This window comes from Nuphar pumila, chromosome 6 (assembly GCF_984573655.1).
Source record: "Nuphar pumila chromosome 6, dmNupPumi1.hap1.1, whole genome shotgun sequence".
In the NCBI taxonomy this organism is placed as follows: domain Eukaryota; kingdom Viridiplantae; phylum Streptophyta; class Magnoliopsida; order Nymphaeales; family Nymphaeaceae; genus Nuphar; species Nuphar pumila.
Genome location: NC_143254.1, coordinates 5,089,699 through 5,233,877, shown reverse-complemented (window position 1 = coordinate 5,233,877; position 144,179 = coordinate 5,089,699). Strand labels below are relative to the sequence as shown.

The 144,179-nt window shown below is 36.8% G+C and overlaps 5 protein-coding genes and 1 pseudogene across 12 annotated transcripts in view; 4 read left to right on the top strand and 2 right to left on the bottom strand.

The window, feature by feature from the left end:
• The window catches only part of LOC149833728 (pectate lyase-like), a 6,238-nt gene extending 3,308 nt beyond the window's left edge, over positions 1–2,930 (top strand). Inside the window, exons 4-5 of the mRNA XM_090009206.1 lie at positions 1,662–1,800; positions 2,709–2,930. Of these exons, the coding sequence (XP_089865332.1) occupies positions 1,662–1,800; positions 2,709–2,930 (361 nt within the window). The remainder of the gene's footprint in view (positions 1–1,661; positions 1,801–2,708) is intronic.
• Positions 2,931–22,856: 19,926 nt separating this feature from the next.
• Positions 22,857–27,844, top strand: LOC149833727 (zinc finger BED domain-containing protein RICESLEEPER 2-like). Its single transcript, XM_090009833.1, has 4 exons — positions 22,857–22,951; positions 24,927–24,999; positions 25,105–27,044; positions 27,143–27,844. The coding sequence occupies exons 1-4, from the start codon at positions 22,939–22,941 to the stop codon at positions 27,169–27,171; spliced, it is 2,055 nt and encodes a 684-aa protein (XP_089865959.1). The 5' UTR covers positions 22,857–22,938; the 3' UTR covers positions 27,172–27,844.
• Positions 27,845–65,520: 37,676 nt separating this feature from the next.
• On the top strand, positions 65,521–69,014 carry LOC149833726 (zinc finger BED domain-containing protein RICESLEEPER 1-like). Of its 3 annotated transcripts, none has more exons than XM_090009831.1 (4): positions 65,521–65,623; positions 66,713–68,697; positions 68,785–68,858; positions 68,942–69,012. In XM_090009831.1, the coding sequence occupies exons 2-3, from the start codon at positions 66,738–66,740 to the stop codon at positions 68,841–68,843; spliced, it is 2,019 nt and encodes a 672-aa protein (XP_089865957.1). In that variant the 5' UTR covers positions 65,521–65,623; positions 66,713–66,737; the 3' UTR covers positions 68,844–68,858; positions 68,942–69,012. The 3 variants fall into 3 exon arrangements, with proteins under 3 accessions (XP_089865957.1, XP_089865956.1, XP_089865955.1); XM_090009830.1 differs by lacking the exon at positions 65,521–65,623 and adding an exon at positions 66,353–66,622 and having other exon boundaries at positions 68,785–68,853; positions 68,942–69,014; XM_090009829.1 differs by lacking the exon at positions 65,521–65,623 and adding an exon at positions 66,353–66,622.
• A 5,713-nt stretch (positions 69,015–74,727) lies between these two features.
• On the bottom strand, positions 74,728–92,879 carry LOC149833725 (FACT complex subunit SSRP1-like). 2 transcript variants are annotated; one of them, XM_090009827.1, is made up of 16 exons: positions 92,809–92,879; positions 91,753–91,938; positions 90,965–91,070; positions 83,161–83,297; positions 82,089–82,172; positions 81,903–81,997; positions 81,681–81,789; positions 81,449–81,535; positions 81,236–81,328; positions 77,904–78,101; positions 77,586–77,737; positions 77,341–77,494; positions 77,155–77,253; positions 76,819–77,004; positions 75,618–75,696; positions 74,728–75,114 (listed from the first exon to the last, which is right to left on the bottom strand). In XM_090009827.1, exons 1-16 carry the CDS (start codon positions 92,860–92,862, stop codon positions 74,990–74,992), a joined length of 1,944 nt encoding a protein of 647 aa, XP_089865953.1. In that variant the 5' UTR covers positions 92,863–92,879; the 3' UTR covers positions 74,728–74,989. The 2 variants fall into 2 exon arrangements, with proteins under 2 accessions (XP_089865953.1, XP_089865954.1); XM_090009828.1 differs by lacking the exons at positions 74,728–75,114; positions 75,618–75,696 and adding an exon at positions 76,302–76,440.
• A 3,850-nt stretch (positions 92,880–96,729) lies between these two features.
• Positions 96,730–133,810, bottom strand: LOC149833723 (uncharacterized). 4 transcript variants are annotated; one of them, XM_090010976.1, is made up of 13 exons: positions 131,601–133,810; positions 129,552–129,720; positions 125,886–125,998; positions 125,658–125,759; positions 124,797–124,866; positions 124,193–124,248; positions 118,390–118,440; positions 116,845–116,949; positions 116,659–116,703; positions 115,320–115,431; positions 114,448–114,656; positions 114,095–114,175; positions 96,730–97,026 (listed from the first exon to the last, which is right to left on the bottom strand). In XM_090010976.1, the coding sequence occupies exons 1-13, from the start codon at positions 133,722–133,724 to the stop codon at positions 96,847–96,849; spliced, it is 3,417 nt and encodes a 1,138-aa protein (XP_089867102.1). In that variant the 5' UTR covers positions 133,725–133,810; the 3' UTR covers positions 96,730–96,846. The 4 variants fall into 4 exon arrangements, with proteins under 4 accessions (XP_089867102.1, XP_089867103.1, XP_089867105.1 ...); XM_090010977.1 differs by having other exon boundaries at positions 125,895–125,998; positions 131,601–133,794; XM_090010979.1 differs by lacking the exon at positions 114,448–114,656.
• LOC149833724 (nicotinate phosphoribosyltransferase 2 pseudogene) lies at positions 103,697–105,271 on the top strand (annotated as a pseudogene). The gene has a single exon (XR_016432477.1). The product of XR_016432477.1 is annotated as a nicotinate phosphoribosyltransferase 2 pseudogene (transcript).
• Positions 133,811–144,179: the final 10,369 nt, after the last annotated feature.

Sequence of the window (144,179 nt, the reverse complement as noted above, 5' to 3'; positions counted from 1 at the left end):
TTCACACACACACATATATAGTAACTAGAATATGAGAACTATTTTTTTTCAAATCCAACCATGTGGATGGTGGTAAATTTGCTAGGAATCAACCATTGGATTATGTATTTTCAATGAAAAAATGTGATTTTTAAATGCTTGAATATTTATGAAGATTATGAGCCATTGCTTTTAAAATCTTAAAAAAAACACGTTTATGCATCAAAATGGGATGATTAAAGAGTGGATTCTTATAAAGCCAAGCATATAGATCACATCAGTACGTTTAGATTCAAGAGACAAGGACAAAAAATTCATGAAAATAGCAGTTCACAATTAGTTCTCATATTTTAGTGATTCTATATATATGAGTAATGTATTCCATAGGCCCCTTTTTTTGTTAGGTCTCAATAGGCTCCTTCAAAAATCATTGTTTTAAGTATTTTTTATCACGTTTAGATGTGATCTATAAGTTTTGTTTATTGGGAACCAGCTTTTGGATCGCCAAAATCTGACCTGTATACATGTTTTTGTGGTGATCCAAAAATCAATAGCCATGAAGGTACCAATTTTTTCTGGCTCATAAAATCATTTTTTTGTTGTTGAAAAAACATGAGCCAAGAGTCGATTCCCACTAAATCTATTATGCTAAACACATCTAACAGTTCAGATCTATCATAAAACACTTAAAACCTATAGGGCAGAATGGAAAATGGGGCATTGGGCCTAATATGGTATATATATAGGGGCCTAATATATATATATATATATATATATATATATATGAGACAAGGAACCTGCTTAAGTTAGTAAGCCTTTATGGATGCCCGAGGTGTGGCTAAGGATATTCAATAGGCAAGCCACTGACACCATCTCAGGGAGAACCGGTCCTGATCCAGATGAGATTCCACCATTTTGGGCAGCCTCGAGGTGGGCTGAAGTAGAGGTGGCAATCGGGTCGGGTTGGCGGGTCAGCATACCTCAATCCGAATCCGACCCGTTTATTAAACGGGTCGGATGTGGCAAACACGAACCCGACCCATTTATTAAACGGGTAACCCGACACGACCCGCCAACCCGCTTAATAAAGGGGTTGGGTCGGGTAAACGGGTTGGTGGGTCGGCGGGTTGGCCCGCCCGTCTAACCCGTTTATTAAACGGGTCAGCTGGGTTGGCGGGTTGGCATACCCCTAACACGAACCCGACCCGTTTAATAAACGGGTTAGGCGGGTCGACCCGTTTATTAAACGGGTTCATTTTTGCCAAACCCGAACCAGCCTAAGAGGTGGGTTGGCCGGTCGTGTCAGGTTTTGCCACCCCTAGGCTGAAGCACCCCGCTCTAGCTATTAGTATCAATGTTGTCTGTATCGGTATCGACCCTGAATCGCTTGGCCAAACGATTCAGCTGTACCTGAATCTTTCTTCATCGACCAAAAAATACTAAAAAAAATATCATGTGTCAATAAAAAAATGATGCGTGTTAGATCTATTAAAATAATGTTTAAAAATTAAAAATTTAGTATTTTTTATATTTATTAAAAATATCCGATACAGGGGTTATGTGTATCGATTTTCTGTCTATACAATAAGTAGGGGCCGATACGCACCTATACTGATAACATTGATTAGTATATTACCTTTTATTGTAAAGACAAAATTAACCTTTGACTCTTGGTTGGGCAGGTGCCGTTGGGGTTTTTTCCATGTGCTCAACAATGACTACACACATTGGCAGATGTATGCAGTTGGTGGCAGCCAACACCCAACAATTATAAGCGAAGGCAACCGCTACACAGCCCCAGACCTTCTCTTTTCCAAAGAGGTAAAAACTCTCAATTTCTACCGAACCCACTTAGTCTAGCCCTTCTTGTTTGAGTCAAGCACTTAACAGTGAGCATAGTCCCATTTGACTTGATCAAGTTAATTATGGGGGATACTCAAATCTAGAGTTTTTGAGTCAAGACCTAGAATCGACTTGGGCTCATGTCTGGCTTAGGCCGCAAAATGGATCATATATGATTAGATATCCAAATCGAGATAGGCAGATTATTTCTGGATTTGGATCATTACAATATGATCCGATGCAGATTCGGAGCTAAATTAGATATCTTTTGGATATGGATTGATATTTTAAGTTGGATGAAATTTGGATCCAGATCAAAGACCCATCAAATTTCATTTTTTTTTTTACATGTAAAGACCTTTAGTACTGTTTTTCACCAGATTTTACCACATATACTTTGGATCAGGATTCAACCCTACTATATTTGATCTGGTTCGGATCCAGGTTTGGTTACATCTGTATTGTAGAATTTGGATTTAGATTGAGATCTAACAAAATCCAGCACATAATTCGAATCTGTTTGCAGCCCTACTCCTGACCCGGTTCAACTTACTGAATAGGGTTGCAAATGGTTCGGATTCAGGATGGGGCTTTTGCAATTTTTGGCTGTTCTGTTCTGGATCCCACTCCCCCATGTATTTCCTGATCCAAAATCCAAAACGTTTGCATCCCTATTACCGAAGCATAAAAGTTGAGTCAAATATAGATCTAGAATTGGTCGGAGGTGATTTATGTGAAGTGGGTGTGGCCATTTCTATGTTTGCTTTTGAGGAAAGATCCAATAGACATGGAACATGATGGTCTTGCTATTTTTTTCTTTCTTATTTTTTGGTTTTCTTCTTCTTTATAGAATTTGAGCTTAATTTGGTCAAATCTAATAATAATAGGTGACAAAGCGAGACTATGCTCCACCAAGTGTTTGGAGCCAATGGACATGGAGTTCCAGTAAGGACTACTTCAAGAATGGTGCATTCTTCACAGCATCTGGTCGAAAATTCAAGAATCCGTACAGCAAGTCCCAGACAATCACAGCCAAGCCTGGGACATTCGTTCCCAGGCTCACACGCTTTGCTGGTACACTTCAGTGCAAGACGATGGCCCCCTGCTGATCATCACAGATACGTGACAAAAGAAGAGAGAGAGAGAGAGAGAGAGAGAGAGAGAGAGAGAGAGAGAGAGAGAGAGAGCTGCAAGGCTGATTGCTTGCATGCGTTCAGTTTAATTTATTGATTTGTTAGTAGTGTATGGTTACTATTATTTTTCTAGAGGCAAGCTGGGGTCAGGCTTAAGCAGACCCTACCAGTGTATTGCTAATAGTGTATGGTTTACTGTCGAGAATGAGACAGTTTTAAGACTTCCTCTTCTTCACCTTTTTGCCTCTTTTTTTCCTGTGATCCTTTTTGACGTATAAGAGCCATTTTGAGCTCTCTCTCTCTCTCTCTCTCTCTTAAAAGTTGGCCTTGAGCAATGTTGATCAGGCCCAAATCAATTTTCAAAACATGATGGAGCTGAATCGAAAAAAAAATTAATCAGTAGATGACACATCTCACTAAATTGTTACAATAATATTAAAAATATTTTCAAATATTATAAATATCTTCAAAATATTAAAAAATATAAACCCAATCAGTTCATTGCAAATCAATTTTTAGCTGATAACTAGGGATGGCAGTGGATCGGTGTAGGTGCAGGGGACAAGCTTTTCACCCCCGCCCCGTCTCAAAATTTTGCCCTCTATCCTCAGTCCGTACCCCTGGAGGGGTTTGATTATCACCTCCATCTTCAGTCCATTTCCCGTTTCATGTCCTCCATCCCTGCTCCAAATGGGACAAATTTGGACGGATCCCCGTTCTCTCGGTACAAGATTTAAATGGTCCTTTTTAGAGACATTAGAGAAAGAAAAGGAAGAATAGAGGAGAAAAAAATACCTGTTTTTAGGGTTAGAAAGTAGAAACTTAGGGTTAGAAAAATATATATATGATAAAAGTGTTATTTTATAATATAATAATGATATATTAACAATTTCATTAACGAAGATCGGAGACAAGATGGGGGCAAGAGTAAGTCCATCCCCACTTTCATCCCCGCACGGGTTTTAATTTTCACCTTCATCCCCGATCCATTTCCCATTTCATGCCCCCCCCCCCCAAAAAAATAAATAAATAAATAAATAAATAAATAGCAGATTCGCATAGATCCCCATTTCCCCCCGGTCCACTGCCATCCCTACCAATAACATGTTCAATTATAGATTTAAAGGCTCATGCTTGAGGTTGGAAAATGAGACATGCAGCTCACTGTTCAGCTAAGCAAGCCAAGCCATAAGCAACTCATTTAGGTATCAGAGCAAAGTATGAATAGGGGAAGCTCACATTGGGTGGTTGTGTGAGTCACCACTGTATTTTTTTATGTGAACACATATTTATATATTATATATTTTATACATGTATTATATGTTATATATATTATCAAATTTCAAGAACACAAAAAAAATTCTCAAAAAATGAGCGAGCTTGTGATGGCTCATAATGAGCTTAGGCCTAGCTTGGCTCTTGATGAGCTCACAAACCGAGACCAAGCAAGAGTTTACCCTTAACTAATGGAGCCCGAGCTCGGTTCATTAAGCTCATTTACTAGCCCTATTAATGAAAGATACATAATAGGGTCTACTATTAAGTCTACTCCACGATTGACATTGGTCATAGAGTTGCAAACGGGTCGGATTCAAGAAGGGACTTTTGTAAATGTATTTTATGATCCAAACTGATCTGACTTCCCAATGTATTTTCTGATCCAAAATCAGAACCACTTGCATCTGTAATTGGTCATGGTTTGCCAGTTGTCACGAACTTACCTTTTATATCTATGTTACGTAAATTTTCTTTTGATTTTTGTCATTAAATATATTAATAAACATAAATATTTATTTTTTTTATGATGAAAGAAAACCCTTATCGAGAACCAAGTCACTTATGGTGTTCTCTCCCTAAGAGGTAAAACTTATTTAAAATTGTTGTTCAAGAATTTGCATTTTACTATGATATTCATGTTTTTGGACTCCTTAGACATATCTTATTGGAAGATTGGAATTATGCAAAAGATACAAAATGATTTAAATTATTTGCCATTTAGTCCATAGACATAATCACATATATCATTTTCATGTCTTTTCATGCATTAATATATCATCAACATAGAGAAACAAAATAGCAATCTTACTGGTTACTTTTCTTGTCATATACACAATGATCCAAATTATTTGTCTCATAACCTAACTTGGTTATATCCTTATAAAAAGTCAAATATCACTGCCTTGGTGACTGCTTAATTACATAAAAGAATTTATTCAACTTGTATACTTTATCCTCTTGACATTTAATTCTAAAGTCTTTTCATTATTACATAAATATTGTTTCTTTTAATTTATCATTCAAAAAAGTTGTTTTCACATCCATTTAATACATGTCAAAATCAAAATAGCTACTAAGGACAAAATAATATGAATATAATTTAATTTTGCTATAGATGAATAAATTTTTTCATAATCTATACCTTTACATTGAGAATTATCTTTTTCAACCAATATTACCTTGAACTTATCAATAGTTTCATAAGCTTTGATATTCTTTTTAAAAACTCAATTGCTACCAATTTTCTTGCAACCCTCATACACCATAGTTCTCAAACTCTATTTCATTCTATGGAGTCTAATTCATCTTTCATTGTCTATGTCCAATGTTTAGATTCATTTACGATAACTGCATCATTAAAACTTAAATTATCAAGAGTTTCATCCAAGTCTATAGAATAACATAACTCTTTGCTCTAGAAAATATAATAATCATTTAAATAAGATGAAAGAATTCTCAACTTTTTTTTTACCAATCATAGGTTGTGAAAATTGTTCATTATTTATTGAATTATAATGTTTAAACTCTTGAGTAGGTACTCTTAAATCATTTAAGACATTAAGAAGAACTCCATCTTCCTCGTGATCAAAACTACATTATTTATTTTTTAGGAATTCTACTTCCATGCTTTTTATAAATCCTTTTTCATGATTATATATATAGTCTATAGCCTTTTGATCATTTTGAACTCCATGAAAATGTACTTAATAGTTTTACAATTCAACTTGTTATTCAATTGACTAAGAATTAACATATACACCAGTGACTTTCACTTTCATAGATGACTTAGATCTGGCCTCCTATCAATCTACAACTTATAAGGTATAAGCATTATAACTTCAGAGAAAACCTTATTAAAAATATACATGACAATGCTTATAGCTTCTTCTCATAACTTCTTGAAAAAATTTGCATGTGCTAACATAGATTTAGTTATATCCATTAAGGTCATATTTTTTGTCTTAGTTGCATCATTCTGTTGTAGTTTATAAATCATGATTATATGAAGGGTTATGTCGTTATCATAAAAGTAGAACGTAAACTCATCAAAGTTATATTCACCATCTTTATCAGAATTCATTACTTGGATCTTCCTCCCTAACAATCTTTGAACCTCATATTTTATATGCTTTAAACATTTTTAGAGCTTCATATTTCATAAAAATTAGGTAGATATAACTATACATAAAATAAACATATATGAATGTAATAAAATATAATTTTTTTCATGTGTTTCTACTGTCAAAGACCTACATATATCAGTATGTACTATGACTAGCAATTCAAATGCTCTCTTACCTTTAGGAAAATATTTTCTAATCATTTTTCTAAATATGCTTGGTTTACACTTTTCAAAATTCATAATTTTTAGTCAATGTAATAACTTCATGCTTATAATCCATTTCATTTCATTCATATTTACATGCGTTAACTTCAAATGTCATAAATACACATTCATTGCACAATTAGTATAACAAAAAATAATCATTGCATTACAATATTCAAACAAAAAATACAATGCTCTACATCATAGTGTATTCTAAGCTTCACTTTTTCACTTTTCCCAAATATAACTTTATCAGAATAAAAAAGAGACTTCAAAACTTTTCTTCACAAAGTCTACTACAAAAAGAAAATCTCTTATTATGAAATTAGACATTGGTTAAAAGCAGACTTGTTTCATCTAGATGTAGCATATAGGTCTCAATGCCAACCATATCACTACAAATATTATTTTTCATATATACCTTGTGATCGTTTGGCTTTAGCTTCTTCAATTCCACAAATCCTTCATTCATCTTTGAGACATATCGCATCACTCCTGAGTCAATCCACCATCATGAGAGGTCACCATATGTGATCAATGACTCAAACATTGTGCAAATTACTTTATTTTTTCTCCCACCTGCTTTCCTTAATTTTTTTTCGTTGACTTGTTTGGGCAATCTTCTTGAAATGCTTAGGTTTTTTCATAAGAAAAACACTAAACTTTTTGTGCAATTCGTGGATTCTTGTTCTACACTAGACGCTCCTTGAAATTCTTTTTAATTTTTTTAAAGAATGGACCCTTAGGTTTGAAACCTTGAGAGAATTCTCGAAAGGAAGCTTATACATTCATGACCTTTCCCCTCTTATCTTTGTTCATGCGCTCTTGCTTAAGAGTCAACTTTAGGGAAAGCTTGGTTAGGATGAGGTTTTTTTAGTTCAATATCATGCTACTGACACAAATATGCATTCTTTCTGGAAATTTATTTCCAACTATAGCTAGATCCTTTATCAACACCAACATCAATTTACATGATCAATTATGCTATCATATTCTTTCATCTTACTCAAGTTGTATTGTTCGAAAAGAAGTTTAATGTGAGTTTCTGATGTCAGATCATACTTGTCCCTAATCATCTCTATCATCTTTTTGGCGGTGTCATAATCCTCAAATACTCATATTAGATCATCTTGCATGAATATGAAGTGAGTTGTTCCAGTAAGTTGCTGATCCTCAACAAATTTATGTACTACTTTTTTTTCATCCTTAGTATATTGTTCAATGATGAGTATAGGTTTTATCCTATTCAACACATGCAAGACCTTGTCATGAGTGAGCAGGTATTCCATCTTTCTCCTCTATATTTCAAAACCCCTTCCATTTAATTTATCAAATTTGGATAATTCTACCATAATTATTTTTTTGTGATTTGTCTAAACATGAAAAAATACTAAGATTAATTAAAATATTTTATCAACTAATAATTCTCAATAATTTTCTATTAAAAAAATAATTTAACATTTTTGTGTCTCTATTCTAGTTTAGGCATGCACTAACAACTTCTAAATATATCAAGGTACACAAAAAATATCAAATTTCATGAAATTTTGACAAAATTAAAGCTCCATGAGGTTTTCAATAAATCAAAATCTATTTTTTGTAGTTTTAAAAAAGTCAGAGATCTTTTTATATAATAATCAGCAAAACAAGACCTTGTTTGAAACCTTTCTAGTTTATCAGAAAACAATAACTACTTTTCTCTAATATCAGAAAAGTCAAAAGCTTGTTCTGAGCGAAAATAACAAATCAAAACCCTTGAACACATTTTTTGAATCTTTTTGAGTTAAACAACAAAGTTTAGAGACTTTCCTATAATATCAGAGAAGTCAGGAAGCCTGTTTTTGAAAAATCGATAGACAAAAACCCTGTCTCAGAAATTTTCAAGAACACTAGTTTGTTTTTGAAAAAATTTCAGAAATTGAACCACTGTTGTAGAATTCACAGAGGATATCTTAAATTAAATAAGCAATATTTCTGTGTATTGAATATGCAAATAATTATAATATTTAAATAAAAATTAAAAGTAAACACGAAAGGGTTCGCTATTTATCAAATAAAACAGAATTTTGACTAACCTGTTTCACTAATTCCCTTCATGATTTTTTGGTTTTTGGGAACTACCTTTCTCTGATATGATATCACTGTAAGCTCGATTATGTGTGCCAAAGGGTGGACTTGGGGTAAAAAGGCATGCACAATTATGTAAGAAATCGGCACAGACTGTTCTGAACTCACAACCTCTAGCCTTTGAGTCTATTTTTTTGTTTTACAGAAATCAATAATCTTGGTACTTGCATGCACTTCAAATCTGGCCCCTAAGGCCTTGCATTCCTGAAAGGGAGCTGGATTGAGACATGTTCAATGGAAAAATGCCCATCACAAACAGATATTGCAAAAATGTTTTTCATGTATTTTGATTATCTTCGCTTAAGTTAGCATTATTGTTATGCTAGTTAACTGTTACCAGGCCTGTTGTCTAATCACATGAAGGGATACAACCATTGGGTGGCCCCTCCCAATGGTTGTCCTACGGTCATTTATCCCTGTAGGGTACCTGAACCGATGTCCATCAACTCAGATCTTTAGGGCTTTAGCATTCAATAAAAAGTTGCTCATAGTTTTCCATATGGAACTTATTTTGCTTATCTGGTAAGGGTGACTTGTGAATGTCACCAAGTCCATGGTATGTCACAAGTTCAAAATTCTTGGCTGGCATCCCTTGCCAAAAGATCGAAGTTGGGTGTACTCTCTCCCCCAATGAACAGGGGAGACCTCAAGTGTTCTACCAACCTATAGCCAGCCAATATGTGGGTGTAGGGAATCAGGTGCAATCACATTGAACACCGAAAGTGTGCTGCTGCACCTGGCTGCCCTCCATCTCTGTTGGGCCCCACATCTGATAGACTGTACTAGAGATGGAGGACAGTCAGGTGCGGCCGCACATTTCTGGTGTGAGGAAAGAAAAAATCATCTCTGCGTGGGGTCCATCGTTGCATAGGGGTATGAATATGATTAGGGGTGGCAAAATCTGACACGACCTGCCAACCCGCTTCTTAGGCGGGTTTGTGTTTGGCTTAAACGGGTTTGTGTCATAAACGGGTCGACTGTTTATTAAACGAGTCGGGTTCGTGTTAGAGGTATGCCAACCCGCCAACAAGGCTGACCCGTTTAATAAATGGGTTAGGCGGGCGGGTCAACCCGTTTACCTGAACCCGACCCGCTAACCTGTTTACCCGACCCGACCTGCCTGCCAACCCGCCCGCTAACCCGCCTGCCAACCCGACCCGGCCTGTTTATTAAACGGGTTAACCGTGTCATGTCGGGTTACCCGTTTAATAAATGGGTCGGGTTCGTGTTGAGGTATGCTGACCCGCCAACCCGCCCACACGACCCGCCAACCCGACCCGATTGTCACCCCTAAATAATATGATACAAGAGTCTCCTCTATTTGTTAAAGTCATGTGCTTGTTTGGCAATGCCAGTGGATTGATTGCTTTTATTTCCATGATTGGTAGCAACAATAAAACATCATTTAATATTCTTCCTCAATATTTAGTAAAAATAGCTAATATGCAATTAAAACAATCTCAGGATAAACAATATATATATATATATATATATATATATATATATATATATATATATATATATATATATATATATATATATTTTGAAGATATCATTATTTAATCAGGCTTATATATGGCGACTCTCTAGGGGCAAGGGTTAAGCTAACCAAGTTTTGCGCTGCTAGAACAGTGACTATAAGTATGGCAGGCAAAGCCAGGGTGGCTAGGTCTCTGATCCTGAGGGTGGTTTTTCCGTATAAATATATATATAAAAAAATCAAGCTTATATCCCATTTAAAAATTGTATGACGTTTATGATTATGCTTCAAAGAATAATTTCACTATTACATCCATTTCTACTCATTTAGCTATGCTTGGATTACAGCATAAATCTAGAGGATTCTTAGATTTTTGAACTCCCTTCTAGAGATGTCTTCGGATGCCATTAACACATTGTGTGCAATGGATTGAATCATGCCAGATCTGAATCTGAATCCAAATTCAAACAGTATAAGACTGGATCCCAATCATCTTCAATGAGGTAGTGTTGAACCCGGTTCTGAAATAAATGTGGAAATACCTGATCGGCAAAAGCAAATGAAAAGGAAATCTATTAAGCAAAACAATGCAACTAAGCAAATTCAAATAAGGTTCAAATGTATTTCGAATCTTACTTTGAGAATTCAAATCCGAAGATAACATATTGGATCCAAATCAAGAAATCAGCCTTCAACATTGTCATTTCTTTTTTTTGAAAAAAAATAACATTGTCATTGTCACATATCGTGTATAAAAAATAAGTGGGTCCCTCCGTGAACTTGCATTTTTCAAGTTACGGGGTCCCACCAACGGATGCCTCATCGAGGGTGTGCTGCTGCACGTGGTCGCCCATTATCAGGGATGGCAGTGGGGCGGGCGGGGCGGGGGACAAGGTCTCCACCCCCGCCCTGCCTCAAGATTAGAACCATCACCCCCGGCCGGGATGGATTTTAACCTCCACCCCCGCCTTCATCCCCGTTTCATGTCCTCCATCCCCGGTTCAAACGGGGATGAGGCGGGCCGGGGCAGGGATGAGGCGGGGAAAAGTGGCAGGGACGGGGCGGGACGGGGCAGGGTGGGGAAAACGGTACGTCCATCCCCGAACGGGGATGGATTTTAACCTTTGTCCCCGCCTCCATCCCTGTTTCATACCCTTCATCCCCAGTCGAAACATTATCGGTTATTGGGTCCCACAACTGACAGACCCCTATCCAAATAGGGGTGCCAACGGATCGGGTATGACCCAATCTTGACCTGTACCAGATTCTATAGGGTCAGGGTTTGGTTATAAAGAAGGAGATCCGATTAACTATTCGGGTCGAGTTCAATTATTATATGGGTCGGGTATGGTTTATGAAATTCTATACAAACCCATGTCCGACTCGAGTTTTGATTAAGATCCACAATTTTCAATGTTAAAAAATTAAAAGTATATATTTTTACGTGGTATAGACGAGGTCTGATTTTATGTAATTCTTATCGGATCCAGGTATGATTTTTTTCATGAAAAATCTGATCCAACCTGATTTTGGATTCAATGCCTGCATCACTTTATCAGATTCGGGTTTTGAACCCACCCATTTTAGTGGGCTCTCACCCGTTGATACCCCTAATCCCAAAATTAGTGAGCAATCAGGTGGAGCAGCACGCTAAAAGTGTGCAACCACATTTCACGTGATCTACCCTATGCTTCATCTGATCCTGTGGGTACACAAGTGGCCAACAGGAGCATCAATGCTAGTGTAGTTGACCATTGAAAAGCTTCAGCTTGTCATAATTTTTTTGGAAAATTTCAAAAAGTTTTATTTTCTTCATGTTTTTCAAGAAAATCTCGGAAAATATTCATAAATTTAAATTTTAAAATATAAAAATGCATGAAAAACAAAACGAACGCTTTCAGGAGATTGTTGCTAAAAAAAATGCATTTATCATGATAAACAATGTAAAATTTCCATTCAAATTATATGATAAAGTCATTAATATTTTCAAAATATATTTTATGGATGTTTCAACCTTTTTCCAAAATGTAATTTTTTGTAAGATATAAATAAATTAATCTCACCATATTTGTCAATATATTTTATGGACATTTGTAGGTTGTGCTTGCTTGAGAGCATGATGCATCCACTTGCGTAAGTGCATGGTGATTATATATATATATATATATATATATATATATATATATATATATATATATATATATATATATATATATATAGAGAGAGAGAGAGAGAGAGAGAGAGAGAGAGAGAGAGAGAGAAAGATATATATATATATATATATATATATATATATATATATATATAGAGAGAGAGAGAGAGAGAGAGAGAGAGAGCAGTATTTTTTTGAAGGAGAATATATCCTATTCGAATCTTACACATTATATTTGATATGGATCTTTAAACCAATATCTGAATCTATATTTGGATTGGGTTTGCATCTGCTTATTCAATTTAATTTCAGTTTCGAATTGGAGTCGGATAAATGTTCTCTGTTGGATGTACATTTGGATTTGGATCAGACCCTTTTTTCCAATATTGCTGCATATATCTCAAATTCTTCATTATATCCAATTGTACAATATGAACTGCTTAAATTCAGATTCAACTTGGGACCATCTATGATCCAGCCTGTATCCAACCAGTTGCACCAGCAATAGTGACATGACATCCCGGATCCAGGCCGTGCAGGCATCGATCCAAAATCCAATTCAGATGCGTGTTTGTGGAAGATTCAAATAAATATATAGGAACACGTATTTCAGTTCAAACACGGATCCATACCATGATAAAGAGTGTTTTGATCTATTATATTCATTCTTTTTTCCATCTAAGCATAGCGGTCTTATGAGATGAAGGACCTGATCCGATAAGATTCAAATTCAGATCCATATCAAACTCATTCACGGTTTTACGAACAAATGATAAGGATTTTATGGCATGGGAACCTTTGTTGAGTCTTCCAGAAATGCCGCAGCTGGAGAAATTTGTTAAATAAATAATGAAATCGTGATATTCCAGAAACATTGTTGGAGAAAATGGTCCGGATATAGGGTATCCATTGTGGGGATCCAGATGGCAATGATCTTATTATGGATCTATTAATGTCCATGCCACCACTTAACTTTCTGAAGCAAACCTTAAATAAATTCAGTAAACCATCAAGAAACTTTTAAGTAAGTTTTAATATAATTTCAGTAAAAATATGTAAATGTTAGGAAATATATTTTATTAATAAAAAATTTAAAAAATCCTTTTCTTCATGTCCTATTTTTCAAAAAAAAATTGGTTGTGCACGTATCTTTGTGACATGGTCGGGTCACTCTTATTTTTTATTTAGGGATGGCAGTCGACTTGGGGGAATGGGGGCCTGCCCTGCTTCACCCTGTTTGGACCAGGGATGGAGGACATGAAATAGAGATGGAGGCCGGGATGAAGGTTAAAATCAAAACCCATGCAGGGATGGATTCCCACCCCGCCCCGTCCTGTCCCCGTTCCCATCCCCTCTTTGTCGAGCCCTGACCTGTCCCCAATCCTTCTAAGGGATGGCAATGGACTGAGGGGAAACAGGCCCCGCCCCGTTTGGACCGGGGATGGAGGACATGAAACAGGGATGAAGGTTAAAATCCAAACCTGTGCGAGGATGGAGGTCTGGATTTTTAGACAGGGCGGGGGCTTGTTCCCCTTCCCCATCCACTACCATCCCTAATTCTATTTTGTCAAGTATCTTTATATTTTAAAAAATGGTGTGGGTGCCTTTAAGTTGTGGACTCAGAAAAGACTTGTGTGTCGGTAATGAGAGCAAATCAATTGATCTGTCAAAGAAAAGTGATTTGACATCTTCACCATCCACAATATACACAAGGACCAAAAGGTCTTTGTGGGATGAAGCAATTGACGGTGAAGATGTCAATTAACTTTCTTTAACTGATTTGACTGATCACCCGATCTGCACTTGTGGGTGAGCCCACTATTCGAGAAGTTTTCCAAAAGAAAGCTTTTCACTCGTTTGTGTAGCATGAGAAAAACAGAGTGAAAAAAATGAGAGAGAGGAGTAGGGTGGTGGTGGTGGTGACAGTGAGATGGTGGGCGGTGAGATGGGTGGTGGTGAGTGTAAAAATAAATTTTCTCTTGGTAGGAAATATTCTTTGACCTCTCTCATAAAAGAATGTTTACTATAAAAAAATGTACTTTTTAGAAAAACTCTCCCTCTCGTTTGGAAGGGTCGGAAAATCCGTACAGATTTTTCATTTTGCATCACTTTTCTCCCAAACTTGCTCGGTTCTTGGCAATGTTTCTCATCGTAAGATTTGCACATGTTTAGGACAACTTGAAAATGTTTTAAAGTTTAATTTATATATGATGACCACATGAAGTGGCCAAAGATAATTCTAGCCCATTTGCACTGTCATTACATTACAGACACAATTGTTAATACCGGACATGTTTACTTATAAACTGGCTCTTTGTCATTTTTTTATGCTAGGTCCCTACGTGTTCAACAATGTGGATTTTCTCGGTGAATGAAACTTACAGGATAAAAATATTTTCTAGAAATATCCTGAAAAATATCTATGGTCACTTTGAAGATGAACCATGATCGAATATCACACAAATCCGATGAACTCTATAGGCAAACTTTGATAATCACACCACAGAGGTGCTATCCCATGTGGTAAGCGGGGTCTTGTGCCAAGCTAAAGCCCCCCAGCTTGCCTTTCAAAAAAAAAAAAACTTTGTTAATCACATCTCAACTAGTTTTTTTTTTTTCCGGATAACCGGGGAAGAACTGAAGAGACTTCCCATCCTTTGCCCATTGGGAAGCATGCCCATCTTCACCAACAGGGGCTCCGCTTGTCTTGCAGGAGTTGTTAGTGCATGCCACCTTGTGTTGGGATGTTGCAAGTTTGAATCCCAATGGTATAGTTGTATAACTCGTAGGGGTCTGCCTAACCCCTGCTTTCCCTGTCGAGAAAAAAAGTATGCCCAGCTTCTCCATTGGGAGGCTCCGCTTATTTGGCAAGAGCACGTCACCTTGTCTTGGAACATTACAAGTTCAAATCCCAATGGTATAGTTGTATAACTGGTATGGGTCTGTCTAACCCCAGCTTTTTGTCCAAAAAAAAAAGTATGCCCAGCTTCGATTTGAAGGTAAGAGACGAGCACATTTGGATTTCGAACTCATGACATCTGTGAGTCGCCTCTACCATATAAGCTGAGCCATAATGAGTGTTTTTGTCTTATTTTTCTCACTGATGTGCATAGTGAATGTCCAAGACACCACTTAGATGACTCCCCCCTTGGAGCAAGGAGTAAGCCCACAGAGTTTTACGCTTTCAAAATGGTGATCGTAATTACATCAAGCAGAGCCAGCATGGCTAAGTATCTGATCCTGGGGACGGTTTCTCCATGTAAATTTTTTTAAAAAAGGCACCATTTAGATTACGGCCAAAAGTGAGTTTTGGGTGAAAACTAGGTTTTGGAACTGTTTGGCTCTCAATAACCAGGTTTTGCCCCCTATCATCCAAAAAAGGGGGCTTAAATGTGCAGAAATTCAAAAGTACCAAATATCTCAACATTTTTTCTAGTAGCAAAAATTTCAAAAGTCAGGATTGGGATTCAGATTGGAACTAAGAGATACAAAATAGGGCATTATAAATTAAAGGATGTATCTGTGGTAGTTGTTGCACCAGTTGGCAAAGTTTGGGCAAGATTCCAACACTAATTCCACATGGATCTAGTAGGGTTGTTTCCACCAGGGAACAATATCCAAACCAAACAACACCTTCATATTTGAAAAATGTTTAAGAAAAGGAAACATTGCTGAAATTAATTCAGTTTGACTAGGACATGGAAGATCAGGTCCACATGGGTTTACTGAATCCGGCATGATCAGATCTGTCCTATTTGGTTTTTGGAGTGGGATTCAGATATGGATGGGAAAAAGATTCTTTTTACATGTACCCATATACAGATGCTAGTTGGATCTGGATTCGGGATGTGAACCCCAAAAACTGATCTGACATGGCGTAATCAATCGGTCCAATATCTGAACCAAACACGGTCTATTAACATCTCTAAATTACAGCCCTAAGATGCGAAATTTGGGCTTTGACGTGAGTCTTGACGAGTGTATCCCTAAAAGACAGCTACAACTTGGACCCGCATCCAATCAACTCGTTGGATCAAGTTGCACTGGTTGAATTACCCGTATCTGATGCCTAAAACCAGATCCCTGGAAAGTAGGGCTGCAAATGGATCATATATGGTCGGATACCCAATTCGAGTTCGACATGCTATTTTCGGATTTGGACTCTCTGAGTAAAATCCAAATATGCATTTGGGTCAGATTTGGACCTATTCAATCGAATTACTTTGGATACTTGTTGGATTCAGATCAGAATTTTAAGTCTGGTCTAGAATTGATCTGAGTCAACATCCGAACCAATTGCATTTTTTACATGTAAATAACTTATTTTTGCTTTACTATTAAAATCCAGTATTACCACATGTATTTCGGATTCAGAATCAACTTTACATTATCACATCTAATTCAGATCTGGATTCAGATCTACTATTTATATTTTGGGTTTGAATTCGGATTTAGTGAGATCCAAACCAAAACCTGTTAAGATATGTTTATGTATATACATATATGAATATTTATGTCTAATGTGTTGTAAACCGAAATACCCATCAACGGTATTTCGGTACTTTCACTGCAATAGGCGTTAGCCCAATAGGGGCTGACAATCCTTTTTTATTTCTTTTTACTTTTTCTATTTTTCTGGTTTTATTCTTCTTTTTCAGTTTCTAGGTTGTTGTAACATTGGGAGCAGCTCCAATGTGTCACCTTGGGCTGCCCACAATAGCCCTCTTGTTCTATAATTTGGCCTTGAAGGCCTTGTATTCTTTTAACACACTTATGAGTGATTATATGCAACATTAACATTTGTTAGACCCTTGTGTGGGTGGTTCAGTGATTCAATCAAGCATTCCACTTAATTGAAAGTGTGCTCTTGCATGTTCTTGTGTGTATCAGATTCAATTAACTTTATTATATGGTATCAGAGCTTTGGTGATTTAAAGGCAATTTTTGAGAAGAAAAATCATGATAATATCAAGAAAAGGATCGTGAGCTTAACAGATACAACAAAGCAAGGATTGTTGCATCGGAAAGTGTGTATTTTCTCAAACAAGTCTTGTATTTCTACCTTTCTCTCTTCTTCCCACTCTCTTTTTCTCTACCCGTTCTCTTCACATTGTAAAAAAATAGAGAATGAGAAAGAAATTATAATCTCTATTCCCATACACTTAAATGATATAAACTATGTGATGTGGGCATTCATAGTAAAACACAAGATATGAGAAAAGGTATTATAGGGTTTGGTGGATGGTACCGAAAATAAATCCAAGCTCATTCTAACGAAAACTGAGAATGGGAAAGATGTAGCTCTTCAAGGAGAGGAAATGGCTAAAGCCGTTTCCGAATATGAGAAAAGATTAAAGGAATGAAGGATGGGTCATTCCAAAATTATTGGATGACTCATCAATAGTGCGAACATTCACAAATGTTCTAGTTTGACAAAGTTTGACTTCGCTAGTGATGCTTGAAAATACCTTAAAGACATGTATAGTCTTAAGGATATTGCGCATATATGTAATGTCCAAAATAAAGTGAGGACAATGACTCAAGGCGAGATGAGCATAAGAGAGTACAACAATGCACTCTCTCTCCTTTAGGATGAATTGACTCTTCTTGAGCCAAAGTAGCATTGCCCACAAGATGTTGAGCTTCGAGAAAATTAAATCAAAGCAGAGCATTTTTATCAATTCATAAATGAGTTTAGGGCCACATTTGAAGGAACTAAGTCCACGCTTCTTAGTAGATGAGAGGTTCCTTCTATAGTTGAGACACTTGAAGAATTAACTATGGAAGAGAATAGGTTGAAAAAGTCATCCACTTTTAAGGATGAAGAATCCATATTTGCTATGTCAAAGCCCGGAAATCATACAAAGAGTTATAAATCACCCCATTTTTGTAAGAAATAAAAATGGTAGAAACTCCAACAATTATGAAAAGAGGGGTGATCATGAGTCAAAGAAAGGTGAAAAAATTATTTGTTACCATTGCTATGAATCAATACACATCAAACCTTTTTGTCCCAAAAGAAAGAAGGATTATAAAGAAGATAAAAGAGTTGTTTCAGTTGAAAGAAGTGAAGTGGACGACTTCAAATGCATCAATTTGTTGTCCTTAGCTCAATTGATGGAGATATTGCAACTTATGTTTAAAGCTCAATCTTCTTTTTATTTGAGAGCGGTAGTATCGACAAGTGACAACCATGGTAAGACTTCTTGGATCTTAGATTCCGGTGCTTCATTTCATATGACCCCCAATGAGTCCATATTATCCAAATGCAAGTTTAACTCAAATGATTCTTGTGTTTCTACTTTCGATGGCACCTCTTTAAAAATCAAAAGTTTTGGTATTTATCGAAAAATACCTATATTTCACATACTAAATATTAGAGTAGTACCAAAATTAAATTTAAACCTCCTATCGGTTTCTCAAATTGCAGACTATGGTTGTAAAATATTTTTCTTATCTAATGACTGTCTAATACAAAATCTTCAGTCCAGAAAGTCGATTGAGCAATGCCATAGAAGAGGAGACCTCTATGTTATGGACAATCTTGAATTGCCAAAACAATTTTTTTGTAATTTTGTGAAAAAGAAAGATGTAGAAATTTGACACAAAAGACTAAAACATTCTAGCATGACCAAATTATAATTATTTTCATTTCTTTTAAATTGTAAAAGAGAAAATTTTGTATGTGAAGATTGTATTCTTGGCAAAATGAAATCTTTACCTTTTGGAACAAGACATCTTATAACTAAGAATCCATTTGAGCTAGTGCATTCAGATGTGTGGGGACCCAGACCAATCATATTCAAAGGAGGTGTTTCTTATTATGTTGTGTTTGTAGATGATTATAGCATACACTCTTGGATATTCTTTTTAAAACACAAATCGAAAGTATTTGATTGTTTTAAGAAATTTCATAGTTATATACAAAATCAATTTAACACCAATATTCAAATGTTTAGAACTGATTCTGGGAGAGAATTTGTGTCAAACGATTTTAAAAATTATCTTGACTCAAATTAAATTGTACATAAAAAATCGTGTTCATACACCCCTCAACAAAATGGTCTTGCCGAAACAAAGCATAGACACATTATTGAAACTAGAAGAACACTTCTAGTATCTAAAAATGTTCTAATTTTTTTTGGGCTGAAGCTGCCCTTACGACGGTCTACTTAATAAATATAATGCTTTCAAAAAATATTGAGAACATTTCTTCTATTGAAAAAAATTGGAAAATGTTTCTAGATTATAAAAGGTTGAAGGTTTTCAGGAGTAAATGTTTTGTTCTTACCAACAAAAATGATAAACTTTCCCATAAAGCCATTCATTGTGTGTTCTTGGGCTATGCCGAAAACCAAAAAAGATATAGGTATTTTGACATTGAAAGTTATAAATTATATGTTTTTAGAAATGTTACGTTCATTGAAAATGAAAGCGGGTTTACCAAAGATAATATCCAAGAGAGTTGTGATTATTCGTTCCTCTTTGACCTAGTCAATGACAAGAGTGAAAATATTCATGAGAGTCAAAACACTCACTAGGAAAATGAGAATGTGAATAGGGGTCTTGACAATATGGACCTATCTCACAATAAAGATCACCCACAAAGTGCTTTAGAAAGATACTCCCAATGCCAAGAAGAAAATCCTTCTAACCTTAGAAAATCTATAAGAATTTTGAAAGCTTTTAGTAGATTTGTATCGTATGATTCTTTTGAACCTAGGTTTAGATCTTGCCTAATGGCCATTCACTCATATTTTGAACCTCAATCATATCATAAGACCAAACACCGGCATGAATGAATTAAGGCCATAAATGACGAGTTGGAAGCATTAGAAAAGGCAAAAACCTGAAAGATCCAAGCATTACCTAAAGTAAGAAAAACTATAGGATGCAGATAGATTTACAAGGTAAAAACCAAATATGATGGAACATTAGAAAGATATAAGGCTAGGTTAGTAGCCAAGGGATATAGTAAAGAATATGTGATTGACTATGATGATACATTTGCCCTAGTTGCTCGCATGATTACTGTTAGAACTCTCATTGCTATAGCATCGATTAGGAAATGACCCATATTTCAAATGGACGTTAAAAATGACTTTCTAAATGGTAACCTAGATGAAGAAGTATACATGAATCCTCCTTCTAGTTTGTCTTTAGCACATAAAAAAACTCTTCAATTACGTAAAGCCTTGTATGGCTTAAAGCAAGCTCCAAAAGCTTGGTATGATAGGTTCAGTGGTGTGATGATGCAACTTCATTTCAAATCTTGTTTTACTGATACTACATTGTTTGTTAAGTCTTCTAATGCAAGAATGATGATTCTACTATTGTACGTAGATGATATGATAATCACATAAGATGATAAGCAGGGAGTTAGCCATATCAAAGATGTGCTTAAAGCCAACTTTGATTTGACAGGTCTTGGTTTTCTATGATATTTTTTTTATAATAGAAATTGCTTACTCAAATCGTAGTTATTTTTTGTCACAAACTAAATATGCAGCAGAGATCATTGAAAGATTAGGACTCTCGGATGAAAAATTGGTCGATACTCTAAAAGTCATAAATGCCAAAATGAAGATAGATGATGGAGAGCCCTTGCAAGATCTAATGCCCCACAGACAGATGATTGAAGCTTTGTCTTACATCTCTATTACCCACCCTGATATATCGCATGTTATTTATTCTGCTAGTCAATTTCAGCATGCTCTCACTACAGTGCATATGAGTGTTGTAATGAGAATTGTTAAATATATTAAAAAATCTATTAACCTTGGCTTGTTTTTATCATCTGCTTTCTCACTAGAAGTCATTGCATTTTCTGACTCTGATTTTGGAGGGGATGTCAATGATAGATGCTCAACGACTGGTTTATGAGTTTTTGTAGGTGATTCTTTAATCTCATGGCGATGCAAAAAGCAGCAAAAGGTGTCACTCTCCTCGACTGAAGCTGAGTATCAGACCATGACAACCACTACGTCTGAGTTAGTTTGGTTGAGACAACTTCTCAAAGACTTGGGGGTTCATACTGTAGGACCTCCAAAATTATGCTATGACAACAAGAGCGTTGTTTACATTGCCAACAATCATATATTTCATGAGAGAACTAAACACATTGAGATGGATTGCCACTACATTTGTGAAGAGTTGCTGTGAAAGACTATCACACTGCCGTATGTTCCATCAGAATACCAACTCGCAGACTTCTTCACTAAAATGCTACCATCACCCAGATTCCACTTCCTACTTGGCAAACTCTCGGTAGTTGTACCATGAGTTTGAGGGGGGGGGGTTAAGATATGTTTACATATACATATATGTATATGTATGTCTAATGTGTTGTAAAGGGTATTTTAGTACTTTCACTACAATAGGCGTCAGCCCAATAGAGACCGACAATACTTTTTTATTTCTTTTTACTTTTTCTATTTTTTTGGTTTTATTCTTCTTTTTCAGTTTCTAGGTTGTTGTACCATTGGGAGCAGCTCCAATGTGACTGTTGGAGCTGCTCCCAACGGTCATACCCAACAGTCACCTTGGGCTGCCCCCAATAGCTCTCTTGTTTTATAAATTGGCCTTGAAGGCCTTGTATTCTTTTAACACTCTTATGAGTGATTATATGCAATATTAACTAGGGGTGGCAATCAGGTCGGGTTGGCGGGTCGTGTCGACAGGTTGGCGGGTCAACATACCTCAACACGAACCCGACCCGTTTATTAAATGGGCCAGCTGTGGCAAACACGAACCCATCCCATTTATTAAACGGGTAACCCGACACAACACGGTTAACCCGTTTAATAAACGGGTCTGGTCGGGTAAACGGGTTGGCGGGTCGAGTTCGTGTTAGCGGGCGGGTCGGGGTCGGGTAAACGGGTTGGCGGGTCGGGTAAACGGGCTTACCTGCCCGCCTAACCCGTTTATTAAACAGGTTAGCCGGGTTGGCATACCCCTAACACGAACCTGACCCGTTTAATAAGCAGGTTAGGAGGGTCGACCCGTTTACAACACGAACCCGTTTAAGCCAAACTCGAACCCGCCTAAGAAGCAGGTTGGCGGGTCATGTCAGATTTTGCCACCCCTAATATTAACATTTGTTAGACCCTTTGTGGTTCTGTGATTGGTTGAAAGTGTGTTCTTGCATGTATCTGATTCAATCCACTTTATTACAAATCCAACTCGTTTACACAGCTACAATGGAAAGATGCGAATTTACAAGTCTTTTAGTTAGACCCGATTTTTTATTTCGGATCTGGACCCAGGTAGGCACTGCGAAGGGGATGGTCCCACACGTGTTTGACGGGATTCATAACATGTCAACAGCCCTATCCATGTGCGTACGGGGATCACATGTACTTCGTACGGCCCGACGGAAAACGACGAATGAGGACCGTCGGATTATATGATCCTAGGGTCAGCATGACGAGATTGTCGAAGGTACATGGGCTACCTGCTCACACTATCGTAACTCTTTAAGTTGGGAGGGAATATATAAAAGGCAGCTCGGGGCGTGGTTCCTTTCCCCATTTTCTTACACCAAAAACCTAAAGCTCCGAACCCTCGAGAGCTCCGTTTTCCGGTGACGTCTGGAGAGGATTCCGGCAGGACTTGTCTTCGGATGACCGATCCGGGTACTCTCTTTCACTTCCACTCCTTTTATTTTCTCTCTCTCTCGCTCTCTTTCTCTCAATCTCTTTCGTCTTCGGTACTTCGTCTGAGCTTTTGGTTCTTACTTCTTAGTGTTCTTGTTTGGAAGTAGTTCGCGAAAAAATCGTGCTTTTCGTCTCATCCATGCTATTTGGCTCCTCTTCGTTTTGGATCTGGACTTTGTCGCTTCGTCTCTTGTGGTTTCCCGAACGATAAATTGGGGTTTTGGTTCCGAGTATCGATGCAATCGGTTCCTGTGGATTTTGGCTCGTTTTGGAGAAGAAAATTGTTGCGTGAATAGCGTTTGGAGTCGGAAAATTGGGTACGGAGCGTGATTTTGGGTCACTGGGGAGGTTGTGGTTCGGATCATGGTTGCATCTCCGGCCGATTCAGGTGCTTCTTTCACGTGATGTGGGGTTTGTGACCCTGGGTCCCGGTGAGGAACTGGTCTGATCTGGATCCGCAAAATGGATCTCTAAAGATCTGGATCCAGAACCGGATCTAAGAATATCTGGATCCTGGAACTTGATCTGGTAAGGTCTAGATCGAGAAAGAACCAGTTTGAAAGTCGAAACATTTTTTGTTGTGATCTGGGTCGGAATATCTATCAAAAAAACAAAAAATCTATCAAAAAAAAGATCTGGGTCGGATTACGTGCTGCCGTCTTCTCCCCTTTCCCCGTTTTTTTTTGCCTTTTTTCCTCTTAATAAGGATGGAACGTAAAACCTGACGTGAAGAAATTCAGTGTTTTCAAGCAAAATTTTGGTTTTCTACCTGTTCTGTGTTCGGATGTACAGCAGGAATCAGTATCCTGCCGGAGTGGGTTCCTAATGGGAGCTTTTAGGTTTCTGGTTCTGGATCCTAACATATTTGGACCCACCTCAATGCGAGTGCCAGAATCCAGATGGCCAACCTGGATCTGTTTTCTTCTATGGCTTGATCTTTTGTGGAACAGATTTTCGTCATTCTTACCCTACCTAATCTGTTAATGGGATGTGTGCGACCCGAACGGACCAAATTCATGATGGTGATGTGGAATCTGGATTCGGAAGCGGACCCACCTAACGCCTACATGTTCTGATGCCCATGTCTTTTTTGGGAGTCCTTTTTGGTGGGTTTGGGTCGTCCCTGTTGTGTCTGGAAAGGATCATAGTTATTTAAACCTTCCAACGTTTCATGAGCATGAACGCCTTCGTTTGCATTTACGGAACTTTGTAAGAAGCTTGCTTCTTATGAGTGGAAATTTTGATGTTCTTAATAGGGGTCCGAAATGCCACTTTTCTTTTTTTCTCTTTTTTTTTTTTGAAAGGCAAGCTGGAGTTAGCATGACCACTACCAGTTATACAACTATACCATTGGGTTTTCAACCTTCAACGTCCCAACACAATTCTCATGTTAGAAGAATTGTCCTTTAAATATAGATTTATATATATATAGATGCGTTTGTGATGGGTATTTTTTATTAAAGAAACCTAAAAAATATCATAAAAGCACAGATTGTAGCTATTTGGTTTGTAAGCAGGGAACCACTCTTTTTTCATGATTCTGAAATTTTATGGGAAGCTTGCGGACCCCAATATGAAATCAAATGCACTTTTCATATTAAAATTTTGTTTTTAAGTACTTTTTATTGTAAAACCTACATGTGATGGTTATTTTTGGGCAAAAGGTTTAAAGATGTATTTATGTAAAAGCACAAGTTTTATCTGTTTTTTTTTTCCTTTATGTTACTTCATACTTGCTGCCATACTTCTTACTAGGTTACTTTTATGCTTCCTAAACCCTTCAAAATGCATGCATTAATACATTTTTTAAATAGTCACTACTCGCTCATGCTTCATGCATGTTGCTTCTTGCACCCGCATTTACGTCAGTGACTATGAGACTGACAACCCATTTCAAAGCTGATGATACTATTTGTTTTCCTGTTTTGTGGCAATTCCTTTTGTGTTGTGATAGAAGATTTGGGTACAAAAAGGCGAAGGGGAAGGAGAAAAAATGAGAAGAACGAAGAAGAAAACAATATATTTAGGTGTGGCACTGATGTAATTATTTGTTCCATCATGATTCAACTTGTTATGCTTTTCCCACTTTAGTGCATTGGGGATGATGTGTGATTTATACCTTTGTGTATCAGCAACATGGTAGAGATGACAGACCTGGTTACTCGTAAAAAATCTAAGAGACTGAGATCAGTTGTGTGGAACGATTTTAAGAAGATAAAGAAGAATGGGAAGGATCTGGCCATGTGCAAGAATTGTAGCAAGGAATTGGTGGGAAAAGCTTCTAGTGGCACCACACATTTGAAAAAGCATTTACTCCGATGCACCAAAAAGCCTAGTGCTGATGTAGTACCACATGAGATACTTGCTATAACTGACAAGAAAGAGAATGAAGCTCCGGCTGTAACTCCAGAACCTCCGAAGATTCTTAGTAATGCCAAGATTGACCAAGAGCAGAGCCAATTTGATCTTGCGCGTATGATCATTCTGCATGATTACCCATTTTCTCTTGTTGAACATATTGGATTCAGGATATTTGTAAACAATCTGCAGCCACAGTTTAAGGTGGTGTCTCCTAGCGCTGTTAGGGCTGATTGTCTAACAATTTTTGAGCAAGAGAAAGTGAAGCTTTATGATGTTTTGGATAAACTCCCTGGTAGGATCAGCCTGACAGCAAATATATGGACATCATATCAAAATGTCGCATACCTGTGTTTGACAGCACAGTACATTGATGAAGCTTGGATATTGCAGAAAAAGATTCTCAATTTTGTGATGGTAGAGTCTCTTTACACAGGAGAAGCACTTTCGGAGATTATTATGACCTGTCTAATGGATTGGAACCTTTACCATAAATTATTCTCTATGACAATGGAACATTCTTCAACAAATGACAATGTTGTTTCAAGAATTAGAGACCTGCTTGCCCAAAAGAGGATGCTTATGGGTAACGGTCAATTGTTTCATGTGCAATGTGCTACTCATATTCTTAGCCTGATTGCCCAAGATGGATTAGAGTTGATAAATGAGGTGATCCACAAGATTCGCGAAAGTGTCAAGTATGTCAAGAGTTCACAAGCAAGGGAACAAAAATTCAGTGAAGTGGCGAATCAAGTCCGAGTTCACAGTCAGAGGAGTGTGTGTCTTGATGTTCCTGCACAATGGAACTCTACTTATCTCATGCTTGACATTGCGTTGGAATATAAAGAAGCATTTTCTTATTTGCAAAAGCACGACTCTGGCTATAATATGGCACCGACTGATAGAGAGTGGGAGGTAGCAAGCCTGATTAGTAATCATTTGAAATTATTGTATGAAGTTGCTAATGATTTCCTAGGGACCAATTATCCCACTTCCAACCTTTACTTTCCTGCAATATGTGCCATGAAGTTACAACTGAATGAGTGGTCCAAGAGTATATATACATTTGTTTGTTCCATGGCTTTAAAAATGAAGGAAATTTTTGATAGGTACTGGAAATTCTGCAGCATGTTTCTGGCAGTGGCAGTTATTCTAGATCCACGATTCAAAATGAAGTTGGTAGAGTATTATTACCATCAGATTTATGGCAACAGTGCTGCTGACCACATTAAGGAAGTTTATGGTGCTTTTACGAATCTGTATAATGAATATGCAGTCCATCCAACGTCAAATCTGCCTTACCAAGAATACAGTAGTCGGGTTGGAAGTGCTAATGGTGGTAAACCCAATGGAAACCTTCTGCTTCACGTCACTGGTGATATCAGTGATACCTTGAGAGGGTTTGATGAGTTTGTCAGTGCTACATCACAAAGCCAGCAGTTAAAATCGGATCTAGATCTCTATCTGGAAGAAGGTGTATCCCTTAGAAACCAGGACTTTAACATTTTAAGTTGGTGGAAAGTCAGTGCACCCAAGTATCCTATATTGTCTAGAATGGCCCGTGACATTTTGGGGATTCCTGTGTCAACTGTTGCGTTTGAGTCAACATTTAGCACTCGAGGCAAAGTACTTGATGCATATAAGAGCTCGCTGGATTCACACACTATGCAGGCTTTGATTTGTGCACAAGATTGGTTACTGGATGAATTTGATGGTAACTCATTCCATCTAATATCCTTACTGGATTTTAATCGTTTTAAGTCCTTTGGTCATAATATTTGTCTTACATGTTTTTCTTTACTAATATATCAGGTTCTGCACTATCCTTGGGCCAAGCTTGATCGCTCTCAGCAGTCATATCCATGTTTAAATGCATCAATGTAGATCGCTACATACACTAATTTCTCCCTTTTGAGTAGTACTTGTTTCTTGAGTATTTAAGGATTTGAAGCAACAGGGAGTATTTTCACGGTTGCCAGGTGAAGGAGTCGACATTGGTTTGCACTGCACAGATAATTAATGTGGTTACAATTTGGTTTGAACATTACTAGTACTCATTATTAGTAACTTCTGTGGATATAAGGTTTGAAGTTTAGTCTTAGGTTGGGTAGGTTTGATAATGCATATTAGAACTGTATGGAATCTTTAAATTTTTTTTTGTTGCTTTGAAACTTGTTCACTGGCAGAAGGTGAGCAACGAGATTGCTAACAAATGAATATGGATGTATTTCCTTTTAGCTGTTGTAAGTTACTGGGATTAAAGAGGGAATTGATCCATGCTTTGTGCTTGTAACTTGTAATGGACTTCTGCAAAATTATGATCGCATTGCATAATCTGTTTCTTTTTCCCTGATCAGCAACCTAATTTGTATAATTTTTGTTTTCTCTCTCTTCCATTGTTTTCCAATGTATTTATGCTGAATACATTATGCTCTTGCCTTTGTTCCTTATGCGGTGATTTGTGTATCCCGAAGAAACAAATGGATATTTAAGAATAAGCTTCTCATTAACTACTCCACCTTTCCATTTGAGCACATTCCGTGATTTTTCATTCTTGTAGTTCATTCAATAATATTCATTACAATTCGAAAGTTTGGTATTTGCTTTTCTTGCTGGGTTTTTCTTGGGAAAACTTCTTAATCACATGTGAATAAAATTTTAACGAAAAATGACCCTATTGTACAACAAAAATGACGTGTTTTTCAAAAAATCTACAATTTGTCAAAATCCGCTGATGTCCAAAATCGCAAATATTCGGCGTAAAAATAACCATTTTAACCTTCGCATGTGCGGACTTGCTGAGGATATTCAGACTTCCTCAGTGACAACTTTACTACTGATTTTTCGACCCGGAATTTGAAGGATGTGGAAGTCCGTATATATTTTATGAGGATGCGGAAGTCCACATATTTTATGCGGACTTCATCATTCTCATAAAATATATGTTGATTTCCTCATCCTCATAAAATATATGCGGACGTCCTCATCTTCGTCTGCGGACTTCCTCGTCTTCATAAAATATATGTGGATTTCCTTATCCTCACCTATATTTTATGCGAACTTTGTGAGGTCTTCCTCATAAAATATTTGTGGAGTCAATTTATGAAATTGATGCTTTGGACTTGCACCACATAGTAGAAGATTGTCTTTGTTAACCATCAAAAACCCTTTCATCATGTGTACATCTGAGCTGCGTTTTTTTGGGGGGTGGGGGGAGGGTTGTTACTTTGGGCAAGATCTCTCTCTCTCTCTCTCTCTCTCTATATATATATATATATTTATATACCTTGTTTATAAATTCTAAATTTTGTTTTCATATTCTATCCTTTTGGATACTCATGCAACCTCCTTTCATAAGCTTTGGGATCTTAATTTGAGGAGAGGATTTGATTGCTGGAGGTACTATGTAAAATCAGCCTGTTTCACAATTTGTTGGATATAAAGAAAGCACTGGTTGATACTTTTTTGGCCCGGCAAATGTGGGAGTGTACAGCCCATCGGTTCAAAATACTCTCTATTGCATTGCCTGAGCTGTTCTTGACTGGTCTTTTAGCAATCACATAATGTTTCATAAGCATATTGCTTTGCCCATCCAATTTTTCTCAAACTTTTTTTGGATTTCAGGTTCCCTCAGATCGAATCCATCCATCTGAACATGCCAAACATCTACTTCTTGCCTGTAAATTTGCCTATCATGGTCCAGGTACTCCATCCCCGCCTATATTTTATGTGGACTTCGTTTTGTTCATAAAATATATGCAGACTTTCTCATCCTTATAAAATATATGTGGACTTCCTCATCCTCGATTATATTTTATGCGGACTTCGTCTTTCTCATAAAATATAAGTGGACTTCCTCATCCTCACCTATATGCATATTTCATCATCCTTCAATTTTGGGGTCGAAAATCAGTAGTAAAGTCTATCACAACGGAAGTCCGCATTATCTTCAAGAGGTCCACGCATGTGAAGGTTAAAAATGTCATTTTAATGTTCAACATTTGCGGTTTTAGGTATTGATGAATTTTGGCAAATTGTAGGGTTTTTTGGAAACACATCATTTTTGTTGTACAGCACAATCATTTTTCAAAATTTTAATGTCCTATCTGCATTTGAGTTGATCATTGTATGTTGTTTTAAGTAGCTAGGGATAATTTGGTTAAAATAGTGTTTTAATGATTTTCTCCTCAAGGCTTAGCCCTTTGTTGCAAGGGTGAAGGGACATTGGATCAGGGCAGGCTTGGCTTGGGTTTGGCCCATGAAAGAGCCACCAGCTTGGGAGAGGCCTGACCACATGGGACAACTTGACCTGGTTCATTGCAGGCTAGGGTTGGGTCCATGTTAGACTACTCTTTACTTTTCCAAGTAGTCTTGTCTCTTTACTCAGACGTATATCCATGTTAAACTACTCACTTTCTCAGAATTTTATGCATGTTAAACAACATAAGGTTAATCATCAAGATCAACCAATAGAGTTGCCACCAGGGGAAGAGCCAGAAATCTAAACTAGGGTGGGCACAAACTCACTATAAAAATAAAAAATATTTACTAATAATATATTTTAAAAAAATCAAATATTTATTATAAAGCTTACTTTTGCCAATCATGCATATCGACGAAATTAATGATGAGCCACGTTGATCTAGTCTTTTTGAACCTTTTGATAAATGAAGTCCCAACTTCGCACCAAGTATGCAATATCAATCTAATGTTTACATTGTAAAAATATTTGAATGGCCCAACTACCTCCATAAAAGTATAGCTATATGAAAGTCCAAAACAAATCATGTAAAGAAAGAAACCTAAAATGGTAACAGAATTAAACATGCAGTCATGAATATTACTAATTAAAAAACACAAAGAAAATCTTAAAATATTAATAAAAATAAAAAATAAAATTGACATTATTGCTAATTGCAAAGAAAAAAAAAACAGAGAAAATGATAAATGATAACCCTAATTAGACATTCATGTCATTTGAGAGACAATGCAAATCAAAAACTTAAATCCTAACAAAAGTCTTAGATCTCTCATCTATGCTAATTTATTAAAAAAAAAACTGATATTCTAATCAAAACCAAGCACTCATTATTGATGGTTTATGCTTAATGTTAATTGAAAAAGAAATTCACATAAAAACCCCAAAACCATAATTAAACATTTATGTCATAAAAAAAAGAAAAAATCAAAACCCTAATTTCTACAAACATCATAAATTATGCATTTATACTAATTGATAAAAAAACCTCTAATATTCTAACAAAAATTAAATCACACAATATTCATGAATTCTTGCCTAATGCTAATTAGAAAAAAACAAAAAAACTTTAAAATAATAACTAAACATTTGTCATTCTAAAAAAATCAAATCAAAACCCTAAATCCTAACAAACATCATACATAGATATGCCATTAGAGAAAAAACCTAAGTAAATACTTATGTCATTTTTTTTAAGAAAAATATTTATGTCATTTGAAAAAATGAAATAAAAAAACATAAATCTTTAAAAATCAAAGATTTAAGGGTTTGGTGATCAAAATCAAGCACTCATTAATGGAATCATGATTATCGACAATTGAAAATAAAAATAGCAAACAAACCCTAAAATCTTAATTAAATATTCATGTCATTTGAAAAAAATCCAAATTATTACTCTAAATCCTAAAGTAAATTATAGATTTATGCTAATTGAAAAAACAAACAAAACCAATATTCTGACCAAAATCAATCATTCATTAGTCATGCCTAATGCTAATTGAAAAAAAAACCTAAAACCCTAATCAAACTTTCAAGCTATTAAAACCAAAATAAATCAAATACCTAAACCCTAACAAACATTAAACATTATGCTAATTGAAAAAAAAACAGAACTCCTAAAATCAAAACCTTATCAAGAATTCATCCATGATTCATGGAAGACTTAAAAAATGAAAACTACTAAGAATAAGAAGACCCGGTCATCGAGCAACCGGGGTGTGCATCTGAGAAGGCACTCGATGTCGGACAGCCAGAGGAAACTCAGCAAAGTGAGAGAGAGAGAGAGGCCACCGCTGGTGACTGGCTGGCCGATGGATGGGCCATATATATATATATATGTATATTGAGAGAGAGAGAGAGAGGAGTCAGGGTGGGTGGGACACAACCAGACCTTTCAAAGGGTTAGGGTGGGCACTGCCACCCAGACCCAACGTTTGACATGGTCAGGGTGGGCACTGCCCACCTTGACTGTCACCTCTAATGGAGAAATTTCTGGTGCCCACCCTGACCCTAACGTGGCTCTGCACTTGCCACAAAGATGGATTCAAGCTAGGTGAGCTACCTGACAGGCTTAGGCTTATCCTGAAAGCAAGCTTTGGGTGTATTTGTCTAAGGCTGCACCAGATTCGAGTGTAGAACTAAACCATATGTATTTCAGAACCTGCTTACTGTTGTTTATGCAAACATTATGATGCATATAGTACATTAATCACTTTAATCCCTTGACAATATTTTATGTAAATAAATTTCACATGCAAAAAGTTTGTGTTATTCTTTGTCATCATTGTTGTTTCATCTCTCTATTATTTCAAGGTTCACATGCAGCAGAGCCTTGAATATTAAGAGTTTCATATCAAGTGTGTTCCGGAGATGGTTTGTTTTCGGCCGAGTATATATTTGTGCTGTTCTAATGTGTTTGTGATATTCTTATTTCTATGAATGAGGCTTGGTGGTGGTGGTGATAATTGCTACATTGATGGCAATGATTATATTGTCAATGTGAATATTAAAACCTGTTTGTAGTTTCATTTGATGATAAAGCTACTGACAAAAACAAAGTTACTCTGCTGAAGCTTGGTATACGACTGGTCTTAGTGTGGATTCTGTTAGCCTGACCTTGCCGGGCTATTCGTAATCTTATGAATTCAAATATTGGATATTCCACTGTTTCATAATGCAAGCCAAGTGAACCCAGATCAGGATATAGCTAATAGTTACCACCTGAAGATGGCAAGTCTCACCGTGCACTAACCCATTCTAGTTTGCTTGGTCCATCTTATTTGGCAAACATGGGGGATTTTGATTGAAAATTTGGTGTGTGTGTGTGTGTGTGTGTGTGTGTGTGTGTGTCAGGTCCAATTGCAACCCTGGGTCTGGGATGATTCATTCTTTTGGATCTCATTGGTCAAGTCTAATAAGAGTTCTACCTAACCCAAGTCGTATTTGCTGCAGAAACATTCAACTTATTATGCTAAACATTTGGGATTTGGATTGGAAATTCGGTGCATGTGTTTCCGATTTGCAGCCCTGAGTCTAGGATGACATTCTTTGGATCTTGCCATCATGACTGAATACTTGGATTTTGTAAGAAAATGGAATACTCAAACAAACTTCAAATGCTTCCTCACAAATAAACTCTCTCAAGAACCATTAAGGTTCACACACAAGGCAAACACTTAAAGAACCACTAGGGTTCACACATAAAATACTCACAAGAGAGATTCGAAATGAAAAAGTGAAGAATTGATTTCATTTAAGTGGGACAAAACCCACATGCACAAGATGAAATACAATGGGGGTAACTCCCCATATATATACACAAAAAGAGAGGGCAAGGGAGAGTTGTTGGACATTCCAATAGCTCTAAATAGAGTCCTTGGAGTGTCCAACTACTCTCACAGCTTTTGCTTTTTGACTTAGTCAAAAAGCAAAAGGTCTATATTATGTCTAAAAATAAAAAATAAACTAAAAAGTAAAAACCTAACTAACCTATGCTATTATAACTAAACTGAAAAAAAAAAGATTACATATTATGGGATATTTACATATGAGATTGCAATTTTTAACACTTTTTATCAAACTTACGGTTGAACAACCAAAAGTTTGTTCGAGAGAAAGTGAAATCGAGGAGTAGCAAGCGGTTTGCTAAAGAAATCTGTCAGTTGAAGTTCTGAAGAGACATATGAAAGATCAATGGTGCTTTGTATAAATTTCTCACGTACATAGTGATAGTCTATTTCAATATGCTTGGTTCATTCATGAAATGTCTGATTACTGGCAATATAAATGAAACTTTTATTGTCACAACATAGCCGTGATGCACTTGTACTTGTAACACCCATATCACCAGACCACTTTCATTGTGGTGGTAGCCATGGCTCTGTACTCGACTTCAATAGACGAAAAAGAAACCTTTTGTTGCTTCTTACACCTCCACGAGATCAATGACTCTCCAAGGAACATACACAATCTAGTAGTTGAGTATCGATCATTTAGATCACCTCCCTAATCTGCATCAGTATAAGCAGTTAATTCTAGTGTGGAAGAAGCTGACAAAAATAATCCTCTAAAAATGAAAGTTTTAATATATCTAATAATGCGTAACACAGCTCCCATACGAACAAAGGTGGAGGCATGCTGGAATTGACTTACTGCGTAAACAACATGTGCAATGTCAGGTCGTGTGATGGAGAGGTAAGACAACGCCCCAACAAGTTGTCTATAAGGTGTTGGGTTCTCAAGAGGTTTTCCATCGTCAATTTTCATTTTGATGTTCACAACTTCAGAGGTATCAATATGTTTGTCATCTATGATTTCTGACCTGTTAATAATATCAAGAGAAAATTTAGATTGAGTTAGTAAATAACCTCTAGGAGAATAAGCTACTTGAATACCAAGTTTTTTTTTTTTAAAACCTAAATCACTCATTTCAAAGTTGGTTTTGAGAAATTTTTTGATATTGTCAATTCCCTGTTTATCACTTCCTATGATGATCATGTCGTCCACATAGAGAAGAAGAATGATGATCCCTGCATTAGATTTCTTAATAAATAATGTTGTGTCAGTAAGACAACATTGAAAGCCAAAATCAAACATAACCTTACTGAATTTATCATATCAAGCCTTTGGGGCTTGCTTAAAACCATATAAGGCCTTATGTAACCGAAAAACTTTTTCTTAAGGAACTTCAATGGCAGGAGGTGGTTTCATATAGACTTCTTCAGCTAGACTTTCATTGAGAAATGCATTCTTGACATCCATTTGAAAGATATGCCATTTTTTTTATGGAGGCAATGGCTATTAGAGTTCTTACAGTGGCCATTATACCGTCTGGTGCAAAGGTTTTTTCGTAGTCTATGCCATATTCTTGAAAATAGCCTTTAATGATTAGTCGAGCTTTAAATTTCAAGAGTGTCATCACTCTTAATTTTAACTTTGTATACTCATCGACATCCTATGGACTTTTTCTCAAGTGGAATGTCTTGAATTGCCCACGTATTTGCCTTTTTCAAGGCATTTAACTCGATTGTCATAGCTTCAACCCATTCTGAATGTTCTTTTGTTGTATTATAGTTTGAAGGTTCTATATAGGAGTGTAATAGGGCAATATATGCTTGATGTTTTGGTGAAAAAGATTCATAGGATACAAATTTTTTGGGCACCTTTGACACCCTAGATGATTTTTTGGTTTCTATTTGATCACGTGCTTTAATATATTTTTCTAGAGCACAAGGTTGCTCTAGATTTCCTCGCTTGAAGTATTTAATGTAGTCTGGATGAGATGTTTCAATGTTGATTATACTATTTTGATCTTCTTGATCAACTTCTTCTTCATTAATTTCTGGAACTAAGTCCAATAAGAAGGAGTATTCATCAACCTCACTAGGGTTTTTAGTTTAAAAAAACATTCATTTTCTAAAAAAGATACATTTTGTGACACATAACTTTCTAATTCTGAGATCAAGGCATCTATAGCCTTTCTGATTGCCTTCATAACCAAGGAATGCACAAGGAATGGCACAGGGGGGGGGGGGGAAGCTTGTCAATTTTGTTAGAGAAAACAAAACATTTGCAACCAAATACTCTTAATCGCGAATAATCTGGAATTTGTTTGAAAAGTTTTTCAACAGGTGATACATTTTTTAACAAAGACGATGGCATTCTATTAATGAGATATACTGTTGTTAGAGTAGCTTCGGCCCAATTTTTTTTTAAACTTGATGAGTAATGAGCAGAGTTCTTATTGTTTCTATAATGTGTCTATATTTTCGTTCTGCTAAACCATTTTGCTGTAGAGTATATGGGCATGACTTTTGATGTAAAATACCATATAGATTTAAGTAATCGCTAAATTCTTTTGATAAATACCCTCTCCCTGAATCAGTGCGAAATATAAAGATATCATTCTTAAATTGGTTCTTAACCAGTTTATGAAATATTTAAAAATGTAAAAATACTTCAAATTTATGTTTGAGAAAATACATCCAGGTATGTCTTGTAAAATCATCTACAAAAATGACATAGTATGAAAATTCTCCTTCTGATATGACAGGTGCAGGACCCCATACATTCGAATGTACTAACTCAAGAGGTCAAGATGAGATAAAATTTCTTTCTTGAAAGGGTAATCTCTTTATTTTTCCAAGAATACATTTTTCACATTTAAATGTCTCAGAATTATAAAAGTTTTCCATATTTAAAAATAAATAAATTTTGGATATGTTAGGATGACCAAGTCTCATGTGCCATAAATCTAAGTCCATTTTCTGAACATTACAACAAAACGTATTCTTGGGAATTTTCAAAAAAATCATGTAGTATAAGCCTCATTTTCTATGGCGTTTCCCAATCAGCTTCCCTAACTGGTGATCTTGCACTTGGCAATCATAAGAAGAGAAGAAAATGTTATATCCATGGTCAAATAATTGAGAAATGGATAAGAGATTGATGTTCAATTTTAAAATATATCTAATTTGAGGAATATGAAATCCTTTTAAGTTTTGAGAAGTTTTTTCAAAGTTTTCTATTGCTTTAATTTCTAGTGATGTTACATAAGCAGTAAAAACATTGGACCCATTTGAGTTATGACATTCAAATAGTATTTCAATATTCAGAGTCATATGGAAAGAAGCACCTGAGTCAAGACGCCATAGAGTTTTACCTAGATCGGAAGTGCTAACTGAAGAGACTGCAATTCCCATAGATGAAGATACTCCCTTGAGTAGAGGTCCAAGAGCTTTCACCAATTGTGCCAGTGACATGCTTCTAATGAAAGATTCACTTGATTCTTGTGGTGGTCCGACGACGGCGACCTTTTTCTCATAGGGCCTTTTTAATTTTGGATAATGGGTTTTTACATGCCCCGGTTCATGACAATAGTAGCAAATGATTCTTCTTCTCTCAAAATCATTTTCTTGTTTTTTATCATTTCTCCTTCTATAATTAGGAGGTTTGTAAGTCCTGACATAGTTTTCGGGTTTTGAGATGGCTAGAACTGAGTCATCATTCTTGCATATTGTACTTTTGAGTCTATTTTCTTTCATACTTAACTCTTTTATTGTATCTTCTATTGAAGGCATTTGTTCACGATGAAGGAGGATAGACTTAGTGAATTCAAATTTTGATCTTAATCCACTAATGAAATGAAAAAAAGTGCTCTACATTGATTTGGTTTTGGCGGAGTTCAATATCTCGTGGACAATGTCACTTTGGTTTAAGAAGAGATAATTCTTCTCACAATTCTGACAAACCATTATAATACTCCCTAATGCTCTTGTCTCTTTGAACTATATTTCTTACTTTAATTTGAAGATTGTACACATGTGCAATATCTTTAAGAGAATACATTCTCTTAAGATAGTCTTAAGCTTCATTTGCATGCTCAAATTTTGCTAAACTTCAGCATTTTTTTATATCAACACTTAAAATAAGCCAAGACATGATCTTGGCATGTCCCATACGTCATTCTTTTCACTTTTTCTCCTAATTAGATATGACCTTAACTTTTTCTACCTTTGTGAGGTATTTTCTTTTCTCCTTCATCCATCGTAAGAATTAGAGTAGGTTCCTCATCGGTTCCATCTACTAATCCCCATAAACCTTTCTCCCATATAAGATGTTTCATAATTGAAGCTCATGTGACATAGTTAGAATCATTTAGTTTGATGAGCTTAATGGTGACATTATCATTGTTATACATTTTACAATATTTGAGAAAAGAGATAAGAGAAGAAAGAAAAAAACTAAATAGAAGAATATTCTACCACAAATGATGAGTACGAATATCCTTCAAGCTTTTTACGCCTTCACACGATCACCACTTCAAGAAGGATCACTTTCTTGCAAGAAACTTGTGTGGCACATTTCTCAATGCACTTATCTTGATTGCTTCAACCAAGCTTTGATACCATGTAAGAAAATGAAATTCTCAAACAAACTTCAAATGCTTCCTCACGAATAAACTCTCTCAAGAAGCATAAAGGTTCACACACAAGGCAAACACTTAAAGAACTACTGGGGTTCTAACAAAATACTCAAAAGAGAGATTCCAAATGAAAAAGTGAAGAATTGATTTCATTTAAGTGGGACAAAACCCACATACATAAGATGAAATATAATGGGGTAACTCCCCATATATATACACAAAAAGAGAGGGCAAGGGACTCTGAATAGAGCTGTTGGAGTGTCCAACGACTCTCATACTTTTGCTTTTTGGCTTAGTAAAAAAGCAAAAGGTTTATATTATATCCAAAAATGAAAAATAAACTAAAAAGTAAAAACCTACCTAACCTATGCTAGTGTAATTAAATTGAAAAAAAAAGATTACATATTATGGGATATTTACATATGAGATTACAATTTTTAACAGATTTAACCCAAGTCTCATTGGACTTGAACTATGGTTCTACTGATCCCAACAAGATTTCAGTATTGTTGAGAACCCGCCTATTCTGTTTGCTTTGTATTGTATCGGCCCAAAAGTGATTCAACCCTCAGCTGATTGTTAATATTTTTATATGTTAAAAATGCTTTAATGTTTTTACAATACTTCAATACGTTAATAATCTTTTCTTAATTTTTTTATATTTTTTATATTAAAAAAGTAAAATAGGCTGGTTCAGCTCGATTCCCTTTAGAATCAGAGGTGTGTTGAAGATCCTGTTGGTTGGACGTGGACCATGGTCACAGTTCGTCATAGTTGATTCCAACCGGTTCAGGACCTGAGATTGGGTAAGCTGAATCAAACTTGGATCTAGCAAATTTATAGGTGCAGAAAATATCCATATTTGCATTTGATGCATGCCCTGAGGGTGCGTAGTTTGATACGCCTGACAAACGCCCAGGGGTGAGACTCACTGGTTCCATCAGCTTCTTTGAAATACAGAGGAGAGGGAAGCTACAGGTCCCCTCCGGGACCGCTTGGTTCCTGCGTATCAGGGACTGGGCAGTCCCTGCATGGGTGTGTCCCCTGTATCAAACGCACCCTGAAAGTCTAAATCTCTCCTGATTATGTTCGGTTCACTTGGACTTGTATTAAGGCTCTGTTCACAAGCCTCACATTGAGATGAAAACACCATTTTCATGTGTTGCCAAAATGTTGTATTGAGGACATCCTCTCTTCAATGGCGTTGAAATGTGGTGTTGAGGCCGCCACCTCTATTCTCAGTGCAGTGTTTTGGCAACACCACCGCTCCCAAAACAGCAGAGATTATGAGAGGACTGGGGGAAATCGCAACACACCTCTGATTGAAGGCTCTCAAACAGAGCCCAAAAAGTGATGAAAAGGATACATGTGGGCAAGACTAAGAACTTGGCCCAACTACATTATGTTTATGGCCCCAGCCATGTCTATCAAAGAAAATTCACCCATATCTTCTGCCAAATAATCTAATCTGATTCCTGATAAGAAAGGACTTGCACACAAGTCATGTCTGTCCTGATGTTTAGTGAAACTTGGAGGAATTTGTTTTTGCTTGGGCCATATATGGAGCAGGTAGGTCGGGCTCTGACTGCTTAGCTGTGTAAGTTCCATTTTGGACCTAGCATCTGCAGTTCAATCAAACCTGTAGACGCCTACCAATCCTAATAGGTGGGTCCTGATGGTGTATTTTCAAGTAGGTATTTGAGTTGGATTTCAATCATTGATACGTTTATCATCTTTATTCTCGTCACCTCTTTCCTTGCACCATATCTATGGCTGTTTATGGAACATGTTCTGATCCAACTGGAGTCATTCTGGTCCCATAGCACTGGTACCAAATTTGTGGATCCAAAAAGCATTAACTTTTGGTACGTGATCCATGTCCTCAATCTTCATTTGCAAAGCTTTTTAGGGTTGAAAAGGGGATCTTAGCTGATAATTCCAGGGCACACCTAATCGGATCTGTGCATGGATCTGCACCTGCTATAGCAAGATCCGGATCCAGGCATGGCTTCATTTGATCTGATCTATATCTTATTTGTAGTCTTATCACTTTAGTGCCATTGGGAAAGTTGGAACTCAAGAAGCTTGCAATGTCCAAAATGGTCTCTGATGGTAAAGGAAATTGCTTTGTGAACTTGCCCATGGTTGGCAACACAGAATTAGGGATGGCCAGGGGTGGCTGGGGGGATGGATACAGGGCCCTCGCTCTGTTTGGACCAGGAATGGAGGTTAAAATCAAAACCCATGTGGGGATGGAGGAAGGGATGAACTTATTCTTGCGCCAGCCCCACCTTGCCCCAATCCTCATTAAGAAAATTATTATTATACTCTTCTACATATTACAAAATATGCGGATTAGCGACAAACTCTATCCGACGATAATCCATCGCAAATCCGTCGCCAATCCATTTAGCGACAGATTGGCAACGGATTAGCGATGGATAGAATCCATCGTAATTTTTTGGTCGCTAATTAGCGTCAGAACTGATCTGTCATTACTTTCGTCGCTAATTCGTGATGGATTAGCGAATATCATGATTTGTCACTAATCCATCGCTAAACAAGGACTGATTTGGTTTTGCGTCGATAATTTGTCAATAAAATTCAATGACGAATGCGCATCTGTCTCTAAATTTTGTAGCCAATTTATCGACGGATTCGCGATGGATTACATTCAGTCACAAAACATCAACTGATTCAGTTTTTGAGATAGATAAATATTTGTCCCTAATTCATCGCTAAATTGGCGACAGATATTAGCGACGGCTATTGTCCGTCGCTAATCCGTCATAATTTTTTTAAAAAAAATATATATTTAAAATATAAATATCGATAAAAAATTTCTCGTTATACAATTTATATAACCTGTGTATAAAAAATAAAGTACACAAAAAATACATATACAACGCAGGTGAAACAAATTTAACACAAGTTATAAGTGAAACAAATTTAACAACCCAGTATAATCCTCGCCATGTTCTAGTTAGTTACAAGTGAACATATACAAAGAGTTTTGTTTGAAACAACAAGTACGTGAAACAAATTGAACACAAGAATCTAATCATCACCAAGATTCAGAGCATCATCATCTTCATTGTCTCGATCTGTCCCTTCATCCATGCCTCCATCAACTCCTCTATGCTGATCATCTCCAGCATCCTACAAGAGAATCAACATGTTAGTATTGATAAACAGAATATAATGAAATAAATAATATGCAATGCACATAATCTAAGGCAATCAAAGTAACATGGCTGAATGACACATAGACTAGCAATAACTTTCATAGTGATGCAATCATGCTTATATGTGTTCTAAGGTTGTCAAAAACTTTCATAGTGATTCAATCATGCATATATGTGTTATAAGGCAGTCGAATAACTTTCATAGTGATGCAATTATGCTTATATGTGTTCTAAGGTTGTCAAAAAACTTTTATAGTGATTCAATCATGCATATATGTGTTATAAGGCAGTCAAATAACTTTCATAGTGATGCAATCATGCTTATATGTGTTCTAAGGTTGTCAAAAAACTTTCATAGTGATTCAATCATGCACATATGTGTTATAAGGCAGTCAAAAACTTTCATAGTGTTTCAATCATTCTTATATGTGTTCTAAGGTTGTCAAAAAACTTTCGTAGTGATTCAATCATGAATATATGTGTTATAAGACAGTCAAATAACTTTCATAGTGATGCAATCATGCTTATATGTGTTCTAAGGTTGTCAAAAAACTTTATAGTGATTCAATCATACATATATGTGTTATAAGGCAATCAACTAACTTTATAGTGATGCAATCATGCTTATATATATTCTAAGGTTGTCAAAAAACTTTCATAGTGATTCAATCATGCATACATGTGTTATAATGCTATCAATAAAAATTCATAGTGATTCAATCATGCATATACTAGCTTGAAATCTAACGACATGAAACTTTATACCTGACGGGCACCAGAGCTCATGTTGAATGCAAACGAAGTTCTCCTATCCCGAAAAAAGTTGCATAACTCATTATGGATAAGGTTGGGAATGACTTCATGTAAAAAGTCACGCATTGTGTCCTGAAGAAGCTGGCGAACACCATCCCAAGAAACAACAGGGTCAATCGGACGGTGGGAGTTGATGTTGGTGAGAGAACTTTGAGAGCCCTTACTGCAGGAGGCAACAACTGGTGTGGTGTTCATGTTACTCCCAAACCCGAACACACGACCCTTTTTAGGTTCACCGGTTGCAGTCACCCATGCTGCAGGATCAAAAGGCGGATGCTGAGTGGAGTCATCGCCATGTCACTCTACCATATGTTGCTTGTATCACTCCTACAAAGTAATGATTATAATATAAATTAAGAATTAAGAATTACAATATTTATGATAATATAATTTATGATAACTGTATATTATAATGTTTATTAATACAATAAATACATACTATTGTCGCTCTCGCCTTCTCTGATACAAACTCTCTTGTGCTCTTACATTTATGTGTTTCAATAAACACATCCTTGTAAGGCACCATGCCTCCTTTTTCATCTTATTGCAAGGTTAAATGATAAAAAATCAATTAAAAAGTAAGCAGAAATACTTATAAATTTGCCAATATATATTGATGAGTTACCATGTTTTTCTGGTGGCTCCCAAAAGTCCTAGATCCACCTGTGTGTAGATGGGCATCGGGCATCTTCGCTCGGTTTTGTGCAGCCTTTGCTTAGAGGTTTTGAAATTCATGGCTAGTCCACTTGTCGCACATTGCATCTGTGATCATCGCAAAAAAAAATCCTCTTGTATTCTTCTCTTCCTTCTCTTTTTCTTTCTAACCTCTATTTCCCTTTTTAACGGGGAAATAAAAGACAGAAAAAAAGAGAGGAGAGAAAAGAAAGAAGAGAGAGAGAAACTCTTTTGCGAAGGTCTCACTTGACCTAAATTTTGAAAATGTTTTGAAAATTACTCGCCTCTATTTTTTAAATATTTGCGGGAAAAATTGAGAGACATGATTTGCTCATCGGTACGAGGTTCAACCGTTCCTGACGCCTTTACCAGGGGTAATCGAACAAAGGATCAAATTTATGCCTTTTTGCTTTGCCTAAATATTGTCTAAAAATTTATTGTAAGTCTAAAAATGCACAAAGAATCATGCTTGTGCAATGCAAATGCAGAAATGTATACTTTTTAAGAAGAAGAATTTTAAAATTTTAGGATTTTTTAAGTGATTTTGAAACGAATTTGGGAATATTTGTAAAGAAATAGTTTTTGAAAGTCAAAGATGGACTTTGAGAAGTTAGATTTTCTAACTTTAAGATTTAGAATAGATCTTGAGTTTTGAAATAATCAAAGATTGAGATGAACCTGAATTTGAAGAAGGGAGATTAAAAAATAAGAATTGAAAAATGAATATGGACTTCAAAATGGAGTTTAGAATCGAAAGTCAAGATGAAATTTTGAAAATGGAGTGAAATTTTAGATTTAAAGTTTGAAATCAGAATGAAAGTTGGATAGGATTTAAGAAATCTAGATGGGATTTGAAATATGGAACTCAAAAAAAATGGATTTGGACTTGAAGTCTGGAATTTGAGATAGTATCTGAAATTTGGATTACAAAAATGGTTTTGAACTTGGATTTGGATTTTAAAATCTGGATTTGAACTTGGATTTGGATTTCAAATCTGGATTTGAAATTGGATTGGAAATCCATATGGAATTTAGCAATGGAATTGGACTTGAGAAAATCCAAATGGATTTTGAGAATGGAATTGAATTTGGAGTTGGAAATCCATATGAAATTTAGAAATGGATTTGAAGTTGAAAATCCAGTTTAAATTTTGAATTAGAATTGGATTTGAGAAATCCAAATGAAATTTGAAGATAAAATTGGATTTTGGAAATCTAGATGAAACCTGAAATTGGATCTGAGAGATCCTAAATCAATTTTTTGAAATTGGAAAGGAGAGAGAATGAAACCTGATTTTCAAACTTGAATTTTGAAATCAGGAGATGAATCTGGAAATTTCAAAGTTTAAATTGAACTTTGAAATACGATCTTGAATATTGAATCGAATTTGAAATTGAATCTTGATCCTGAAAATGAATTTGGAATTTCAAAGTTGAATTGAACTCTGAAATTTGATTTGAGTTGGAAATTGAATTTTTGAATTTTAGAGATAAATTCAGAATTTTAAAGTTAAATTGAACTTTGAAATTAGAATATTGAATTTTGAAGTAAAATAGAATTGAGAATAGCAAGATGAATTTGAATTTATGAATAAGAATTGAAGATTAATTTGAAAAATGAAGAAGATATTTGAAGAATTGTCTCAAAGTTACTTGATTTTTGAAGAAAATTTAAAATAATTTGAAAATATGATGTAATTCTATCCTAAATAATGAAATGAATTAAAGAATTTGAAAATTGGATATTGAAAAGCATATTTCATTCTTTAAATAAATTGAAATACGATTGAAGATATAATACATTTCTGACTATGGTCATAAAATGTATTATATAATAATAATATCTAAATTCAGATGAAGAATAAAACATATTTTAGTGCATTTATAGAGTTTTAAATGAAATAAACTCTCAATATATCTTGACTATGGCCATTGATATATATTTTGAGTTAATTTTAAGTTAAACTCTAATAAAGGAGGAAAATATTTTAAAAATATAATGATTTTTGAAAAGAGATCCAATGTTATTCCATAAAAGATGAAAATCCTAAGTTTTGTTCACACCTTGACTATGACCATTGATGCAAATCGTCAACTTAGGATTTAATCACCTTTTATTAGAATGGTGCACGTGCCATTCGTATTCTCATTCATGAATTTTTGAGAAATACGAGGAAAATAATATGAAACGAGCAATTTATGATATTTACAATGCTCATTCATTCTATTCTAAGCTAGAAATATAAAATCCTCATTGATATCTATCTATTACAACATTGAAATCGAAATTAAAATTATAAAAATCCCCAATTTATGGTAAAAAGTAGCATTTTCCATATATTTTCTGCAAAATTTAAGTTAGCATAAGGAATGTAGAAAAGACATATCATGCTGAAGACTAACATATGTATATACATATCTGAGAGTTAAATGAGGGTATGCATATCTGGAACGTCTGAGTGATATCCTAACTTTATGGAAAATTGGATATGACAGTGCCTGCTAAATCAATGGGAAAGTGTTTGTTGTGATACATATGACAATGCTAAAGTCTACTGTATAGATATTGGAGACTAAACATATGCTAAAACCTATATTAATATATGCTATGAAATGCTGAAGTTGCTACTACATGTGCTGCTATACAATACGACTCACCCGACCTTCACTGCTAACACCCATCCATTATCTAACACATTTGACCTAACAGACTGCTAACCCATACCATGCTAATACACATACTAACTCATACTGCTGACTCAGTAATATGGACTGACACACTATTCTGCTATTTAACTATACTACTCATATAATACTAGTTCACACAAGGTTAACTCATGCACTGTCAATTCAGATCTACTAATCACCCATATCCTGATGAGGTGCTCACATGCATTAACTGTCAACATACTAATATTGCCTATAATAACTCACAAATTAACTAACTCTTTACACGGACTAACTAACACTCCGATCCAGACAAAAATGTGTGTTAACTCACACCCCAATGCTAATTCACCTAATTGTTGACACACTGTTAGCACAAAGTCACTCATATAAACAAAGACTGACACATACATATACTGCTAAACAAAATCTCAGTGCCACAATTCAAGTCTTGCTAACTCTAGATGTGAATCCAATGGACTTTCACACCTACTTTTGGGGGTAAGCAGCGATTTGCAGTAGAATTTTACTGTAAAATTGTAACAAATTCACAGTTTGCAGTGAGATCGTACCATGAGCATCAAATGGGAAGGGTTTTTAATCAAATGGAAAAGTTACACGATAATCACCTGTAACTACAACCTGGAGTTTGATTTAAAATGGTTTGGATCACCAGACGATGCGACAACATATTGTGAGTGCTGAAACCAGAGAATGGATGGGCTATAGGGCCTGAAGGAACATCACCAACACCCAAATACGACTAAGATCCTCTGTTCTTCCCCAAATGTAGGCACACACATTCTTGTGAAAAGAAATGTCCAACGGCTTTTAAATCTGTTGAAATGATGAACAATTGATTTCATTAATATAATTGAAACAGGGAAATGATGCCAACAAAATCTATACATGAGAGTAAATGGGCATAATCACATATAATGCTACTGAATCAATTTTCTCTAAATTAGGTTCAAACTATGAGTGCACGGTAAATGAGCATGAGAGGAGAAAGGAAATGGGCATACAGGTGGTTTGGAAGAGGCTGACGACAGTGCAGCAAGTTATATAGGTGGTGAACAGTGTGGTTGGCAGGAAGCAATGTGTTGTGGAAATATGAGGTGAGACATGTGCTACTTAGTAAGGATCTATGTTCATAAAGGTAAAGAAACATGAGCATGAGACATATGTATTAAACTCAAAAGATGAAGAAGTGCGTACCTGTATACGAGGATGCAGAGACAAGATGCCATGAGATTTTAATTGCAACTTACCATGAAAGACAGGTTGCTGAGATGAGGAGCCTTATCGGGAAATGGATTTCCCAGTCATTTGGCTGGATGATCCCACAAATTATGAGGCTGAGGTTGAGCTAAATGTGGCTCGTGGCCAACCAAATTCCAGCAATATATAGTTGATTTTTAGTAAATTTAATGGGTTGGCATGGACAGACAACAGACCACTCTGAAGTCTCGTGAGGTCTTCAGCTTCAAACCAAATATTAAATTCAAGAAATGGGGAGATAGATGAGATGCAGGATCTGTCAACGCTAAACCCAGAAAGAATTTTCTGTCAGGGCTCTGTCATTCATTTTGCAAGTAAACAAGAAGTAGACGAAGTCGTGCCCCCTCTTTACCCATTTGCCTATCTCCCAGAGATTTCTTGAACTTTCTAAAAGCATCGTAATCCAATTTCTGGATTCCCTTTATCAAGAGAAAAATATGCTTGGCAAATGCAATTGTAAATAGACCAAGTTTTGCAAACTCGATGGGCTTAGAGAAGCCCCTTTACAATCCATGGATTGAGAACCGCAAGGTGGAATTGGGATCATATGAAGTCGTTCCTCTTTCCCCACATGATGCCCACGACATATCCGTGATGCTATCATGGACAGGAGGTGGTGAACCCTTATGGATGCAGTGGGTAGTGTGTCGTGTGAGATACAACACACGCAGGAAGGCACAGAATTGCAAAAGCCCAACAGTATCAAAGCAGCAACAGTAGGTCAAACACAACTATAGAAACTATGTGGGGTTGATGGAGGATTGTTATAGTGGTAAGGTAGACTCGACAGAACGAACACAAGGCAGTAAATGGAGAAAATACAGGAGATCAGAGATATTTTGAATCGAATGCAGAAGCAAATCTAATGTTAAAAAACAATGAAACAGGATGCCGACTTAATATACCAAAACAGAAATGAGAAGTGCTGATGAAAAAAATAAAATAAAATAAAATAAATCGAAAGAAAATGAGGGAATCACACTGAAATTACACTGATAATCAGGTGTTAATCTGAAGCAGCCACGATGACTACAGGGTTTTCAAAGATATAGCAACGAATCCACAGCAAAAGAAAGAAGATGAGTAATAGATTTTATCAAAACGAGAAACCACGTATAAACAGTCCCTTAGAACAAACAGGAAATCGAGAATCGAAATACGAAAGGGGGATGGGATCTGAATACAAGGGATCAACTAATCATTCAAATTATTTAAAAGAAAGAAAGAAAGAGAACAAATGTTGGAATCATGTATTCCATCGCTATAGCAGATGGTAGATCGGTCCTGCTATAAGCAGGTCGATCTTACCATGGATGCCTCAAAAGGAATAAAAGAAACAGAGTTATACCATAAGCAAATTTTTACAGAAAAAGAAAAGAAAAGGAAAAAGTAAGATGAAAGCAAAGATAAAATTGAAGTTCAAACACTCAGATGAATCAACGATGCCATTGCGAGGCATCGTCGATCATCGGCATGTAAGAAAAGATCGAAAATCCACTGTAAACTTTAAATAGAGATAAATACTAGAGATTACAACGCAAATGAAGAAATACATATAACGAAGATGAAAATGAGGGAAAACGAACTCTAAAACATGCATTAAAATTTTATGAAGATCAGGGGATGCCAGGAGTAAATGAAGAGTTCTTACCTTGTTTGCAGTTGTGAGGCTTCGAAGCTTGAAGAAGAGAATCTGAAGTTTCTTCAATGGCTTAGAGGGAAAGCACTAGAGGAAGAAGGGATCGAGAAGAAAGGCAGCGGAGGGGTGAAGAAGCGGTCGTGAATGAGAAGAGGGGTGCGGGGGTGAAGACAGTCTGGAGAAGTCCTGAAAGAGGGAGTTGGTGCCTCTTCGGTGGAACCAGGGGGAAGCCCGTTGGCTCCTCTTGTTTGCAGGGACTTTAGAACTTGAAGAAGGAGATCAAGAGGAAAGGGGAATCCGAGAAGATGAAGAAGCATATGGTGGGGTGAAGAGCGGTGAGGGGAAAGAGGCGATCGGCCTCTGTTTTATAACAGAAAGTCGTTAGGCATTCTTCGAGATCGACCCTTGCAATTTTTTAAAAATTTAAAATTGGGGCTCATTTATAAGATTTTTTTTTTAGAAAAGGGCAGAAGGGCTATTTTCTTTTTGGAATTTTTATGTTTTTGATGAAAAATCTAAGGTACAAGAGATTTAAGAGGGATTTTGAGGGAAACAAGACCCGAACGAGGTTTTTGAAGTATTCTTACAAAAATTTCCGTTTTAAAACTTTAAGATTTTTCTAAAATGAGGTTTTTATGAAAAATGCAGGATTTGTTTTAGAGAATTTACCTCAAAACGGATCTGGATCCAAGATTTTTATAAAATATTGGGTTTGGACCTCAAATTATGATTGGATCCAGATAAAACATCCGATAAAATTCAAAGAATTGAACAATAAGAGATCTAGGATCAAAATTGGATCCAGATATCCGATTTAGATGAGAAATTAGGTCAAAAAGAAAAATTAGATCTGGATTTCAGTGAATCCGAGAAATGAATGGATTTTTTATCAGAAGTTGACCCGATTATTCAGAAGATGTGAGGTCAGGGGCAAAAAGGAAATTTTTAGATTTTTTTGAAAAATTTGGGGTGTTCACAGCATCCCAATAATTTGTCCTGATAGTAGAAGGGTCATGGGCCTTCCACTGCAGTTGATCATCTATCCCACCAGATATTTTTATTGCTGCAGTCTTCATATTGTGCAGCATGTCGGCAAATCGACTGGCAGCCACCTTCTGCCACACGATTCGAAGCCTACAAATAATTTCAGAAAGTTAGTACACATGACTATAATAAAAAATTAAATATGAAACACATTAGCTATGATAAATAATTGCATACTATGAATGAGGACCATAATCTTTCCAACACCTCATTCGGATATTCTTTTCATTGAGCGACTGGTCCTGGTAGATGCTGAAGTAGTGACTTCCTAATTTCTCGTATTACTTCTTGTGGCTCGAACCTCGCATTGCACATGAATTGGTATACATTAACAATTGACTATCGATATACACTATTTATAAGATGAGTATTGAACAAGTGACAATCAAATACTTACGGGCGACTATCGATATACACTATTTGAATGAGTCGTGTGTCAGACTGAGAAGACCATGTATCCGGCATTGTCTCGTGATGTGTATGAGTAGCTGGTGTATGTGAATCATGTGCAGGTGAAACATCATCTACATAACAATGAGTTAGAAATTCATACAATGCACATTTAAACTAATCAAGTCTACAATTAGTTAAATGATATACCTATCGAAGCAGCCCGTGAAGACGAAAACTTAGATTGGCTACCACTGAATGCTCGACCATTGTGACATTCACGAACTATATTCTAACAAATAAAAATATTATTTGGATCAGTTACATAACTCTTGATCTTATCATGGATATGACATATGCATGAAATATAAAGATTTAAAGGTCCTATATGAATCAGTTTGATAACTATGCATGAAATGTGCATGTACATGCTAAGTATGCATGGAATATAACATGATATGCAATTTCATGAACATGGATACATAATCAAATCGAAAATAACTTTATGTAAGCATGCATATAGTCACATCAAATATTGTAATACATTCAAATCATTCATATACAACAATGTCAAACATGTACCTCAGCAAACACACTCCAACATCCTGCTAACTACAACCATGAATGGTCTCCGAAATACAAACATAAGAGCATATAAGAAAGCGATCTGGTATGTATTACAATATTATTTCACTAGCTCGAATATGCTTCATCATCACTTGTTTGACTTTCATATTCTTCTTCTTTCTCCTCCTCCTCTTCGTCCTCTTTGTCTTCTTTTTCATTAGGCGCTCATCCACTTGGTATATCATTTGGATCATATTCTTTCATATGTGTGCCATTGAACAATGGACTTGTGACATGCAGAACATGTGTGATATCGTGATCATAAGAGAAGTCATACATATCATATGATTGATAGTAATCACCCTCTTCAGCAATCTTGTTTTCCTGTAACTGATCATACTCGGGGTATAGTTTAGACTTCACCTTGCAAACCACCCACCATTCATTTCTATATGACTTCCTTGTATTCGGATATGAAGTATACTAAACTTGTTGAGCTTGCGAGGCTAATATGAATGGTTCATATGTTCCAAACCTTGATTTATGATTCACCTCCATAATGTCTGAGGCTTTGTTGACTCTTGTTGTTGTAGGATCAAACCAATGACACTTGAATAAAGTTATCATGTTATTTATGACTAAGTAAGTCAACTCCATTATTTCTTCAATAACACCGTAGTAGTCAAATTTATTTTCATCGTAACTGCTGCCCTTGACACACACTCCACTATTCATCATTGACTTGTTTACACCGTAGTCTTTTGTATGGAATCAATAATCATTTACGATGTACCCGTTGTAACATTGCACAATTTTGGTCAAACCATTTTGTAAATCACATATTCTTTGATCATTAACATCACCATGGCGGACCTACAAACATAAACAATGATTGTAATCATGAGTAATTAAGTAACATACTGTTGTTTACAAAAAAAAATGCATGTCATCGTCCTTACCAACTTTTTGAACCATACCGCAAACTTATTTTCACATTCTTTTTGTACTTCTGAATCAGTAAGATGTGAAAGTTCTCTTCGCAACTCCAGATCAAATCGTCTGCACTTAACAAATATTTCTATTACCAAACCATGTACGCATGTAGAAAACTTAGTGTTACATATTAAGTATACTTACTCGATATAGGGGTCGATCACTGAGAAATTAAAAAGGATATAAATTTGTGTTGCGTCTTGCTCTCGATCTTCTAAGAGTCTTGGCCGGCAACTGCTAAAGGCATGCCCAAGTGGTTTAAATATCGATAGTTTGTCAGCCACAGTAACTTATTCTCCATCATCATTACAAAGTGGGCAAATATAACGTGTTGGAATATGAGGTTCAAAGAACATAGAAGAGAAATTTAAAATCTCTTCTAAAATATACGTCTTACAAATTGAACCCTCCACTCTTGCTTTATTCTGAAACTTTTTTTTGAGGTCAAACATGCATTTGTCAACAATATACATCTCGTAATACAATAAATTCTCAATAGCATTAGAGAGAAAAATAAAAATAAAAATATATCTTTCAAATGGGTACATCCACCGATATTGCACATGATCACCAACCCTAAGTTCGTATGGCAAGTGAATCATCACATGTTCCATAACGTCAAAAAATGTTGGTGAAAATATCTTCTCTAGCTGACAAATAATAGTGATGATAGAATCCTCAAAATTTTTTACCTTAGTACTACAACTTTCGATGCACACAATGTTTTAAAAAATCAACTCAACTTGGATAATATCACCCATATAGGTTTATCTAACATATCATGGAATGCTAGGAGAATCAATTTTTGCATGATAACATGACAATCATGGCTCTTCAACCCATATAATTGTCCATTGTCTATCTTCGCAGCCCGAGCAATGTTAGAGACGTATTCATCTAGAAATCTCAATTGTCTCAACCACTGATATACCTGTTTTACTTAATATGGTTCAGGCACGTACATTGCATTTGGTTTTAGTACTTTGCCATTATACTCTTGGAGTTCCAATTCTGGTCTTTTACATATTACTTTTAAATTCATACGAGCCTTCAGATTATTCTTCGTTTTTCCTTTGACATTCATTACCATATTGAATACATTATCGAACACATTTTTTTTTACATGCATCACATCCAAATTATGTTGTATCAATAAGGTCAGCCAATATGGTAGTTCTCAAAATATAGATTTCTTTGTCCAATTATGATCATTCTCAAATCCAAGGAAGGGCGTTGCATTATGAGCATCTGTCAGTCCATTTGGAAAGTAGCATAATCATCTTAAGATCTCTGTGCCAAACAACCGTGTAGGTGGACCTTCTATTTCAGTTGTGCATGCTCGAAACACATTCCTTTGTCGTCGGAATGGATGGTTGCTGGGTAGAAATCGACGGTGACAATCAAACCAACACGACTTCCTTCCATGCGTCAATCTAAAAGAATTTGTATTCTCCATGCAGTACGGGCATGCCAATCTCCCATGTGTGCTCTAACCAGATAACATATCATATGTAGGGAAGTCACTAATTGTCCATAGAACAACAACTTTCATAATGAAGTTTTATTTTTTTTTTGGCATCGTACGTGAGAACACCGTCATTCCACAGTATTTTCAGTTCATCAATCAATGGCCTTAAATATACATCAAGATTTTGGCCCAGAGACGTCGGACCAGGGATCAATAGAGACAAGAAAAGATTTTGATGCTTCATACACAAGCTTGGAGGAAGGTTGTATGGGGTGAAAAATACCGACCAACACGAGTATGAAGTTGATCTACCTCCAAATGGATTAAATTCATCTATACATAAACCGAGCCTAACATTTTTCAATTTCATTATGAAGGTCTGATGAGTACGATCAAAGTGCTTTCAAGCTTTCGCGTCAACATGATGCATGATTTTGTCTTCATCATGTCGAACTTTATTTGCATGCCATCTCATGTGTTTAGTCATCCTCGAAGACATATACAATCGTTGCAATCTAAGGGTAAGAGGAAAGTAGCGAAGCGACTTGTATGACACTTCTTTTAACCTTGTGCTAGCATTGCCTCTTATCTTTGACTTGAACCAAGGATGCTCACATAACGGACATGATCTGCTATTTTTTATCTTTGAAATACAACATGCAGTGATTTAGACTAGTGTCTATCTTTTGATACCCTATACCTAGAGTGTTGACCATAACCTTCGTACGATAAAAAATTTGTGGTAATTTTTCATCTTTGGGCAACATACTCTTCATAATAGAGCACAGACAATCAAAACATGATTGACTCAAATTATACTGACTTCAAATTTAGTAGTTGAAGAACTGCAGACAAGATAGTGTGACTCTCGCAACCATTCCAAAGTGGCTCATCAGTACTTCTAAGTAAGTTATAAAATCTAGTAGCTGCATCATTTGTTGTTTCTTCCTCTACCCTAGTTGGTACATCACTAGGACCCATAGCAGAACCCATTTCTGGTCCTACGACATCAAATATCAAATCTATATATAGATTATTGTGCACCACATCCACCTGTGTCAAAATTGTTTTAAAATTCTTCACCATAAAGCATCAAATTTTGATAATCACTCACAAAACCCTTTTTGTATAGGCGATGTCTAATGCCACGAGGTTCTACAAATTGATTGGTCTTACACATCATGCAGGGGCACCTGATTCGACCTGTGAGATCCACTATATTGACATTTGCCATTGCAAATTCAATAAAACTGTCAAAGCCATCCATATATTCAAGTGATACATCATTATCAACTATCTTACGGTACATTCATTCACGGTTTGCAGTTATTTTGTCCTATGATGTTACGTATATTATCCTAACCAGTTAAAAGAGAATCATAAGAATGCTATGTGGTTTGCAAATCTGATAGAAATTCTTGTTTGGTGATTATTGATGAGCAATTTTTTTTGTTTCAGTTAATGCGTAAATTTTCTTCTTCACTCTACCACAAACATGTTTAACATAAAATGCAATTTCATGAGCTATTATGTATGCATTGATATTTCAATATTTTTGTGTATAACACCATCACATCATATTTATACAAATTACAAGGATATTTAGAAAGATGAAATCACATTCACAAACGTGATACATTTAATTTAAGCATGTTTTTATGATATAATTTCACATGGAATGCATAATCAAATCTAAAATAACTTCATGCAAGCATGCATACAATCACATCAAGTATTGCAATACATTCAATCATTCATATCACAACAATGTCAAACATGTACCTGCAACAAACACACTTTAATATCCCGCTAACTACTATCATTCCTAGCATGAAATCCGAACTCCAGCAAAACAGTCTTAGTTATTCACAACTAAGTGAGTGTGTGAGCAGAAAAGTGTTGCATCCAAGAAAGTAAATAACATGTGATGTGCTTGCATCACTTGCTCACCACGGGTATTTATCGATTTGCATGCGCATTTGCATTTTTCTTCTTTCTTTTCGCATGGCATTTTAAGCCGCATACGATGCTTAGCATTAAGCATAGCACATTTTGCTCTGCTATGCACCTGCAATGACAAAGACTACCAGGCAAAGAAAAAGACACAGGCAGTGAGCTTCGTTACGCCATGCCTGACGAAAGGAGAACACGACATGGGGTAGAGCCCCCTCCTCCTATCGACAGAAGAACCACTCAGGTAGGAGCTTCGCTCGACGAGAAAAGACAACAGCCGACCGAAGAAACAAAGTGGACAGGGGGCGAAGGGACTTCACACCTTGCCGACTGAAAGAACCAAGGATAGGGGGCTCCACCCCCTGTCGATCGAATGAAAATAAAGAAGGTACAGGGAGGGGTCGAACCCCTCCCTCATAACTCAAGCAACAGGGAGGGGGTCTCGAACCCTCTCTTACAAAGAAGGAGAAACGGGAAGGGGCTGAGCCCCTCCCTCAAAACCAAGAAAAATGAGGCAGGGGCCCAAAGCCCCTGTTGAAAATTTTTTCATAGGCGACAGGGGGTGTCTACATTGTCGACCTGTCAAAAAAACTGGCAAAGGCTTTAGCCCTTGCTGGCCGGCCATGGTTTGTCGGCAGGGAAGAACGATAGGCCCCTGTCGGTCGATAAAAAAGAAACAGAAGTAGAAGAAGAAGAAGAAGACACACAAGAAAGAGAGAGGGGGTGAGAAGTTACCTAGAGAGGTGATTGAGGATTCGACTATGAGAGTCGAGCGAGGGAGAGGGTTCAACAATGTAAGTGAGGGAAGAAGTAACATAGTGGTCGGTGGTTGGCGGCAGCACACAACGATCTGTGGTCGGCGGTGGCACACATCGATCAGTGGTCGGCGGTGGCACACGGTGATCGGCGGAAGGAGAGAGGGTTTGGGAAAGGTGAGTGAGTGTTCGGGGTCGGTGGTCGGCGGCGGCACATGGTGGCGAGAGAGATGGAGTGAGGAAAGAAGTAACACGACGGTCAGTGGTCGGTGGCGGCACATGATGGTCGGTGGTCGGCAGTGGCACACAACGATCGGCGGAAGGAGAGAGGTTTCTGGGAAGGTGAGTGAGGGTTCGGGGTCGTTGGTCGGCGGCGACACACGACGGCGAGAGAGATGGAGTGAGGGAAGAAGTTACTTGGGCAGCGAGTGGCGGAAGGAAAGAACTCGATCGGTGGGCGGCGAGAGGCGACTCCTTGCGAGGAATGAAAAAGAAAGGAAAAGAAAGGGGCTCATATTAGGGTTTTATGGGGTAAATTAGCGACGGAAAAATTCTGTCTCATAATCCGTCGCCAATTAGCGACAAAAAATTTTGTTGCTCATCCATCGCGAAGTTGCGATGGAGTTTGAAACAGAAATTTTTTGTCGTTAATTCGCTGCTAATTAGTGACGGATTTGGAGACAGAATTTTTTTGTCACTAATTCCATAACTAATTTTAATTTTAGGGACAACTAGTTTTCTTTAGCTAATCCATCGCAAATTTACGATAGATTATTTCTATCGCTAATTAACGTTTTTCTTGTAGTTATATATATATATATATATATTATTAACCCTAATATAAAAATCTTTCTTGAATCTTTCATCTCTTCTTCCTCTAACAAGTTGCACGAGCTCTCATTTCTCTCTTCTTCTTCCTCTAATGGTGGAAGGTGGCAGTGGTGGAAAGATCAAAAAAATGGGGCCCTACCCTCTTTGAACCAGGGATGAAGGAGATAAAACGGAGAATGAAGCGAGGATGATGGTTAAAATCAAAAGTTGTACGAGGACAAAGGCAGGGATGGAGGACAAAATTTTGAAACAGGGCGGGGTGGAGATATTGTCCCCCACCTTTACCCAAGTCCATTGTCATCCTACATGGAATACTAACAGAATTCATGGATCCTTGGTTGTATGGAGGGTAGGGGTTGTCAACATGTCGGATTTGGTTCAAACCTAGGTAAAACCAGACTTGGACCATATTTTTGGGTATGGTATCAGGTCTGGACCCGAGTCTAATCAGGTCTACTATAAGAGAAATCATACCCGAACCCGATAAGAACTACATGAACCATACCCAGTAAAATAATATTTTTTTATCATTTTTACATTGAAAATTTACGGGTATTAATTGGAACTTGAGTCGAGGTCTAGTATGAAAATTCAAAAATTATACATGGGTCCATGTATTAATCGGACATTTGGGTTAAATTAAGTATTCAATTTTTTTTTGAGGTAGGGTGTAACTAGGTTGGCTATACACAACGCAACCCGATGTCCCAAACCAATTATGCGACCTAATCCTGATTTTAGTATACCCATGGGTTCGGGTCAGGTCCAAAATATAGACCCATAATGAAATGTGTCGTATCTTGGGTATTACAAATGAAGACCCAAATTTGTTTAGACCCAACCCACTTTTTATACTTGACCCAAATGGTTCCTCATATTCTAAAACCAAACCGACTCCAAATCTGACCCGATTATGTACCCAAACACGCTTCATATGTGAACTGACCCGAACCATTTATGTATCCTAACCCATTTTATAATTAGTAGTACGAGAAAATAACTAGAATAATTGGCAATATTAGGTTATATAATCAATTAAAATATTTAATGATGTCAATAAACTTAAAATTAATATGCATTTCCTTTTTGTAGACAAAACTTTAATTTATTTTTCTTGTTGAATTTGATACATTTTGAACATGATGTATCATTAATTATTATTTCAAATTGAAATGATTGGTTGGTATGGAAATATTTCAAATATGATATTTCAGCAGGGGCTTCGCTTGTCTGGTAGGAGCAGCTAGTACACGTCACCTTATGTTAAAGTTGCAAGTTCATATCCCAATGGTATCATTGTATAACTGGTAGGGTCGGACTAACCTAGGGGTGGCAATCATGTCGGGTCGGTGAGTTGGCGGGTCAGAACACCTCAACACGAACCTGACCCATTTATTAAACGGGTCGGATGTGGCAAACACGAACACGACCCATTTATTAAATGGGTAACCCGACCCGACACGGTTAACCCGTTTAATAAACGGTTCGGGTCGACCCGACATGATTACACGACACGTCGACCCGTTTATTAAACGGGTCGACCCGATAACAGGATCCCGGCCAGCACCTGAACGTTGTCCCTGCACTTTCGGATAGCCTTGCGTCCCTCGGCGCACCTCGAGAGCAGGCTGAGCACCTCGACGGAGCACTCCATCGACTCCTCTGCAGCAGCCAGCACTAGCAAAATGGGTACGGCACCGGCATCGACCGCCCACCGCTTGTTGTCCGGGAATGAACAGAGCGTCGTGGCCGCTTCCCTCTTCCCCTGTAAATTCCCATTCCTGAGGAGCTCTACCAGCGCCCCGATAGCGCCTGGGTATCGGTCGATTGTCCCCTTGTTCACCTCCACGATGGCGAGGCTCGTGATGATGGTGGCCGACGACGCCCTCAGCCACGACTCCCACCTTGTTGTCGTTGTCGAGGGAGAGGTTGAAGAGGACGAAGAGGGTGGGGTCCTGGAGGAGGGGGTCCACGGCGCAGAGGAGCACGATGAAGGTCCCGCCGGACTCCGTGAGGAGCTGTCGGAAGTTGCGGTCGTATTCGGAGGGGCGAAGGAGGAGGGAGAGGGCATCAAGCTTGGAAGAGTGAGGGGAGTCGGGCGAGGCGAGAATGGAGACCAACTGTTTGACCTTTTGCCTCTGAGATGCCACCGCGGATGATTGGTGGGTGGCGGCAGCGACGACCATTGTTGGGGTTGTGGGGAGGGTTCGGGAGAGGGGGATGTGGTGGGCTTGGGCGAAGTGGGAGATGAGGGAGTGGAGGGAATAGTTGGGGATGAGGGACGGGCGGGCAGGGAGAGGGTCTGGGTGATAGTGATCGTCCAGTGGGCGGTGTCGAGCCACCGCTGGATAGAGGAGCGGTCGAATGTGTAGCCGGAGGAGAGGATGACAGGTTCGTGTAAACGAGTTGACCCGCCCGCCTAACCCGTTTATTAAACGGGTCAGCCGGGTTGGCGGGTTGGCATTACCCCTAACACGAACCCGGCCCGTTTAATAAACGGGTTAGGTGGGTCGACCCGTTTACGACACGAACCCGTTTAAGCCAAACCCGAACCCGGCTAAGAAGCGGGTTGGCGGGTCTTGTCAGATTTTGCCACCCCTAGACTAACCCCAGCTTGCCTTTCCAAAAAAAAAAACAGAAAATAAAGGTAAACTACACATATCAAGAAAAAAATGACACAACATGATAATCCCATTGTAGAATATAGGGATATTTTAGTCATTTAACACCATTGCCCCTTATAACTATCAAACATCAATGGAAATGCCATTTCTGAATTTGATTAAAAAATGTTCACTCTCCACCAATTTTTTGAGCTCTCAGGCTTATTTATGCCTGCAAAGTCTCTTCTCATCTAGTACAGATGACTTGTCAATATTATGAAGTTGACAGGATGTCATGAGTTTTAAACCCAAAGTGGATATCCATGGTTTATAGGTCAAAGCTGGGTGTACTCGGATGGTTAAGGGAGACCTCAAAGAATTTACGAGCAAAATTATAAGCCACAATGGAAGATGGATAATCTCCTTCTTTATTCAGCTTACTATGATAATGGTTTTTCTTTCTTCCATTTCCTTTCCCTTGTCTACTATCGATAGGATCAATTCTAGTGAGGTGGTCAGCATTTGTGATATCATTTTCAAACATTTAACATTATCTTTTTCTGGAAGTTATTCAACATTATTTTAACCAATTGAACCTTATGTTTTTTAAGGAAAAAACTGGGGGAAATTGTTGGATATTTTACATAGCTTTGCATGACTTTTGATAAATTCATGGATATTCAAATATGATAATAATTATGTTTATGAATTATTGTTCTAATATTGCATACCACTATATATTATGCAAGATCATATCATGGTTTTACCAATTTTGGTTACAGATAAGTTCATCTAGAAACTTATATAAGTTGTGTCAATTTGAATTTAAAAACTTTGGACAGTGAGTTAGGGTGATGCAGTGTATCTTATTATTTTTCTGCAATGGCGCGTCTTGAAGATAATGCATTCAAGAGATAAGTCTACTCATTACACTAGCATGAAAAATCATTCGAAGAGCCGACAATGACCGTGACACATGCGACACACATGCTTGTAGTAAACTTGACATTGTCTTTCTGTCACTTAGACAATTTGATATGTATAGGGACATGTAGCTCTATTGAAAGATAATGGTTAATAACCACTCATAAGTATCATTCAATATATGATTGACCGCATAAACTTTGGTCTTAAACAAACAGTGTGTCCTATATTGATACTATATGTCTATGTATTGGACAAGCAAAATTTTTTTTATAGTTTTAATGTTAACTAGTGTGAGCGTATTATATTAAGGTCAGACCTTTAATATGTCTTTCAATGTGATCATAATTAATATACTAGTAAATATGCATATATTGAGTCAAAGTCGTGATTTTTCAAATAAGGTTTTTGTAAATCTTGTTTGTGGCACATTTTTATAATTATTGTGTTTGTTAAATTTTGTTTTTGATATTCCTAAAGTATCTAAGATAGTATTTTAACCAATTATCTATAATTTTATTTTAAATAAATAATCAAATATGCTAAAATAGAAACCATTCGATTGTCATGCAATTTTAGACATTAAAAATGAATAATTTTCTTTAGCTTAGAAAGACAAAAATTAGAGAATTGAATAAGTTTTCTAACGCATTAAAAATCATTGAATTCTGATATATGGTTGTAAAGTTTTGACTTTCATAAACTAACTATGTCAAGTGCTACTTGATATCTTATGATTTGACTCAAATATATGTATACAATCTAAGCACAAATTTAAATAAGTAATATATAAATCAATAATAACATCAAGAAAGAGATAATACACTAGATTAACTTAATTTAACTTGAACCACCATCAAAAGAGAATTAGACTTAAGCCTTTGTATCTACCTTAAGTTGCACATTAAATGAGGTGGACTTGGGCTTGTCACTTGGTTACATAGCACAAAGCTACCTTGAAGTTATTTAAATAAGCTTGATCTTATTTTTCATCTTAACTAAAATCATATTTGTTATTACTTATTATAATTGATGTTTATTTTTAATTGCAAATGTTTATTAGTTAAATTTTAATCCATATAGATAATCTCAGATATTTCAATTGATTATTTATTTATTATTATTATTATATATATTAATTTAGAACATTGATTTGGTCATAAAAATTTTGTTTGCATATTTAAATTGATATGTCATATAGATCATGTATAAAAGTGTATAATTTTTCTCAATGTAACAAAATTTTATACTTAATTGCAATCATATATGGATATGTCATAATCGATTGATAATATTTATTTTAGTATTAGAATTTCATAAAGGTTATAAGTTATTTTTTAGACCCTATTTTTCAACAAAAATAAGTCATATGACCATGACAAAAACTTTGGGCTTATTTCAAGGACCTTTCTTTCTTCTAATGGAAGAGGTGGCAGCAATTTCAGGTGAAGGGAGTTCCTTGTTATGTCATTGGGGTGCTCCATTTTGGCTCTTGTTGTGTATTTCTTTTATATACTATTCATATTGAAATCTTCGTACAAAATAGTCATATTTATGTCGCATAGGCTCCTTGTTTCATTTCTCACTTCATATGGTGAAAATTAGGGCTGGGAAACAACCCGAGTAGCTGGTGGCTCAACTCATGTTCAACTCGTAAAAAGTTGGATCAAACTAAAAAAATATGCTTGCTACGCTAATTGAACAATATGTACTCAACTCAGCTTGACTCGTGTAAGCTTGTTAGAAAGTAAGAAATATATTTTAAGTACATTATTAAAACAGTGCTTTTTTATAAACAAACTGGCTCGAACTCAGCTAGTTTAACTCAGGCTGATTATATATATAGGGCTGGTAAATGAGCTTGATGTTTTCAAGCTTGGCTCATTCTTGTGGTGCGCCAAGTCGAGTTCGTGCTCATAATCAGCCCAAGTTAAACAAGCTGAGTTCAAGCCGGTTTGTTTATAAAAAAAATGCTTTGTTTTGTGGTTGGAATACAAAAAATACATCTACCTTCCACCCATTTTCTGTGGAAATGGGTGGAAGGTAGATGGGCAAGATTTCAGTAGAAGAGGCAGCCGCTGTGCTCCAACTGCACAATTTGGGCCAGCATCCACTGTCGTGAACGTTTAGCAGTGCAATTTTCAAACCACCGGCAGTTAAATAGTTAATTGCTAATACAAGGATGGAACCAGTGGATTTTATTTATTTAATAGTGATTTATATTTTATTTTTAAAAGTTATGTCAAGATTTTACCATCATTCATCTTATAGATCAATGGCATCTAAAGCACTAAAAATGAATGGCTGAAAAACAAAGAAAAATGATGTTTGAGTTGCCATTAATTAATCTTATGGATGAACGGCATCCAAGACACTTATGTAATATTAACGCCAGAGATGCTGCGTATGACCTGATATGGTCTCTTTATCATGGAGATGAAAGTAGGAAAAAAATTATAACTTTTCCAACCATTACAAACAAGAGAAAATTTTTGAAAGGAAGTTTTTTTTTTTTAAAGCTTGATTTTTTATTGAGACTGACGTAAGAAAGTTTTCTCCATCTTCATCCTCATCCCACCAACCAACATTTTCAGGTCTCTCTCTCTCAAGACAGATTGAAAAATTAAGCACAAAATGAATCAATATAGGGTGAGCGAGTGATCACCTTGTAGAGCTACAACAACAGAAGAAAATAACAAAATATCAGCAACAGTTCCAAACCATGTTATGCTCGCTGGTTGTGAAGAGGCGAAAGCGAACAAGAAGCATTCCCTTTTACTATGAATATTTTTCTTGGGGCAAAATTTTCTTTTTCTATGAATAGTTCTATTGCTTTCAAACTTGGCCTTAAAGTTTACTGACTTTTTTTTCTTTTTTTTTTCTGAAAGGTAAGTTGAGGTTAGTCAGACTCCTATCAGTTATTTAACGGTTAGGAAACTGCAAGGTCTTATTACTTGGTGACTTGTACAGTTCTCTAAAGTTTCACGTCCTTGGTATGTTGGGGTGAATTCTACCCACATTTTCACCTATACTAGCCCTTTAGTTAGGTTGGATTAGCTTTGTTTATGGACCACATAAATATTGCTGATATTTGGATAATATCCTTGTGTTATCATATGATATTTTAAAGGTTGATATTATACCAAGAAAATGTGATATTTTCAGAAGATACTGTTTTTCGGTAATATTACAGTTTTATCATGATTTGACATTGTAGGCTGCAATGACATTGTAGGCTCATCTTTTCACTGACTGTCAAATAAGGGCCTCTATTTGATTGACTGTAACCATGCATGAGTCACATATAACTATATAAGGTCATTGTACTGTCCCTATTTTATAATAACATAATTGAATCACATTTTTTAAGACAGTTTGTTAGTGTATTTCATATGCATCATAAATGCTACAGCAACTTCTGGTATGGATTTGACTGGTTCATTCATAAATATCTTCTCAACAAAAACTTGAGTTTCTTTTTTTAAACAGTAGCCAGAAAATTAATCTCTCTCTCTCTCTCTCTCTCTCTCTCTCTCTCTCTCTCTCTCTCTCTCTCTCTATATATATATATATATATATATATATATATATATATATATATATATATATATATATATATATATATATAGTGAGTGGTAGCTACGCAACCCTTAGGTGTAACCATTCGTTACAGGGAGTGATAGACGGCAACACAAAAAATGGGGTTTTCAGCTTTTTCGGTGATTCTTTTACGTTTTTTGACCCCATAGATGTGTTCGGCATAGTCTAATCACTAGGAATTGATGCTCAGACCATGTATTTTCAATAAAAAAAGATATTTAGAGCCTTGAAATTTTACAAAGATTTTGGATCATTGATTTTTCAAACCTTATAAAAGTTCACCCATGAATTGGAATTGAACGCTCCAAGAGATGATCCCTTAAAATGGAGTAAGTAGATCCCATATGTAAAGTTAGAATTTAAAAATAAAACAAAAAGAGACAGAAAAAATCTATTTAGCATGTTAGTGTCACTATATATATATATAAACAGAGAGAAAGTGGTAGCTGAACAACCCTTAGGTGTGCAGCTACCTGCGCAAATGATGGACGGCCAGTGCAAAAAATGCATTTTTAGGCTGGTTTTTTACCGCTGCTAAAGGTCCCAGTTTTCGTTGGGACCTTTAGCAGCAGTCAAGTCTCAGCAGAAACTGGAACCTTTAATGGCGGTCAAAAATTGCAGTTACTTTTTTTGTGTGTGTTTTTTGTCGTCCATCACGCTCTGTGATGGACGGCCACAAGCATTCCGTCGGTAGGTGCACAACTACCACTCACTCTATTTATATACACCCTGATGCAACTTGACTTGGACTAGAACTATCAGATGCAGACTTCTCTCATGGTTGGACCCAGACTCCCATCCAAAAAAAAGTGGGATAAGCCTCAACAATGCAATATCTCAGCAGAAGTAGATGCATCTATAGGCCTCTTTATTGGACCAGCAGTTTGATACAAACTGTTAAATCGGAGTGAGGCCTTTGTGGGACTTACCAATTTTCATTGGATTCAGCTCAAGAAAAACCCATACTACGTCAAGAGCAAGCCAAGTAATTGGTAATCAATTATACGTATAAATGGATCTGGGTCATTTAGGCCTCTTATCCAACTCCATACTATTGGGTGTCATGCTGGTCTAGCCTACCTGAGAGCAGTCCAACCACAAAATGATCCCCCGCTTATGGTCAAACAAGGTGCATATGATCAAACGAATCGGCATTTGGCTCCAAAAATCTAGATCCACTAAACCAGGTTCCTTTGCTCGATTGATCTTTTTGGGTCAGGAACACAACAAGGTCAGTGTACCGCTTGAAAATTTGAATGATAACTTCGGGGTAGAATCCATGTTGAAAAAAAGTGGAGAACTAATCCAAGTGGTGGATCAGGGAGTGCCCCCTGATACTGGGAATCACCAAGGGTGTAGTATCACTAAGGAGAGTGCCCTGTTTTCCTACCTTGTATCACTTTTCCTACATCTTTCTTGCTTTCAAATATGTCTTTGGTTAGTCATTTTGCTTAACTCTCTTGCAATCTCAAATCCTCTCTAGTTATAACATGTGATATCCTTAAAATCCAAATCTCATGAGCACCAATTCCAATTAGCCAGTGATACATATCAGACCCAGGTCCAAAACCCGTTTCACTTCCATGTGTATGCGCAAACCATCATCATCAAGCCTTATTAGGGATGGCAGTGGGGCAGGGCGGGGCGGGGCGGGGGACAAGGTCTCCACCCCCGCCCCGCCTCAAGATTTTATCCTCCACCCCCGCCCCGCCTCCCTGGCGGGGATGGATTTTATCCTCCACCCCAGCCTTCATCCTTGTTTCATGTCCTCCATCCCCGGTTCAAACGGGGATGAGGCGGGGCGGGGCGGGGATATTGCTGGAAAAAGTGGTCGGGTCGGGGCAGGGACGGGGCGGGGCAGGGAAAAGTGCACGTCCATCCCCGCCTCCACCCCCGGACGGGGATGGATTTTAACCTTCGTCCTCGCCTCCATCCCCGTTTCATACCCTTCATCCCCGGTCCAAACGGGGCGAGGCGGGGCGGGGCCCCGCTTTCCCCCGGTCCACTGCCATCCCTAAGCCTTATCCTAACTACATGGGATCCGCGATTTGGGTCCAAAATATGGTTACAAATATCGTTCTCAAGAAAATATCCAGATAACTTTAAATTTTTTGTTTTTTACTGAAAAAACTCACAGAATTATTAGTATACATAAAAAAATTTATATATAATAACGATCTAAATAATACAAAAAAAAGAAAGAAAAATCAACTTTTAACGTTAACATCACATTGGAAACACTATGTTTAAAAAGCAAATGACATTTTGAAAATATTTTGTTTGGAACGGCACAATCCAAAATATCTCACTAAAATGGTGATATTTTTAAAACCATCGATAATATTTTGTGACTATGGATTAAAACTCCCAGTTTGTTTGGAGAATAAAATTTCAAGTTTTAATCCCAGTTTGTTTGGGGTACGGATGAGTCATGAGTGAGAGGGTGTGCAGTCCCCAATTTATGACCCAAATCCGGGCCCACCAATATCCCACACGAGTGGGGGACTCTGTAAGCGACACTTTTATAGTTAAAGGACCCTCCCAATGTGGCAGATTTTGGCAATTTACCCAAAATTAGAGGCCAGGACAGCAACTTTTTGTGGGTTCCTTTTTTAATTTCGGGTTCCGCCCGAAACCCTAACCCTCTCCTCGATCCACCGCTCCAGGCGCGCTCGGCAGACCCGCCTTCTCCGGCGACCTCGGCCCAGGATTCCGGCGACCCCGTAAGCCTCTTCCCATCAACACGGCATCCTTTCTTTCCGGACGAACCCCGAGAAAACCTTCGGTTTTCCGGCGTTTCGGACGGAATGCATTGTTGGGTTGCCGTTTCTTTAGTTTATCTCCGTTTTTTCTGAGTTGTATTATTCGTATCTGAGGTTTCTGCGAGTTGGGTGTTTGTTGTTTTGCTTCATAGTGGTTTGTTTCTTACAGAATTGGGGTAATTATTTGAGTTTGTTGTAGGGTTTTGTCCACTCCCCCACCCCCCGAAAAAAAACGATTTTGATGGGTTCTGCTGAATCTCTCTCTCTCTCTCTCTCTCTCTCTCTCTCTCTTTGTTTTGTTTTGGTAGGTATTGAAATGTATTTGGTTTTTTGAGAAATTTGGTGCTTGATTTTTTGGTTGATGTGTCTGTGTTCTCTGTTTCTTGGATCTGTGATGAAAGAAAAAAGGGGTGAAACCCGCTTTGTTTTTTTCATGGTTCTGTTTCAGTATAATGGTGGGATGTGAATGGATCAGGTTAGGTCGGATCTAGGCTTTTTCTGAATCAGACCTGGTTTGTGGTTTCATCTGCTGGATTTGGACTCAGGCCCTTGCGTTTGGGGGACGCCGGGCTGAATCTGATCTAACCGGATATGTGCCCTAACCTGATCCAGAGCTCGCATCAAACGGATCGGATCTGATTAGATCTACATATATCCGGATCCGAACTACTCTGATCCGGTCCTTTCCAGGCTTCCAACTTGGGCTGTGGAATTACAGAGGTCTCTGTTATAATCCAGCCTGTACCTATGCAGTGTTTTCCGGTTTGGGTTCTACTCAACTTGGGTTGGAAAACGAAAAATATGCCGGGATAGACAGTTTGGTCCTATATCCTATCCACATTTTACGTGCAGATTGTTTGATTTGATTTTTGTTAGTTGAGAATTTGGCATCAGATTCCTGCTCTGACTGACTGAGTGAATTGTGTATAATCTGGATCCCGCAGCACAAAACCCATCTAGGTGAGTGTAGGCGGATCATATGGTTAAACCAAAATGAACCATTGAGTTGTGTCAGTTTTGTTAAATTTGGTGAAAATTTTGAACCTGCAGATTTTGGTGACATATCATATGCACCATGTCTATCATCCCCACCACGCCTACCCGGACTCCTAGTGAAGAAAATGACAGCAATATGGTGCAGATGTCGAAATCTGTAGTTCGCAAGAGACCAAGCAGATTGAGATCCGCAGTGTGGAATGATTTTGAGAGAATTAAGAAGAATGGGAAGGACATGGCTATGTGTATGCTTTGTAAGAGGGAGTTTGTGGGAGGGACTAGCAGTGGCACATCACATTTGAAAAAGCATCTAGAGAGGTGCCCGAGAAGAACTAACGCCGATGGAGCTCAGCAATTACTTTCAATAGGCAGGAAGAAAAGGGAGAGGACTGTCAGTGTTAGTAACTTCAAGTTCAGCCAAGAAAGAAGTCAACTTGATCTTGCACATATGATCATCCTACATGGGTACCCGTTCTCTATTGTTGAGCACATTGGTTTTAGAATGTTTGTCAATAATCTTCAGCCATTATTCAACATGGTATCGCTTGAAGCCGTTAAGGCTGACTGTCTGACGATTTACGAAAAGGAGAATGAGAAACTTAAAGAAGTCTTGACAAATCTATCTGGTAGAGTTAGCCTTACAACGGAGTTGTGGACTTCTTGTGAGAATGTTGCATATTTATGTTTGATAGCACATTACATTGGTGACGAGTGGGTATTGCAGAGAAAGATTCTTAATTTTGTAATGATAGGATCCCCTCATACAGATGAAGCACTTTTCGAAATTCTGGAATCATGTCTAATGGAGTGGAATATTTATCATAAGGTGTTTGCAATGACATTGGACTATTCATTTACTAGCGAAAATCTTGTCTCAAGAATCAGAGACTCACTCTACCAAAAGAGGATGCTTGTGAGTGACAGCCAGCCGTTTCACATGCGATGTGCTGCACATGCTCTCAATATTGTCGTCCATGATGGTCTGGAAACAGTACATGAGGTGATCCATAAGATTCGAGAGACTATCAAGTATATCAAGAGCTCACAAACAAGGGAACAAAAATTTAATGAGGCAGTTCATCAAGCTCGAATCCATAGCCAAAGGAGCTTATGCCTTGATATTCCAACTCAGTGGAGCTCGACTTATCTCATGATTGATGGTTCATTGGAATACAAGGATGCATTGTCCCGCTTGCAAAAGCTTGATTCTAGCTACACATTGGCACCAACTCCTAGGGAATGGGAAATGGCAAGTAGTATTACCAATATACTGAAGCCATTTGTTGAAATTACCAATGTTTTCTCTGGAACGAAGAGCCTAACATCAAACCTTTACTTCCCCTCAATTTGTGCGATTAAGTTTCAGCTTCATGAATGGTGTAGAAGTGGAGATGCATTTGTTCGGTCTGTGGCCTTGAAGATGAGAGAAACTTTTGATGCATACTGGAAAATGTGCAGCTTAATTTTGGCAGTCGCTGTTGTTTTAGATCCTCGATTCAAGATGAAGCTGGTAGAATATTACTATCCACAAATTTATGGTGTGAATGCTGAAGAGCAAATCAAGGATACTTATGATGGAATTGTGAGTCTTTACAATGAATACGCAGCCCGTTGCAATTCAGCCCCTCCTTCCCAAGATTACAACAAGCGGGTAGGAGGTGGAAGTGAATCTAATGTTACCTTGTCAATGAACATTGCAAGTGATCCAAGGGATATGTTGAGAGGATTCGATGAGTACCTTTCTGAGACTACACAAAACCAGCACTCAAAGTCAGACTTGGATCTGTATCTGGAAGAAGCTGTATTCCCTCGTAATGTGGAGTTCGACGTTTTAAATTGGTGGAAAGTTAATACACCCAAGTATCCTGTTTTGTCTAAGATGGCTCGTGATGTTCTAGGGATTCCAGTTTCAACTGTGGCATTGGACTCAACATTCAACACCGGAAGCAAAATGCTGGATACCTATCGCAGTTCACTAGATCTGCAAACTTTACAGGCTTTGATGTGTGCGCAAGACTGGTTGCAAGACAAATTGGATGGTAACTTTTTTTTATTATGTTCAAATCTAGAAGTCTTCTTTTTTTATTTGAGTTTTCCCCCACTCATTTTTACTGCTACTGTTTTAGGTTCAGCATTATCCACAAGCTATTCTGGTTCTACCATGACCGCTCTCAACCAGGTTTAGGCGCATTCATGTATGGTATGCTTTAGTTCCATATTTTTGAATCCTAGTAACGTTTTCAGTTCATATTTTTAAGGATTATACATTTTTCATGTTGCCAGGTGGCGGACCAGATGTCGGTTGTGCACTGCACCCGTTGTTGATTTTTCTTTTCGTTACTAATTAGTGGGCTTCTGTTAATATAAAATTTTAAGTGGAGTCAACCTCTACATCGTGCCAGGCTGAAATTATGGAATTTTTCTTAGCTTTGTTGTTGTTAGTAGTTGAATCAGCCAACAGATAGACTGTTCAAGCTGTTTTTCTTTGTTGTCATGCTTTATGCGCCGCTAGCTGCTGTAGAATATATGTGGGGAGTGATTTCCTTAATATTTGTACTTTTTCAACGGCCCTTTGAATGCCATCATTTATCTGATTCCGTTTTCAGCTACCTATTCTTACGGTGTTCAGCAGGTCGTTAAGCGTTTTTTTGGAAACTTGCTCTCTGTTGCTTTTTGTTCCAATGGAAACTTGCTCTGTTGCTTCTTTTTTTTCCAATTGCAACTTGCTCTCTGTTGCTTTTTTTTTCAATGGAAACTTGTTCTCTGTTGCTTGATTCTGTTCCTGTTCAACGCCCCATGCATGTATTTTTACTCCCTTGCTTTTACTCTAACAATGGTTGTTTCAAGTTATTTAACTTTTGGGTTATATTTTTTGTTTTGATTTATTCCTTAATCAGTTTGTCATACTTGAGATACTGCTTGCGTTGGGTAGCTTACAAGGCAACAGATCTCAAATCCGTGTCCGTAGCCGGTGAACTGACGCTGTTCTGAGTTGTAAAAGTGAAAAGTCGGGTGAATTCATAGGGTTAAGATCATTGACTGCTGTTAATATGATTCCAAAATCACCATGGAGGACAAAAAATGGACACGTTCCCGATAGGCTTCTCTGCATTTTCCTTTGCATCAACAGAAAGTACTTAAAGAGAACAGAGCCACAAATGCTACCAAACGCCCTGATTCATGAAAACCAGTCGCCCACTTACTATATTATCCTAAGCAGATTATTATTATTATTATTATTATTATTATTATTATTATTATTATTATTATTATTATTATGGATCTGAGCCTGGCGAATAAAACAAACTGTTTAACATTTGATTGATGTGTTATTCTTTAGTATTTTACGAATGACTTCTTTCAACTTTTAGTGTAATACTTTCATGTTAATGCAAGCATTCCCGGGACTTGAGGCAAGTCTTTGCTTGTCCCTTATTTCTAAGGACTTGCAATCCGAGGAAATTTGTCGATTTAGACCTATTTTGTTGGTTGGTACTTTATTCAAAATCATTTCAAAGATATTAGCATCTATGATCAAGAGGATAATTGGCCGCCTTATATTGGAGTTTTCAAACTGCATTCATTTTAGGTTGGCAACTTCATGAACACTCCATTAAGCTTCACTGTACGCTCTATTTTGTTTTGAAATTTGACTTAAGAAAAACCTTTTACTCTCTTGATTGGAGGTTTCTATTGAGTTGTTTGCAACAATTGGGGTTTGGTGAAAGATGGTCTAAATGGTTTGAGGGTTTGCTTTTTGCCATATCTATTGTGTTGTCCATTAGTGGGGAGAAGGGAGAGTTCTTTAAGCCTAAACGAGGGTTACGACAAGGGGACTCTCTTTCCTCCCTTTTTTTCATTCTCTTTCTCTTGTTTTCATTGTGGCCATTGGAGGCCCTTTTTAGTTATGCTTGCTCATGTAGATAGGGTTGGCATTTTTAAGGGGTGTAATGTGTGGGAATCTGTTTCAATATCACACATTTTTGCATATGATTTATTAATCTTTGGAGAAGCTTTGAAATCAAATACGTGGACCTTGTGGATGATCTTAAAATGTTTTTCTAAAATCTCATTTGCATGAGTGAGAAGAGTCAAGCGATGGTTCTCAATGATTCATTCAGGGTTTCTCAATAATTGGTCTTTTTCATATTTAATTAAGAAGAGGGGATTCTATCAATGAAATACTTGGGGCCTACCGCTTCACTTGGGGGTTTCGAAGAGAGTCATTTGAATATGGTGGAGGATAAAACATGTCGGAAAATATAATTGTGCCTCTTATGTGCTCTCTAAAGTAGTTAGAATTAATCTTGATCCTTTCAAAATATTTTGCTCGATCAATGACTTCTTTCAAATTTTTAAAATCTCAAGAAAAGTCGATTGAACTTCCTATTTCAAAATTTTATTTGGCATGGGTTTTATAATGGAAAGTTTAAAGTCCTAATTAATTGAACATCTATCTTTGGTTGTTGGTGGTTTGGATATTCATAACTTGGAGAGATTCAACAAAGCATTATTGGCTAAATGGCTTTTAAGAATTTGTAAGAGAGTACTCTTAGCCTTATCTTCTTGAAAAAATATGGCTTGGTAGGGTGGTCTTGGGGCTGGTTTGAAAACCATATGGATTAGAGGTTCTTGCCTTTAGAAGTGATGGCATCACGGTTTTGGATTCATTGAATGAGGCACTAAGGGTTAAGGTTGAACAGTGTCTAATTTTTTGTCTGTCACGGGAGGGATATGGGACATTGTATTGCTTAGAGAGCTCTCTACTATGGCTTCTCAACAATGGACTGTATTTATGGCTTTCTTGTAAAGTTTTTCTCTCAAATAATGGGGACACGGTTTATTGGTCTCACTAAATACGGAATGTTTTCTATGTCATCCATATAAACTTTTCTTGGGTCACCATCTATTCAATGGCTCCTTGATCATGCTTTAAGGGGCGTGAGGTTGCCACTTCGTGGGTCTCTCATGAGCTGACTTGTCCTTCTTGACATAGTGAACTCAGACTCTAGGCTCAAGAGGTGTGGCTTGTACCTTATCAGCCGGTGTTCACCTTGCTTTTGTGAGGAATAGTACACTTACCATCTTTTTTGGAAGTGTTTCTTCTGCACTTTGCTGATTTGTGCTTGAAGTGTCGTTTTCTTGGATTCAGACAGCTTATCCTTCTCGGGGAAGTACTCATAGCACCTCACATCAGGCCCAAGAGTGGGCATTGGTAATTTTCTTGGGTATTAATGGCTTGGAGGCTTGTATGGTTAGAGCGAAACAATCATATCTTCTGCGGTAAAGCTTGCGACATTGAGAGAATTTACAACCTGCCATGAAGGAAACTCTGAGCAAGGGCTCGCCTCAAGTAGCCCTCTCTTCCAATGGACTGGATCGGGCAGCATAGGGCTGGTTTTACCCTCCAATCTTAATGCAGTTTCTTGTTTGCTGGGTTTTTTTTCGTTTCTCTCATGTAGTTTCTCTCATCACTCTTTTCCTCTGCTCAATTGATGCAACTGCTATTATCATCTATATATAATTTTACCTTCTCTCAAAAAAAAGAAGACTTCTTTTACTTGGGTATTGAAGGGGTAAGCCAAAAGGCTAGGATCCTGAAACAATTCAAAGTTGCCCCAAAGGGTTTGGTGCAGTGGAGAGGAGGGCCTTGGCCGCTAGGCGGGTGGTCAGGGTTTCATTCCCATGAAGTCTATGAATAAGCCTTTTCTCAGGGCGCCATCGGGGCAATGACTGTAAGTATGTCAGGCTTAGCCAGCACGACTAGATGTCTGATCTTGAGGGTGGTTGCATCATCCTTCATGAAAAAAAAACAATTCAAAGTTGATGAATACATGAAGGGATTAAAATACATTATGGTGATTTGGAAGAATGCACCTGATCTTTCCATCAAATTTTGAATCTGAAAACAGTATTTGTAGAGACAAGGCAATACTGAATCAATTACAAAAGGTTAGAAACAAATGTTTGTGTAAAAACTATACAACAGTTCAAATGTCCAGATTTAAACACAATCCGACAAAACCATTGATTAGAATCTGATTGCATATCTTGAAATGTCCAAACAATATACGTCAGAATCCAGCCTGAATGCACATAGTATCTTACTTTAATATCCATATCCAAGAATAATAAATTTGGATTTGGGTTACATCAAGGATCTGCTTTAAGCTCTTTCCTATTTGCCATAGTGATGGATGAGCTTACGAGATCAATTCAAGAAAATGTCATGGTGTATGTTGTTTGCTGATGATATTGTTTTGATTGATGAGTCTAGAGCTGGGGTTAATGCTAAGTTAGAATTATGGAGACAGACATTGGAAGCAAGATATTTTAACTTGAGTAAGAGTAAGACAAAATATATGGAATGTCGGTTTAGTAAGCAACGAAGTAGTGATGGGAGTGCAGTGAAGCTTGGTGAACAAGAAATAGATTGTTTCAAATATTTGAGATCTATCATTCAAAAGTATGAAGAAATTGATGAAAATGTAAATCATAGGATAAAGGTTGGGTGAATGAAATGAAAAAGTGCAACTGAAGTGTTGTGCGATCGTAGAATGTCATTGCAGTTAAAGGAAAAGTTTTATAAGACGACTATCAGGCCTGCTTTACTATATGATACGAAATGTTGGGCTGCCAAGAGACATCATATTTAAAAAAATGAGTGTAACTGAGATGCGTATGCTTAGATGGATGTGTGAAAATACAATAAAAGATAAGATTCGAAACAAGGAGATACGTAAGAAGGTAGGCGTTGCACCCATTGAAAATAAGATGAGAGAGAATCATTTAAGGTGGTTTGGACATATTCGACGAAGGCCTAATGATGCTCCAGTTAGAAGAATGGTGAAATGAAAAAATATATTAGTTAAAAGAGGCCAGAGTAAGCCTAAGAAGACATGGATGGAGATGATAGGAAAGGATATGAATGCTTTGAACCTCACCGAGAACATGGCATTGGATAGAAATGATTGGAGGAGAAGGATTCATGTGGAAGACCCAGAATGATTTTCTTTTTGGGTTTATATCGCCGACCCCAATTATTTTGGGATGAAGGCGTAGTTGTTGTTGTTTGTTGTATATGAGGTCTGACCAAAACGGACCCATTTGTACCCCTTTACTAGAAAAATGATGTTGGCTTCAAACAGACCGTAACCTGAATCTGAACCAATAATAACCGACCAGAACTTGCATGTAAGAGCGCTTGTTTGAAGGGGCATTGGCTTACAGTTGTTTCCTTTGGTGGCAAATTACCAGCTAAGCGTCAAATTTGTGGAGAAGTCCATAGAAGCTGACAACCACAAATCTTGAGTCGACGAAACCTAAAGTCATTATTCGTTAATTATTTCAGAAAAACAGATCTCAAAACTTCTATTTTTTAATGTGAGCATGTTTTCCTGTTTTCTGAACATATGGTAAAAGGTATATGAAAACTGGGCTTTATTTTAATCTTACGGGTTGCAGCAAACAGCCTTTCACGACTTCCCATTGAATTTGAACCTCACAAACTAATGACAATCTTTTAGGCTTCATTACAACCAAGCACAAAGAATGTTCACATGCGGGTGTTCAGGAGATGCAGACATTGTTATTGTGCAAACCGTCTACCGATGACACTTGAATTTCCAAGGCAAGATCTGTTATGCATTTCAAGTTCAGAAATTATCTACTTCAACCACTCCATAAGTAATGAATTTGTTAACAGAACTTCGTAGACACATACTGTTCCTTGTTTCTTTGTAAAAAATGCTGTTATTGGAGAAAGGCACACATCATGGAAGGCTCAATCCAGATGTGTGCTTTGTAGACACGCTGGTCAATGTACTCTACATATTTCCAGTGGACTGCAGAGAAACAGAAGGGGAAAAAAAGAAAAAACTATTACACAACTCTCATCCAAAAGCCATTTTGATTAGTAAATATGTTCTTTGGACCAATCTTCATATATGATGACCAAATACCAAGAATTATTAACAATTGATTTGCTAGAAAAAGGGTATATATATATATATATACAGAGAGAGAGAGAGAGAGAGAGATCATGGCTTTGTGCTTAAGAGAACAATGAATTTAGGGAGACGTACCATTATTACTAAGAACTCATGGATGACATGTAATGGAGATGCGCCATATTACTCGCTGTCTGGCTCATTTCCAGAGTCAACATTGGTGGCAGTATTCTTACAAACAGCCATTTAATCCTTGTAGCGCTTTTGAAGCACAAGAAATAGTTACCTAAAGAAGCAGGTGAACATCCATAAACATGCATTTAGGGAGACGTACCATTATTACTAAGAACTCGTGGATGACATGTAATGGAGATTCTCCATATTACTCGCTGTCTGGCTCATTTCCAGAGTCAACATTGGTGGCATTATTCTTATAACCAGCCATTTCATCCTTGTAGCGCTTTTGATCAGCTCTTGCCATGGCCTCATACCGCTCTTTCTCCTCAGCTGAATGCAGCCACATCAAAAACATCAGAGGCTAAGCCTTCTCTTTTTTCTTTTTAAATTTCTTGAGGATTACATTTTAAAATAAATGTACAAAAGTAACCCTTGTCACTTTTGAAAACTAATCAATTTTTCCCTCCAAAACAAAAGACTTGATACGCTTCTAAAATCAATTAAATAATTTCCAAAATGCCACAGCTTGCGAGGGTGTTTTGATTATTTCAATCATTAAAGGATTCCATAGAATAACGTTATATATGTGGCCATGCAATATGCCATTTGGTTGGATCGGTAAAGTTGGTCTACGAATGAATGGTGAATAGACATAGATGTAGTAGACATCACTAGATGTGAAAGAAATTGAATACGACAGTTGCTAATATCTTTCATCTTCTTTTGACATGCGATTTCTGTTCTCACACACATTTTAACCATGAAGCTGGATGCTCAAGAGGAAAGTGCGGGGGGGGGGGGGGGGGGGACAGAAATGATGACTTAAACCATACCTGACACTTTCTTCCATTTCTCTCCAAGGGCCTTTCCAACATCGATAAATGACATTCCAGGGTTGCTTCTTCTTAGATTCTGCAAGCATAAGAAACAGTTACCTAGAGAAGCAGGTGAACATGCACAAACAAGGAAAAACAATAACTTTAATACATAAGATCCAGATTTTGATGATGCTGAACATGTGCATGCATGCATGTTTGTACCAAATTGAGTTGAGCAAATAACTTGGTAAAATGGATAAACAAATTGATCAAGCAGTTGTCAAATTGGAGAAAACGTGCAACATGAATAGGAGAATAGCAGAACAGCACATATACATGAGTTGGTCAAAGACAATTGGTCATTGAATCTAGTTGTCACCCCGTAGGGTCAACCATAAACATGATACATACAACACTATTTGCCATGAGAGTGTATATGGCTAAGCCAAATCTCTCAAGAAATTAGAGGAGAATCGCCACACATCACAGAACACCTGAAATTATTTGGCATCATGAAAGTACCATGGAAAACTGTGATTTGAGAAAACCTAACTTTTCAATAGGGCCTCTTCAATTTGATAATTCAGAACGAGCAGCACAACTGTTCATGGTTGCAGTGTTAACAATGGCTAACCAATGCCGTTAGGGACTTACCAGAAACAACACCAATCGGTACTACTGACTAATCATAGTCTGTACCAAAAACAGCATAAACACCTGTCACTTGATTCCACGGTTAGGTCAAAAGATGCGGACAACCACATTCAAGGGATTTGAATGCTTCTCATTCCTTGTATTGATTGTTTGATTTCAGTGTGCCTCTCAAAAGCAAATTCAGCTGGTAAGACAAGAACAGTGCATTAATGACTAGTGACAAAAGTGAGTGGAACACATGATGATGAGGGTCAGTACAGCATTGACGACTAGTCTTCCTATTCAATTAAATGACAACTAACGTTCCTATTCAAGTACTATCTGAGAGACACAAGTCCTAAAGGAGAAAAGGAGTGATCCAACCCTCTGCAAGTTGGTTTTTCCTAGTAGCATGAAACTGCATATCCAGTAGTTTATTTTTAAAAAATGGATTTGGTATAAATTGCATAATTAAACAGGCCTAGGTTTTACTGAACTGTTGAACCTCAATAATGATATAAACACTAGTGTAAAGAAGCCAAAATTTTAAAAGATGCACAAAATGATGATATTGACATCTTACATCTCTTTCAGCTGTTGAGAAAAACATAAATGCAGACATTGCCCTCTTTGGTGCATTGGGGTCCTTCTTCTTCTTTGGCCGTTTTTTCTTTTTTGAACCATCATCCTCATCATCCCTAGACTTTTTCTTCCCAGAAGTAGACTTTGCAGCCACAGCATCCTTTTTAGCTTCCCTCTTTGGAGGCTTCTGAATCATCAGAGAATGTGAATGCATCAGTATCAATCACATAATAGTCATTGGAAGTCTTAACATTTTCAGCATTTTTCTTGACAGCCATATCCAGCAAACTTTTCCTGCATAAAATACATACAATTAAAAGGGGAAAGAATTTCTCACTTCCTTGTCATCTGCACTTTCACTGGCATCTGACTCCTCTTCTTCCGAATTGTCAGTAGGGGAACCAGCATCATCTTTATCCGCAACGAAGTCTTCATCCTGGAAACACCCGAAGAAAAAAGAATGAAGAAGCATTAATTCAAAAGACAACACATACAAAAGACATAAGGAAACAACCAAATTTACCTCTTCATCACTTTCTTCACCACCATCATCACGTTGATTTTTAATGCGCTCAAGATGAGGATCAACAGCATCATCATCATCATCATTAAGGACAGCTGCAACACCCCCTGTAGCTTTGGTGTCGCCAAGGTTCAAGATCTTCAATCCCTTTGAGCTACAAGAACCATTTGTCAAAGTTTAAAATCGGTAAATTCTTTGACAACAAATTGCAAATTTTTGCAAAACAAACCACGAAACATGCCTACCTTATAAAATCGAAAAGATTATGATATTCATTTCTCTGGATATTCCGGAACTGATGCTCCTGTTCACTTTTCAATCTAACCAGTAGATCAAAGTAATGAGATGACATACTTGATCCTCCAGCACCATGCCTCTCAAACTCAACATAATCAATCTAATATGAAGGGGAGAGAACTCATTATCAACCAAAAAGTCAAAAACTTTGAACCACAGGGGAAAACAAAAAGAATGAAAATCTCTATGTCAATAAAAGAACTTCAGAGTGTGTCTGTGTGTGTGAGACTTTGTGTACATGTGTGTGACTGCATGCATGCAAGCACCTCATCATGTAAAACAAGGGTGGGGGGCTTGGGTAGAAAGAAAAATCCTTTCTCTAGAGGGTATAGGACTCCATCTTCAGCTTTCAACGATGATTTCACTGCAAATCCACCCTGAGCACTACGGAACTTCCCAGGTCGAGTTACTTTAGCACCAGATAAGCCACGCAGAATCTGAGTGAATACTTCGTGCATTAAGCCCTGGAAATACCCAGGAAACGAGAAAACTCATGTTACTTCTCTACACAAGCCGTCAAAACCAAAACAAGTAACAAGCACAAGCTCCAGGAACCAACTTCAATTATTTCCAGAACCACCATTCAAGATAAGTTCTATAAATGAGTATGTACACTTGCTACAACAGGAGCAAAAAGTTGCGCTATAAAGTAGTATTAGGGCTGTCGATAGGTCAAATCACACAGAATCCAGCTTGATCTATATCCATTTCCCCAGGACGTGGAGTGATGAATGGGATCCAATTAGAAAAAAGAGAAGGATAGGAAATCAAATTTGATTTAATTGGATCCAGATGAAACATTCACATTAACCCCAAGACAAAGTAAATCCAAATCCCCAGAATCAGGAGCCTTTATCAAATTTGGTTATCTGCCCAGTTGCAGATATGAATAAAGAATATCTATTTTGAGCCACTATGGATCCTCAAATTCAGATCTAGATACATGCCACCAGGATCTACAGCCCAATGAGGCACCTATTGGTGCCTTAAAAGGCTGAAAGATTTTAACTTTGGTCTGGTCAGGGTCTACTCCAATAGGTGCTTCAAAATGCCCAACATACCCTTGCTGAAGTTGGTATATAAACAACAGTGCGGACATAACAAACAAGACAAGTGAACTTGAGAATCATCTGAGATGAGCCAGAACACCAAATAGGGCACTTATTCGGATGCATTATGGCATAGGAAGTGGGGGTGATAAATGTATCTAAACAGTTACCATTCATTTTGAACCTTTGATATATGACCATTTCTTCAGTTCCAAAATGTTTTCCCATTTTATTAGTGCTAAATACTTCTCCATGTGAGCATGTGACAGCATGATAGTATGATACCTTCAACAAGGTTGAATACTAAAAATTCAGATATGCCTCCTGTATCTTTTCTATCATCCAATTTATGGTTTTAACACCAAATGCTCATTGCTCATAGAAAGGTACTTGCTATAAAGAATCATTGTTAAATCATAAACGCTAATGAGTATATAGTCATACTTGTATAGCTTAATTATTGATGCCATGTGCTCTCTTAGAGCTTTTGCAGCTTGGAGTTAGATTATTTCCATGTCTAATTTGTGGGCTAATACTAAAGGATGTGGATACTAACTCTTGTGAGTTACTGAGCCAACCTGCTGACTCGCGTGTCAAGGGTCGGGGGATCTGAGTCCAAGACACGAGTTTGCCATCTATGGTGCTAGAACATGACCAACACCCATACTCATGTCACATACATGTGAGATGGTGCTGGACTCGCATTCAGATATAACCACTTATAGATCATTCAGAAGCCAAAAAGCCACAGAGATTCCAATCATAACAAGTGAAATGAGCTGATCCATGCCTAATGTAAAATTAAAAAAGCTTATTATGAAAGTTTGAAAAAAATGAATAAGCATTGCACATGCTTTGAGCCATACTCACCTGTATTTTTCAAAGTAATTTCTCACCGAGGATTTTTCTTGGAGAGGTTTTCAATAAGTGGTTTTCCTCAGAAAATTTCAGGAAAATCTCAGGACTTTTAAAATATATATAAAATTAATAAGAATGATAAGAAAATAAAAGATTGTGTATCATTTTTCTTGCAAAAACATATGAAAATAAGTTTGAAAAGTTTTTAAAATACAAAAGAAACAAAAAAAAATAAAAAACTAGGCTTAAAATATATAAAAATAAGAAATTTTCAAAAATATTGTGACAATATTGTAATATTATAGCAGTATTTTGATTTCTGGTGATGTTTTGAAAATATCACAAGATTTTGCCGATATTATCAACTTACCTTAGATTGCTGATAATATCACAATATTTTCAAGATATTGGTGATATCAGTGACTATGCTTTGAACTGGTATACCAAAATATTGGCGATATCAGTGGACTATGCTTTAAACTTGTGGTATACACTTTTCCATTCCTAGGGTTCAATCCTGTCACATGGATACCATTGTTGTTCATATACTCATTTTTATGGTTTTTTTAATATGATTAGTATATAAAGGGATACAGAACAGGGTCAAAATGGATTATCCTTATGACAGGTTCAAACCTTGCTACATGCATGTATGACAGGTAATAGACAGTGCCTAGGTAGTGCATTACGAATATAACTTCCCATCAGAGCAAGTGGGAAAAATAATATGACTCAGAAACGACAAAAGAATAGGTTGAATGGATATGCATATACATGTATTGTGTGTAATCATGTTACTGACACATTTTTACATGATACTTTTAAACTGCTTAGCACCAAGAAACACCTGAAGCATTTACTGACACAAGTTGGTATTAACTTTCAAGTAAGATGCTAACTATCTGCTACTTTAAGAATTTGTGAATAAACACACAGCGGATCTTAGAAATAAAGAAATGCCATAGCTAGATTCATTCCACTTGAAACACATTCAGTTTCCCACCTAGCATCAACACCTGCAAGTTTTCTTGCACTATTTTGTCTCGACAATCATGGAGTCCAAATCCAAGATTCATTGGTAATGGCTAGCTCTATTAATGTGCAAGAGGACCAGCCAACAACCCAGTATCGACTAGTACCATCAATCACGTTGACAGCACACTGTGATCAACTGTGTCAAAAACAAATGCGTAAGATTTTAAAAATTTTGACACTAGCTAATTTATCAAGTTGTAAACTAAGGGTAAAAGAACTAAATTCATAGTATCCACTAACATGATACACACACACACACACACACACAATCATATTGGACATAGATGACACAATGAAGGTCCAGAAACACAGAGAACAAAAAGATAAATTCACAATCTTCATTAAATGAAATACCCATGTATACACATCTAACTTCGGTATAAGAAGAAAACAGCAAAATTGATATTTGAGCAAACAAGCATGATCTTGCCGTTTGGATAAAGAGTAAACTAATAGATAAACAGAAATAGATTAAATTGTACAGCATACACTTTTTGTCAAATTTTTCCTTAATACATCAAGTCAAACACAATAAAGTGGGTAATGAAGGACTTGACATTTAGATTAACAAGGTGCTACCATGCTCCCAACAAGAGATAATCACTGAGCGGTGGGAGGCAACAAGAATCCAAGTAAAACAGGAAAAATTAAATAACCTTATATGATGCTTCCAGCCTGTCCTTATACTTTGTTTTCAAGAGATCTTCGCTGATAGACAATGTACTTTCTACAACATAATCTGTTTCAAACTTTATAGAAGAAAAAGAAAGAAGAACAAAAACCAAAAAACAAATCTCAATAGTGCTTGATGATAAAGAATAAGTCCAACATAAAAGAACCGTGGCAGAAAAAAATTACACGTATTTCACCTGCATCACAATATGTGGATACAAAGTTTGCCCCTTCCGAATTGGTGGATCTAAAGTAACAACAACAAAGGTATGTGGCTGATTGGACTGCAAAAGACACAGTATAAAATGACAAAACCTAGTGAAGCCAAATAGGATTAATTGTTCACACCTCCCAAAAATGGTTTGTGTCATAAAATCAGAAACAGTCCTCTTAGATTGTGTAAATTAAAAGCAGAGAGATTTTGTAAACCTTGGGCAATTGAAAAAGACGAACAACACTGCTATACTGAATTTTGAAATCATTGGCTTGTCCTTGAAGCCGCAAAAATGACATGTGAAGCTCCACATTGTAACGCCCTCTGTAAACAGTAACTTAATGTATCAGTATTTTCAGAAACAAGACACCACTGGACCTACAAATTTTCAACAAAGCGCAAAGAAACACTCTCCAATTTGGCAGGAACCTCGGTACCTAGGAGTGAGTATAGCAACCCCATCAAACATGACAATAGCATCCTCGCCTGTGGTACCAACATCAGCGACAGATATTATTCTGTCTCGGAAGACCTACAATTTATGGTAGGAAATGTTAATAGCACATGATCGTTTAATTCATTTAACTTCCTCATACAAGTTACAACTTAACATGCACAGTCACCTGTGCCGGAGGGCGTGTTTCATCTCCAACAAAGGTTGTGTTAGTGTTAGGTATGTGAAAGCTTAACTCCATCAGTGAGTCCTTCTGTAATCACAAACAGGAAAAGTAAGAAAAACAATATTTCCAATCAATATGATGATGATATGCATAGAACACAAATAATAAGTCAAGCATTGTATGATTATGTCAAATATCTTAGTTCCAAGACATAGAATGTGACCTTTGCATATGAATCACACACAAGACCAAAAACCTTACTTTACTGAAATCTTACTGTTATGAGGTTGTGCATTCTAGAGTTTTCCAACAACCGTCATGGTTTATACTTTTTTTCAGACAAACAATGTTATCAAAGAGTGAAACATGAGTAGTTGTTATCATTGTTAAGCACACCTTCTATATTTGAAAATTATTATGACATTAACACAAGTACCAAAAACATATAAAAGCACATTCATTATGTTGATGAGTCACCCAATTAGTATATCAAGCATCACAATAAACTTATTGCTAAATGCATAAACTATCCAACTAAACATTAACAGACATAAAGAGAACTCCCTTCTGAACTTGTGACATTGAAAAGTGTAAAAAACAATAGCAAAAAGGTCTAAAATAGTCAATGGTAGTAATTAGAATAGCTAGAATACCATATCTCAATGAAAATGAACATGGGAATAAGTGCATGTACAAATAGAAAAACCGTAAAACTTTATTTCTATCAACATGATTCTAATATATGACATTAATCATGTGTAAATAAATTCTAAAAAAATTTAAAAATATAAAGTTAGATATGTGAAGACTGGGTCTACCAACTGGACTGATGCAGTAGGAGCACCAAATCAGTTAACTCAATCACAACATCAACATACCGTACTCAAGAGTTTTTTAGTTATCACTATTTCCAACTTATCCTAGGTTCCAGAATTGCTGAGATTTGCAGAAATTCTCTTGGGACTGATTGTTCATAAATAATCCCAAGGAATGGTCGATACCAACATTGGTGAATGTGGTTGTTGGTACTACTACTACAATCAACAAAATATAAAAGATGACAGATCTAACAAACCTCATTTGCTCCAGTGGTATCATCTACATGAAACTCTAAGACAACATCATTCTTGCCTTGTAACTGTGTCTGTGAAACATCGGCCAAAGATACCTCAAAGGCCTGCTTTGAACCAACCAAGAAAGTCAACATATTTCCTGCAAATCAAAGGTCAGAATTACCAAATTCAGAATAACTTGTCATAGTGTACTCTTGAAATATAGATTTTTCATGACCAACAAGATAGCCCCAATGTAAAAAGTGAATGCTTGTTATTAAAGAGACACAGAAATCATAATAGAAGATAAATATCATGGCGTAGCACTTGAGAGATTAAAAATCCCTTCCTGTATTTTCAGCAGATGTTTTATATTAACATCATGTGACAAAAGCTTAAGAAGGAAACCTAAACTTTTGAAGAAGACAATCATATTAATCATTTTTTCCATTCCACCACTTCTACATGGGCCCTTGATAACTGAAAGACCACTAATCTAACACTGTTATTTTTTAAATAGGTCAGCTTGAATATACCTCTTGTTATGTAATGATCCTTGCAGAAGTTCGTGGTTAATTCTTCAACCTTGAAATTACTTCTTGTCTACCCATCTGAAAACTTATTCTGCATGGTTTCATTGTACAGTTCCAAAATTTTCATTTGATCAACAAGGAAAGGCAGTAGAGAAATTTCATGGAAGGAAAGGTGGTGAGTCAACCAAGGTTACTCAAAATGAAATTAAGAGAAATCTGGATACGAACGAGGAACAGCAGAAAGTGTCCCTCTCCTCCCTCCCTCCCTCCCTCCGTTCCAAAAACTTACATTGAAGAAAAACAGAAACCACTGCTCCCAATAGATAGAACTTGGCAAAGATATCAAATAACTTCACCGAACTAAATGTTCAGCATGCCTTTGCAAATAATAAAGCTTAGGCATTTGAGTCTTGGCCGAAGTTTGGAATCTTTTGAAATTTCCCCTAGGAGAAAAAAAAATAATCCAAAATAACTAGAAAACTAACCCCCCGTTTGGATGCATTCATAAATAGTTTCTTTCCATTTATATTTATTTTAAATAATTATTTTAATTTGTTTTTTTTTAAACAAGACTTCAGAAATAAAAATAGAAATCTTTCTTAAAAAACAAAGGGCCTATTTTTTCTTTTCTATTTTTGTTTCCCCTATTCCACCACCATCGCCATCTCCCTTCTTCACCACCACCGCTATCACTATCACCACCACCACCACCGCTATCACTACCCCTTCTTCACTACCATCGCTCCGATAATGAAATGAGGGGAAATCAAATACAAGCCAATTAAGGGCATACAAACACACAATACAATGTGCACAACCACAAATCCACTTAAGGATAACACAATAAGCCAACTAGGGCTTGCAACATAATGTAAAAAATATACTTTATTGATAAAATGCTTGGTAAGAAGCATACGAATAAATGGGGACACTATGTCACTGTTTATACACAAGAGAGGGAGCCATGTGAGCTCCCATAGAGACGTTGGGAGCTCCCAATGGCAACGTCTCTATGGGTAATCCCCATAGAGCCCTTTACATTATGTAAAAATTACATTTAATAAAAAAACAAAAAACTATATAACCTATTCCTAACCTAGTTACATAATGTGAAATGATCAAAATGCTTATATATATATATATATATATATATATATATATATATTCTTTTATATTTAAGAATATATATATAAAAATATATATTTAAACATTCATATTTTAACACCCCTCATCAAACTTATGGTGTACACTAAGAAAGTTTGTTAAGAATATCAAACGAGGTGTTGCAAGAGCTTTGGTGAAGAAGTCGGCAAGTTGATACTTAGAAATAACATATGGAAACTCGATGATTCCTTGCAAATATTCATCTCGTACATAATGGCAGTCAATTTCAATATGCTTGGTGCGCTCATGAAAGATGTGATGGATGGAAATGTAGATAGCACTCTTGTTGTCGCAACACATCTTCGAAGGTCTGGAGATGTCTATTCTTATATCTTTAAAAAGATTCCTTAGCCATACAAGTTCCATAGTTGTTGTAGCCATAGCCTTATATTCAGCTTCAATAGATGACATTGAAACTTTTTGCAGCTTCTTGCATCGCCATGAAATCAGAGAATCCCCTAAAAAACACAAAAGCCAATAGTTGAGACCCTATCATTTGGATTTTCTCCTCAATCAGCATCAGTATAAGCAAGCAAATCTAAAGATAAAGATGAGGATAACAAAAACCTTTTATTTATAGAATTTTTTATATATCTCACAATCCGCAACGCAGTACTCATATGCTCGGTGGTTGGAGCATGCTGAAATTGACTTATAGAGTGAACAACATGACTTATGTCTAGTCTGGTGATTGTTAAATAAGTGACCCAATCAGTTGTCTATATAGAGTAAGATCGTCCAGAAGTGTCTCATCTTCAAGTCTTAGCTTTGCACTGACAACTTCAGGTGTCTTCACTTTTTTGTCATCTGGAATACCAGACTTAGCACAAATATCAACAGAAAACTTCATCTAAGAAAAAATATAAAAAATATATCCTCTGGGAGAATAGGCGACTTCAATACCTAAAAAATATCTTCTCAAGTGAGACATATCAAAATTTCCTTTTAAAACATTTTTAATTTCATTAACTCCTTGTTCATCATTCCCTGTTATTATCATGCCATCCACGTATAGCACGAGAATGCCAATATTGGTACCTGTACTTTTAACAAAAAAGGGCAGTGTCAGTATAATAAGAATAAAATCCCAAATGAATCGTGACACCACTAAATCTATCATATCAGGCTTCTGGGCCTGTTTGAGACCATATAACGGTTTTCTTAATCTAAGAATTTTTCCTTTGTCAATACTAAAACCCGTCGGGAATCCATATAAACTTCTTCATTTAATTCTCCATTGAGAAATGCATTTTTGACATCTAGTTGATAGATAGGTCATTTTTGTATGGAAGTTGAGGCTATTAGAGTTCTAACTGTAGTTATCCTAGCTATAGGGGCAAAAGTTTATTCATAGTCAATTTTGTATTCTTGAGAATAGCCTTTGGCAACTAGCCTTGCTTTAGATCTTTCTAGATTTTCATCACTCTTAGTTTTAACTTTTAACATGCATCTAGAACCTATGGTTTTCTTTCCTAACGGTAAAATAGTTATTTCCCATGTTTTGTCTTTTATAAGGGCATCTAATTCCACCTTCATAGCTTTATTTCAATGAGAGAAGTTTTTGGATTCATTATAATTAGATGGTTCATGATAAGAATGTAATGTTATTAGGCATGCTCTATAATGTGGAGACAAGGAGTCATAAGACACAAACCTATGAGGTAGATTGGATGGACGACTGGATCTTCTAAGGTTGGATTCTTCTATAGAAGGATTATGGTCAACCTCTAAATTTTTATCTAATGATTGTTCTTTAGGAGAAGAATATTTTTCTAAAGCATTTTGAGGATTATTTTCCTTGCACCAGGTATAAACACGTATGCCTTCAGTAGATCTCTTATCTACTATATCACTATCTATAGTATGATGATCACAAAGTTTTATACTCTCATGACTAGGATGGTTATCATCAACATTATTATTATTTTAAAAGTCTTATTATCATTCCTTGGAGCGAGATCAAATAAAAAAGTATAGTCTACTTCCTCTTTTTCATTTATTTGATTAAAGTCATTCTCACTTTCTAAGAAAGTCACATCTTTAGAGACATAAAGTTTGTTGTTAAAATCAAAACATCTATATCCCCTTTGATTTTCCCCCATATTCAATAAAGACACAATCAATGGCTTTTGGAGATAATTTATCTCTTTTGTGTATGAGTACAAAACATTTACAACCAAAAACTCATAATCTTTTGAAGTCGGGTGTTATTTTAAATAACTTTTCACAAGGGAAAACATTTTGCAAAGATGATGATGGCATTCGATTTATTACATATGTTGAAGTCAACACGACTTCGGCCCAAAAGGATTTTTGAATATTCTTATAAATAAGGAGGGCTTTAGCAGTTTCCATGATATATCTATATTTTCTTTCCGCTAGCCCATTTTGTTGTGGAGTTCTAAGATAAGATCTTTGATGAAAAATTTCATTTTGATTCTAGTAGTTTTGAAATTCTTTTGATAAATATTCTTCATCTGAATCAGATCTAAGTGTGACAATGTTACTTTGAAATTGATTTTTGACTATCATATGAAATTCTTTAAAGAAAGAAAATACATCGGATTTTAAATTGAGAAAGTAGACTCATACATATCCAGTAAAGTCATCTATAAATGTTACATAATATGAATAACCTTATTTCGATATAACCGAAGAACCCCAAACATTTGAGTGCACTAACTCAAAAGGTTTTTTATAGATGAAAGTTCTATTTGGAAAAGGGACGGATTTCATTTTGCCAAGTATACAGTCTTTGCACACCACATCGTTTTTTTTACAAAAAGAATTCTTAAAAAAAAAAGATACATTTTTAATAGCTTGGGTGTCCGAGTCTGTTATGTCAAGTAACAATATCATTATCTTGGACATAATTACAAAAAGGTTTTGCTGTATCACGGACTTTTTCAATAAGCCAGTGTGGCGCGACGGTCCTTCCTTATCGTCGCAAGTTTTTCTATCGCTCTGTCACAGGCATAGAATGCTTCGCAAACCCGCAACGCGTCAAACTGCCCAAGTTGGCCAGCCTAACGACCAAAGGCCGCATATCAACACCTTTTCATGTGCTGAATCATTTTCATTGGCCCTGCGCACCACCCCGTTCGCAGCTGCCTAGCGGAAGTTGATCCCATAGCGAAGAGCACCACCCAGACTCATTTGTCGACGCCTAGGCATTCACTCACCTAGCCCTGAGTCACCATACTCGGTTGGAACCACCTAAGGTGATTCCAGGGCTCCAAAGGCAACATCCTCTGATCTGCTGGCACTGCTTAACCAAACAACACTCCACATCTGTGCCGCTACACAACGATGCACTAACAACGATATCGATGCTTATCGCATGCCGTGTTACCACTGCACGTCACCGATCAAGCGAACTCATATTGCGCATTCCTACACTCAATGCATTTTCCAGCTCTGCACTACGCATTTCATATTCCGAAAGATCGGCCCAGGACATGGTGGAAGATATAAAGAGTCCATAAAATAGAGATCTCCCCTACTATGGTCTTGCCCAATCCGTTTCCCAGACCGGAGATCCTGCACAAAGCAACTTTTAGATGAAAAAAAGATTTCGCATACATGGTCGGTAATTTGAGAAACTAAAAAAAGATTTAAATTCAACTTAGGAACAATCCTAATTTTTGGAACAAAAAAAAATTGAGAATCTAAATTTCCAATACTTTTAATTTTTAAAGGTGTTCCATCAACGGTAGAAACACAAGATAAATTTGGGTAAGTGCATATGTTGAATAAAGTGATCTCATGTACAGTCATATGAAAAGAAGCTCCTGAGTCAAGAATCCATGAGTACTCACCGGGATATTAAGAAGAGGCAATGGCGGCACCGGATGTAGAGGATGAAGATTTGAGTATTTATTGAAGTGACATGGTTAATTAACAAAGTGTGTCCTTTAGCTCTCCTTCACTTTTGCCTCCTTCTTTCTTTGGTGTGGATTTTCTACAGAAGCTACCTTGTTTCTAAGCTTTGAACAAAGAGGTCTAATGTGACCTGGCTCATTACAAAAGTGACAAATAGGCTTTTTTAATCCTCCATAGTTGTTGTTTCATGAGCCATTTTGCCTCACAAATTGTAGAAGACTATATGTTCTAACATTGTTTCTGGGCCTCGATACGGCCGTTACTTCATCTCCTCTTTTAGCAAGTATGCCCGCAACGGCATCTTCTAAGAGAAGTGAAGATGTCCTATAAAGAAGAGAAGATCTTATTCAAACTCCAAACGTAATCCATACAAAAATTCAAAAAAATGCGCTTTTTCTTTTTGCTCCCGCCTAAATTCCACGTCTTTGGTGGCCACCTACTTAGGCTCTAATAGTGTTGATTCATCCCAAAGAGGGGATAATGCACTAAAGAAATCACGGACACTTATGTCCCCCCTGCTTGGTTGTTCTAATTTTCTCTTGCAAGATCTTTTTGAGTTTACATGTCTTTCATAAACAACCAAGCTTTATTTGTCTTTCTAAATTTGACAATATTAATACAAATTTTCATTTTCACATTATTCATAAACCATGCAAGAATCTTAGCATGATTACTCTCCCAATCTTTTATTCTTAATTAATGATCTTCAATGGCTTTGGATCGCACATCTCCTTCAAGAGCATTTTCTTGATCACCTTCAAGTTTGGTGAGTTTGAGTTGAGGTTCGGGAACCATGCCCATCACGTATATTGTTCTCCATAGCACAGGCCCACATCATATAGTTGGTACCAGTGAGTTTGAAGGAATAATCAATCTTTTGTTCATGCCCCATTTGAATGATAGAGAAAGAGAGAAATGTAGAGGAGTATGACCACTTGCAAGTACCACAATCTCACGAACACTTTTGGGTGCTTCTTCACGAACACAAGCACTTTTCCTCAAGATCGAGAGCCCTATATCTCTGACATCATGTAATGAAATGAGCGAAAATTAAATGCAAGCCAACTAAGGGCATACAAACACACAATACAATGTGCACAACCACAAATCCACTTAAGGATAACACAATAAGCCAACTAGGGCTTGCAACATAATGTAAAAAATATAATTTATTGATAAAATGCTTAGTAAGAAGCATAAGAATAAATGGGGACATTATGTCCCTATTTATACACAAGAGAGGGAGCCTTGGGAGCTCCCATAGAGATGTTGGGAGCTCCCAACGGCTATAAGTCCCAATGTCTCTATGGGTAATCCCTATAGAGCCCCTTACATTATGTAAAAAATATATTTAATAAAAAAACAAAAAACTATCTAACTAACATATTCCTAACCTAGTTACATAATGTGAAATGACCAAAATATCCTTGTTGGAGCATTATTTATATATATATATATTCTTCTATATTTAAGAATATATATATTTAAACATTCATATTTTAACAGCCCATTCTTCACTGCCATCACCACCACCGCCACTTCTTCACCACCATCACCACTACTTTGTACTCTCCGAACCACCACTTATCCCTCTTTCTTTTTCATCCTAGGTTTAAATAGTTTGTGAACCAAACATTAATTTAACTATAAATAAAACAAAATTCTATAAAATGTATTTTTATTTATGTTTATCAAAAATAAATAAAAACACATCCAAACAAGCCTTGAGCAAGATCGATCTTGAAATTACATAGAATAATGATAACAAAGAGGCAACATTCACTTTCCAGTTCCAAATTATAGAGCTCTTAACAAGACAATTTTATCTATTTCTGTCCATATGGCATCGATCCATTATAAAGGACTAGCTTGACTAGAAATCTGATGTAAGGGCCTGTTTGGAATCTGGTAGCTGGGATGGGCGTTTATGCATTTGGTGTTCCCGAGGTAAAATCTTGGTCAAACTACCTTGGTGGTTCCGTTTGGAATCTGGTAGCTGGGATGGGTATTTAGGTATTTGGGGTGGGATGTGAGGCCCTTTCTCCTTTGTATTTACACTAAAGAATGGATTTGGCGGCTGCCACTTCTTCAAGTAAATAAAAGCACATGATTCCATCCCAGCTACCAGATTCCAAACAGGCCCTAAATCTTTTTCTTTTTTCTATCTTAAGTCAAATTTGATTCTCCAACAAGTAGCTGACAAAAACAGATCTACCACAAAGCGACAGCTTGAATTACAGAGAATTACCATTCAGATCCACTTCACCCCAATTGTGCCCACTTATGGACAGTTGTTTTTCCTCTGGTGCTATTCCCACCGAATTTTGCATAAAACTCGTCAAACTGTTGACATCCTGCCAATGGGAGGATAAAGCATCAACGTAACCATATGCACCCAGCAAGAAATTTTAACTCATGCAATAATATAGTAGCCAGTTAAAATTGACATTACTAAAAGGCACCTATACAACATCTCCACAAATATATTTCAAGGAAAGAAAAATGAGTAATATGAAGGTAGCCAGTGCATGCCCTCTCATGTCTTTCAGAAAAAACTTCAGAAAGAAAAGAAATATTAAATGTGTATGGCATACAGATACGCAGACATAACATAATGGCCAATATCTTATAGTCATTAACAATATAAGTGCATGCAAAGATGTGTATGAGTGTGCACACACGTTCAGGGGGGGAAATTGCAGAAAAACAGATGAAAGCAATTATACAAGCAAATGCACACAAGTGAACACACAGGCACGTTTTCTCACTCATAACGTTCAATAGCAATAACAACACAGATTCCAAGTATCTTTTTACAAAACATGGTAGGATGTCTGACCACTAAAAACATGTGAGAGGAGTATAATCAACGAGTGAAAAGATAATGAAAAAAGAAGATTAAGAAAATCATCTTGGTCAAAAATATCCCAAAATGGAGAAAGAAATAAGCCATATGTGATACAACCTGAACTTCCAGTTTCACACTTCTCGCATTGCTAGATTTTCTGAATGAAATAAACTGATTAGCAACATCACCTGCTCGCGAAAACCTGTGAACTTGTAGACCAACCCAGCTTTAATCCGCACACCAAGCTGATATGCCCTCGGAACTTTCATCCAGATCAATCCGACTATGTCGGATTTCTCAACTTCCACAGCCTTTCCACCACCTTGCTTGCGCCATACAATCCCCCCTGAATGAACCCGAAGCTGTCCCGGATTCTACACCACCACCACCCGATGGACAAAAATAAAAACAAAAATCACATCATAAAAAACAAATGGAAGTCCCCAGCAGAAATTATACAAAATTTTCCACAACCAAAAATCTTAAAAGCAAATTTCCAGAAGCTAAAAAAACACCAACCGAGCTCAAATTCAGTATATCTTTGAGACCAACTCAATAATACAGAATAAAAAAGAATTACGATACACCAATCCAATCATCGAACCCCAAAGGCCCAAACACATCCAAAAATACTTTCAGAAAAAAATAGAAAATCTTTCCACGGAAGAAGAAGAAAGATGGGATTGATCTCCGACAAATGTCATTCAGCTAGATACAGTAGATTAAGATCGAACTCCGAGAAAAGGGTTCATGCTGAGCCGTATGAGGCAGGGCACAACTTATCTATTCCAATTGGGTAGAAGTGGTCATCCAACAGGAAGATTCTGAAATTGCAGAGGCTTGTTTCAATCAAACTGCTGAGTATCGCAAATCAAGCCATAGCGCCTACTCCAGGTAAAAACATCAAAGCACAAAATTGGTCGAAAACGGCCGCGACGTTCGAACAAGAACACTTTCTTTTTCAACTGAATTTACTCTAATTGAAACCCCAAAAAACGTCCTACATCAGCTACAAATAGTTACATGACCCCGCGAAAAAATCAAGAGATCTTCAAAAGAGATGGGAAAAATTCTACAGCCAAAACACCCAACACGACCTCCAAATCAAAACAGAAACACACTCACTCCTCTCCATTCCCTCCAAACCATCCTCCACAAAACTCTACACCCTGGGACTTAATTCAAGCGAGAGAAAACCCCAAAAAGGAGTCGAGAAGAAGAGAGGAAAAACGAAAAGAACTCACGGCGCCTCCTCGACCGCCCAGCAGGATGTTGTTGAAGAGATGGCCGTCCGACATTGCGCTCAGAGAGAGAGAGAGAGAGAGAGAGAGAGAGAGTCGTCAGCTATGGCTTTTATAAGGAACTAAAATACCGATAATATCCCTGACATCGAAATTATTTGACCACGAAAATTGCGGATTCAACCTTGCATTCATGGTTTCGGGTCGAGTTTGAATTGACTGGCTTCATGAGAAAGGATCCGGATCTGGATATTAGCATGACCTGTGTCCAGTGACGGACTTTCTTGTAAACGGAGGACCTGCTGATATGAGGTAAGTAACATGTAGGGATGTCAATGTATTGGATTTTGTCTGATATCCGACCAAATTCAATTATGTTTAGCTACATTTGGTAAGCCAAAACCATATCCGATTATAATCGGCGGATATGATTTTGATTTTTTGCTATCCAATCCAATAAATAAGTGAAGCTGATGGATATCCAAATCCGTTTACGTATAAAAAAAAGTAATATGAGTCTTTCACCATCTGAATCTGTTTAGCCAACATCCGATTAGTCAAGTATGGTATTGGGTACATCCCCAGTAACTTAACATGGGTGGGAAATGGGCATTAGGAATGTCAATGAGTTCGGTTTGACTGGATCTGACCTGTATCAAACCAATGGGATCAGGATTTGGTGATGAAGAAGCAGATCCAATTAAGAATTCGGGTCAGATACAAAGAGTTCGATTTGTATGTGGGGCCATATATGGTCTATTATGTACCAAACCCAAGTCTGAAATGAGAATCAATTAAGATCCGTAATTTTTCAATATTAAAAAACATAGAAGTTATTATTTTATTATGTATGAACCAGTCTGATTTATGTAAACTTATAGGACCCGAGTATGAATTTTTTTATGGAAGGTTCAGTTGGACTTTAGTCTGTAGACTCTGTACTTAGTACTAGCACCTCAAAGTCAGATTCGTGTCTGGACCCACCCTAGCCTGATCAAGGTCAAACCAGTTATTACCGGAATGGGTATGTAGACAGGTTTGATTCTGATTGGATGTCGATATTATTAATTCATGCTAATGGGATAATATAGATTCCGAGAGAGCAGTCGTATACAAATCATGCTTCAATTAGCATAAATAGATGACACCAGGTGCATTTTAGATGTAATTAGAGTATAATGTTAGATTGGGATTTAGATTTGGATGTACTAAATGTAAGAGAGAAGGAATTTCTCAAGTAATTGAGATGAGTTTTTAAATACGGTCTAAATTTTGGAGGACTCATTTTCCCAATCAGTCAAAGCAGATTTGAAGACTTCAACCACATCCATTAGCTCAAATAGATCTAAGAATGGCCTACTCATATCCATATGCATTACACCAAGGGATCTAGATGGATCTTATTGATGCTACATGTAGAAGACCTTGTACAAATTGGGGAGGATTCAAATCCAAGTTCAGTGGTCAATGGTACACATATCCAGATTGGCATTGGATGGAGCGCAGCAAAAGGAAATCCAACCCAACTCAACATTTGACACAGGGCAATCGAAGAACAATTTGATCAATATTGAAGGGACCCGAATCCAATGAAGACACCAAGGACCAACTAGCCCTTGTGGAGCCCACCTAGGGATCGAGGTCCCTTATTTTAAGAGTTTGGGTGGACGTGAAAGGGAGTTAAGCAGGGAAGAAGAAACTAAAATTAGCTTGGCTAATTATGGCCAAGTCAAAGGCGGTTTACCTAAGAATAGACTAGGTCTTTGAGGGCTTACCTAATTTTAGTTTTATTCAAGTAGTCATTACCTTATTTTAGAATATCTTTTAATATGAGTTTGTAACTTATATAAGGATGTAAATGCCTCATCTACACTCTATATAAATTTCCCTTGTAATGTGTTAGATATTATGAAATAAATTGAAGTTGGAATCTTTCTAAGTCCCTAGGCCTCTCTTTTTCTCTTTGATCTCTAGGCCCTCTCTCACATTTCACTCTTGTTAGACCAAGCTCAGTAAGTCAAGAATTTGACAAATTAGCTTAAGTCAAGTGTTGTGAACTTAAGCTCGATGGTGGTTGAACTCTTGCTGCACCAACCTACATCCAAATGACTTTTTGGTCCTGCAACTCTATAGTAGAACTCCTCAAGAGTGTTGACTAGGAGCCTGTAAATCAAATCAGTTCTCACCTTAACCCAAACTCATGTTTGCACTTACTTGACCCAAACTGATTCCAAGAAACCCAACATATTATGCATGTAAATTGCAAAACCTGACCCGACTTCCCTGAGTCATGTCTTCAAATCTTGACCGGATGTAAATCTAGGATTTTAACCATAGGTGCTCCTGCGTGTCTCCAACCAACCCTCTAAAAATTGGCCTTGGATCCTAAACCAGTACAAAGAACCAAGTTTTTTACTAAATCCTATCGAACCCAAAACACAATCTAGACCCAATATGAACCTACTTCCCTGCAGCTTGTTCTCGAGCTCATAAATCCCGAACCAAGTGGAGTTTGTGCCTGATATTTTAACATGACCTACTTTCACTTCTCTTTAAGTTCTCCATAAATTTTCAGCATTTTATCTGTAGTAATTCAAGCATATCGATTTTTTTTTCTAAAACCTGTCAAAATTTAAACTGAATCTAACATGGTTTCTAACCTAGCCAACCTACCTAGACCTATCCTTTGGGCCAGGCACGTTACCGTTTTTAAGCATTTGATACTGCCATCAATGGTTTCATATGTGAGTTTGGTACATGTATCTACTACTGGTATGCCTGATATGTGGTACGCAAGGGACCAAGTACCAATTTAACTATGTTGTTAACCATAATTAGAAGGGTCAAGATTAGCTAAGTTCAAGCATGTTCAAGTCAATCTGTAGCTCGAAGTCCTACAGCTGCTCATACGGCGTTGGGAGGTGTCCAATAATAAAATTTGTCTATGCAAACTAAAACTAGATAGATTAAATTGGCAACCATTAACGAAAAATTTGCTCAGCTTGGTTTAGGAGCTGTTAGTGCACATGCAAAATAAAACTAAGTAGATTAAATTAGCAACCATGCACAAAAAAATAGCCCCTTGTTTTAAGAGCATTCAGTGCACGTTACCTTGTTATGAGACGTTACAAGTTCAAAACCCAATGCTGCAGTTGTATAACTGGTGACGGTCTCCCTAACCACAGCTTGCCTATGAAAAAAAAAAAGTGGGCAACACTAAGACTCTTTGATCTAAATTGTGATCACCCTCTTGCTAGAAAAGTTTGAACGGTTAGAAAAAGTTTGACAATAATTCAAAAGCAGTTCCTTGACATAAAGTCGGTAGATTCACTTAGGGTGACATGACTGTAAAACAGTCCTGTCTGAAGACAGATGCCTGTCTTGTGCAAGTGGAGTGTTTGGCCTAAGTGTACCACTCTTTTAATATTTGTTTTTTTATTTTTTCATGTTTGCTCCAAAAGTGCCAGAGACTAATGCCCCAGGGAAAGGAGTGGAACACTGCAGAATGTGGTATTCCAAGAGTCTTGTGCATCTGCCATTTGCGTCAGGCTCATGCGTCACCGACGCAGCTGTCCCTGCAATCAAACGCACCCTTACTGAATCACCAATGGTACACCCAGTTGTCTTATTAGAAACAGATTCAGTATACCCATAATCTGGTCAGGCATACCAGGCAGGCACTCGAGCAAGAGAAGGATGTGGTGAAATCACATTGCACAAAAGAAACGTGACACCCAGCCTAACAGTAGGACAATAGGCCCCACAGAACATGCCATGAACCTGTTGGAATTGGTGGGGCCCACAGACCGAAGGCAGCACATTTTGTTTTTGTGCAATATGATTGCACTTGATCTGCTCTCCTCAAGCAGCATCAACTTTTTTTTATAGGCATCAAGCAGCATGAACTTGAACCCACCAAAAAGGTCAAACTAGGAAAGGACTATATTACACCATAATGAATAAAAGTGCGACATTCCTATAATACAAATTACAAGTGACAATGGTGGATAGTTAAAATTGTCCAACTTAACATGAAGCCAGTTATTGCTCATCCTCCACATCAAACCCACCAATGCGCTGCCGTCTTCTGTCAAAAACTGCACGGAAAGACTCGCGCTCTGCACGAAGTCGTTCAAGAAACACAATTCGTCTCTTTGGCTCTCCAGAACTGCTCCGTTCACTCTCATCCATGTCCTCTTCCTCTGGTAATGGATTGGAGCCCTTCGCATGAATGGTAACACCAAGCAAGCAAAAGAATACATCTCAAGATTGATATCCAGCAGAATTAACATAATGTGAATTAGAAACAGTTACAATTTCCTAACAATGAAATTTGATTTTGATTTCCTACAGGAGAGAAGGAACAACCATTCACTTTTGGAGTTTTGCCTCCAAGCAACTCTACTAAAATTTTGGACAATTTTATGTAAAATGTAATAGAAAAATATTACGAAAATTTTGCTTGGACTATAAAGAACATTTTCATTATTTTCTTAATATTTTTCCTTCTCAGGTTATCAGCTATGTCACAAGGATGCCATTTTGGCTGCATGTCCCTGGTGACACGATCGGGCACACGTGAACACACTGATATGGATACTAACATCTACTGCCATGATTTTAATGTTTTGATGACTTTTAACACTTTTTAATATTATTTGAATAAAATGCATTCTAATATTAAAATATCAAAAAATAGTTTTAAATGATTAAAATTTGGAAAACCTGTGCCATTGTGCCCCTATTTTCCAAAAAACAAATTCCGAACTTGTGAGATGAGCCTGTATCTCGTGTTTTTCTTATCCACTTGTCTTTGTGAGATAGGTTATAACCTAAAGATATTATAAACTAGAAACAGGAACCAGTAGGAATTCAAATCAGCAATCATCTTGAATGGGGCTCATAAAGAAGTTACAAAAGCCAAAAAGTTTGTCGAGATTCATTTGGTGGATTGCAATGAGACAGGATGAGATGCAATTCCTTACTGACTCTCCACTTGGCCGTGGCCTGGATAAGGTTAAGCAGGCTAGACCCGCCCAGCATGGTACTTCTGTTCCACTTTCGCCACTTCTATCAATGCAACATTCACACTCATTGACAAAAGAAATAACAGTTTTCAGGATTATATGGAAAATAGAAAGCTATCTACAGGAAAACTTATCCAATTCTTTTGTTAAACAAAGACTGAAAAACTTCTAGGTTTCTCGAGAGGAAAAAAAATAGCTGCAGGGCATGACTTATTTTATCAATGCAAGGACACTAAGTTTTCTGACAGAAAAACTAACATCTTCTTAGAAAAGAACAATCCCAATCAGACAACAAAACAACAGGCTGATAGATTTCTCAGCAATCGGGAAGGCATATGGTCTACGGAAAAATGAGCCTAAAAAAAACGTGAAAACAAGGAAACTCAGAGCAATGGAGCTGCTTGATGGGCTGTCTATGTATGGAAGAGCATGTCTACTTTTAACCTAAAACCACTCAATGGGTGAAATTAGCTTTTGCTCAGTCAAAGACATCTTCTTCACAAGTATAACTTAAATACATCACAAGGACTCTGGATTATTCTATGAATCTCCCACTCCTTGTGGAGGTAACTGGAGGCTATCTTCCATTCCCCAGATCTTATAGTTGCACACTTTTACATTAACTACTAAGGTATACCACCTGCCTTTTTTAATCCAAAGAGTTGTTCAAGACATCAAACCAGGAGTTCTTATGAATGTGTAATCCTTTATTCATCTAATTTGTCTTTCATTGATAACTATTACTTTGAAAAATGTGCTTGAAAGGCTTATTTTCCTTGTATATGCTATAATTCTAAAGCACAGAAAGTACAGACAACGATTGGTCAAATATGGATGGCATTATTAATTTTGAGCTTCTGATCACAACACCGTAAGGCGTAAGCAAAAGGAACAGAGGCGAGGACTGTTTATGTTGATGGAAATAGTAGAATTTTCTTTGTAAGCTATTGTTATTTTTTGAGACAGGTTTTTTTGTGATGTTTTCTCTTCTTGCTTATCTACTCATAGCTCGTAGAGCAAATTCTGTTATGGAATTAGGTGGTAGACACATTGAGAGTTAATACATTGGCCACTCCAAAACTTGTGTCAAAGATGTAAGAAGTGTTAAGATATATATATACCAAAATACCCATCAGGGGTATTTTGGTCCTTTCACTGAATAGGTGGCTGATATTTTTATCTCTTCGTATTTTATTTTTTTGTCCTTTTTTATTTTTTTCATGATGGGACAACTCCATATGGCTGTTGGAGCTACGAGACCCTTGGGTGCACAGCCCCATGCCCTTTGGCCTTCATTTGTATTATAAATAGGCCGCTTGTGGCCGTGTATATTTTCTCTCTTTCAAGAGAGTCTCTATGCAATAACAAGTTATTTGACCCTGCGGGTGGTGTGATTATTCAATCAAGTATTCTACTTAATTGAAGGGTTGAATCCATTTCATTACATGTTATCAGAGCTTTGGTGTTCCAAAAGCAATTTTTAGAGAAAAGATCGTGATAACATCAAGATGAAGATCGTGAGCTTGGCGAATACAACGAATCATGGATTGTTGCATCGGAAAGCGCACCATCTCTCAAGCAAGTCTTGTATTGTATTCTCTTTCTCTTTCTCTTTCTCTTTTTCTTTCTCTTTCTCTTTCTCTTTCTCTTTACTCTTCTCTTTCTCTACCTCTTCTATTCACATTGTAAAGAAATGAATAATGGGAGGAAAGTAATAGTCTTCATTCACGTATGCCTAAATTATACAAACTATGTGATTTGGGCATCCATAGTAAAGCACAAAATATGAGAAAAAGGACTATGCGGTTTGGTAGACGGTACCAAAAAAAAGCCTAAACTCATTCTTACAAAAATTGAGAATGGGAAGGAAATTGCTCTTCAAGGAGAGAAAATGGGTAAAGTCGTTTCCGATTATGAAAAAAGATGGAAAGAATGGAGGATGGGTCATTCCAAGATAATTGGATGGTTCATCAATAGTGTGGACATCCACAAGTGTTCTAGTTTGGCGAAATTTGATTTCGCTAGTGATGCGTGAAAATATCTTAAAGACATGTATGATCTTAAAGATATTGCTTACATATGTAATGTTCACTCAAAGAAAGATGAGCATTAGGGAATACTACAATGCACTCTCCCTTTCTTTGGGAAGAATTGATTTTCTTGAGCCAAAATGGCATTGACCACAAGACGTAGAACTCCGTGAAAACCAAATTAAAACAAAGCACTTTTACCAATTTATTAATGAGCTTAGAATCAAATTTGAAGGAACCAAATGGGCTCTCCTTCATAGAGGAGGTATACCATCCATAATAGAAACTCTTGAAGAATTGACTATGAAAAAAAATAGATTGAAGAAGCCTTCCGCTTCAAAAGATGAAGAATTTGTGCTTGCCATGTCAAAGCCCGGTAATCATACTAAAAGTTGCACGCATCCTCATTTTGTAAAAAATGAGAATATAAGAAACCCCAACAACTATGAAAGGAATGAAAAGAAAGGTGACCATGAATACAAAAAGGGTGAAAAAATAATTTGCTATCATTGTTATTAATCGGGACACATCAAATCATTTAGTCCCAAAAGAAAGAAGGATGATCATAGAGAAGACAAAAGATTTGCTTCGATTGAAATGAGTGATATAGACGACTTCAAATGCATTGGCTCGCTTTTTTTTGCTCAACTAATGAAAGCGCTACAACCAATGCTTAAAACTCAAGCTCCTCCTCTTTTTAGAGCGGCCATATCCACAAGTGATGACCATGGTAAGACCTCTTGAATCCTAGACTCCGGTGCTTATTTTCATATGACTCCAAATGAGTCCATATTGTCCGAATATAATTTTAACCCAAATGACTCTTATGTTTCAATTGCTGATGGAACATCCTTAAAAATCAAAAGTTTGGAATTTTTCAAAAAACTTCAATGCTTCAGATAGCAAATATTAGAGTAGTACCAAAATTAAATTTAAATTTTTTATCAGTTTCTCAAATTACGGACCATAGTTGCAAAGTACTATTTTCATCTAACGATTGTCTAATACAGGATCTCGAGTCTGGGAAGCTGATTGGGCGAGGTCATAGAAGAGGAGATCTTTATGTCATGGACAATCTTGAGTTACCAAAATAACCTTTTTCTAATTTTGTGAAAAAGAAAGATATAGAAATTTGACACAAAAGACTAAGACATCCTAGCGTAACCAAATTATACTTGTTTCCAATAAAAAAAAAGATTTTGTGTATGAAGATTGCATTCTTGGCAAAATGAAGTCCTTACCCTTTGGATCAAAATATTTTATAACTAAGAACCCATTTAAGTTAGTACATTCGGATGTATGGGGACCGGCTCCAGTTGTATCCAAAGAAGTTGTATCCTATTATGTTGTGTTTGTAAATGACTATAGTAAACATTCTTGGATATTTTTTCTAAAACAAAAAACGAAAGTATTTGATTGTTTTAAAAAATTTCATTGTTATATCAAGAATCAATTTAAAACTAATATTCAAATCTTTAGAACCGATTTCGAGAAAAAAATTGTGTCAAAAAAAATCAAAAATTATCTTGGCCTAAATAAGATTGATCATCAAAAATCGTGTTCATACACTCCTTAACAAAATGGATCAACCGAGAAGAAACATAAACACATTATTGAGACCACTAGAATACTTCATGTGTCCAGAAATGTTCCAAAAGTTTTTTGGGCTAAAGTTGCCCTTACAACAGTCTATTTGATAAATAGAATAACTTCAAAAAACATTGAAAATATCTCTCCTATTGAAAAACTTTTTAAAACATCTCTCGATTATAAAAGGTTAAGGGTCTTTGAATGCAAATGCTTTGTCCTTACCAATAAGAATGGCAAACTTTCTCTAAAAGCAATCTCTTGTATTTTTGTAGGCTATGCCGAAAACCAAAAGGGATATAGATGTTATGACATTGAAAGAAACAAATTGTATGTTTCTCAAAATGTCACTTTTCTTGAAAATGAAATTGGTTTTAGCAAGAAAAAAATTCAAAAAAGTTGTGACTACTCGTTTTCTTTTTACCTTGTCAATGAACACGAAAGGTGTGAAAAGATTCATCAGACACATGAGAGTGAAAATGAAAACACGCATAATGCAAATGAGAATGTGAATGGGGGTCTTAATAATATAGACTTATCTGATAATAACATACAAACCTATGCTCGACGTACCGAAGATCATCCACCATGTGCTTTTAGAAAGATATTCTCAAAATCAACAAGTAGATTCTTCTAGTCTTAGAAAATCTATAAGAATTTCAAAAGCCCCTATTAGATTTGTATCCAATGATTCCTTTGAACCAAGGTATAGATCATGCCTAATGGCCATACACTCATATTCTGAACCACAATTTTATCATGAGGCTAAACATCATCAAGAATGGATTAAGGCCATGAACGATGAATTAAAAACTTTGAAAAAAACAAAAACTTAGAAAATCCAAACATTACCTAAAGAAAGAAAAACTATAGGATGTAGATAGGTCTATAAGATAAAAACCAAATGCGATGGAACATTAGAACGATACAAAGTCAGGTTAGTGTGAACACCCCAAATTTTTCAAAGATTTGCAAATTGACCCTTTTGCCCTTGGTTCCATTTTCTGAGAAAATCAAAGCTAATTTTCAGTTGATCTTCAGATTTTCGGGATCAAAATTCCACTTTAAACTTAGTTTCGAAACCGAACTCGGTGTTTTAAATACAAATTTGAGCCTCGTTGTCCAATTTCCAAATTAAAAGTACAAAAATACCAAAAAATGGTTCTGAAAGACTCGGGCAGTTCATCTAGCACTCTGTTGGATCCCCAACCTTATATTTTCCAGTTCAAGGTTGTAAAACTTCAAATATTTCCAAAAATCCGGATGTGAACCCATTTTCTGAAGAAATTTTCTCAAAATAGCTTTTAACTCTCAGAAAAATTCCCTTTTGTAAATATTTTTGCAAAAACACAAAAAAAATTAGTTTTAATCTTTGTTTTCTCGCAAATCTTAGGATTTTCTATCTAAAAATACAAAAAATGCAAGATAACGCAAAAACCAAAAAAATGGGGAAATTATGAGAAAAACGAATGAGTTTAAACCTTTTAAGTCAATTTTGCTAAAAAAATCATTTTAAAAACACTTTTTATGAAAAACTTTTGAAAGAGCCTCTTTTTGGAAAATCGAAAAAAATTTATAAACCAAAGCTTCACGCATAAGCTTTGTTTTTCAGAAAACCCTCTCTCACTCTCGAAACCCTCTCTCCAACCTTCTCCCCTTCTCGCCCAAACCATCCATGGCAAACCCCATGTGCGACCCTTCCCAACGGCCTCCACCTTCTCTTCATTCTCATCCTCCATCTCCCGGCTACCCATCTAAGCTCCCCATCGCTAATCGACTCCTCCCTTTCCCGAACCTTCTCTCCCCCTTTAAAAGAAACACTCAGAAAACCCTTTTGGACCATCCGTTTTCACCCTCCCATCATATTCTTCTTGATTTTTCTCTCAATCACTTCCTCACCCCCGCACCTTCTTCCTTCTTCTCGGATCCGTTTTTCACCTCTCCTTTTCTGCCACTACACCGGTAATTTGAGGCCCCTCCTCCTTAAATTCATCTGCAACTTATTGCTGGAAGTTTTCATCAGCGTCTCCTTTCCCCTTTTTTTTCTTCAGAACCTCTGCAAATCAGGTAAGTTTTCTTCTCCTTCTTCAGATTTTCCCCTTTATTTGCCTATTATGGATCTACCATTAATGCATTATTGATGTCGTTGGTCTGCTTATCACAATACCGACCCACCAAATGCTACAGCCACGGGAATCAAGTGATTCCAACATTTTTTTTGTGGTTTTATTTTGTTACTTGAGTTATATCTTCAATATTCTGTTCGATGTTCCACCTTATTGTGTTTAAATTTCTGTATAATTTTGCTTTGAATTATGCTTTGCTCCCTGTTTAGGACTTCTTCCGATTTTCATCATCCCATTAACATCCATTTTCCCATCCATTCCCCTTTCGCCTTCGTTTCATACATCACACATACAGTAATAACGAGTTCATCGCATTGGCTCTCTCGCTTTCTCTGCTGTATACAAGATTCGAAGGGTTAGAAGCGGTTCGAACTCGGTACCGCAAACATATCCAAGAAGTAATTTAATGTGTTGAATGTGGAGATTGGTGATCAACAATTGCGAAAGCTCAGCTTGGTGGAAAAGAGGATGGAGGAGCTTGATGGTCCTACCAATCCAATGGTTTCCCCACTTCTTACTGATCTCTACCAGTTCACAATGGCTTATGTCTACTGGAAGGCTGGCAAGCATCTTGAATGGGTTGTGTTTGATCTGTTTTTTTTTTTTTCGAAAGAACCCCTTTGGTGGTGAATATACTATCTTCGCTGGCTTGGAAGAGTGCACCCGGCTTATTGCTAATTTTAGATTTGAGGAGGAGGAGATTGCCTTCCTTCGTTCTATCTTGCCTTCCACATGTGATGCTAGCTTCTTTGATTACCTTAGAGGAATAGACTGCTCAGATGTTGAAGTGTATGCAATTCCTGAGGGCCCAGCTGTTTTCCCTAAGATACCTTTATTGAGAGTTGAAGGACCAGTTGCTGTTGTGCAACTATTAGAAACACCCTTTGTGAAATTGATAAATTATGCATCACTAGATGCTACCAATGCTGCTAGACATCGTATTGTTGTGGGGAAAACAAAAGGATTACTTGAATTTGGACTTCGACGGGCACAGGGATCTGATGGTGGAATAAGTGCATCAAAATACTGTTATATTGGCGGATTCGATGCAACTAGTAATGTCGCTGCTGGAAGGAAATTTGGAATACCACTTCGAGGAACACATTCTCATGCATTTGTTAGCTCATATACGAGCCCAGACGAAATCATAGATAAAGCACTTCCCAAGTGTGATGGCTCTGGTACCTGCGAGGATTTTGTCAGTTTGGTGCAGGCTTGGCTTAGTAAACTTCAGGCAGCTGATTCATTACGTGGTACATTTAGTGAGACCAATTTGAGTGAGTTGACAGCTTTCACATCATATGCACTGGCACTTTCAAGTAACTTTCTGGCCCTTGTGGACACATATGATGTGATGAGAAGCGGGGTCCCCAATTTTTGTGCAGTTGCTTTGGCTCTTCGCGAGTTGGGGTACAAAGCAGATGGTATTAGGTTGGATTCTGGTGACCTGGCCTATCTGTCTACCAAGGCTCGTAAGTTCTTTTGTGCTGTTGAAAAGGAATTTGGAGTGCATGGTTTTGGAGATATGACTATTACTGCAAGCAATGACATTAATGAGGAAACAGTGGACGCATTGAACAAACAGGGACATGAGGTGGATGCATTTGGCATTGGCACCCATCTTGTAACATGCTATGCTCAAACAGGCACATAGATTAAATATATTAGTATATATGCACAAGAAAATGTTTATGCCTGTAGGTGCTAATGCATTTTGATTTACACTTTTTTTTACCAGATCATCCTTGTGCTTTTCTTTTTCTATTCTCTGTTACATATTGTTGCATATTACAATTCGTTGTCTGTACCTTTATTTCCTGTACAGCATGTTTTCTTCTTTGGCAATTCAATGTTTGAATCTCTAATGCTGCGATCAACATTCCTGGTTTAGTTATTCATTTGTTATTTTATTTTCTTATTCTAATTGCTATACTTTCAACGTTATGTTTTTTTTATCCATTGTTTGGCATCCCTGTCAGCCCCCTTTGCATCATCTCCTGCAGTTATGGAAGCAAGACTGCCATTAGCATCACGTTGCCATTCATTTTATCTTCTTTTCTTTCTCATAAATCTTCGATTTACTGTTTATTGGTGTTGTCCATCATTATCATTTTTGTACCCCCTTCACTGATTTGGTCAAATCAATTAGATGAATGTAATAGTATTTTCATTTTATTGCATTAATATCCTGTTATGATCTTTTAAGTAATGCTATATTCCATTGTAAACTCTCTTTTAGTTTATGCCTCTCAGTCGCCCCTGTATAATATCCTTACACTACTGCTGCCATCCAATCCTACAGCAGCCTCTTGCTGCGCCACTTCCCGATAGCTTATCACAGCCCTATGATGTCTCGAATCTACTTTGTCACCTACTGCACTATTCCTCCATCTTCTCATACACTTCGCTGCAACCATTGCAGCTATCTAACCAATACAACAGCATCGTCTTGCACCAATCCTTAACTAGTTGAACCATAAGAATCTGCAGTCAATTGTTGCATAAATGTAGTTTTTCTGTATGTGGTCTTTTGATGGTTTCAGCAGTTGATTCTCACTTTCCTGACATGTATTTGTTCTCTGTCGGCATTCCTCATTGCTGTTTTGTTTCCTTAAGAATGATTATCATCAGTGTTATCTCCTAAGTGGATCTTGAATCATTGTATATGTCCTATATTTTGCAAAAGGTGACTGACTAAACAAAATTTGTGATACTGTGTGTCATCAATCGATGTAATCAATTCATAAAAAAAAAGAAAAAAAAAGAAAAAAAAAAGAAAAAAAAGAAATGGCCTTTGCCAAACAAGCTTGTTGTTGTGTCTTTATGAACACCCTTATCTCACCTTACTGCAATTATTTACAGCTCCCCCTTTGTCCCATTCCTTCACCTCTTACTTCATTTCCCTGTACTATATATTGTATCCACATAAATTTCATCTCTTGCCAATATCACCATGTGCCTGCGCCTTGCTTTTCAGCTTGTTGCCCACGGCTACAGTGCTGTTTTCAGCAACTCGAGTCAAATTCATTCCCTATTGCACAACCCCCCTGTACAATGCTTTAGTGTTTCCATTTATGCATAGCTCACTGCTAGCACGGTTGCACCTACACATTCCCTTCATATTAATCATTCCATATATATATATATATATATATATATATATATATATATATATATGCATTCATAAGTATATATCATTTTCATCTTTTTGCACTTTAGAACTTGAATATCATTGGCACATGAGCACTTCATCATTAACGTCTATATGATATGTGTAATTTCTCTTCTCTTTTTATACTAACCTGGTTGTTTTGCAGGGAATATGTGGATAAAGTCATTGCTTTGAGTCGCAAATTCAATTTTGTATATTGTAATAAATTAGACCTTAATGAAAATTTATATTTCCTGTTTTAGATAGGATGAATGTGCATTGTAAATATCATGGATTGCCTGTTTTCATGCATTTTGCCTTTATTTCTCAAAATCTCACAAATGGTAACACGAATGACACGTGCACCATTTCGTAAGAGGTAATTAATTCTAAGTTGATGATTTACATCAATGGCCATAGTCAGGATGTAAACAAGACTTAGGATTTTTATCTTTTATAAAATAACACTGGATCCACATTTGATCCCTTTCAAAAATCATTATATTTTTCTTTAGATATTTTTCTCTTTTATCAGAATTTAATTTAAAATTAATTCAATATATATACCAATGGCCATAGTCAGGGTATATTGAGAGTTAATTTCATTTTAAATTCTATAAAAGCACCAAAAATGTATTTTATTCTTCGCTTGAATTTAAATGTGGTTATTATATAATATATTCAATGACCATAGTCAGGGATATATTATATCTTCAACCTCATTCTTAATTCATTTAAAGAATGGAATAGCTTTTCAAAATCCAAATTCAAAATTCTTTAAGTTCATTCATCACTTAGGATAGAATTGCATCATATTTTCAAAAAAAAAATCCTTTTTCAAAATCCAAGTGATTGTGAATATCTCTTCTTCAATTTCTATTTCAATTTATCAATTCTATCTCATTTTCAAAGTCCAAATTTTGACTCCGAAATCAAATTCAAAGTTTAATTCAACTTGATTCATTTTCTAAATTCCAAAATTCAAGCTTCAAATTCAAAGTCCAATTTGACTTTGAAATTCATTTATATATTCAAAGTTTAAATTATCAAATCAATTTTGAAATTCCAAAATCCAAAGTTAGATCCCAATCTTGGATCCAGATTTCCAAGTATAAATCTCCACTTTGGATCTCAGACTTAAGATCCAAATTCCATTTAGGATTCAGAATCCACTTTCACTTTGGATCTCAGACTTCAGATCCAATTCAATTTTAGGATCAAGAACCCAACTCTACTTTGGATCTCAGACTTCAGATCCAATTCCATTTTAGGATCCAGAATCCAACTTCACTTTGGATCTCAGACTTCAGATCCAATTCTATTTAGGATATGGTATCCAATTCCATCTCGGATCTCAAATTTCATATTCAACTCCCATTTTGGATTCTGAATCCAGAATTCAATTTTAAATCTCAACTCTATTTAGAATTCAGACTTTAGATTCAAATTCCATCTTGAATCCCAGATTTCAAATCAACTTCTATTCTCAATTCCAATCCTTAAATCCAATTCCATTTCATTCCAAATTTCAAATCCAATTCCAAATTTCGGATTCTAAATCCAGAATTCAATTTTAAATCTCAACTCTATTTAGAATTCAGACTTTGGATTCAAATTCCATCTTAAATCCCAGATTTTAAATCAACTTCTATTCTCAAATTCCAATCCTTAAGATCCAAATTTCATTTAGGATCCAGAACCCAATTCTACCTTGGATCTCAGACTTCATATTCAAATTTCATCTTGAATTCCAATTTCCAAATCAATCCCATTTCTCAATTCTATTTAGATTTCCCAAATCTCCTTCTGATTTCAAACTTCAAAGTTAGAATTCAAATTTTATTCCAAATATTCATCCTGATTCAAAATCCTAATTCAAAGCCCATTAATGACTTTGAATTTTTCTTTCTTTTCCTTTTATCTCAAACTTCAAAATCATCTCTTTCAAAATTCAGATTCATTTTTTCAAACTCCGATTATTTCAAAAACTTAGAACTTTAAATCTTAAATTCTAAGTTAGAAATCATTTCTTCACTCTATCATCAGATTCATCTTAGAAATACTTGGAAAATTTCCAAAATCATTTTTTCGAAAGAGCATACATCCTTGCATTTGCACAAGCATGATTCTTTGTGCATTTAGACTTAGGATAAATTCTTAGATAATTTCTTAGCAAAGCAAAAGGCATGAATTCGACCCTTGGTTCGATTACCCCAAGTAAAGGCGCCAGGAACGGTTGAACCTCGTACCGACGAGCGGATCTCGTCTCCCAGTTTTTCCGCAAATATTTCAAAAACAAAGGCGAGTTATTTTCTCAAATATTTTCAAAATTAAGGTCAAGTGAGACCCCGCAAAAGAGTTCATCTTCTCTCTTCTCTTCTTTTCTCTTCTCTCTTCTTTTCTTTCTTTTATTTTCTCCCTTCAAAAAGGAGAAAATAGAGGTTGGAAAGGAAAAGAGAGAGAAACCACGAGGAAAAATTTTGCAATGATCACAGCTAGTAGCCAAGGGATACAGTAAAAAATCTAGAATAAAATAAGATGAGACATTTGCCCTAATTGCTCGAATGACCACTGTTAGAACTCTCATTGCTATAGCATCGATTAAAAAATGACATATATTTCAAATGGATGTAAAGAATGCATTTTTTAAGACGAGGAAGTTTACATGGATCCTCCACCAGGCTTGAATTTAGCACATGAGAAAACTCTTCGGTTGCGCAAAACCTTATATGGCTTAAAACAAGCTTTCAAAGCTTGGTATGACAGGTTCAGTAATGTGATGACACAACTTTATTTTAAATCTTGTTTTATTAACACTGTGTTGTTTTTAAGTCTTCTAATGCAGGAATGGTGATCTTACTACTTTACGTAAATGATATGATACTCATAGGAGGTGACAAGCAAGGAGTTAATCATATCAAAGATATGTTTAAAGTCAACTTTGATATGACAGATCTTGGCTTTTTATGATATTTTCTTCAAATAGAAGTAGCTCACTCACCTCGTGGTTATTTTTTGTTACAGACTAAGTACGCAGCAGAGATCATTGAACGATTAGGACACTCGGATGAAAAAGAGGTTCACACTCCAGAGGTCATAAATGTCAAAATGAAAAAAGAAGATGGTGAGCCTCTGCAAGATCGAACTACTTACAGACAAACGATTGGAGCTTTGTCTTATCTCTCTATTACTCATCCTGATATATCTCATGTTATTCATTTTGTTAGTCAAATTCAGCATGCTCCCACTACAGTGCATACGAGTGTTGTAATGAGAATTGTTAGATATATTAAGAAATTCATTAATCATGGATTATTTTTATCATCATCTTCCTCATTAGAAGTGATTGCATATTCTAATTCTGACTGGGGAGGAGATGTAAATGATAGATGTTCAACCATAAGTTTATGTGTGTAGGTGATTCCCTAATTTCATGGCGATGCAAGCAGCAGCAGAAGGTGTCACTTTCATCCACTGAAGTTGAGTATCATGTCATAGCAACAACCACATCTGAGTTAATATGGTTGCGGCAACTACTAGAGGACCCAAGAATTCACATTGCAGAACCCTCCAAAGTATGTTGTGACAACAAGAGCACAGTCTACATTACAAGCAATCATACATTTCATGAGAGGACAAAACATATTGAAATGGATTGTCACTATGTTCGTGAAGAATTTCTGAAGAAGACCATCACATTGCCTTACGTTCCCTCAGAGTACCAACTAGCGGACTTCTTCACTAAACTGCTTCTGTCACCTCGATTTCATTTTCTACTTGGCAAACTCTTGGTTGTTCCACCGTGAGTTTGAAGGGGGGTGTTAAGATATATATTCATATATATTTGTATATATATGTATATATATATACAACTATGTAAACCAAAATACCCATCAAGGGTATTTTGGTCTTTTCACTAAATAGGCGTCAGCCCACTAGGGGCTAATATTTTTATTTCTCTTTGTATTTTGTTTTTTGTCCTTTTTTACTTTTTGTCTTTTCTTACTTTTTTCGTGATCTCCAACCGCCATATGGAGTTGTCCCCTTTGGCCTTCATTTGTATTATAAATAGGCCTCTTGTGACCTTGTATATTTTATCTCTTTCAAGAGAGTCTCTTTGCAATAACAAGTTATTTGACCCTTGTGTGGGTGGTGTGATTATTCAATCAAGTATTCTACTGGATTGAATTGTGTTCTTGCATGTTTATTGGGTTGAATCCATTTCATTACAAGAAGCAAGCCTCTATAAGTAAATTCTTTCAAGTGCATATGAATTCAAATTCATGACAACTCTATTTGAACGCTTTTACTAATTCACTTCATTTTTCTGACATTGCAGATTTGACCCGTTTGTTATGAACTTCAGTGATACGGATCGAGTAGACCCTGATCCAGGAACCCAGTAGGCTAGGCCAACTGGGCTTGGTTTGGCCCACTCATGGGATGAACCCCTATTTTTGGCCATGCTAGAGGAGCGTGAATCCCTCCCTCTTAAAAGGTGGGTTATGCGGGTGCTAAGAATGGAAAAAGGGAGATAAGGAGCTTGGCTATTTCTGAAGGTCAGGACTTGTACCCCCTCTTTGAAGAAAATGGAAAAATATAGTTCTCTCTCATTCTCTCTATAGTTACTAGACCACCTATAGGTCGTGAGAAGCTCCATTGGGTCATTGGGTGCTCCCAAGGTCCAATTGAGTCTATGCGCTGCCAAGCTCTAAGAACCGGTGTCATCTTGCAGTCCCCAACTTCTCCTGGTGAAGTAGAACTCATCCAGTGAGCTCAACCCTTTTTGGAAGTCACCCATTTGGTCCCTGAGGTCAGACTAAGTTCGCATCACCTTTCCTCGTCACCCAACCGAGATTGAAACCATTGTGACCCAGTTGACCTTACCTACATTCTGCAGTCGCTAAAAAACCCGTCAGACTTCAAAAAATTCCTTAGACCAACCGTGAAGAGTTAGTTTGGACCTAAGGTACTTCAAAGTGCCCTTAATCAACCCTCCAATTTTTAGGGTTATTTGAGTGTCCAGTGCAGAGAACTAAATTTTATAGTCAAGACTGCCTGAAACAAAACCAGCTTGTCCTTGCACAGGCCCGAATAATTATGTCACTTTAAAAATCTATAACTCTCTGTTCTCGTCTCCACTAAACATAAAATTTGGACATAACTTCCCTTAAGGTGCTAGGAACCAACTCCCAAAAATTTTGAATTTTTTGTTGCACCTTTAGGGAGAACCGAATTTTCTCCCATACCTTGGCAGAATACCAACCACCCTGTCTACTCGAGTTAATCAACTTTAGTCTTGACTCGACTCATGTCCGAACCCAAGGCTCATGCGCGCATCATTCACATAGATACCATAGAATGATGTTCCTAAAACATCCCAAGACAATGAAAGAAAGCTAAGAGGGAGCTATGTCACATGGGTGCGGGTGCGGGCACGGGTGCGGGTGCGGGGATTCGGCACTTCCAAAAAACCCGGGTGCGGGGGTGCGGCAGGGGCAAAAATGTAATAAGTAATATATATATATATATATATATATATATATATATATAAAGGGGGTTGGGGAATAGGCGGGGTTTTTTTTTTAAACTTTGCAGCTGTCAGGCAGCTGCTGTCAGCAGCTGACAGGCAGCTGCTGCAGCTGTGCTGACAGCACAGCTGACAGCTGCTGTCAGCAGCTGTGCTGACAGCTGCTGTCAGCAGCTGTGCTGACAGCTGCTGTCAGCAGCTGTGCTGACAGCTGCTGTCAGCAGCTGTGCTGACAGCTGCTGTCAGCAGCTGTGCGTGAAAACTGAAAAACTTACTTTATGCTAGGCAGCTGACAGACTAGCATAAAGTTTTTTAAAAAAAAATTCGAAGCCCATTTGGGCAATTTTTTTTTTTTAAAAATGGACATTAATGATCCTGGGTGCGGTCAACGCACCCAGGATCGAGTTGACCGCACCCGGTGCGGCACCCGCACCCGCGTCGAGTCGCGTCGACGCGGGTGCGGCACCCTCCTAGCCGAATCCCTGTGACATAGAGAGTGAGGTATATACCATACAATAGCTACAACCAGATGAATACCATCGATGAAGGAAATGCATGTTTGCTTATATACAAATATGACCGTATGAAAAGCAGAGTTGCCAATCGAGGAAGCGGGAGTGGAAAGCGATTCGAGAAGCGGAAGCGGGAAGCGAGACACTTCTAAAATTTTAGGAAGCGTAAAGTGCGGGATGACTTAGAAGCGAACCTAGAATCGTCTTGAAAGCAAGAAAGAAAGTGAACCGGAAGCAACCTATGAAGCAAACTAGGATTCGAAGGGAGAACGAAGAAGGAAGTGACATAGGATTTGAGTGGGAAGCAAAAGAGACGCGAATAAGAATCCAAAAGGAAGCGAAAATATAATTATATTTTTTCTAATTTACCAAAATATAAGATTTATGTTATATAACTCAAAAACAGTCAAGCAAAAAATATAAGTTATATAACTCAGAAACAGTCGACCAAAAATATAACTCAGAAACAATCGACCAGAAATATAAATTATATAACTAAGAAATATAACTTAGAAACAGTCAAGCAGTAATATAACTCAGAAACAATGAAATAGATAATGTATGAATTACACACATACAGAAATATATATAAAAATAAAATACAGGAACACAAAATATATATAATATACATATTATAATAACTGAAATATCTGAAACACAAGATTATCAGTTTTATATTTATATATATATATATATATATATAACTGAAAGGTAAACTATAGCAAAAACATGAAGAGAGAGAGAGAGAGAGAAACAGGAAGAAGAAGAAAAAAACAGGAAGAAGAAGGAAAAACAAGCAGAAGAAAAAAAGGAAAAGAGAGAAAAGAGAAAGAAAAAACACGAAGAAGAAAAAAAAAGGAAAAAAAGAAGGGAAAACAGGAAGGAAAAAACAGAAAAAAGAAGAAAAAAGGAAAAAACAGAAAAAAGAAGGGAAAAAAAAGGTATTTCTTTTATTTTTTGGGTAAAATTTACATTTTTATGGGCTAAAACTAGAAGTGGGAAGCACGCTTCCCATTTAAAACTTGTGCTTCCCCACATGTCTCAGAAGGGTGCGTTTTGTGCTTCACCACTCCTATAGGTGCTTCAGGTAACCCTGATGAAAAGCGACTTTAAAACTCTCAATTTTTGCAATTAAGCATTATAATGAAATCTTGCTTTACAATATACAAAAAATGCAGGAAAGTGATGACAGCAATTCCTGGAAAGATAATAATAAACAAACATGCAGAAAAACACCAAGTGACTGCCAATGTATTCATCAATATCCATTTTTTTGTTTATTAAAATAGAACCAAAAAAGATGAAAACGACCAATGGATCACTTACCTGATTGTATCCAGCTCCAAGTCCAATAATCAGAGAGCTAGATTTCTTTTCCACTCCTATGGCAAATCCCCTCCTTCCTACCTGAAGAAACAAGAATCTGTTAAGCAAGGTAAACATGCACCTAGTAACCATGAATGCAGATGCAGGCATGCAATTGATGCAAGTTCATTGCCCCCCAGCGTGATGACAATGGCAGGATGTTTGAGATGCAAGCATTTATAGATTACTATAAAGTCAGTGACGTGTGCACATTTTCATGTAAAATTTCATATGTATAAAGCATGAAGGAACGAGTCTCTTTGCATGGATAACTCTGTGGATAAATTAAGACAGGGTGGGTGGAAATGACTTACACGATCACCCCAATGGACAGATTTGTCTCCCTTGCCATATGCTTGGATCAGTCCAGAGAGTGCACTCAAAGATGCATTCTTAGGAGGTTTTGCAGCCACATCAACAACCTCATCCGTACTATCAGACCACTTACTCTTTTCTATTTCTTTCACCTCTAATGAGTCAGAAATTTCATTTTGCCATCTCTGTCCGATTTCAGATTGATCGCCTAAAAGAAATAATGAAGAATGAATTACAGAAGAATATGATGCAAAGTCTTCTTCACCCCTTAGAGATGTTATTAAAGCAAAAGAAAGATGAAAAGAATGGTTAAAATGAGAGAGAAATGAGAGAAGTGGCAAGCACACAGTTGGAGAGGTTGACTACTAGAATTTTGAAGTCTTAGAAATGTAACCCCCCCCCCCCCTTTTCCTATTCTCATTACAGCTAAAACATTTTTACATGATGACCAGTTTAGCTTTACACAAGTCCACAAATATATTTTACCAAAAGTGAGGTCAGTCAAATACATTGGGAAAAAAAAGACCTATTCAACCACTGTACACCAACAGAATAATAAATTTCTTTTTTATAAAGAATAATAGATTTTTCAAGCAGCAACACTGCTGAATCTGGTACTTCTACGTGTTGACGTTAGGTGCCTCTAAGTGATAACCTATCTAGATGTATCATAACCAAATAGGATGCATCGTACATTTTATGTTTCATCACATTTTGATTTAAGCTGCGTGCTTGTGTATGCCAACACCTGCACCCATGAGGCAGCCAAATTCCAAATTTTTTAGCCTTCAATGCAATTTCAGTGACATTCATCAACTCACTCATGGAGATCTATGCCAATTGCCAACAAGAGTAAGAAAAATATATGTACTTTGATGTTCATAATCTGGTGATGGAAAATCACGATTCTTTAAAGACTTAACATCATGTTCCCGAAGGGATTCTTCCACATTGCAATCCAAATTCCCCGTCTCCATCTCAACCTGTAAATACAATATGTGCATTGTTTGGTGAAACATTATCCAAGGTCAATGTCATTTGAAATAAAGTTACTCCATGGCACCAGAGGACAGAAGGCTAACCAGGACAACAATATCTCCTTTAAAGGAACTTATGAGAATGCAATTAACACACTTCAATATCAGCAGGTTGCCATACACAACATTAAAAGATGAGTAAAACATGTCATGACATCAGGGTTGAGAGAGAGAGAGAGAGAGATTTGTTGCTTCTATTCAAGTGGTTGCTTCTATCAAGCTCCATCCCTTTTTTGCAAAATTGATCACCTTCACGTTGTTGCATTTTCTTAACATTGATAGACATTTGAATTCCATAAAATTCTTATCACTAAAACTAAATTTCCATAAACGACACACCAAATGCATCTGAACTATGTTAAATAAATGCGATCTGACAGTAAGTTTTCCAACCATGAGAAATTTAACAAAAAGCTGACAAATCAGCTCGTAAGATAAATCTGTGCTGACGCATGACCAACCTTAGTAATGCCCTAAAAAATGCATTGACTGGGAGATCTCAGTCACTAAAAAGTTTCTCTCTCAAATAAGGATTCCCTCAAAATACATTGACTAGGAGATCAGTCACCAGAAAGTGCATGACATTTTATAACTTTGACCGTGGTAACAATAGGAGAAAAAAAGACCTTAAGGGTGCGTTTAACAACAGGGATAAATGGTCAACAACTATTTAACCCTGCCTTTTTTATCCAAGATAAATAATCAGACCTCCTGGAGTCTGATTATTTATCCCCACTTTTTGGGGCTATTTGTACAAAACACGTACAAAAAGGAGATTTTTTTTTCTGTGTTTGCATCAGATACAGAGCCCACACCAAAAGGCAGAAGAAATAATCCAAGGATGATTTCTTCACCAGTCAAACGCACCCTAAGTCGGATTTTTCTCTAAAGTTCACCACCAAACCAACCTAACTAAAGCAACTTGATTGACATGCCAAGAATACTCTTCCCTTTCTTTTAAGCACAGAAGCATGATGATTCGTTCAAAAGCAAGTACGGATGGCATAATCCCAAAATGGTAAACATAACATACTATGAAAAGCAAAGATTCTGATGATACATCCCAAACAGCATATTAGCCATTGAGGAAAACTTAACTATGTAATGTACCAATTGGTTAAAATAAAGTACTAAAATAAATCTTACTCATATCCGTCACAGAAAATTAATTACCTCTGCAATATCTTGGTCATTCAGATCATCTACACGGAATAATGACTGTAATATAAATGAAAGAAAAATTACTAGATGGATTAAGAAACTATATGCAGAAGTCAATTCTAGCACCATATGCATTACTGATCAGGTTAATACATACCAATGCATTCTATTCTACAAAAGCAACAAGTAGCGGCATACCTGAGTATCTAATTGTAGATATAAAGGTGGGGCATGTTCCCATTGTTCTGCCATTTTCTGAATGTCATCAAGAGTAAAGCTATGCACGTTCCTAGCCGCACATCCCTAGCTTGACAAAAGGTTATATTGCAAGGGAATATGAATATATCAAGCCCAAAGATGTCTTAAAATTATACAACAAAACAATAAAAATATTGTAAGGGGATATGAATATATCAAGCCCAAAGATGTCTTCAAATTATACAATAAAACAATAAAAGTGGAAATCAAATGACATTATACATAAAAACACAATGCATCTGAAGAATGGAGGAAAACCAAACATCACAGATAGCATAAAATCCATTTCTTTCAGGAACATGGAAGCCTGCCAAGAAAAAGTCAAACCTTTCTTACTGCACAACAAAATATGAAAAAAAAACCTTTAAATGAAAAAAAAAAATCTTCCCAATAATAAACTTCAACCATCATAAACTAAGAAACATCCACAACTAGCATATACCAACAGTTTCTGTTATGAAGTCTGACAACTTACCACCAAAACAAAGAATCCTTCTCTACCCCTATGAGCAACTTCTGGTCTGCCTACATAGCCATCTTTCATTGGTCAGAAACTACTAGACAGGAGGTCCTGCCATCCATGATGACCCGGCGTTGAGGTAAGCAGAGCCAGATGCAAGTCAGCAAGCTCTGTCATCACCACTTTGTGCGCTTTTCTCTAATATCCAATGTGTTATTCTGGTCATCTCTTCTTCCTCTACAACGGTTTTCTTAGAGCACCTAACTTCAGCTTCATGGGCAAACAAGTAGAAACATGATTTCCTCAATAACTCACTGATACGAGCATATCGATAATTACTAGCTCCCATGATTCCAATACACATCAGTTTTTGAGTTCTGCCGTGCTAAGTAGTGGTTCAACCGGGATTCTAGATCTTGGAAAAGAATTTGATAGCATGCACTTTTTCAATTATCATTTCAACGATCAAGCCCCTTTGTTTGAGAGATCCCTCTATGAAAATCAACATTTGCACTAGGGAAAGTCAGTTTCGGTTAGCGGGATAGCTGGAGCGTGACCTTCAAGTAGTAGGCTCAGTTGGAAAGAGAAGCCCTCAAGATTAAGCATCAAAGAAGATATCCATGCCAGTCACAGCACTTGCTTTCAGCTATCACTTTGTATGAGAAAAGAATGAAGGGTTACTGTTGGGGGGGAGGACATGTTTTTTGGAGAGAGATACTATTTCACCAATCAAGTCATAGGTATCTGACTATTCATACCTAACAACTTTACACAATGCGGTTTACTGACAATTACAAGTTTTTTTGGGTCCGGACAGAAGAGCCATCTAGAAGACATGATTTCTTGGAACTGAGGCTTATTCATTCTTAAATAAGTCTGTATCCAACTGCATCTACATATTATAATGTGATGTGAACTACTGAACTCTTGTGTATGCTTAGAAGAATGATTCCAGAGTCTGATCCGATTCAATAGTAATAAGATGGTGGTTTACACATAAAGAACAGAGGAGAAGAAGAACTCACCGCAGTATCTCTGTAAGTAGCCTCAAGAATGTAAACTTCATACCCTGACCTCTGTCACATAAAAAAAGAACAAGGCATGAGTTGAAGCAGAAAAAGGTAACGGAAAACTGTAAATAGCATGTGGCAAGCCAAAACAAGGCCTAAGAACTTTTGCATCAGAAACCAAACGATTTCATGTGCATTACACAAATGCACAAAGATATGAACTACTGTACAGCTTATATACAACAGAAAAAGGCAATGTTTTATTGGTTGTAAAGAGTGCAAGGCGTCAAAAGACAACAGCATTCTGTGGAGCAACAGTGAGCAAGATAAGACAACCAGAGACAAAATCATATAACCAATAATACACATGAAATCAAATCAAGTTAAGAACTACAAGATTTAAGAAAACAATCTACTAATACAGTTGTCAAGTTTATATTTTTGGTTCTGAGACATCAGGATTTATGTTTTTTAATTAATAATCAGATAATCTACTAGAAATTTCATTTAGGGACTTGTTTGACATCTCCATTTTGCATCATAAATGTTTAATACATTGAAATGGAAGCCATCTCATTGTAGTTTTTTAAGAAGAAAGATGCACCCCAAAGTAGGAAAGACAACCACCAATGAAGCTAATATATATATAGAGAGAGAAAGAGTTACTAGGTTAAAAAAACCTGAAGTTGGATTATATCATGATATCCATAACAAGGATTAATAGCCTCAGATATTTTGTAAATTTCAAATGACTGAGGCACTGATGCAACAGACATGATTATAAAATATTTAGTGGTAAAACTTAAAATTAGCAGAACTACGGTCAATCAGCCCTAAGTTCTCCAGTTCCAACCACAGTACCCACATCTGTGTGAAAACATCATTGGGAGTCTCTTGGTTGTTAATTTTAATAGAGGAGCACCAATGTTTACATAGGGATTTGGACCATTATCTGCAAAAAACAGTATCATGTTCAGGTTCCAACCTGGCACATATATACCACTTTTGCTAAGTACACATGTCTATATCACTGTAAAGCATTCTTTTCTTCAGAAAAAGGCTTCTAGTTTTATTGTACCTCGAAGAATGATCCTCGACTTAAGAACTTGTCAGCTCATAGAGGTATAACCCATGGTAGGCTAATTTCAAGTTTGAATGAGAACAGCTACAAAAAACAGCTGACCATCTCACTCATGACTCAACCTATTCCATGAACATGAAAGCTAGGCCAAGACTGGCACAAGATATCAAAACTGAAACAACATTAGACAAGTCAGCCTACTAACTTGACAGCAAAAGTCGATCTATGACTAGATTTTTATATCCTAGTCCAAATTAGTTTAAACTTTAATCTATTCTTCAGTGCACAAATCAGGATCCCTAGCAGAAAATTTTGCTATTAAACATGATCGAGAAAATTCAAGTTAGCACAGAGAAACTGCAATTACCTACACTGTGAATCTAACTCCATATTCAAGAACTGCAACTACCTACATTGTGAATCTAACTCCATGTATTCTCTAAGCTACAATGTAGCTATGCCTCTAGTTGCAAGTTCAGTCAGTTCTGGCCTTGCTTCTAAGTCAATAACTGAAAGTGGTTTTCTCTATGTTCAGTGGTTGTCATGATTGCTTTTTTGGCTTTAAATCAGCCAAGTCAAGGATTGAGTTAAAGCATTCGCACTTGGTGGTAGTCCTGTAGATGAGTCCAGCCTTAAATGCAACCACACTTTCTTTCAAACCTTATTATATTGCATTTCCTCTGCATGGCCATGCACCTATGCTATTATTGTTCGTTGCAGCTTCTATTTTTCAATGAACATGAAAAGTTATAGTGATTATGTATCTGCAGCATCTGTCCATGTTCACAAGATTCTGTCTGCATGGTATAAATCAAGTTTTACAAGTTAAAACTTAATATAACCAAGCATTCCTTTTTTTATATACACTTGATGCAACCCCAACAACAATTTCTTGCCATCCACTTAAATAATTAAAGAAAGGAACAAAACAAAGAAATGGATCAATTAAGATGTTAAAGTGATGACCAAAATGGATGAATTGCAGCTCACAAGCAACACAATCATGAGTTTCGTATTCCCATACTCTAAAGCTTATGCTTGAATAACATGCGAGAAATCCATCCTAAAAAAGAGCTTTTTCAAGAGATAAGTCAATTTTTAATATTTCCTAATTCCCCCTTCCGTAGTGGCAATGTGACAAAAGCAATGCATACAAGTATCCCGCTGTAACAAAATTGTAGAATCAATCTTGAAGTTAGGAATGTTTCCAGTCTGCTCATTTGGGGCTATTTCAAAAATAATGTGTGTTTTCCATTCCCTCGATTTAGGCAATCCTTGATCTTTTGTTTGCACTGGCAACCCTCTCCAATTTAATATTACAAAAATGCTTTTAAACAAGCACTTCATTACATGGCTATTCGTCAATATTTCCAGCTTAATTTTGATTGGGAGTTTGAAGCCTTGCAGCGTTCCCTTTCACCTTTGAATTCATAGGTCAACCCTAATTATTTTTCCTAAAAAAAAGGTCCTTTTCTAACTCTATCAAAGTGTCACATGACTTGACATGCCACCCATTGCCTCCAGTGGTTGATGACATTAATTTTCCACCATAAAGCAAAAATCTCTCCCAGGAAAAAAAGGTCCATTTTTCCAGCCAGAATGACACTCAGTTGAAGGACATTGAATTTGTCCATATGAGACAGGAAAGATAGAAATCAACTCTGCAAGATCATGATGTAGCATATCCAGAATTTCAGGTCATAATAAGACCTTTCCAGTTTTTAAACGAAGAATCATTCCTTGCCTGCCAGCCATGTAAGCATTCCTCTGGGTAATGCACATCGAAAAAATCCAACCTGCTTTTCGAAAGATATGAATCTCTTACTATCCATCTCCAAAATAATGAACTAAAATACCCTTCAATGTCACGGAAATAGAAATTGCTATCAGACTTTCAATAATTACATCTGGAGATTCATTTAACTTGCATATCTGGGCATATTCGGCGAAGGCCTAATGATGCTCCGGTTAGAAGGATGGAGAAATGGGAAAATCTATTAGCTAAAAGAGGTCGGGGTAGGCCTAAGAACACTTGGATGGAGATGATAAGAAAGGATATGAATGCTTTGAACCTCACCGAGGACATGACATTGGATAGAAATGATTGGAGGAGAAGGATTCATGTGGAGGACCCAAAATGATTTTCTTTTTGGTTCATATCGCTGACCCCCAATTGTTTGGGATGAAGGCGTTGTTGTTGTTGTTGTATTCATTTAACTTGCATATCTGACAGGATGGGCCACACTGCAAAGTCTGCAATCTGTTATAAATCAAATGGGTAAAGAAATCTCAACTTGAAAGAGCCCTTCATGTTTTCCATTCATGCCAAGATGATACAACCTACCAACACTGGGGCTTTCAAATGCACGAATGCCATCCTCACATCAAGTTCATGCAGCTATGCCCTATACTGGAGCTCTGGAGCTCAGGTTCTGCAGTTAATGCAACATCCCGACAAGCATACTGGAAAAAGTTAGCATGAGAATCATATGGCTTGGCAGTAAGTCCTCTAATTTCCATGCAGGAAACTTAATGCATAAAAATCTTCTGGTCTCACAATTCTCTACCGTTGCATCTAGGTGATGTGTGCACGTCTGCTGATTGTGTAATATATAATTATATACATACAAACATGCATAAAAGAGTCGTAATATTTTCAACAGTTTTAAGCGCAAACTTTCAGAACCAAAAAAATACACAGAAACATGTGGTGGAAAGGTAAAAGATAACAGGAAAGGAGGATGAGAGATAAAAAGTGGATCCAGCTGACAGAATGAGAATTCAAACACCCTAATCTGCAGAATATGAATGAAAAAGAGACTATTACAAAGAGATGAAATCATGTTGTTCATGAAAGCACTGAACCCTTTTAAGAATATGCTCCTTGTAAGGCATGTCCCTAATTTAGTGAAGTACAACAAGAAAGAAAATCCTTTCCTGAGAACATTCAAGGTTCTTCTGAGTACAGGGGAACCCAACTAGAACTAGGGGTGGGTTGGTCCTGAGTACAGGGGAACCCAACTACAACTAGGGGTGGGCATCGGGTCGGCCCGCTAATGGACCAGGCCGACCCAGACCGTTTACTAACGGGCCGGATTTGGCCTGGTTCTTAACAGTCTCGGGTTTGAAGAGAAGCCCATGGCCCGGCCCATTAGCCCAACAGGCCAATGTGAAGCAGGCTGGGCCCGGCCCGGCCTGGCTCAATCTTAAAATGCATAAATGCTTAACTGAAATTACAGGTTAATGAGAGAATAGCAAGTTCCCTTGCAACTAATTCCTAATTAGTGAAACTAATTAGGTAAATAGTAATAATTAACAAATAGTAACTTCCCATGCAACTAATTAAGTAAATAATAATAGTTATCCAAGTTACTATGTAATAGTTAATTTTTAAAAATATATATATTATTAAAAAAAATTTAATAAATAACTCAGGCCCGTCGGGCCGGCCCAGTAGCCCGCGGGCCAGCCCAAGCCCGGCCCATGTATATAATGGGCCGGGTTTGGATCCGGTACCTAACGGGCCTGGGCCTAAAATCATGGCTCAAGCCCAGCCCATGGTGGGCCGGGTCGGCTTGGCCCATCAAGCTGTCAGGCCGGTTGTCCAGCCCTAACTATAACAGAAGAAAATCACACATGCACGCATGCATGTACATACATGAATGCACAAGCATGTGCACACATAGAGCCTGCTTCATGTAATAGGCCTTTTTTTACCTTTTTCTTGTTTGGCTTCAAATTCCCTCACATTAAAAAATTAATGGCCTGATCTGAGACTCAGCAAGACATCATGATCAGACCTAGACTCATTCAGGTTGGCTAATATTCGGAGAACCGCTTTGTTTAGACATAACCTGGCTCAGATGCTAACAGTTCAACCCTGACCCAAACCTGGAACAATATGTAATCAGACATATTAAGCCTTCAAGTGGGTGTCCCTAATGGAGAATGCCAATCGAGGTTCTTCAAAATGTTGCCACTATCAGTACATCATAATTGTGGCAGTGACAATTTAATGGTGCCAACATCTTAATAGATACCCGGTCTTTGCCAAGAACCTCACCCGCATTTGATCCCCAATTCTTGTTCACCCCGGATGACCATGTTGGGTGAATTATGACCTCGTACAATCGTGTCGGGTGAGCAACAGCCGCTTCTTCACAGTATGAACTTATGGGCTAATGGGTCGGCCAAGTATCTTAAAAAGGGACTCCCAAGAGACAGAAGTATTGAAGGAATGGCCATTGACCATATTTGTTTATGGCATCCAAAATGTCTGTAACAAGATCATAGCCTAGAAGAAACTTTCCACTCTGCACAAGGATAAAGCAGACTAAAGCCATAAGTTTGACAGCTTGTTTTACAGTCAAAGAGGTATTATAACAATTGCAACATGGTCAATTCCCATTTCTGAAAGAAAAATGAATGGAAACCAGCGCCTCAATCCACATGCATACAAGGGTTAAAAGCACTAAATTTTGAAAAGACCTTAAGGATAATGAAAGAATGCCACAGTCACTCCAAACAGGCAGCAATCAGAAGAAACCTAAGTTATATCTTTTGTATTGTTTTGACTTCGTCTGGCAAATTGTCCATGAGAACTGATAATATACAAACCTAACGAAGTGCACAGAGAAGATTCACAAAATAACAGAACCTGTATCGGGCAAAAAACAGAAAAAAAGAAAAGGTACACAAGTACTCACTGAGGTTGTAAAAACAGAGAAGAAATTATACCTTTGCAATTGCCCAAAATTGAGCAAAATCAGCTACCCGCAGATTGCGGTCATCCACTAAGACAAGGACACATGCCACCAACAAAATGGATCAATTGTCGAACAGCACTGCATCTGTAGTTAGTGAAAGCGAAGCGGCATATAGATACCGCAGTTTGCTATCCTAAACCATGCTAGAAGCATTTAACTTACCAATCAAAAGAAAAGCTAAACACAAAGAACACATCATGATTTCATCAATCTGACCTTAGCTATAGATGCTTCGGCTCTAACAGTGACAAGTTACGAAAATCCATTTTAATAACTATTTTAAGCATAATATGAAGTCCAGAATCAAAATACAAATAAGTTATAGATGGCCACAAACACAAGGGTATGAGCAGCAAGTAAAATGATAAAGAAAGTACTTTCCATCAGAATGGCATTTAGAAATTATATTTCAGAAAACACATGACAAATACAATGACATAAACCAAACCTTGGCATTTTATGGATAAATGAAAACCAAATGTAACAGAAACAAAGTGCAAACCAGAAGTTGAAATAAAAACTCAAGAAAGAATATACTATATATATATAGCAAAATGTGATCAAAAAACTCATACCAATTACAAATTTGAATATTCCATCCTCTAGGGTCTTCTTAAAAGCTTTCAACATGCTTGTGCGATAGACCTGACATAAAGAACATAAAAGGGCGATATATCAAAAATATTCAGTGCATTTTTCCTATAACAAAAGGTTCAATGCATTTAAATCCTGAAATAACGATAATTGTTACTGACAGGATTAGCTGTTCTTGCCTCAGACTATTAGTAAAAGACAAATTCAAGTACTGAAATGGAAAATAAGCAGCTTAAATATAAAACCATGGAACTCAAATCAAACCAAATTATGTGATGTACCTGCACAAGATGCAGCGAAAATATGTGAACCATGGATCTCAAGTCAAGTATTATATCGATATTTATCCATTTTAAGCCCATAGGATGTCAAAAATGCAACTTTTATTTTTTACAGGAGATCACAACAGATGAAAAAAGGTGGTAATAAATAGAAGCACTAACTGTAGAAAAAAATAAAGACTTTTTAATTTCAAAATGAATAACCAAAATTGTAAATGGTCATATAACAGCCTAATTGAAATGTTCATACCACAGATATGCATGGAAATTTTCTGGAAAACCTCACGGAGGCCAATATAGTTTTGCCTTTGGAGGCAAATTTAACAGAAAACCTCATTTATTGTAAGAAAAATATAGAGAAAATGTCGATCTAATGCTAGATTGACCAAGCTGAATGGAGACCTAAAAACCATCTTGAGAGCAGAATATACTACAAATTGCATAGCATAGGAAAACACCAACCATGAAAATTATATAAAACGACAAAGCCAAAATTGAAAGAAATGGAGGAGATACCCAGACAAATACATCTTCTCATGTAAAGAATATACCAAACATTACCTCCTCCATTTCTGGTTCATAACAGTACTCCATCACTTTCTTAGTTGTTATCCGCTTCCCCTTGACAGACACAGATGACTTGGAACTCTCAGTCTCCTCAGCCTATTTTCACATAGTATTAATGCTCTCGAAAACTTAAACTAAATAAACTACAACAGGCCATAAAGGACAGAAAAGAAACAATAAACTGACTTCAGCAAACTCACTAAAGATTTTTTGATGTCAAACCTTTTCAACCTCGGTCATGAAATAATCATCCATGGAATGAATTCGTGGTGCATTACCGCCATTTGAAACCTCTAGATCACGTAATGCCTTCGCCAAGTAGCTCTTACCACTACCTGAAACAAGAAGAGTATTAGTATCTCTTTTCATTATTCCTTTGCAAACATCGGCAGGCTAGATAAAAAGAATGAATAAATAAAATTAATCATTAATCAAAGTTAATTACTGAAATAACATGTGTCCAGTCCCAATTCTTTAAAAGCCAACAATGGTAGAACAACAAAGCAATAGCTTCTCTGCCAGCTTTCAATTTATCATCAATAGGGCCCATAAAGACCACAATCCAATAGCAGAAATAACAACACTATATGGCTCAGAAACATGCAAATAGATGTGACATCATACCAACGTGCTACACCATCAGTCATTTCCACAATCATCATCATCATCAAACATGTCTTATCCAGAAAGAAAATGGACCAAAGGAAGAAGGTAATGAGAAAGTAAATGGAAAAGACATTTAAACTCCAATAAGATAGTAAAAAGAGGTAACCAAAAAAAAAAGCACTGCTGTTTATACAGAGCATGAAATAAATTCATGGATGAATTTCATTACTGAGGCAGATGATAACCAGTGCTTCCCCTATGGTACACTTATTGATGAGAACATTCCTCGTAATTCTGCTAAAGCTCAAACAGTTAAAATTGTCAAATCTGTTTAGCTATGACAAGGCTAAACAACAATGAGACAAGAAATTGACAATGCAAAACTAGTGAACACTTGTTTTTCCTTGTAAGCCCTTTTTTCCCCTCCTCTCCACTAAATCTCTTATATTGATATAGGCCCTGTTGGTTCCCTGTTCACAAGCCATGAGGCCACCATGGACCAGAAAAGTGTCATAAGTCTTAATTCTTAAAGTATAATTTCTTTCCCATGCTTTGAAGAAAAACAGGAAAGTATGGAACATCCAAAACTATTGAAGCATTTCAAAAGGCCGACAAAAATATTGTTTGAAACTTTGAAATGTTGAAGCTCAAAATACTTTCTTTCAATATAATACTTCAAATATATGTTCTCATGTTTCATGAAAGTCATGCTCAGGATTTTGGAGACTTCTCCATTCCTTTTCATGAGATGAATCGTGACTTCATGCGCAAGATTCAAAAGAAAGAAATTGCAGAGGCTTTGAAGAAAATGAAATCAAGAAGGGCAGTTGGCCCAGATGGTATACCTATCGAAGCTTGAAAATGCTTGGGTGAGAAAGGTTTAGAATGGTTGACAAATCTTTTTAACAAGATTTGGCGGACAAATAAGATGCCTAATGAGTGGAGGAAGAGTACTTTGGTGCCTCTATATAAGAATAAGGGTGATATTCAAGATTGCACAAACTATCGTCGTATAAAACTCATGAGTCATACTATGAAACTTTGGGAGAGGGTGATTGAGTATAGGTTGAGGAAGGTTGTCATGATATCGGAGAATCAATTTGGTTTTATGCCTGAAAGATCAACTATGGAAGCTATACATCTTCTTAGACAACTTATTGAGAGATATAGAGAGAGGAACAAAGATTTGCATATGGTTTTTATTGATTTGGAGAAGGCATACGATAGAGTACCTAGGGATGTTCTCTGGTGGACAATGATGAAGAAAGGTGTTTCTCTCAAGTACATTAGTATAATTAAAGATATGCACGAAGGAGTATTAACCAATGTCCGCACTTATGGAGGGGTGACAACCAATTTTCCTATAACGATTGGGTTACATCAAGGATCTGCATTAAGCCCTTTCCTATTTGCTATAGTGATGGATGAGCCTACGAGATCAATTCAAGAAAATGTGTTGTGGTGTATGTTGTTTGCTGATGATATTGTTTTGATTGATGAGTCTAGAGCTGGGGTTAATGCCAAGTTAGAATTATGGAGACAGACATTGGAAGCAAGAAGTTTTAAGTTGAGTAAGAGTAAGACAGAATATATGGAATGTCGGTTTAGTAAGCAACGAAGTAGTGATGGGAGTGTAGTGAAGCTTGGTGAGCAAGAAATATCGGTGGATGACTGTTTCAAATATTTGGAATCTATCATTCAAAAGTATGGAGAAATTGATGGAGATGTAAATCATAGGATAAAGGTTGGGTGGATGAAATAGAAAAGTGCAACTGGAGTGTTGTGGGATCGTAGAATGTCATTGTGGTTGAAGGGAAAGTTTTATAGGACGACAATTAGGCCCGCTTTACTATATGGTACGAAATGTTGGGTTGCCAAGAGACATCATATTCAAAAAAAGAGTGTACCTGAGATGTGTGTGCTTAGATGGATGTGCGGAAATACAATAAAAGATAAGATTCGAAACGAGGAGATACGTAAGAAGGTAGGCGTTGCATCCATTGAAAATAAGATGACAGAGAATCGTTTACGGTGGTTTGGACATATTCGGCGAAGGCCTAATGATGCTCCAGTTAGAAGGATGGAGAAATGGGAAAATATATTAGTTAAAAGAGGTTGGGGTAGGCCTAAGAAGACTTGGATGGAGATGATAGGAAAGGATATGAATGCTTTGAACCTCACTGAGGACATGGCATTGGATAGAAATGATTGGAGGAGAAGGATTCATGTGGAAGACCCAGAATGATTTTCTTTTTTGGTTCATATCGCCGACCCCAATTGTTTTGGGATGAACGCGTAGTTGTTGTTGTTGTGTTGTATGTTTCACAAGGACAAATACCAACGAACACTATAAAATTTTAATTCCCCAACTTATGAGAGCCTTAAGAACATTTTCTATTACCGTAATGACAAATGATTTTGTTCAACTTTTGAACCTACAGAATCAATAGGTTCTACTATACAAGGGTTTTGGTCATATTATATGTGTATGCCCAAGAAAGTAGAAGTTTCCTCTAAGTGGCTGATATGTTTGGAAGGGCCCCAGATGGTTGCTTCATTTCCCAAGGAACACCAAGAATTCTCCATTGAATCATGAATACTATGAAGTTGCAAAAAATAAATAATATCTTATCAGATAATAATAAGTAATAAGAAACCATCTGATATCACTCAGGGGAGTCCATGGTCGATGATACACCATATACATCCTTACTGCCACAGTTTTAAAGCTTCTAGATATGTCTTTGCTCCTTACATCACAGTCCTGAAGCTTGCAATGCAGACATTCTTACTGGTGATGTTTTGAACAATCCTATTAGGTGACGGCTTATGGTTTCTATAATGATGGAACTTAACAACATGACACAACATGAAAGGAACCATGCAGGTACCCAGAAAAAAAAAACAGTGAGCGATGGACAAATTCTATTGGGAACTCACTCACAAATAGTTGTTAAAAAAAAAGATGAATTCTTAATGGAACAAGGTGGCACTTGACAACCTATACATTGACAAACAACAAGCTCATGATCCGCATCTAGTTATTCCTTAAACAGAGGGCAATAAAATTACAACTTACAGCCTTATGCTTTCAAAACGTACTACATTTTACTTCAAGAAGTGCTAGTTTTAATCTAACAAATGGAAGAAAAAAAAACTTGAATGGTCAGTATGACCATCTTCTAAGAACAAGCATCACACATCATGTAGAACAGTAGAAGAAAACAAAGTAATCACTTTTATGGGGCCATTCAATGACTGAAAACAAAATGAAGTATATACCAGGAAGACCACGAAGAATGATAACTATATGATCAGGACGAGTTGCTCGATGAGGCTGCCTAAATAAGTGAGTCGCATCAACCATCTTAGGCTTTTCCACTGGACATTTCTTAAGAGAGAATGGCTGGATTTCTTCTGTAGAATGCTTAGATTGTGCTTCCCATGATCCCTGTAAAGTAAAAAAAAAAGTTCTGTCAATTCTTCAATTCAACAGACACTATGCAACTGCATCAATGCCTTAAATGTAACAGAGTATAAAACTGATGAAGATGCAAAGTGACTGGGGTCCTAAAGCCAAAGTAACCTTTTTAATTGGAATGCATAAAGACCAAAACAAATGCAGAAAAAATAGGTAAAAAAAATCAAACATCTATCATAATTCTCTCAATGTACTGAATATTCATTACCATAGCAGTTTAGTCCCTAGAACTCGGTTCTTCATGATGTGGAACTGATTCTTTGTGTTTAATGAATTGATGATGGCTTCCAAATTTTCTCACAATAAGAGAGGAGGTATAAAAGTTTTCAAAATGCAGAAATAAGGAATAATAAAAAGAATCATATTTTACCAAATAAATAAAAGAAACAAGCATCAATATGCCACAACAATATTGTGATACTATCAGGTTTGGTCAAAATTTGCTATATTTTGAAAATATTGTGATATTTCATCTTCAGTGATATTCTTAAAATATCATGATAATATTGCAAAATTTATGATTGATAAATGCGACATTATACATGCATGCATATGTCCTCCCTTCCTCTCAATTCCTAGAACTCCACCATTTTAAGACCTGATTAAGAGATAAGTTTCCAAGCAATAACGAGTTACAGGTAATTAAGAATTCATAATTCTCCTCGCGAAGGTTCAGAGATATGGAAAGACTGGACACAACAAATCTGTCCAAGTGGGCCCTTCAGAGTTGCAAGAAAATATGTGAGGAAATAGGAATGCCCAAGATCTTGTATGATCCTTTTCATAAACCAATAACCACAACCACAACTATGTATATAGCACTACACAACACGTTTAAGTCCTCGCAGAAGAATTTCACAAAAGATGATCTGTCTTTTCATGTGGAGAGCACTAATATATGTGCTTTTCCATCACCAGAGAGCTCAAGAACAACCCCGGAGTCATTAGCCAGGATCAGGCTCTCTCTGTTAGCCACCCAAAAAATGGTTTGAGGGATACCATTGCACCACATTCCTAAGAACCTATCCATAGAAGAGAGCTACAATTTGGTATGAAGATGTCTAGTGCAAAAACCTGGTTTTCTTAGATGATTGTCTTGTTCTGTCTCAGTTTTTGGCCCACTGGTATGGAGTTTATTGAATTGCACAATGCTAGGAATAGGAAGCAAGAATGAAAGAAACAAGCATGAGAGAGAGAGAGAAGAAACCATGGTACCCATTTTCATGCTTCTCTCTGTCGCTGAAAATATAATCGGATCAATAAACGTCAAAAAAAATCATTTTCTCAAGTTAACTTTTATTGATACTTATGAACATTTTACTTTAGTTTATTTGGTACTCGTCTCTTGTTTGTAAATGTATCTTTAGGCTTTCCTCTTGTATATCAACACATACATTTTACGATTAAGTATGTTAGCCTTATCTAAAATTACAAGCATCTTGAGTGAGAGAAAGAGAGATCTGCATTCAAATGGTCTTTCTAAAACTAAGGGAAAAGTTGAGTTTTACTATGAAGAATTTACACTAAGTGACGCTTTGATTAATCATGAAAAAATAAACTATGTTTTTCAGTTACATCAAAATAAATGTATGAAACTGAATACATACTGAGGTATGTATCTGTAAATAATCCTTGAAAGAAAAGGAAATGATTGACAACACTATATGCAAGAACTGAAAGATATTAACTACCCTTTAAAAACCAATGCTCATTATTAAACAGAAAAAAAACAATATCCAACCAATTAGCACTATATTTCCACGCCCTAAAAGGCAATAACCAAAGGAAAATAAAGAAGAGGACCAGACTGAAAAAGTGCTGAACCGCTGAATTGGCCAAAGCAACACTACCTCCTGTGAAAATCCAGTAGCAACATGACTTAACTGACATCCGTGTGCAGGGGGGTGAGCTTCAGGTAAAGCACGAATAGGAACTGTAAGTGAAGATGACACTGTAGCTGACGTGCTTGAAAGCCCTGGATATTTCAAAGTAGCCACTAAAGGTGGTGGTATAGCCTGGTTCTGAAGACTGGAAGGATAAGGTGGTGGTGGTGGTGGTGGTGGTTTCACTGACAAAGGTTGCATATGGGAAGCCACAGAAGGGGGAGTACCAAATGCCTGAGAAACTTGAACAATGCCTAGCACTGCACTACCAACAGGCGGTACAATAGAAGATCCATCAGCATTAAGGCTTCTGGTACTAGCAGGACCTTCCACAGGCATGCTCTTAAGAATCATATGTCCCTGAAGAGCCACAGGTTGTGGTTGAAACATGTGATGATGATTACTGAGGTGAGCCATCGAATCCAATTCTGGGAAACAGTAGTTTTCTTGTCTGTTCTCAAGAGGCAAGGCCTTGTCTTGCATGGCATGCTGTTGCCTGTGGGGCTCGCTCGGTATTCCAACCAAATGTTGGGGATGCTTCTGTTGCCTGGTTTCCATAATCTGATAATTTCTGTGTTCATGACCTGATGCATGAGAAGGATCCCTTGCATATGATGCATTAACTGGTTGCTGAAATTGTTGATTGCTAGAGGTAATGTGCATTGCAGAAGGGTGGAAGAGATCGTGATCAGATGCATACTGAGACATCTGCTGGTGAAGAACTGAGGAACCTTGCTTGGATGGTCGAAGCAATGGATTATCCTGTTTATTCCAATTTTCCGGTTCTTGATGACTGACTACTCTGTCCTGATTTTGGCCCCTATAATCTGAAATTTTCGAAGAATATAGATCATTTCCTGAAGAATCAAAGTGCGTTTGCATTGGGGCATGCTGGGGTACAGCTTGTGGCAATATTTGCTGAGACAAAATGGAATTTTGATGGTCTTGCGTGTATATACCAGATGCCAATCTATCATTCTCATGAGATTTTGGTGTGTGGTGATACTGTTCCTGGTTGAGCATCATACTTCGTTCATGTTGGTCATGCGACGACGAATTTCCAGTTGCTGCATGAGAACCATAATTTCCAGACCCAATGTTGGCTTTTGACATGCCCGTTCGGTGCTGCACGTTGGAACTAAGGTCTGGCTGATCACCACCAGACCACCGACCCCTTCCACCTTCGGTTAAATGAGGACGTACTTGGAAGTGCGTGGATTCAAAAGAGCCATTACGTGCATAGTGTGAGTTCGGCTGTTCAGGAAACCTGGTCTGGAAAACTGGACTGTTGTAGCCGCCGTGATCGCGAATCATATTGGATATCCTTTCGTCTTCGACCGACCTTTTACTGGAATTGGCAAAATCTGGATGGCCATAATCATTGTGATCGACGGCACGACAATTTTCTAACCTAGCTCGCTTGTGAATCACCCCGTTGTTAACCAGTCGCTGTTCCTCCGGACCTCTTCCAACAACAGACCCCCCTCGATCGTCGTCGAACGTTCCATTATATCCCAAAGAACCAGAATTCCAAGTTGGTGGTCCTTCTTTTCTCAGATCAAAACTTTCCCCAGGAAAGGAATTGTAGCCCGGATGATTCCCGTATCTATCATTCAGATTCGGAAACTGCTCGCTTCTTCTATCGGAAATCGGGCCATGGAACGAGTTCCAGACATCGGGATCTCCGATTCCATCCCGGGCCTGAAAATCATCCCACCGTCTCTGTTCAGGAAAAGGACCGCCTGTCGGCATCGGGTTCGCCCTAGGGTCAAACTCCGGCCGGACGAACCCCAAGGAGCCGGGCCGGTGTTCGAATCCAGGAAGCACGGGGGGGCCTCTAGGGTGGAATTCCGGCGGCCCGGGAGGCCGAACATCGTGATGAAGCTGCCCTGGAGGATCAAAGAAGGGCCTTTGGAAGATCGATTGCTGCGGATTGTGAAAACCTCGCGAGTGATGAGGGTGACCGAAATCCCTACCGGAGTTCGACGGAGGGGGAGGGAAACCACCGTGGATCGGCCTGAAATTCCACGGATGCTCCATCTTCACCGGAGAATCGATCGGACGGGACCCTCCGAGTCGGGGAAAGGGCATCGACGGGCAGAGAGCGTCGTATTTAGGGTTAGGGCTTGCGCAGATCGTCCAACCCGGCACAGGCTGCAGTTGGACGTTCCTATCCGAATCCGATATTAAAGAATGATCTGAAATCTTAAAGAATGATCTGAAATCTGAATGTGCATTCAGATTAGATTTGGATTTACTAAAACCAATTATTTTTTTATTCGGATCTAATTTGAGTCAATATGTTATTTATGGGATTTAGATCAAAATCCGATTAATTTTTTTGTTGTAAAGCTATAACCAGTCACGATCACAATCATCATATATATATATATATATATATATATATATATATATATATATATATATATATATATATATATATATATATATATATATAACAACAACTAGGCCTTCGTCCCCAAACAATTGAGGTTGGCGATATGAACCAAAAAAGAAAATCATTCTGGGTCTTAGAATTGAATCATTCTCTTTCAATCATTTTTATCCAATGTCATATCCTTGGTGAGGTTCAAAGCATTTATATCATTTCCTATCATCTTCATTCAAGTCTTCTTAGGCATACCTCGACCTCTTTTAACTAATATATTTTCTCATTTTTTCATCCTTCTAACTGGAGCATCATTAAGCTTTTGCTGAATATGTTCAAACCACCGTAAACGATTCTCTCTCATCTTATTTTCAATGGATGCAACGCCTACCTTCTTACGTATCTTCTCGTTTCGAATCTTATCTTTTATTGTATTTTCACGCATCCATCTAAGCATATGCATCTCAACTACACTCATTTTTTGAATATGATGTCTTTTGGCAGCCTAACATTCTATATCATATAATAAAGTGGACCTAATTGTCGTCCTATAAAACTTTTTCTTCAACCGCAATGACATTTTACGATCGCACAATACTCCAGTTTCACTTTTTCATTTCATCCGCCCTACCTTTATCCTATGATTTACATCTCCATCAATTTCTCCATACTTTTGAATGATAGATCAAAAATATTTGAAACAGTCATCCACCGGTAATTCTTGCTCACCAAGCTTCACTACACTCTCATCACTACTTCGTTGCTTACTAAAACAATATTTCATATATTCTGCTTACTCTTAATCAACTTAAAACCTCTTGCTTCCAATGTTTGTCGTCATAATTTTAACTTAGCATTAACCTCAGCTCTAGACTCATCAATCAAAACAATATCATCAACAAACAACATACACCACAACACATTTTCTTAAAATGATCTTGTAAGCTCATCCATCACTATAACAAATAGGAAAAGGCTTAATGCAGATCCTTTATGTAACTCAACCGTTATAGAAAAATTGGTTGTCACCCCTCCACAAGTGTGGACATTGGTTACTACTCCTTCGTGTATGTATATGTATATATATATATATATATATATATATATATATATATATATATATATATATATATATATATATATATATACGAATCTAGACATGGATTCGGATCTATAAATTGCATTTCGATTTTGGGTTTGAATCTGGCATAATCAGACCTATATCGGTTCTGTTGGCACCGCTGCAGCGTTACAAGTCGGTTGGATTATGACCCGGGACCGTGTTGGTTCTCGAATCCCAATTATGTTATCGGTAGACGAATCATGGCAGCAAGTAAAAGCAAGGGCTTGCTTTTCAAATCAAAAGAGTGACTATACAAATGATTTAGTTTTTCCTTTGCAGAATGGGTGGGCAACGACTCGATCCGGCCTAGCCAGCTAATGGATCGGGCCAGGCCAATGCCTGTCAATGATGGGCCAGGCCAAAAGCCCAGTTCGGGCTGGCCCATTGGGAAAACATCGTTCCATGGATCGCCCGTGGGCGTGGGCCTAATTGGGTTGATCTGGACCTATTATATTATACATAATATATATTATATTATATATTATATAAAATATATATTTTATGTTATGTATATATATACAAAAAAAATACTCGTATTTTTCTTGTAAAATGGCATAATTTTGAAAATGCCTCTCAATTTGTCCATATGTTCAAAATTTCAATTCTCAACTTGTTTAGAATATTTTTACTCATCACACAAGTGGACCTATTGATGTTTGTGTGATAGATCTGTACGCTGCAAATAGGTCGCAATAGCTCAATAAAAATGAGATTTGCATATACATTTTATGGACATAATGCAATTCGCATACAAAAGTCGGTGAACATGGCTAAGTTGAATACCAACAAAAGGGATCCCCATATCAAATGTGTGCATCTTCAAAGGTTCGCAAACCCTATGCAAACATTTTAGAATTAAAAAGATCTAACTCGGCAAGTTCGTTCTATATGTTTGTGGCCGTCTTGACATCCATGCAGACATTATGTGAATTTTCTTTAACTAAAAAAACTGCTTAAAGTCAAGTCATACATCAACAAATATATGTCTGACCTTCATAAATTTGTATTGTAAATGCTCCTAAACTTTGCATGTTCTTTTATTTGAAATTGGCAGGTTCACATCCCACATTTATAAATGTCATGACCTTCATGCATATACCATGCAAACCTCTTTTAAATAAAGCTTGCATAAAGTCTTAATGTACGTTCGCAAATGTGTGTCCTATTTTTCGTAAACAAGTGTTGTGAATGTCCTTAGTTTCACATGTTATCTGATTTGAGCTAAGTTGGTTCGCATCAATCATTTGTGGACGTCCCCGACCTTCAAGCATAGAATATGTAAACCGTCTTTATCTAAAATCGCATCAAGTAGGGATGTTGCAAATGCATGGCATAAATATTGTATGTGAATCTCCTCTTAATACAATGTCATTTTGTAAATGTTTTTACCTTATCTTGCTTTCTAATTCATACATAAAGTTATTAGTGGGTTTTTTTCATTTTTTTTGTTTGTTTATCGTTAAAACCCTAACATTTTTTTCCTTTGAAATTCTAACCCATTTTCCTCTCTTCTTTAGATGATTTATATGCAATTCTAGCGAGGTTGCATTAACTTTTTGGTCAACTTCATCTTTCGGTTCTTAAAAACTTAAGACAAAAAGTGTTCTATATGTTTTCTTGTATTCTTAAGTTTTTTTCATAAATATATAAATTTGTTTGCCTTATAGCATGTGTGTTTGGTTGTTTCCATTGACGAATTAAGTTTGTTTGCTTGTGTTTTATTCAATATTTGATGTTTGATTATATGTTTAGGGTTGACTATATTTAGTTTTTTTATAAATATATATTGTTTATCTTGTAGTATTTATGTTTGGTTATTATCATAGATTATTTATACTTGTTCACTTATCTTTTATTTAATATTTAGTTGTTTTGTTTTGAGAAAATGAGGTTAGGGTTGACTGAGCATAAGCATTCAATTTGGGGTAATTAAGTTATAATTGAAGTATGTGGTTTTCAGTCATAGATAACAACTATGGTTGGTGTAGGCAATTATTTTATTTCAATGTATGATGGTTATATGAATGGTTTCTTATATATTATTTTCATTTCACGAATGATATGTTGTGTGGTTGGTGTAGGCAATTAATGATGACCTCATAATAGGTTAAAGTAAACTATATTTTCATTATTTACCCTCGTTGAAAATCTATAAAGGTATAAAAAATTTTAGCTTTATTAAATTTGTGTTTGATATCTCGTAAAACTAGATATGTCAAAGAGTATTTGAGCCTCTGATATAGTTATTATGCATACATAGCAAGTCAACAAAGATTAATAGTCATTTTGGATGATGATATTGACTCTATGTTATGTAATAGTGATGTTTAATTAATTATTTTCATCGTACAATACGACAAAGTTAAACAAAAAGTAGTTGCAATTGATTTTTAAGTAGTTGATAATCAAAATAGTCACCAAAGATGCATTGCTTCAAACGATAATAGAAAACGCGCGAAGAATGCGCATTTATAAGGCAATACTTGTTAAGGGTAATCATAAGGTGAACATCAAACTCCCCAAAACAATTGACAAATTTAATGTTCGTAACATGCATGTGGGGTACATGTAGTTGCCCAACCAATTAAGGATATAGATATCATACATGTAGGCAATAAACAATTTGTACCAACAATTAATGTTGCACGTGATTAAAGGATGTTTGTAAGGAGTATGGAGTTACGTGAGCAAGTGATATTCACAACAATAATGCATATATCTGATCTTTAAGGGTGGATGATATAGCTAGGAACAAATGGATGGACTATGCAATCTATACTTGAGATGTATGCGTTATTTTTATAGTTAATCATGAAATTTGGAGATGCATGAATGATGCATCCATGCAAATAAATTAAATGATAAATATGATGTATTATGATTTAGTTTGTGCATATGAATAACTTATTAATGGTAGCAACAATCATGTAGATAATGGAGAATTGAATGATGATGATGACTATATTATGTCAGATGTGGGTGACTGAAATTATAAGAGATAACCAAGACATATATAACATCAAACAATTAATGGTGGATGCAAATAATGCAAAAAATGACATTTGAAAAGGATAAGAATTGTATATTGTATAAGCTATATGACCATTTATTGATTAGTATATTTTTTTTTTTTACTAATGAAACATAGTTGAATAGGTTTCAGTTAAGTGAATTCTTATGCAATGAAGAACAATTGAAAATCATTGAAACAAAGATATCTAAAATAATTAACAAGTTGAATAATAAAAAACTTAATGACCAAGAATCTTTTTAGTCACTAACAACAAACCCAATTGATGGAGACATAGTTTCGTCTAAAGGTTTAATGATTTAATACATTATCATGAGTTTTTAAAAGATTATATGATTAAGCATAGCTATAAAACATGTTTTTTGAAGACCTACAATAATAGAGTGGTTGTTGTATGCACGATAAAAAACTTGTAAACTATGATTGATTTCCCATAAAATATTTGTTGCATAAATGTGCGTAGGGTAATGTTCTTTCAAGTGAAAATATACCAAAGCTAGCATATATGTAGTGGTTCATTAGGCAACCTTCGAGTGAAAAAGTGCATTTCGTCATAGATTGCAAGTGTTATTCGCAAACACCTACATGATAACCCAAAGATAACTCTAAAAGAAATCATCAATGACATCAGCAGAGAATAAGGTGTATAAATTAGTTTAAAAAAGCATGGCACGGACAAAAACACATGAAGAAAATTCTATATGCTATAGATGAAAATTTCTTCAAGTTGTTGTTTGCCCATTTAGATCATTTGATAAAAACAAACTCAAAAAGGCTAGGGAGACATTGAGATTGATAAGAAATATTTATTTAAGTATTTGTTCTTATCATTTTGTCCATGCATCAACGACTTTTTTAAATGGTGTCATTAAGTTTTTATGGTAGATGACACATTTCTAAAAAAAATACATTAGTATATTTTTATCGACTCACAGTATTGGTCATTTTCATGAGATATTTCGTGTAGCATTTATAATTGCAGATAAAGAGTCCAAGAAGTCATGAGCATGATTTTTAAGTGTTTGAAGCAAAAACTCATACAATTTGGCGAGTTTAGATAGATAAAATAATTGATAGCTTTCTCATATAAGCACCCAAGGCTCTTGTATGTCATTCCTCACATATGGCGTAATTATCATATTATATATTGTATGAATCACTTTATAAAGAATATAGATAGCAAATTTGATGCACCACTCAATGCACTTTAGTGGAGTGCAGCTCAAGCAACCACAAAACAACAATGCACATATTTTTTGAAAAAAACTAAGAGCAAGATCAAGCCACATATCTTTATATTTAGGGGTGGCAAAATCTGACCCGACCCGCCAACCCGCTTCTTAGTCGGGTTAGGGTTTGGCTTAAATGGGTTCGTGTCATAAACGGGTCGACCCACCTAACTCGTTTATTAAACGGGTCGGGTTTGTGTTAGGGGCATGGCAACCCGCCAATCCGTTTGACCTGTTTAATAAATGGGTTAGGCAGGCGGGTCAACCCGTTTACATGAACCTGTCAACTCGCAAGAGAGAGCAATAGCCAACCCACGTCGTCTGAGCGGCAGCCAGAGGTCAACGACACCGACAGCCAACCGAAAGGCCACTACGATGGCAATCGTCCCCCATTAGCATCATGATCGGGGTCAAAGGAAGAAAACGTCGACCAATGCTTGGTGACCCACGTCGTTTACCGACAACCATCCGACAATCCTGCGATGGCGGCCTCCAAAAGAGGTCCTTGGAGCCTTCCGTAGACGGCAGCCTGATGGCCGACCATCGTTGAGACCGAAGAGAGGAAAAGCTCATGCGTCTCCGACGATAACAAACTTTGTCGGCACGACGATGAACCTCAGTGAGACATAGGACATCGTCGGCGAGGCAGTGAGCCCCAACGAGCATCCTATCAGAAAACCCCTTTCCAACAAAAGGGGTTGTGTCAGCAGCTACTAGAAAAAACTTGAAAACCCCTATCAACGTCGTGTAATCAAGTGTCGACCCGACCCGTTTATTAAACGGGTTAACCGTGTCGTGTCAAGTTACCTGTTTAATAAATGGGTCGCGTTCGTGTTTGCCACATCCGACCCGTTTAATAAGCGGGTCATGTTCGGGTTGAGGTATTCTGACCTGCCAACCCGACCCGCCAACATGTCAACCCGACCCGACCCGATTGCCACCCCTAATTATATTGTTACTGATGTTTTGGGCTACATCTCATATTTTCTAGAAGAAAAATATATAGGTGCTTAACAACTAATATAGCAGAAAAGTTCAAATCATATTGATTCCCCATAAGTGGCAAGCTCCTAATGTCTATTCTTGAGAGACCTTGTATCATGTTGATGGTACTATTTGAGAAAACAAAGAATATCATGTAGAAAATGTGAGGTGTTGTGTTTGAAGTAAAAAAAATATAGAGACACAAAAAAGAAGGCACAACAACTACGTGTGGTTGTCATACATTTGCACCAATGTGAGTATAAGGCATATGATCAATCTTTTAGTTGCAGTGTTGATTTTAAGGAAGAATGTTCTTGTAATGAGTGTCATATAAGTGAGATTTCATATGAGCATGTGATTGTGTGTATAATGTATGAGGGCAAATTATCAGAAAATTATTGCAGCAAATTCTTCAATGTTGATTCATATATTATACATATGCATAATTTGCAATGGCACATAATGTCTCACGCAACCTTTAATTGACTCTTGTTACAGTCTATCCACCAAAGGCAACACATAGACCACGATGATCTAAGGTAAAGAGAGGAAAAATAACCCAAAGGATATTATGCCATATGACGACCTAAGTGTGCATAATAGTATGTTTGAGTACTTGTTGTAAAATATATGTGTGTTTATGTGTGCGTGTGTTTTTAATGAATTTTTCAAATGTCTTTATTTAAAGATGATGAATTTACTGCTCCTATATCTTATATGTATATCTTATGTCTTTCGTGATACAGATAAAACAACTAAAGAGAAATGTGATAGAAGAAATGTTGCAATCAAACAATCACCCATAGAAATACAATCAGTTATGGTAAGTTGTATAATAAAGCAATTTATGTGTTTATACAATTATTTCCAGTATATGTACGTGTTTATATTCAATTGCAACTTGCCATGAAAATAGGTGAATAAGAATCAATCAGATCAACAACCATAACAAGAGCATGGGTATGATTTTGGCAAGGAGATATTATTGAAAAGTGATGTAAGTGTTAGGTTTGCATGTTTGTTTGTATATTAAAAAGTCGTTAATGCTAAGTTTGCATGTTTGTTACGTTTGTATGTAAATTTTTTAAATATAACATGATTGTATCATAAATGTTGATTTTGTAGCATCTAGAAAGATCAATAACTAGAATTAAATGCATCCATATAAGGGATGAGACAATAGAATTTTTTTTCCAAATATCATTTACCTTAACACGGTTCTCGATAAACCACGAAAGCGATAGTCCTATGTTTCTCATGACTCACATAAACTAATTGCTTAATATTATTGTTTGCAATAAATGATTGTTAAGTCCAATGGACGACTCAGGGTTCATTATTTCCTAGAGAGTTATAACTTGCAGTATCATTTTACGTAATGTGACAAGTATGTGTCATAATGTATTGGTTCTCTATTATAGTTGTAATAAAATATATGATTTGTGTTTATATCTTCAACTCGATTTATGTTGCAAATCTTAATTACTCTCAAATGAGCCAATCAACACTAGGTTATTTGACAGATTAACATGAAAGCAAGAGAGTTCAGGTTGTACAATTCCACATGGAACACAATACATGCATATAAGGACATTGAAGATCTAGTATGAACAGATAACTTATTCAATAATATCCTTATTTTGCTATCATATTAAGTATGCTTAATATTGAGTTTAAAGATTATTATTTTGTAGAGCAATTTGAGTATGATGTTTGTACATATTGTCAATTTTGTCTCAAGCAAAGGATTGTTGTTATAGACCCTCTCTAGCTCAAGTCTGACAGAGCGTAATTTGCCCCAACCCTAGGATATCATCCTGAGGGAAACCCGTCCATTCTAGACTCCCAACCAGACTGGGAGTGCTTTGGGAAAATTACCCAACTTGAAGTCCTTTTCAGGCTAGGATTGGCATTATACAATTAGACTGAATTTGGGATTGTATAGTTTTATGTTTCTTGTTCCGTGTAATTCTATTTAAAGGCATATACAACTTAGTTTTAATGAGATTTATTGTGAGTTCTCCTCTTAATTTCATTCAAGGTATTATGTGTGTTTCGAGGAAAGGCTCTTCTTCCTCCGTATGCATCCTTTGCTACCACCGTTGGTCAGTTGGGGATGCGTTACCTCCTTCTAGTATCCCCTCTTCTTCCATCACACCTCCAACTTTCAGTTGAGAGAGAGACCTCTCTCTCCCTTCATGCATTTTCTGAGGACGTGTCCCTGCCTAGGACATGTCCCTCCTCTCATGGTTGGCGTGACCATGTCATCAACTCTGTGACACAGCCATGTTGTGTAATACTGAATAATTTTTTAAAAATTTTACTTAAATATAAATATCTAAGGTAATGGATATATTTTGACAACCTATTTTATAATTTTAGATTGTATGATTGGAACCACATCAAAATTTTGAAAAACTCAAGTGATTTCATCAAAATCGGAGCTTGTATGCTCGCAAAACATGCCCAATAACCTCAAGGGCAAAATCATAATTTTGAATGTTGATTTTATGAGTTTTGAACACTTGGTTGCACTCGTACAAAAAATCCAAGAAGAACAGCTTTGATTTCATCAAAATCGAAGTTAAAACATGCCTGGAACGCTCCCGACAAGTTTTGGGGGCATAGTGGTAATTTTACCATATTTTTGAGTTAAATTTATGAACATTTTTTACCCCAAGGTCATAGGCATCCAAGCCCATGTTGACTATCTGTCAATTTTGTTTGGAAATTTTTTATACATAAGTGAATATATATAGATTCTTAGTTACATTAACTAAAAGGTGCTTAGTTAAGGTAAGTAAAGGCCAAATTAACCCATTTCAACAAACTGAACTAGTTGGGCCTGGAACCTTGGGTTGGGTCACACTAAATCCAACCCAAGGTCCATTTTAGGTCAAACAAGAGGAGCCCTCTGTTTTGGGCCTTTTGTTTTTAAGGACTTCACCAAGTGTCACAAAAATATTATACTTGGAAGGCTGGGTATTGTCATTTGGCAACACTACAACCCCTCCTCTAACCTATATAAGGCTCCCTTCTCCCCTCCCAGCTCCATTTCCCACTCTCTCTTACTCTCCCATTCACCCTCTCCCTACTTAGCCACTCCCCCCCTCCTCTAACCAACATTAATTTGTAGCTATTCTAGCCACCAGCCAGCCACTTCTTTTCTTCTATCACCACTACCTAACTCAGCCACCTTCAACTATACCTTCCCTCAACTCACCTGGTCTCACCCTCACTCTTTGCACACACACCTTACTCTCACCCAATTCATACCCCAACTGACTCGGTTGCTTCAAAATAAAATAAACTTGATTCAATCGTCATCACACATGAGAAACTTGTTGGAGGAAAATTCCCCCAGGATTTTTGGAAACTTTTCATTTCTTATCATCAACGCACTTCCAAGGTAACCTCTATCCAAATGCGTGTGGATTTCGAATATGTAAATATGTTTTGGAAGCATATGTGTGTGCTTATATTATACATGACGTATTCATTTTATCTCATGAATATATATATATATATATATATATATATATATATATATACATATTGGATTTCAAATAAAGTAGTTTTGACATGTGTCATACTTTGAATAAAACAAGTATTTTAAATAAAATAATAAGTTTTGGTATGCATCACACTTTGAATAAAATAATCATATTTCAAATAAAATAATAGTTTTGGTACATACCATATACTTTGAGAAAAAATATTATATTTCAAATAAAATAAATAGTCGTGCATACATCCCTTTCAAATAAAATAATATATATATATATATATA

What these genes read in the sequence shown, in the direction of transcription:
- LOC149833727 (XM_090009833.1), top strand. An exon ending in GAAGAAAACAATATATTTAG is followed by an intron (nt 25,000 to 25,104) that starts GTGTGGCACTGA and finishes TTTGTGTATCAG; the next exon opens with CAACATGGTAGAGATGACAG. An exon ending in GTTACTGGATGAATTTGATG is followed by an intron (nt 27,045 to 27,142) that starts GTAACTCATTCC and finishes CTAATATATCAG; the next exon opens with GTTCTGCACTATCCTTGGGC.
- LOC149833725 (XM_090009827.1), bottom strand. Translation starts at nt 92,862, where the DNA reads ATGTCGGACGGCCATCTCTTCAACAACATCCTGCTGGGCGGTCGAGGA. An exon ending in GGGTGAAGTGGATCTGAATG is followed by an intron (nt 83,298 to 90,964) that starts GTAATTCTCTGT and finishes TTTGATTTGCAG; the next exon opens with GAAATATGTTGACTTTCTTG. An exon ending in GTTGCTATACTCACTCCTAG is followed by an intron (nt 81,790 to 81,902) that starts GTACCGAGGTTC and finishes TACTGTTTACAG; the next exon opens with AGGGCGTTACAATGTGGAGC.
- LOC149833723 (XM_090010976.1), bottom strand. Translation starts at nt 133,724, where the DNA reads ATGCCCTTTCCCCGACTCGGAGGGTCCCGTCCGATCGATTCTCCGGTG. An exon ending in CTACTTACAGAGATACTGCG is followed by an intron (nt 116,950 to 118,389) that starts GTGAGTTCTTCT and finishes TTGTCAAGCTAG; the next exon opens with GGATGTGCGGCTAGGAACGT. An exon ending in ACCAGATTATGAACATCAAA is followed by an intron (nt 114,657 to 115,319) that starts GTACATATATTT and finishes TATTTCTTTTAG; the next exon opens with GCGATCAATCTGAAATCGGA.
- LOC149833726 (XM_090009830.1), top strand. Translation starts at nt 66,738, where the DNA reads ATGTCTATCATCCCCACCACGCCTACCCGGACTCCTAGTGAAGAAAAT. An exon ending in GTTGCAAGACAAATTGGATG is followed by an intron (nt 68,698 to 68,784) that starts GTAACTTTTTTT and finishes CTACTGTTTTAG; the next exon opens with GTTCAGCATTATCCACAAGC.